The following is a 144,179-nucleotide window of genomic DNA, read 5'->3' on the forward strand; positions in this document are numbered from 1 at the left end:
GTTGACAGCAAACTTGATACAATAGCTGATGTCTGACTATATAGCTCAGGATGTAAGTTCCCAGTTCATGCTGTCTTTGATTTTTGACACTGAGATAAAAACTTCAGAGTCTGACAGGTTATTGTGATACTCTTGTTTTTACAAAAAGGTAAACAAAACCAGCATGTTCACACAAAAAGCTCACTAAAAGAAAGCAAGTAAACTGACAAAACAAAAAACTGCACACCCCATTAAACAAACGAATGACAAAAAAAAGGAAGAAAACATATTCCAGAAAACACAAATCCAGCCATTAAGCCATTACACGTACTAAACATTTGCAGTTGTATTTCCTTTTAAAAAGGTAACTGTTATAGTCTTAGCAAGACATTTACTTTGTTCTGGGGACATGGAAATATTTCTGACTTCAGAATCAATTCACGTGTCTCGGAAAAATCATTGGAAACCTTTTAGGATGCTATTGGAGTCTGTTTTTTTAAGTTATTGTAAGAGAGTTTATCTCAAAAAGGGGTAAAAAGGCTAATCATTTAGACTGAAAATACCAATTGTTCATGTTATTTATTTTTTGTTGCATTTGATGTTTGTTTTCGCATGCAATTTATTATGGCCTGTATGTGCATGTCTTGCATGTGCATGCAAGCATAATTAAAAATATAGAAACCAAACCCAATAATTAAAAAAAATAAAAAATTCCGAGCTTTTATATATATATATATATATATATATATATATATATAAATAGAGATATTTCACTCAGTGGTGTTCTCTGTAAGTCTCAGCGGAAGTGCTGTGCCTGGTCATAAACAGTATTATTTTGAAAAGCTATCACCGGAAGTTGTTGTTCTTTCATTGAGTTTGATTTGACAGCTGCATGAATGAGTGATAAGGTTTCGGCTGCAGAGGCTCCCTGCTTCATATTTCAGCTGAGCTCGAGCAAAATCACGGACACACACAAGATTTACCAAATTATTATTAATTATAATATGCTGAAATGTTCAACTATACGTTTCCAGATTTCACCTCATAACGTTTTACTAGCTTAATATTGTATTTGTTGTGTGTGCTTAGTAGGCCTACATTTGGAAAATTTACAAGATGATCTGAATTCAAAATATTCAACTTTAAACACCATAAATCGTAAAAGAATAGTAAAAGGCTATACAGGTTAATACAGGAAAGCCTCTATACGCTCATTCCTGCGTGATCAAACATATCGAAATTCTCTTTAGGAGTCATACAAGAATATCAGAGTGATTTTTCACCGCGCAGCAGGTTATGAATCACCCTGAGAGTGTTTTCAGAGCAGAGATGAAGTGCACAACAGGTATTCTGTCGCTCCTCCTCGGCTGCTAGGCTTATTTGGGTGTCAATCTTTTGTCTTAGCCTGCAGAACCGGTTGTTCCAGACTTTCATGGTCTCAGATATTGAGATCACCTGAGCTCCGCGTTGTCATGGCAACAAGGTGAGAGACCAAGAGGGGTGTGTGTGTGTGTGGACCGAGGGGTCTGTGTAGTGTTATATTATAGGTGTATAAAGCGTAATGTATATTGCATGATGAACTTTTGTTATAGGCTACAGAGGTGTTGTGACTGTAAACCAGGCTGGCCCTTTGAAGTGTGTGTATGTGTGTGTGTGTGTGTGTGTGTGTGAGACATACAACTAATAGTTTAAGAGTAGCACTAAGGGCACATAATGTATCCCTGGTGGGTGTTTTTGCTGAAGAAATAAGTTAAATCAGTGCACTTGGTTCTTAGAAAGTCAGTTTATATGAAAAATATGTATAATAGGCTATTCATATGAATTATAAAAGTGGTTCCAAACTGGTGGGCCGCGATGTAAAAGTGGTGTGCAGGTCCATTCTAGAGGACCACAAGTGACTCATGAATGTGCCAAGTTAAAAAACAAACAAAAAAAAAAACACCCGACAACTTTGTTTTGTACTACAGTCAATAGTCAACACAGGGCTTTTTTTCCTCTCTGAAGTACCATTTTCTGTTTAACCTTGCATTGTGTTGTGTGTGTGTGTTCTTGTGAAATATAAACATTGAATATGTTTTCATTTCGTATGTGTAGAACTTGAACTAATGTTTAAGGAGAAGTCTGTTCCTGGACTAGTTGGGAACCACTGAATCAAAGTATGTTTGTGTTGCTGTGTTCAGAGTTTTATGAAAATACTATAAATGCTACATGTAAAAACTGTTTTTGACGTTTTTTTCATGATAGAAAATGTGTTATTACATTGTTATATATACATAGTATCATGTGTATTTTTGCTTAAACATTTTTTTTGTTTAACTCAAATTTCTTTAGGATTTCATACTCCCCCTGCTCTGGCGTTAAAGCTGTATTAAAAGACAATTTGACAGGATTAAATTGATGTTAAGAAAGCAAGAAATTCAGGGAGGGTGGGGGAGAGAGGGAATAACAATAAGAAAGAAAACGGAGAAAGATAGAAAGGGCGGTGGGGAATCTTGCGTAGTGAGTGGGCGTGGACTGACAGTAAGAGGAAAGTACATGCCTCATCCTTGAAGTTACGGGAAGTTTGAGATCTGTCATGCTCCCCTGACAGCAGAGGTGAATCTGATCACATTGTATAATTAGGTCAGTTCTGCCGGTGCTGTATCATCTTGACTTCTTACAGGAGCCACAGTAGCAGAGAGGCAAACAGGAAGCGTAAGGAGACTTTGTCCTCTGTCTCTGCTGCTGTGGGAAACAGACAATGATCAATGATTAATCTGACACTGTGACACACTGGAGACGATGGAGCGACACAGTTTGTCTCCTCTCATGTTCACTCCTGCACTCAAACTGATGTTCAGCAACATAAACCTTAAAACAAGGCATTATTGGTTTGAGGAATGCACGAAGAAAATCAAACATTTAACTTGCTCATGAGATTTCACCTCATACACTACCTACACTTTTTACCCGGAGCAAAAGCTCTTTACAGGTCTAATATGTAGGATTTAGTGGCATCTAGTGGTGAATCGCCAGATTGCAACCAATTGAAACTTCCTTCATGTGCCAAGCGTGTAGAAGAACTATGGTGGCTGACACGAAAATGCAAATAACCCTATCTAGAGCCAGCATCCCTTGCGATATTGTGCCTTCTTTATGCCGCCTTTTCATTTTTACACACAAACACTGGTGGCATCATACTGCCCAGTGTGTGATTGTAGAGAGCATGCTGGCATCGCAGAAGCAAAAGAGGCGTGACGGGATTGACATGTAACACAACAGCATCTGCCTCTAGTGTGACATTTAACATACGTGTTAGGGCTATGGCTGTGCAATGTCACACACAACTCTGTTTCTCCACTCTATGATGTACCTTACACACAAAGCGATGAGATGACATAACAGTGTGATATTCCCGCCTTTAACAGGGAGTGTAAAAGGGCCCAGTATTTGGTTTGTCCGCTCTGGGCTACTGTAGAACGATGGTGTGACAAAATGGTGAACGCCGTAGACTAGGACCCGCTCTGTTTATAGATATATATGGCTCCGTCCTCTGTCGGCTCCTTCAGTTGTTAATAAATCAGAATAGTTCACAACCTTTTTGGTTCATGACCTCATTAGGTAATACTGTAGTCTGTATATGAATTGTGAGCAGTTATACCAAAAAGCAATAACAATAATTAAAAATTTGTTTAGCAGAACGATATTTTTCATCTTTGCTGTCCAGTTTTTATCTTGAGACCCCGTGGTAGGTTGGGAACCACTGCCCTACAAGTTTTTCTTTTAATAATTTATAGACATACATATGCAATATATACAGTGCATCGTATTTTACACTACATTACAAAGGCTTTTACATAATATTAATATTGTCTTAATCTTAGAGAACTATACCTGGACAAGCGTGCAGACACATGAACAAATAATTAAAAAGGATGATATGACAGACATCAGAGTGAATTCCTGCACGATGGTGTCATGAGTTACAGCCTGCTGACATCTGAGCAGGTCAGGCCGTAATATCATGAGTCATCACTGAGGAGTCTCCTGATTGTTCCGACGTCCCAAGGACGAGTTTTTTGATATGTGATGTGCTTCATGCTTTTAATCTACATCATGAGATTTGGGATTTGAGCTTCAGAGAGTTTAAACTTTAAATCAGCAAACATTTTCAACTTAATATCTGTTTTAAAAAGAAAATATATGTTTAGGGGTTGTTGATTTGATTTTTGTTTATTTCCTGAAAAAACAAAGAAAGAGGCTCTGATAGAGGTCAGACAGAGTATTTCTTTTTATGTAAGGATATTTTAACATTTTTACCAGATCCTTAAATTCTGTTTAATTGAACCCCACTGTTGCGACTACATCTTATGTCCACAAGATGTCACTTGGCTCAACAGTGTTCTGCCAGCTCATTCACGTTATATTTAGAGTGATGCACTTGTGATTCAGTGGTTACAGCTGGAAAGAAATGTTTTGTCATAATCACCATCAAAGAAGACTTATCAACCATCCTGTCAATAACAGGATGGTTGATAAGTCGTTAAGTAACGTAGAAGAGGAATTTGTCATTCGTGCTTTTGTGAATTCCACAATGAAGAGTGAAACTGCTTACAAGAATTTTTATGTCTGCATCCATTTAAAACAAACAAACAAAAACATTTCAAAGTTAATAACTTCACTTTTCAGGGGAGGAAAGTAACTAACAACATTTACTCAAACGCTGTACCTAAGTGCAATTTTTAGGTTCTCAAGCTTTACAATTTCTAAGTTGCCACTTTAAACCCTTTTTGCATTTCCTTGCAATAAAATTTGTATTAGGAGGGAGGGAAGGGAATTCAAAAGTAGTTCAGGAAATCAAAAATCCCACTGCGACCCTTCAGAGGCCCCACAGGGTTGAGTATAGTACGAGTGTGAGACACAATTTTTTAACTGCATCTTGATTTTCATCCCAGCTTTCCATATAAACACAATAATAAGAACAACTTAGTAAGAAACCTAAAATTTCTGCCCTGCTGGGAGGTCAGAAGCATTAAATTCCAGGGGTGGCACTGAACTGCCAATTGGATTGGCTTATACTAGTAATTTGATATATGATGTATGATATTCAGGGCCAGACCTAGATTTTTGGAAGGCCTGAGCTGATTTGGTTTGCAGGATGCCCTTTTTGTCATGTGTGGCCACTTAACATAGCAATGGACCAACGTGTGTATTGTAAATATTAATTTAAGCTCACATAAATTGCATTTATACTGAGTTTTATGGGCATCAAACTCGAAAAGAACAGTTTACCGTTGAAGCTTTAAACACACCTATTTTGATAAGTGCGTATTTTTGCAGAGCCTACGCAACTTGTATAGTGAGCGTAGTACCACCTGACTCTGCTTAAGATATGTCAACTGTTTCTGGAGGCCCCTGCTGGCCACAGGGGACCTAAACAGCTGCTTAATTTGCTTGAGCGCCGGGTTCTGATGATATTATAAATTATATAATTATACAATGCTCTGATAGGGACAATTTTGCATAACAAGTTTTACTTTTGATATTTAAAATACACAATAGTCTTAATATTGTAGTACTGGTAACAGTATTTTTGCATTGTGGCATTGTTAATGAAGTGAAGAATTTGAATACTCCCTCCTCAACTGTATGTTGACAAAATTACTACTCACTAACTCTGAACCACAACAGGATGCTCTGCAGCCACGTATGTAAATGAGTTGTGGAAAGTAACGACATTTACTCAAGTAGCCCAATGTAAATACTGACAGACTTTACTGTTTACATTCTGCTGTTGTACTTCTACGACTCTACATTCCAGAGGGAAATATACGTACATACACACACACACACACACACACACACATATATATATATAGCCTATCGTTTTTGTACATAACTTTCCTTTTAATGAGGTAAAAAGTTGAATCTAGGACCTAATTTACTGACAGTGATTTTTATAGTGTGGTATAACCACAAAGGTCCTTAATACTTTTTCCACCGCTGTAACTGCAAAAAATTTAAAAACTTGACATGAATTATTTGAGAAATATAAAGTATATAGATGTACTATCAGAAACAAGAAAAATACTGTAAATAGACATTCAGCTGATTAAAGCTGCAGTTATTATAAGTGTTAAATGACTCAGGATCATGAAAATCTGTATGAGAACAAATTGTTCTGTTGATCTAGAGCTGATAAACCCTTTTATTTGACTTGATCTTATGTGTCACACTACAAAGTAAATAAGTTTTCTGTTTTGGTTTACTGGAAACCTAACGGGAAGAGCCACTTCAAATATTGACAGTGTGTGTGATATTACCTGTTTTGCTTGTTGACAAAGTGTTTTTTTTGGCCAAAGCCAGAGATATTGAGGAACGAGTATATTGTCACTTTTTGACATTTTGACATGTTTCTTGATCATTTTGGTACCATTTGGGCATGAAAAGCAGCACCAAGCTCTGTTGTGCAGAAAGTGGTGGAAGAAATACTCAGATATTTTAATGAATTAAAAGTATTAATACAAAAATGTAAAACTATTACTGTATCAAAAGTCCTACTTAAGTAAAAATGTACAGTAGCCTAAAATTAGACTTAAAAATGTAAAAGTAAATGTGTTTTTTTCACAGAAAAATTCAATACTCTAGCTCAATATCACAAATCAAATTTGCCTCAGAGGGCTTTACAACATATGACTCTCCAATTTTAACTAATTGATATGAATTTAGGTGCTGGATTACTTTAATTTAATTATGTCGCTCTATTCTGTACACATGCCATTTATTATATGTCTGTAAGTCCTGAAGAGGGATCCCTCCTCAGCTGCTCTTCCTGAAGTTTCTACCATTTTTCTGTTTAAGGGTTTTTTAGGGATTCTTTTTATTATATTTTCTTTTTCTTTTTTTTTTTGTTGCAAAAACTGGTTAATTCGATCTCTTTGGCCCACAAAGAGATCAAATAATGAACTGCTAAAAAATAAAAGACCACTGAAATATGCCAAGAGCTGGTGGTGTAAAGTAGTAATACTCTGTACAGTACTAAAGTATTTTTTGGGAGCATCTGTGCTTTCACCTTTACTTAACTACATTTTTTAAATAGAATGTGCACTTTTACTCCACTAAATTTACCCTGAGCATCTTAGTTACTTACTACAAAAAGGGGAAAAAGGGAGGAAAGGACAGTAAGACAGATGAAGGAATGGGAGGGAAAGAGTTTGTTTTTTCGTGTAATGTTGGCTCCTTTTTAAAGTGGTGTAAATGCCAAACAGAAATAAACCTCATTCTGAAAAGTCTGACTGTTTTCTTCATTGCTACCAGCATGTACTTGTACTTTTACCTTCAAAACTTGAGTACATTGAACATCGTAAGATTACTTTTGATGCTTAAGTGCAATAAATATCAGATACTTTTGACTTTAACTTCTACCAAAGTTATTTTCTGGTGAGCTGTTTGTACTTTTACTCAAGTATGGCTTGCAGGTACTTCATCCACCAGTACCAAGGGCCTGCCTGTGTCAGTGGGAGTCCTGGATCTTGGTAATCAGAAATCAGAAATACTTTCTTGATCTCCAGGGGGATACTGTGGTTTGTTACAGTCTCTCTGATGCCAGCATAGAAAAGTATAGCAAGTGGAAATATGTACAAACACAAGTAGGCTATGTACAAATATTAATACAGTAATAGTAACCAATTAGCACAACATTTAAATATTAAAAAAGTATAAATCTCTGAGTGTGTAAACAAAAATGTAAAGAAATACAATAATTGACAATTAGCACTAATATGTTGATATTTAAATTAAAATCTGGATAATGTGCTGAGTGTGTAAAGTGTGTAAAAATATAAAAAGTGTTTTCAACATAAAACTGACTTGTGCTACAACACAATGTATAAAACTAGTAATTTCAAAACATAAAAAAAATGTAAACGTGTGCAATGCTACAATGTACATTAGAGATATACATATGTAAGAATACAGTAAGAATATATACAATAATTTGTCACATCTTAAATATAAACTACATCCAAGAGTTGGAGGGATATATATTGTGCATTTGAATACTTGCACAGAGGATTGCTGTCGTCTAAATATTGCACCAAATATTGCAGTTATTGAGTGTGTCTGCAGACAGATGTTTGAATGCTTTTAGAAGTGAACTTGTGAAACTCCTGGATTCAGCAGTAAAGATTAACAGAGTCAAACAGGGATGAGCTCAGTGTGGCTGTGCAGGTCGCTGACAGGAGATGGGCGTTGCCCGTGCAGCCAAATGTCAGTTGCCTTCTCTGACACGCCTCCGAGAGGAAGACTCCCTCTCAAGCAAACTTGGGAACTTAACCATCCGGCAAAGACCCGCCTTAAACGCCCACAAGCTCTGATTTCATTCACTCTGCCTCCTGTCGATCAATTATATCCCAAGCGACGTCAGCAGCAGCGCCACACCGGGGCTGAGGAGTGGGTGACGAAGAGCCATCACCACCAGGAAAAAACACCAGGAGCGTTAAAATGCACGGACTACAGGGGTCCATTTGACTGTCAGATAGACGTTTTGGCATTTTGAGGATTTGGTGCTGGTGAGGTGTTTTGGTGAACACTAGCTGAAGACAATGAAGGTCCTCTGTCAGGCCGAGGTTTCTGGTTTTTAGCCAGTTGGCTGCATTTCCAGGGATGTCTAGCTGAGCTAATCGAGCTAGCTAACAGTTAGCCTGCCCATTTCGCTACGCTGGTCACTGGGTGCCTCGGACTGCAAGAGGATAGCTGCTCCAATTGGAAAGCGATATTTTTTTTAAAAAGTCGGATTGCTACAAGTGCTATCGTTTGTCGAGTTGTTGACACAGCGGGCTAGCCTTTGTGTTTGTTCAGTAGATGGACAGTTTGACGGGCGCTCATTGTCACTGCGCGGGCGTACAGTGTTGGTTTCGGGGCGGCTAGCCTTGTACTCGGCCGGCAGAGGGATTGGACAAATGTGGCAGCCAGTGGTGTCCCTCTGTCTCTGGGACCGAAGTTAGTAAATAGCAATTAAAAACGGTTTTTTTTTTTACGAGTATTATCAGGCTAACTAGCAACGCGGATTGGTGGAAATCCATTAACTTGTTAGCTTGGTTAGCAGCATTTAGCTCACAGGCTAGTTAACGTCACCCAAACTAATTCCAGCTCTTTCTGGGAGCTGCATCAAATAAAATGTTTTTTTTACACCTTCGCTTGCCATCTGAGATGTTTGCGGACATGTTGCATTGCAAATTTTCTGTGATCAGCGGTCAATCCCTGTAGCCTGAGGATTTACACAAGACTTTGCCTAAGCTGTCAAATATTTGACACTTGACAGCAGTTTTACCATCAACAAGGAAAGGCCAGAGTGTGCACCGAGCAGAAAGCCTCCCCAGCTCCATTATCTGGATATAACTTATTGCAAACGGCCTGTTGCTCATTTATTTGATACTTTGTGTGAGGTGTAGCCCGGTGCCCCCTGTCAGACGGGCTTTTCAGCTCATGCGGTGATGACTTTAGACTCCATGATGGCTTGTTGCCTGAGTGAAGAGGCGAAGGAGTCCAAACGGATCAACGCTGAGATCGAGAAACAGCTCCGGCGAGACAAGAGGGATGCAAGACGGGAGCTGAAACTGCTTCTGCTGGGTAAGTCTGCATGATCTTTCTGCTGGACACTTCATCTCTGCCTCTGATACGCACACAAACCTGCCAAGGCTTTTGATTTGATTGCTTTGTAAAGGTTTTGCATGCCTACCAATGCACCCACAATTGCACCAGCCACATAACCCCTGGTCACCACAGGATTTGTTTGTGATGTGATAGGCAAATCAAATTTAGGATATTGTTCAGACGGTGTTTCCAGTGTAACGGGAGCGACTAGAGGAAGAGCTGAGAGCAGACAGTGACCCAGGGAGCTTATTTCAGGATGTCTGCAGGTCCTTAAAAAGTCTCAAATTCAATTTAATAAATATTAGGCCTTAAAGCATATATATATATATATATATATATATTGCACCCACAATTGCACCAGCCACATAACCCCTGGTCACCACAGGATTTGTTTGTGATGTGATAGGCAAATCAAATTTAGGATATTGTTCAGACGGTGTTTCCAGTGTAACGGGAGCGACTAGAGGAAGAGCTGAGAGCAGACAGTGACCCAGGGAGCTTATTTCAGGATGTCTGCAGGTCCTTAAAAAGTCTCAAATTCAATTTAATAAATATTAAATGACTTGAAAAGAAAGTGCTTAAAATATATTAATACTTCTGCCAAACAATGTTTAATATACAATTATGATCTTGAAATTTGCAGAGCAGTTCTTGCCAAGTTGCTAACTGCCTGTTTTTCCCATCTTTTCAAAAGAGAGCAAACCACTTTGCTAAGATCTGAAAGCTTTAAATACTTGTGAGGGCCTCTGAACACACCACAAGAAAAGCGATGTCAATCCAGGCATCAAAGGGTTAAACGTTAATCCACAGAGAAAGGCACACAGTCTGTATTCAAAAACTGTGCCATTAAACAAGCTGTTGGGGCTTTATGGAAGTTGTGATGTCACATGTACTCTATGTAAATAGTAGAAACTGTTGATGTGGTGCCATAACAGTCATTTCTCAGCTTCAGTGGCGGTGCAGAGACACCGAGAGCACAGATGCAGAAGACCAGGTACACACATTCAACCTCAAAACGGCATACACCGTTGTGTTACGGTTTCCAGGTTGAATTACATATTTCCTCAAAACGATGTGCAACTAGTTTCAAGGTTTGTTTTCTCCTGTTTGATCTGGTGCCAGATGTGTGCCCAGTCAGCAACAATGTGTATATAAACCAAATTCTGGTAATTATTTTGTAATTAATTTTTGTTTTCATTTCACACTTTCTGTGGTGCATTAAACATAACTTTTCCCAACCAAATAAAGGTCCTTTGGAGGGGGACTTAAAGAGAAAGGCACTAAAATGGAGTGGTTCAGACAGAGGGTGAATACAGGTATATTCAGGCAGACAATATGAGAAAAATCATGTTTTTTTTTTTTTTTTACATTAAAGCATATAACATGTTCTAATAGAAAGCCCAAATGCAAGTATTAACCTGAAAATGAGCATCACCTGGGACCATTAAAATTGAATTTGTGAGGTGTTATTTGCTACAAACACTATATTAGTTTTATTTATCTGCCTCTTTAATTTCTTTTTTTTATTTAAACACAAGTCAAGCTTCTCTGCATGAAAGTCCACATTTCTGTTACAAATCTTTAAACCCACCATTAAACATAATGCTTTATTTTTTACTTTACTTGCACTTATCTATTGGCAAAATGTAGATTTAAGTCACTCACTCTAATAACATTATTCCTACATGAAACCTCCCTCTGCAGGTAACTACATTGTTTATGGATTACTTGCCTACCTTTATACTTACCTGCAAGGCCTGAATAAGAGAAAGATGATTTGTCCAAAAATCAGTCTTAAATATGGTTTCAAATATTTTAAAAGGTTTTAAAAACATTGAATTTAAGTATCTGAAACCTGTAGACGCCTTGTACTCATATACTATATATACAATTTTCTTTGAATGAAATTTCTACCAGTACATATACCACCTCCTTCCAAACTATCATTTAATGGAGAGGTGGACAGGAAAAAAACTCCTCAGCTAATAATCTAATCACAGCTTGTGTCATAGTCCTCTTGTTTCTCTTTTACCTTCAAGGCTAAAAAAAAAAAGCCGTTTGATTGACTGTCAGATTGATGACAAGCGTTTACACAAGACACGCTGAAGACCACTCACAAGACAACAGAGGCAGAACATTGTCTTCACTTCCTGAAGGCTCTTTACTTACACGAGGCTTGTTAAAGGTATCTGACTTCACGTCGGCCTCGCAGCGTAGTTATGCGATGGTTATTCAGGTTTCATTTTGGGTACTGTGTACCTTTGCTACAAGTTTTAAAACACACTACTGCATTAGCAAATGGGTTGTAACATTTGAAGTTGCTTGTTTAAAGTCATGTATCTACTTGTTTATACTGTGAAGTTTAAAGTTTCACATGTTTGTTAGTAGTCAGGACTTATTCTGAGATCTGAGATAGATTATCAAGCATGAGTTTGGTTGAGTAAAGCTTCTCACAACCAGCTGTCAGCAGTTCCCTTTGTTCCTGTAGTCGTCTTCCACATCCCTTTAGTTTTATCTGCCTGTAAAACGTGGCTTAAATAAAGAAAAAGAGTTGGTTTTAATTAAGTCTGCTTCAAGGGAGACAGTGTTCTCTTGGTGTCTGGTCTAGAAAAAGGCCTTTGCTGAGGTGGCCCACTCTGGGAAATAACTGTTCTGTGGAGAATAGGCCGTGCCATCCACAGACAATTTCTCTTGTTAAACGAACGGTAGCAGAGCCATTGTGCATTTTTGCGTTGTATTATACCGATGGCAAAATCTGCTATTTTGTTTGTTGCACATTACCATTAAGTCCAGGTTTAGTAGTTACTACAAACAGCATCACTAGAACTAGAAAGGATTCAGAATTGTGCTTTAAGTAAACTTTAGTAAAGTCTGTGCTTTGTTGTCACAAGTGACTGAATTCACACTTTCTGGTTTTCACTATGCTCGCTCACATTTGCAAAAACTACTTCCAACGCCGAAAGGAATCCTAGCTTATAAGAGATAACCGTTCTTGACTCTGTTCTCAAATATTTCACATGTATAAGACGTATTATCATTGTCGTGGAGGGAGCTGCACATGCTGATTGCTAAAAAAAAAAAAAAAAAATTGTTATAGCTCTGCAAGCAGATGTTCAAACTTTTACAAGCAAATACAGCAGTGGGTACTATTAAGCTTAGAATATGACCATAATAGCTCATCAGAAAAAGCAATTGAGAAACCCTTGATGCACAGAAACATTATATAATGGATGTCAGTGGAACAACTCGTGGGCCAGGACAACATCTCCATAACTGTCCTTTAACCCTGTTTGAGCTTAGCAGACCCAAAAACAACCAGTTTACAGATTTGTTTCGTGGAGGCAGATGGAGTCAAAATTGTGGATGTTTTTGACAACTTCTCATGGTAGCTTTTCAGCAGACACACAAAGTCCTGCGTCCTATTAATACACACAATGAAACGGAGCTTCCTTGCACACACAAACTTATTGAGTCTTCATCCGATTATTTAGTTCAGATGTTGATTTGAGCAATCTAGCCAGATGTTGAAAAGGCGTAAAATTGAAAATGAAACTGAAAATGAAAAATGAAACATACACAGAAATAAGCCGACGTTCTTGCTCTTCCATTAAAGCGGCTCCATCACTTTCCAAACATGTGGTCACACTGAACGTATGCTGTAGTGTTTATCTGATTACTGATCAGCGCAGCATGATCTGTATGTGAGAGAGCATTGATCTGTAGAATAAGTGTCATGAGTGCGAGCCCATGAGGGAGACTTCCCTAAAAATGCGGGGTCTTGCCTGGCGGCGGTGCCTTACCTCCTGCATCACACAGTGTTGTGTGTCTAATGTGCGTTCTCATTGGCCTGCAGTGGGTCCTCTCGTCACTTTTTGGATAAACCAGCAAAACCGTAACTTAAAAAAGTGTTGATTTACTTGCTCTTTGTCTTAACCCTAAGATTAAACCTACAGGATTTTTATTTGTATTTTTTGTACTTTCGCCTTTTTGGCTAATTTACTTTTTAATTGATCTTCATTTTTTTTAAATGATCATTTTATGAAGATACACTTAGATTTGTGCTCATTGTACTGCTGGACTAGACTTGTCTACAGATTTTCAAATTCTTTCTACCTGACTGCTGATAAATTCTCAAATTGGCCAATCATTATGTTATATTGGAAAATATGTACAATTAAATAATGCTAAAATATATTACCATTTAAGTGGACAAACTTATGTCCAAAAACAAAAATGTACCCAATAGGGTGGGTCTAACTACCATGCCCCTTCACTGTGGAAAACTGATGAAAGTGCACTCAGAGCAAAAGCTTTGACAGTCATGAAGTGCACATGGCAGAAGTCTGCCAAGATGGTTTTCTGCCAGAAGCTCTTTCTATTAGAAATCGACCCCTTTTAACCCATTCGAAACCTTTTTCCTAATCTTACCTAAAAAATCCTTTTCTGAAAGGAAGCCCTTCAGGCGATGTGTGTGCCTAAGCTTAAACTAAAGTGCATTAAATTGCATATAAAGTGTAAATGGGGCCTTTGATTAAGGATTGTTAGATACTACTACAGCATGACAGATTCTGGATTTTTGAGGCCAATACCATAAATGATATTTGAGAAATTAAAAAAAAATGTTAGAGATTTATTGGTTGGACTTTAGATACTTCTAACTATATTTGGCTGGTGAAATAGTCAGAGTGGCTTATGAATGTTGCTAAGCACCAGTTCCTTTGTCAACAAGACCTCAGTCAGTCATTGTCCGCAATAATCCGGATTTATGCAAAATAAAAGATATCAAACTGCAAGAATATGTCGATATTCTAGTAAGAAATAAGACCTCTCAGTGTGACTGAATGCAATGCGACATTAAGCACCGCTTCTCCACTCGTAAAATGGCTGAAACAGTTCATGGTTGGCACCTCGCAAAAGGCATCTGTTGACTCAGTTGGCCAACATATTGCCAAACATTGATTAGAAATATAAAAGTGTTGTTGGCGGAGAAACATATTGTTATTGTCCTTCTTTTCCTGCTCACAGATGAGATGGTGACTCATTGAAAGAGATTGATTTGGAAGACATCCTTCTTCCGTCCTCGCAACCGCAATTTTTATTCGACAAAAATGCTCAAGTACAAATTGCATTTTTGTTTCAGCTTGTGGTGGGAGTCTGCTGTCACAGTATTTGGGCCTGTGTAAAAAGGATCTAAGCACCACAGAGTGAGTTGTAGTGCACTCTGGTTGTCTCGCTTCATTTGGAACCTATTATGGACCTTTTTGATCCTTTTATAGACCTTCACGCATAGTGTAGCTTTTTATTGTGTTTTTGGCTGCATGTCACATCTTGAGTCTTTTCTCTACAGTGGCTTGTGACTTCTTCAAGTCACTGATGGATTTCATATTTTTGTTGCTGATTTGGGACAGAAATAATCAACTTTTACCCTATATACTTTATTTATTTTATTTAACCAGGAATATTCCCTCTGAGATTCAAAATCTCTTTTTCAAGGGAGTCTTGGCCAAGACGGCAGCATGATGAATTTCACATAATCCCCCCCTGCCCCAAAAGACCAAAAAACAACAGCAAAAAAAAGAAATTCAGTTCGGATCTTTGAAATCAAAACGGGGAAAACCATGCCCCTGTCCACCTTTTTATTTAAGATTTCGCAGGGTTTCTTTTGCTGTTGTGTTCTATTTGCTCTGCAACAGAAATGGCCCACCCGTGCCATTTCAATAATCTAATTTTCATCAGATTTTATAAAATAAAACATTGATCTAAAAGATTTATAATTACAGAATCATGAAATATTTGTTATCATTCCATAAGTTATTTAAACTAGGTACATTATGAAATCATTTGCTCTCTCTGGTGCCACCGTGCATTTACGTATGGTGTTGCATGACACATAAAATAGCACAAGGGCATCAGTACGAGCGTACAACGTGATGACGTGGAAAACAGAACCCTTTGCATTCTGCTGCTAGCTATTATGTTTTTTTATTTTAGATCAATATCAATCTATCTATCTATCTAGTATAGTATAGTATAGTATTATTATATGATGTGATGTGATGTGAACACAACACAACACAACACAACACAACACAACGGTTTTGCGCGACAACCATGGAGAAATAGCGGCATAATTCTGGCAAAATATCATGTCTGCACAGCGCGTAAGATAATGTAGCATAAGATCATGACTTAATGACAGGAAAGATAGAGGCTTTACCTTTCTGTTGCAAAAGGAATGAATGCTCTAGTTTTTATGGCTCTTATTTTAGATATATTTAAACAGGACCGTGCAAACAGTGATCCCCAGCAGCTGTTCGTTCACGCGTTAACAATGAAAGCTTTGGTGATTTTGCCTACTAATATTTCATTTTTTCAGCTGGAAATATTCAGCCTCTATATTTCTCTGACTTACCTGTGGTGATTACGTTGTTATGGAGTTTTAAACTTTTTTATTAAATGGCTATAGTTTGGTCCGATGCAGTATGAAATACTTATCTGTGACTTATAAGGTAGATTGCTGGTTTTGTGTGACGCTTAAAGGAAATTATTCCAGCTTTTTTCGGGAACAGGCTGGTTTTCTTCAGTGGTGTGGTTAGCTCATGCATGGTAGACATTTAGGATGAGGAAGAGCCCAGTTCAGAGGAGTGCTCTGCTGCCTGCTCTGCAGCTAATGAAAGTCACAAGTAATTAAATGTGTACAGACGGAGCCCAGCGAGCTGCAGTAACAACGCCAGTTTGTGAGCTGTCTTCAGTAAATAAGGCCTTTTTTCCCCCAAAATGTGGGAATGACAGTGTTTGTTAGTGCAGCCGTGTCGAACTGCTGATGTTGAATTTCAAATTAGTAGCTTCCCTAACTGAAATTGGCAGATGTGTGTACAGAGGATGTGATAATAAGTTAGGTTCCTTTGCAATGGCAGGAGACTGACAGTAATCAGTAATAAGCGCTTTCAATGAAAAAAATGTCTTTTCTTGTTATGACAGTATATTTTCATGTTCTTGTGATATATTTTTCTTAGGGTTATTTCATACCAAGTTATTCTATTATAACAAGAAACTCAATGTCCCAATGTGATTTATTGTTAGAAAGACTGAAGTTCTTTCTTAAAACATTGAAAAATATGTCATAATATTAAAGAACTCCATAAAAATATTGCGAGGAAAAGAAGTTATGTTGTGCATCGTGGCAGGAAGCAAACAATAACTAGTTACAGAGACTTTAACTTTTCCAGTGTGGATCCACTGTTGACTGAAGGTTAAGTCATTCATATGGATGAGAAACCTGTAAAACATGTACTAATTTTAGTACTGCACAAATGCTATGTTTATTTTCCTCTTCTTTGCATATGTGTTTGTACTGTAACACCCTTTACAGACCAGGCATCTTGGGAATTTAACTTGCTTCAAATGTGGTATTGAATAACAGAAAATAACACTATATTGTTAATAAAATATATTGAGTAATGGATTTTACAAGCTTAATAATATATAGTGTCATCTCTTGTGTTTCCGTCCTTTTCCTTAGTCTAAAATTGTGAAGTCAGCGTGTATGTTGAGGACCAGTCTCTGACAAATAAATTGCTGCACCTCGTTGTTTTATAGCCATAACAGCCAAATATCACCTCTTGATAACAGTGTCTAGAGCTTTTAGGAAACGCTGTTGGGTCACCAGGCAAGTGTAGGGTTTTCAGCAAGTTATCAAGTTCAAGTTATCATAGCAAAGGTGAATCGCCCGAAATTAAGACCAGCCATACTAATGTCAGAAAAAGGCAGTGCAACACAAAAATGTTGCTATTATCACTCTTATCATTATTCTTTGTCTTACTTGTATTTGGGATACATTCGAACTACAGTTCCCATGATGCTTTGGGGGATGTGAATAGTAAGTGTAATGGTTGCCATGGTTTCAGTATGTTATGCTATGGGTTTCAACTTGATCCCAAGTTTTTTTTTAGCCTATATTTTTGTACATTTTGTGAAAGAGGCACCATATAAATATCAACAGATATCAGCTCAGTAAAAACTGGTTGGGGGTGTATGACTCTGTGAGCATGCACACTTGGACCGTCACCCTCTTTAAAAAAGAAAATCTCAATGAATGAGAACTAATATTTCATGCATGAGTTAATATAAACACTTTCCACATAGCCTAATTTTTTTAAACCTTTTTTTTCTTTTTTTTTCAAAAATTCACAATAGTAAAGTACAGGAGTACAAATTTTGTGTCTTTTCAAGCAGAAATATCCCCCCTGTATTCCCCTCCCTACTCATAACAGCAAATAAATAAAATGATAAAAATACATACATAACTGTCAAGTAAAATTACAATTTGTTAAACACAATGTAGAAATAGAATTAAAAACAAACAAAAAAAAATAATTCAAAAGATACACAGGAAATATATGTTGCACCTATAAAGTAATACACAAGATTAACAATGTCAACCTGTCCATTTGACCCACTCTAGTCAAATGGGATAGTTTGTATAGTTTTAAAATAGGAAATGAGAAGCTGAGAGCCTAATTTTTAACTTTGTTGCTGATTAACTTTTGTCTTGGCCGTTGGTGGGCGTCTGTCTCCCCAGTCTTTGTGGTGTGTCCCGCACGGTTGTCAGCTTTTCCCAAGGCGATTCAGCATGTTGAATCGACATCGGACACAGCAGAGCCCGTCTGATTGGCAGATCAGCTCAGATCACCAGAAGAGAAACAGATATGGGGAAAGTAAACAAACGGCTAAAGTCAAGAGGGAGTGTGTTTCGAAAGAAACATGTTATACAAGGTTATTTTTCTTTAGCCGTTGAGCCTTTTGGCAGAAACGTTTCCTGGTGGTTTGTGTTATTGTGCACTGGTGCACCTTATTATCTTTCTACATCAGGTTGGGTCATTAATGTCCTAACTGGCTAACCAATGTCATCACACACTTCCAGTTTCCCTTTTTTAATGGCCAATACAGACGACCGCCGTTTGCTGGTATGGAGGGGTAATTCCTCTAATGCAGGTGAAGAGCATACGTGCCGTTGGCTGTCGTCTTTGCAGTCTGTTCTTGTGCAATTTTTCACACACAGACACAGGCGAAGTGAGGTGATGCAACAGTTGGTTTTTGCCGCCATTAGTTCTTTGATGTCGATTTAGTGTGTCTGGGCCTTTAGGCAGTTGCTAAAAAAAATAGTTAAACAAATCCTATCCATAATGTTTCTACATACAGCTCGACCATAAAATAGGAAATATCCTTAAGTTTTAAATAACCGCTCAGTGAAGTTGAATTCAGTATTATTGTAGATGTTGAAGTTACCACAGATACAAGTATATTTTGATGCAAAATAATGGTTACAAATTGTTGCCTGTTTATACATCTAGTAGATACAGAGAAACATTATCATTCATTTGGAGTTGTGTTTCTCTTTAGCTGCCTGATGCTCGTCTATGTTCACCAGCTAGTTGCTGGCGCGTATGTCTGCTGTTTGGTGCTGTGAAGGTAACGTGCACTTGGTTTTTAGAGCTTTTTGTGCTCAAAACAGTTTCCTGCCTCAGCTGACAGTGCTAAGACTGAAATGAAACAGTGAAGTCGCAGCCACAAAACCCCCAAAATGAGCTGAAAGACGCTACAAAGGTTCATAGAGCTGGTCAGGTGACAATTATCTGGGAGTTCATCTCCATAGCCCCTTTCAAACTGTCTGTTCAAGGCCGAAATATCACGCCATTATTCTGCCTTGCTTTTGTGTATAAAAGATATAATTGCTGAATGATGGAGCTGAGTTGTCTCATCTTTCAGCCAGCAGTAACATCAACATCAGGACCACAGACAGAACAGGTGTGACATTTTTACGACATGTTATGTGTGCGACCCTCCGCCGGGAGATTTAAAAAGCAGCTAGCAGCAGCTAGCATCTAACTCGAGGAAGAAGAAATGCTATTGAAATGTCTGCAAACTGGGTAAACAGTGAAGTCTAGCACCTCCTCAACCTCTGAGCAGAGGACGAGATCAGCTGCCGTATAACAGGGGCGGTACCGTTTGTTATTACCATGTTATGTCTTTGTTAAGAAAGTTACAGTTAAGAAAGCGCTGCCTGGTGTGTGTGTTAAATGTCACACTAGAGCCAGATGCCACAGTGTCTTTCTTGAATTCCAGCATGCTATGTAAAGTCAGATGCAGGGGCGGCATGATACCGCCATGGTTTGGTTCTGTGTAAAGATCCAAAGGCAGTGTAAAGAAGGGACGTCGTGGCGTCGTGTCTCTGTAAAAAGGGCTTATGAATGACCCCTGTCACATACCAGCAAAATAACAGAAAACATCCAAGGTCTGAGCTAAAGTAGCTGGATCCTTGATGTAGTTTTATTACTCACCGGTTACATGGATTCTGCCTATTTGGGCATTAAACGCTTTTGGTCGTGAACGCTCCCTATGAAATGTTTAAAAAAAGAGGGCATCTATCAGCTGAGCTGGATTCAAATCCACGACATCAGGAGCGCATTCTGTACACCTGAACGAGCTAAGGCCGCCGGGCAGCACAGGATATTTACCTGAACTCATAATTGAAATGGGAGTCAGGATGCTGTATACACACATATGCACACGCACACACACACACACACTGAGCACACACTTCATCTGTCAATGTGCACACCGCTCAAACAGGTCGGTAGTATCTGGGTTAATGAGTGTTTGTTTTTTGGCAACACCCAAGGATGTCTCATGCGTGGAGCCTACCTACGCCTATTATGGTTTCTCTTAGTAAGTCTTTCAGTAAGCCAAGCAGATAAGCCCCGTGTTAGCCATATTTATTTGGAGCCCTGTTAGCTGCTGCCAAGGTAACGGCCAGCATGGCAGAGTTTTGTAGAAATAACAAAATTGCAGACAGTACAGATTAACAACCCACACACTGAGAGTATAAAATGACCCAACAGACACGTGTGTGTGTGTGTGTACAGTGGCATCGTGAGCCATCATAGGGCTGCCCTGTGGCACCTCAGCTATCCTCATAGGCACAACAGCACTGCTGAAGGCAGAGTTGGCTGATGCCTTCCCGTATCCTTACTCCCACAGCTGTAAGTCTAACAGCACTGACTGACTCTCAGCCAAGGATGATAATGCTAATCATCACCCACGTGAGCTTATTTCCCAGAAATCTCAAATTGCCAGACTCACACAGCCTGACCTGGCACTCTGGTGTGACTGTGCCAACTAACTGCCAGATGGTTTAGCCAAATTCATATTAGTTTGTATTGAAATAGTTTTCTATCCACCACGAGAATCACATGCACTTTCAGTTCTGTTCCACTTGGCAGTAAATTGTGTCTAAACAGATCAAACTCTCGCAACCTGGCTGTACATCACAGCTGTCAGTGGGATACTTAATACGTTTTCATTACGCTGCTTAATAAATTACAGCCAGGACATCCAGCCTATTTATGTCTTGACCCAAAATGACTTCTGTTGCTCTTTTTCCTGTCAACAAGAAGCATTGCCAGCCACTGGTGATCCAACGTTGTATTGATTGCTGAAGGCATTTGGTGATTCAAGTTGTCTTTCAGGGTATTGCTGAAATGGTTATTTGGTTATTTGGTTAACTGATATTTGTGAAGGCTAACAGGTCATTTTCTTTTAGGCTTTACTGCTTTTCATTGTCATACTTAATTTTAATACTTTGGGTTTTTTGACAGTTTTGTCAGACAGAATAAGCATAAAAACCAAGCTACGAAATGTTAAAGTGATACAAAGCCATTTACAATTTCTCAAGCTCACTGTGATGTCCTGAGTTTGCTTGTTTTGCATAACCAGCAGTCAAAAACCTAAACATATTAAATTTACTGTCATAGATAAAAAAAAATAAAAATAAGTAAATCCTCACATTTGAGAAGCTGGAAAGAGAGAATACTTTGTATTTTTGATTGAAACATGACTAAATCAATGAGTAAATTACCTATAAAAGAGGATTAATTACAACACATAGATTATACTACGAGAGCATAAGACAGCATCTTATGTTAATGATGTAGCTCGAGCCCACAGTGGAAGGAATGGTGATTACCTCAAATCAAGATTAATTGAACATGTTACCTTGATTATGATTAATGAATAATTATTTTGTGTTTTTTGCCCTTATAGTTCACTGACAGAGTTTCTACTGTAAATATGCTCAACTTTTGAAGCTGGCCTTTTTTTTTCTAATGAAAGAGTGCATGTGCTATCTTTGTGTGTTTCCTTCAATTATTTTAAAATCACAAACCATTGTTATTTATTGAATATTTCGAACAATTGAAATCAAAGCACAACGCTTGGAATGAAAACGTCTTATGAAAAAGGTCACATTTTAGAACTGATATGAAAAACAAGTTCCCTTAAAAAAAAAGCGTTATCTTGAATCGTTTTCATATTGTGTAGCATTTGTAAATGCTTGTGTAATGGACAGCTGCTATGAGGAGGCACTTGTTGCTGGGCGCTTGTTAGTCTCTCTCTTTTTTTGAGCCATGCACTGCTCATATTTGGTAACGTGATCGTGCTCCACATGGTGAAACATATTGGTGGTTTTAACTGTGGTCCCTGTTTTTTCGCTGTGTTTATACTTGACTTGTTTTTGTTCGATGTCGTCTTCACTGAAGCCAAAACGTGTCCAAACGGCAGACACTGACACTGCACTTTTCTTTGATATAAGCTGCTCAGTGGGCTAAATGTTTGAGGTCTTCAATGTTGCAGACTGGACGGGAAGGAGTCAGGTGACTACACACACGGTAGTATGTTTTTAAGGGGACAGCACATGAACACACACAGTGGGGGAATTTTTAAAAAATGAAATAACTAACATGGGCAAGAATACGTTGGTCGATAGAGTCGATTTCACATCTCCTTTGTGGAAATGTATTGAGTTTGTCCCAGTGTGATATTGGTTTTCTATACACTGGGTAATGCTAAACGAGCGTAGTTTGTCTAGTTTTCAGCCTTTTTCAAAGCATTTGCTGTACTATCCGGTATGATTGAGTTTCAAAATGTGATGGTAAACCGTCTCGGCCTCGCCTGTTCAGTGTAAAACATACACATATTCATAATAAATATTCTGTAATGTTATGCATAGTTTATCTTAAATGTTTGTGTTCCCATAAGAGCAAAGTGCACTCTGTGGCCAGTGTTTTAGGCAGATAAAACCAGTGCAGTCTTAAGTTTTAAGCTGTTTTAGAACATTATGATCATTTTTTTGTCCACCTTATTTATATTAACGGGTGTACCATGCAATGAAAAATGCTGCAGATCAGCATAGAAGGAAATTACCTCCAACCTAAAGGAAAAGACATGGCAGGTTTTTATTTTATTTTTTAGTTTTTGTAGAATTTAAAATGATCTTTAATTATTATGTTATTGTTGCTTAATGAATAAGAAGGACTTGTGTAAGTATACCTGCACTGCAGCAGCCATCCAAGTATGTTTTTTCATATGTGCGCAGTCCTGAGCTTCTGCGCCTGTTAGATGAAAGATTGAGTTTCACAGTGTGGTACGAAGGCAGGACAGGTAGGTGTTCGTAGTTCTGCACTGTTTGTCTGGCGGCTCTGTTGGTTGAGCAAACTGATGTTGACACGCCCAGAGTTTCGGCAGTTATGTGGCAGTCAGGCCTGTGAAAGACTGCCCAGTGCTCCTCATGTCGCCGCCTGTCTGGCTCGGTGTTGCAGACACGTATAGTCCCGTTAAAAACGTCTCATAACGCCTTTTGTCTTGTTTCATGTCTATGGTCTATAGCAGAGGGTTGGGACTTTAAGACAGATGTTTTTGTAAAGTTTAGAAAAAGACTGAATTGTTCAATTAAACTGTGGCTTTTTTTCAGTGTAGTGACTGAGTACTCATGACGCGGTCTTAACAAGATATGAAAATCATATCTAGAAGTTGTAGGTCTTGTTTTATCAGTTGAGTGCCTGTCCGTGTGTGCGTACGAAAATCAAATGGCTCTGGATACCTAAAAAGACAAAAAGCTTCAAAGTCCCTTTGTATGTTTACACAGCAACACATCAGCCGTGGGCAAGTTCCCAACTCAGTCTTGGACTAGGAAGAAGGAAGTGAAGCTGAGGACGGCTCACAATTAGTTGAGGAATTGCAAACTGCTAAATGTCTGTCCAGTGGGAAATACTGCTCCTCCAGTACAACTAGTATTTTGATTAAATGAGAACCAAAATAGGCAAAATGATTAAATTGACATTTAAGTCCTTTAGAAGGAAAAGTATGCCAGGAATTTTCTCAAAACTGGAATAGAGATCCTGAGCTCTCTGCCCCCCTCTCTCTCTCTCTCTGTCTCTGTCTCATTTTTCTTTCAGCATAGATCTACATGTGCTCTTATAGTTCACTGGCTCCATGTAGACACATTTCAAACATTCACATGCAGCACAGGAAAGGCTCTGGTCCCCATCCCTCCCACCCCCGTCATTCAGACCATCTTTGAAGTGAGTAGATGAAGATGTAGCTGTAAATGCCAAAGGGACATGCACGGTTAGTTGGCAGGTGTCTTGTCGGTGCCTACAAGTCCATCTGCTTCATTTTGAGCAAAGAGAAGGATATGTTTTTAATTAAAGGCCAATTCAAGTTTTCTGAAGCTGATTAACGGGCCAAAGATATGTTCCACAGGCAGGTTATTTTACACTTGTAGGAGAAATTTAAATTTATTCAGACTCCTACCAGCATTTGTTCAGATGGTTTTTTTTTTTGCTCCTGTAAATAAACAAACATGGGAAAATTTGCAATAGCTATGACCATGTATATGTATTGCCCCTTTTTATCAGTCATGAACAGTGAAACAGCAGTCCTTTGTCTCATGAGCAATCTGTTCACAAAATCTTGGGTGTGTGAATACGTTTGGAAGTTTGGCGTCTTTTTGCGATAGGCCACTCATATTGCCCAGCCCTCTTTTAGCCAGTTGGCATTAACAACAACACACACCTTCACACACTTACTTGACCTCCTCGCCAAATTACAGCCTCCAAGGGCAAAAACTGTCTGTCAAAGGTTGGCGAAATTTTTGTGGTCAACCAACCAACCAATGCAGCGACCCATGCAGCTGCTGGTCAAACCCATATTTCAGCTGGAGAACTGGACAGAAAATGAGAAGCCTGACAGACAATACAAGATCTGTGCATGAGCTGTGGCATGTGAGGCATGCACAGCTGGGACAAAATTATAGGAGTGCTTTACAGTGTAATGTAACCTAGGAACTCTTGATAATACAATGCTATCTAAAGCAACTCAACAACAAATTACCAATGTATAGTGTTTATATATGTCCTCCTGTTAACAAATTGCAAAAATGTGCATAGATTTTAATCCACGGAGAGCTGAAGCCAGTGCTCGGTTAAACCAATAGATGATCAACAAAACATTACAAATTTGTAAATTTTCTTAAAGTGAAACTTTTCCAAAAATCAGTAATTTCAACTTCTTAAATGTAAATGTTTGGTAGTTTTTGTTATTTCAGTAGTGGTAAACTAAATATCTTTTTGTTTTGGATTGTTGTTTGGCCAAAATAATGCACTTTAAAACCACTCCTCGATCTGTCACTTTTTTCTGACTTTTTATAGACCAAATAATCCATTACTCAAAAGAAAAATGAAATGATTGGCAGATAATTTATAATGAAAATATTTGTCAGTTGTAGCCGTAATTTCAAGGTTGTTTTATTTTAAAGTAATAGATGTTGCTTTTATCATGTCCATCCATTTTTATAAAAGAATGACTTTTTTTAATATACAACAAAATGCTTTTTGTACTTGCACTGCTTTAGTGGAAGTGGTATAAAATACAGTACACTGTTAATCTCCACTGTGTTGTTCCTTCTATCCACCTATTTCTAATTTCCTTTTCTTTTATGTGTCCCCTGTGGTCTTGTCTCTGTAGCTATACATATAACCAGTGGGAGGAGGATTGGTGCGGGTGGACGAGTTCCATCTCGTGACAGGAACAGTGACATGGGAAATGAATATGAAACAATTTTTTATCTTTCTCACACACACACACACACACACACACACACACACACACACTGGCAGCTTCACACTGCAGCGTCTTGCCAATATGGAAATCCAAGTATTATTAGGACAATGCCACTCAGTCTAATTACAGACGGTAAAGTTGGGCATATAGTGTTTTTAGTCTGCAGATGCTGAAGCAGTCAGTGTCTGAAATAAACTTTTTGACTCACTGGCCAATGGGACTGGTATCTGGGACCACAGCCAAATATATATATTTTTATAAATTGCCATTTTGTGTCACAGGACCATTTATTTCAGTATATTCCTCTGAGTTAACTAGGTATTATGCTGAATACAAACTTAAAGAAGAGGCCAATTTGATGCAAAATTATTTTAATATATTGAACTTATCACCACAGCCTCAGCATGTGAATAAGTCCCCTTCGGTAAGAGCTGATGTGGTGTATATGTCTTGGGCTTTTCTTATGAAAAGTAAAAACGGACGTAATGCAGCTGCATTGCACTTTTTTTGACAATGTAGGAGGCCATGAATAAATATTTTTTTGTGGTCCAAACTATAGTGCCTCCATATATGTATTTTACAACAACAACAACAACATCATTATTATTATCATCATTATTATTACTGTCATGTAGTAATGTAGCAGAATATCTGATGTCTGAGTGCCGCAAAACTCTAAGCACTTGAGTTGTGCGTAAAAACACATCTGTTTGTGTGTGTTTTGTGTGTGTGTGTGTGTGTGTGTGTGTGTGTGTGTGTGTGAGAGAGAGTCTGACACTGATAGCAGAGGAGCAACAGAGCAGCACACCCGTAAATGACACCAGAACACAATAAGGACTCTCAGCCTAGTTTTTTATTTCATGACTATTTACCTACAAGGGTGGCGATGGTGGATAGCTCTCTGAGATTTACTGACCAAATGGAAAATCTACCCTCGTTTGGCGCATGGCCGGTGTCAGTTTCAGACCCTGCAATCAATCAGTCAGCCCTTTGCTGAAAGTTTCAGGAGCTAAGTGGTACTAAAGTTCCTTAAGTATATTGATGTTTCCACTACATCTCAAGAACAGCAAAGATTAAGCAAATTATACAGACAATAGAGTAGCAATGGCTGTCTGTTTTAGGTCATTTGTGTTGTGCTCTGTGACTCACTTTTGGGCAAGTGTGATGTTAGATCAGGGAGATTAGCAGATGTGGAAAGGATTTTTGAAAGCACCACAAACACAAAACAAATGTTTTTCCCGCTGTATATTTCTGTTGTAACAGTGTACTTTATTGCGTTGAATTACACATCCTTGATAGTACTAATGTCAGAGACTTTTTAGAAGCTACATGAAAGAGCGCTGAAGCTGTTTGTGGTTTACGTTGTTAGTGGTCTAACACCTTACTTAGATGCTTTGTTTGATTTGGCACCCATTTGCATGTTTCAGTTTCCCTTGGCTCACTGACTCTCTCTGTATTTCTCCCCTTAAAAAACAGGAGTGAAGCCTGCCTAGTAAATGTCGTTTAACTACATTAAGGAAATATCCGTGCCTGATCCTAATATCATTATTAATATTAAGATTGGAAATGGACATGGAGAAGTATTCAGATAGTTTACTTAATTCAAGGTAGCAATTCCACAATGTAATTATACTTCATTAGAAGTAAAACAGCAAACTTCACATGTGTGTGTGTGTGCGTGCGTGCGTTCACGTGTGCGTGTGTCTCTGTCCCTTTTAAATCACTCTTTGTCTTCGTCTCTAAGTTCAGACGTTTTGCTGGTTTGTGAACACACCACAGGCAGAGCTCTTCATGGTTAGTGATGGTTGAGACGTGGATAATTTAACTGTTGATTCAGATCGACGGATGAGAGGAGCAGCTGCAAGAAAAAGCAGAAAGCAAACTTTTAGACCTGCCACAATGAAGCATTCGGTTTCACTTTCATTGCTCCGTCAGTGCCCAGTGTAACCCATAGGTATATGTATCCCAATAGTGGTAATAATGAACAGCCCAGTACAGTCGTTTTAATCATGGTGGGCCGCTACAAACAAATGAAAGTGTGTGAGAGAAATTGGGAAGCCTAAGTACAGAAGAATTAACAGCTAAATGGATTATAAAGCAGAATATTCCCTGTCATACGTCAGAGGGTTTGACAGATTAATCTATGACGGTACATATAAATTAAGGTTTAGTGTGCAAAATCTCAATCTGTGACGTAGCTACTAGCTCGTAACCATAGCTGACATGGACATGCAGTTGAATAAGTACATCATGTTCCCTTAAAATATTTTGGATTAGAAATATGAAGTACAGTACTGAAGTAACTGTATGTTGTTACTGATAATGATGCAGTTAGTGCTTGCTTGCTATCGGATGATGTGCTGTGTAAACAAATGGCTGCAACCCAGGAACTCATCTCAGTTCTCTGCTCCTCCAGGTTATTTTTCCAAAAAAAAAAAAAAAAAAGTTCCTGGAGAAGTTCCTACACGACAAAAGAGCCACTAGACAGTCGCTCAGTCATTCAGTTCCTGTACAGTCCGACAGGCCTTCAGCAAACCTTTCCCAACACTGAGCTTCAAGTGGACATAGCTTCCTGTTTGATGTGCTTGGCGAAGTTTTAAGGAATCATTTACTTAGTGCTCCATTTTCCTTCACTTTGTCACACTTTGCACCTCCTTCCTCTCCCGTTTGTGTCTCTCCTTTGTTCTGCCCCTTTCAGCGTGGACGCCAAACTCTGCTTCAGATTATTACTCTTCATGTAAACCACAGATGAAATGTCTGCCGTGGCCTCCAGCTGGCGCGACCTGATAAAAAGGATCTGTTTCAACTCTTTTTTTCCTGGTCTTTGTTAGTTAATGGTTATTTAGCAGAATGACTAATACCCTGGTCAGTGCATGATGCGGGCAGAGTGACACGGTTCTCCTTCGGTTAACGGTCACGGACGTGTGATTGTTTAGCTTCTCCTCATCCTGTTCCCCGCGGCTTTGCTGTGTTGGAGACTTTGTAATTGCTCAGGGTCTATGGTACATGGGACCATAATGTATCAACTGCGTATATTAACGATTAAAAAAAAAAAACTTGACTTACATGACCACTGGCGATGACATGATGTACAATGTTGTCCAAGGGTTGACTTAACTCAAAATGATGTGTTAACTGTGTTTTACTGTGGAGGAATTATGCTGCGTTCACATGGAAGGTATTCGGCAGACAAACACTTTCTGGACGTCTCGGAAAAAACAGACAGGGAGCCCGACAGGATGGCAGGACGATAAAAAGAAACATGCATGACAGTATGTTGCAATTGTGATGCCGTATTGTTCACAAAGACTGGAATTCAATAAATAAAATGTTTTTTGTTTATTATTTTATGTAATTTTTCGAGTAATTTTCCAGATTGCCTGTTTTTCTTCTTGTGTGAGGGAGCTATATAACATCCAGTTATAAATGCCTCATGGTGGACATTTTTCTTTATTTGGCTTCAGTTGCTATTTTGTTACAAAAAAAAAAAAAAAAATATGAGCTGTCTTGCATTTGAGATACATAAATAAAAATAAAGAATTAAATAAACATATTTAAACAAAAAAGCAGGGATGGGGTTTGGGGGTTGGGTGGGAGTTTCAGGGAAATATATTTCCCACTTCTTTCCTTAAATTTAGTTTCCTGAAGCCTCACAGAAAAGGTCATTCTTTCCATTACAAAGATATAAATATATAAATCATATTATTCCAATTCTCTATGGATGTGGCATCTGGCTGAATTTCTTTTAATAGCAGCCAGTATTCCAAATAAATATTTAGTTTTAATATTTGTAGATCTTAAAAGGAAAAGACCAAAAAGGAGCTCATCCCACTTAAGTAAAAAGTAGTTCAGCTTTTAACGGCAATGCCGTTCACTGTAAACACTGACAGAATTCTCTGCAGGCCTCACCTAATGTTTCCATCCTGCTCTCATCCACTAAAATTATTTCCAGCTTTTCTGTCTGTTGTTTCCTTGATTCAGTGTGAACGCAGCAGTAGTTTCCAAATGTGAGTCCTCGTCATCACGTGACAGACCCAGAAGTTGTAATTCCACATTTGGTGACTATGTGAAATTGGCTTCAAAGTCAGGCGCTGCCACAGAAGGCTTGTATGATATTCACATCAGATTCTCAGGACTGTTTTCCGTTCGGAGAATGATAATCCCTTATCCGTGACGGGTGTTGTTTCATTGTTGACATCTTCTCCGTGCTTGTTGTTATAATTATCGTGCTTACATTATCAGGAGAGCACAAAGTTTCTTGTTTATGCTTTAATCACAGGTGTGTGAACTGACCTGAAAATGAAGCGTAGCACAAAAAACCATAACATTAGTTTCTGAAGAGACACGATGGACTCCTCTCCTCTTCGTCTTTTAACCCCCCCCCAAGTCTCATTAAAGAAAAAATCCTCAGCAGCAACAGTCTTGTTTTAGCCATGGGTGCATAAAGGGGGAACACAAACAGTTCAAGTACCCAATATTCAGAGGAGAATACTATGCTTGTGAGATTCAGATCTTAATGTGTATTATATGCTTTCATAACTTTTAATTCCCATAGGCTGAGAGTAGAGTCCTGGCTGAGGATGTTGTGGGATTAAGAAATGCACGCTGAAGTTGCATGTTTGACTGGGCTCTGTGGAGACGTACTGAAGCCTATCAGCTGGGCCTATCAGCTGGTGTTTTCTGCCATGTATTTATGAGTCCAGTGCTGGAGTTGCCATGGGAACTAGCTTTACCCCTCAGGAGTAGCTCCAGCGAATGTACAGTAGCTTGTCCGTGAGAAATGCTTCTGCTGGGTTTTCCAGTTAGGCAGGAGAACAATGGGATCTGTTGAATTAAGCTGATCATGCCTGCAAGACATGCCCCTCTCCTCTGGTTGTGCGTGTTTGTAAAATTAAAATACGCATGAATACACATCCGCACATTATTAAGCAACAGAGCTGATGATCTTTTTGATGTTAATTCTGTTTCTTTGCTTGATGATTATGAAAGCAGAGAAATTGTACCCTCTGTATTTTTCTTTTCTTACTCCCTCACATCCCGGTAACAGCCCTCCTTTCTTTTGTGATCTTTAGTCAATGAGAAAGTGAACTCTCCAGTGCTGTGTCTTGACAATTGCTATTTATGTCCCTCTCTCAAAGACATACTCTGTCTGAAGGGGAAACTCCAATGTTGCCTGACCTGCTTTCCACAGTGAAAGATCCTGTCTGGTTGGAGGGCAGGCGCTGCTCAGGGCACTCCTTCACTGTACACTCAACTGAGCTCTTCTGTCAGCGACAGTCAAACTTGACTCTCGTCATCCTTGGAAGACATTTCAGCTACTTTGCCTTGGGAATACCAGCTGTACTTTATCACACAGAGCACATTCCTTTATCTAATCAGCCACTACAGTTCTGTCCTAACAATGTGGCTGTAAACACTATCAGTCACTTGTGTTTTTGTTTGTTTGTATTCTAGTGTTTCCTTTTTCTCTTAATTTGGTATTGCCACTGAAACTTTGCTTTCAATATTGATTCACTCTATGGCAGGGCAGCGTGGCTTTAAAATAATATCAGGATGTTTTTAGGCTGTATCACGATGCACAATATATACCCAGTTATTTTAAAATGGCCTCTAAACTACTTTAAACTTCTAAAATACAAAATTATTCAGTGAACTACAGTTACAAATAAGGTAGCTACTGCCATAAAGTAAAGTTACATAAACTACTGTTATAATTAAGTAGACTGAAATACTGTTATAATGTTAAATAAAATGAAGTATTAGATTAAATGAAGTACAGTTATAGTAAAGTTAAAGTATTGTTGTAATTAAATAAATCAAAGTGGAACCCATGGTGCTTTTATTTTGAAGGACCCGGCTCATGTCGGGTTTGGTGTAGACGCCCCCTTGGCTTCACAGAGGACAGCAAAGTGATATCAGATGATGTAAACGAAATGAACGATATAGCATAATATGAAATGTTAGACGACATTGCACAGCCCTAATCTGATCTGTTGGACACAGTGGAGGCTGTAGTCCACCATGTGTCCCCTTCAGTACACACAGTGTCCCATCTGTGTTTGGCTCTGTGGATGGTTATCTTGGACGCGCCACCATTTTAGCCCACTACTTTGGTTTAGACTGAAAAACAGGTGGATTACTATCAGGGTTCCCACGGTCATGGAAAACCTGGGAAAGTCATGGAATTTAACACTCATTTTCCAGGCCTGGAAAAGTCATCGAATTAGTAGTAATCAGTAAGAGGTTTTGAAAAATCATGAAAGTTGTTGTGTATGCAATGAAAGTAATTGTTACAATAATCACCTGGGGATAACCGTCCATGTAATTTAACATAACAGCGCATTTATTTTCTGCAAGTAAGCTGTTGACATAATGTATCTCTAATATGCTTCAATTTATCATTTCAGCATTGGCATTGCAATGCATAATAGTAGTATGAAAAGACATGCTGTGTCAAGTAAGACAAATTAACAAGAGCAACTTATCTGCTGCTTGATACAAATGGAAAACGTGCACATTACATTTGTAAATGGATGGTGAGACTCCTCAGTGTGTGTGCATAAAAAAGTACTGTAACTGTCCAGCAACTACAGCAGACACAGTGATGTGGATGCTTTTCCAAAATTGAATTTTTCCCAGGGTCCTTGAAAAGTCGTGGAAAAGTTTTGAAATTTTGTCAATGGAAATGTGTGCGAACATTTTGTTCAGATACTGATGGCCCCCAGCAGTGTATATTCAGTCCCAATTCCTCAAATACTGACACTTGGTCCTTCAGCCTTTGTTCTCTGATAACAGCGCACTAAGGTTCCCTAAAGGCTGTGTACGAGACGCAGCGAGCGACGTCATCATTCTATACTCCAAGCAACTGACATAGTATAAAGAGCGAGAAAATCCACTCAGGGCGTGGTGGTCATGGGTTAAACAAACACAGGACTTTCATTTGGAGACCGCTGTCCCTTGTGAAACCAAAAGTCAACACTGACTTATTTTAACTACGTAGGGTTATTGTTAGGTGACTTATGTAACGTGATGCATGTGTAATAGGTCAAGTTATCCTCTGTTAATTAAAAACACTTATTTTATCAGTAACTTATTTTAAGCCAAACTATGATCCTCTATCTAAATCTTACCAAGTACTTTTGTTGCCTAAACCTTAAAACAAAGAAAACCTACGTTGGTTTCAGTTTATATTTAAAGTCCGGGATGACAAAAGTTTATTTTGAAAAGACAATATGCATGTAATAGTCTGTTCCTGAGCATCCAAAACTGACGCTGTATGGGGATTTAAAGCGTCACAGTTTGACGTATACGGCCACTGAACAAGCTTTGGTATTTGAAGAGTTAGGAGTGAGAATGTGCCGACCCCAGACCATGAATCCTACTAACTTTTCCTCGAGCCCAACCATGAGGTTAACATGTGACTTTGAGTGACTTACTGAAATTTGAATTTGTCCAATACTTTGGTTTACGACTAAATACTAAAATGAATGACCTTCTCATGAGCTTTAGCTGCACTGTCTGTTTATTATTAATTCTCAAATGTTAGCATGTTAACACACTGAACAAAGACAAAGATCTATTTATAGCCTCACAGAGCCTCCAGCATTGATGAAGGCTGTTAGTGTTATTTCACCTGCCAGCAAGAAGCTTCAGTTCACTTCAGGGATAAAAGATACAGAGATCCGTGCTGTCGATCCTGTGCTCCTGTGCAGGGCATACTGTTTGGGTGATGCTCTTAAAGGCTTAATATACAGCAAAAAAGACTTGCATGTAGTTCTGTTTATGCTGCGTCTACATGTATGGATATGTTGATATTTTAGTTTGCATGTACCGTCTGTGTGGTAATTGAGATTAAATGCAACTTTAAAATGTCAATCAACATAGCAGACATTACTAACTGAAATTAAGATTGCACGATAATATTGGCACCTTTTAGTATTGGCAGATATTGTCTTTAAAATGAAATATCGGAATCGGCCAACATGCTGATTTCTGCCGATAGCACAATTGACATTAACACTGACAAAATGAACATGTACAAAACATCAACCTTAAGCTGAAGTATTACCATATTTTGCACAATGAATGAATACTTCTGCCACTGAAAAGCATTGCATTTCACGCCATCATGATAAGAGTATACACAATATGATGTAAATTTCACTACAGAAAAGGCCTGATGATCACTAAAATTAGTTTGGGGGGAAAAATGTCCGTATATCGGCCAAATAAGTTGTTATATATCAGCATGTGGGATATCAGCAAAAAATCCAATATTGTGCATTCTTGATTTAAATCAAATGTGTTTGGAATTTCTAACTTTTCAAACAACACACTGTCAGCAATATAAGGGACATCACTGTTTTAACGTTTGTTGGGCACTTTAAATGCTTTAACAAATAATTCAAACTGTAATTTTTTGGTTTGTAGAAAAAGTAATCTGTTTATTACTTCACATGATAGGTAATAGTTTTCAGTAGCAGCTCCGGTTGAGATGAGTGAAATGAAGACGAAAGTGAAAGGTAGAAACGACAGAGAATAGGTGTTGCTGAAGCTGCAGTGACTCAGACGTGAATGTTGGGAGAAGTGAGATGGAGAGATGAGTGGTGGAGAGCTCGAGCAGGGATGTAGAGGAAGAAAATAGGTGGTGGAATGGGGGTGGAAGAGAGAAGGATTGCTCTAGAGGGAGAGCTGCATAGTGAAAAAAAGAGGCTGATTTTGGGTGAGACCGCTACCTGCCTTGTCTTTTAAATGTTTCTCTTTGGTTGGTGACCACAGTGTTCAGTCCCTGATGGTTTCATCCTGACTCTGGCGTCCCCTCTGTCCCTGAAATTGTCCTTACAGATACAGAACCTGGAAGCTCTTGTGGGAAGCTAAAGGTCGTGAGAGGGATCTGTGGATTTTCTTTATCTGCATGTGCAAGCAAGTTTCCTTCTCTATGACTTGATCTTTCAGGTTGTTTATGCACTTGTGCACATGCATGGTCACTGTGACACAAAACTGGAGAAGTGAACTCAGTTTACCCGGCTCTTTGTTGAGCTGAGGTGAGCCGTGCAGCCCTCATGCGGTTACTCTGGGCTGCTCCACTAACCCAGACAGTCAGTCGGGCCTCTGTGCTAACCCTGGCCAAAACAATGATTACATTTCATTGTTAGAGTGCACATTTTGGGACACTAAAACCAAGATGACCAAGATTTTTTTTTTTTTTTTAAGATACTGATAAGATTTTACTGTTTTTAATAGAACGAAGACATAATTTAACAATAAGGGGACCAGGAGCTGGCACGATATGGAAGAATGGCAGGTTCAGCTGAGCCTCCTGTACTGGTAAAACACAGAGACTGAGTTGGCACTGAGGTCTGGCCCGCTGCCTGGGGGCATGATGGTGTGGATTCCTTCACTGCCTTGTGTATCAGCAGCAGGATTGAGGTGGACAGACAGGGTGAGCGTGTCGCACGGAGTTTAGTACCACAGAAATATGGCTTTATATGAAAAGGCTACAATTTGACCAATTTAGAATTATGCTTTGCTGAGAACAGTTTACTGACTGTTTGCTTTCAGAAATACATTTGCTGACTGAATTAATGTTGAAGAGCTACTGCTACTGTGATGTCGTCTGTTGTATTTTTAATTGATTTGTTTGATGAGGGTGGATGGATTAGAGCTTGTCTTTGGGTTTTGTGATGTTGCCCTTTTTTTTTTAATGTTTGAATCCACTACTGCTAAACTTCAGTGAGGAGGTCTCACATCACACTCTCTTTAATGTTCCAAATTTATCTGCACACCATAATTATCACTATGTCTTAGTTTTTCATCTGTCTCCAGTTGTCAGCACTAGAGGATTACTCTATAACTGTCTTTTCTGGGTCATGACCAGTGTGGGGAGAAGACTGTCTCACCTTCTCACACTGTCAGCAAGTTCCTCTCTGCATTATGATTAGGGATGCATCCATTTTTCGGCCGCACATCAGTATCAGCCAGCAATGGCTTGGTTCAATACCACTGGCCTATCGGTAAATAAGATGGCATTCGTCGATGGCTGTGGACGATGTTTTTCTGTTGTGTCACATCTATTTTGTGCAGGCTAAAAAGCAGTTCCAAAACTTGACAATAGAAAATGTGTTGGGAAAAAAAAAGAGATATTCCCAGGAAATTTTTCAGGACAAAAGAACGCAGTAAACTCCCCATCGTGTTGTCAGGGGACACACAGTATTGTTCCCCTGATTGTGCTACATCGGGGGAAAAAAAGTGTTAAAATCAGCACGAAGAGAGCCAGATAGCGTTGGCTGTTAGCAGCCAGTAACAGCTGACGGAGGTTGCATTGACATTATGATGCGTTTAAGGTTTATTTAGTAATAATGATAAATTATAACAAACTCATGTTGTGTTCAAATGTAATCTCATAAAATGCAGTTTTTGGAGAAAAAACTTAAATAAATGTAGTTGTTTGAAATAGGAATTTGTTGGTGTTTTCACAGCAATATTAAAGTGCATATCAGAGAGGAAATCATTAAGGACTTAAAAACTGGTTTATAATTAAGATTTATTTGTTTTCCTGTCAGGGGGAATAAATAACAATAAAAACTAAATAAGCAACAGTTACAAAAAAAAAAAAAAATCAGTATCAGCTTTCAGCCAAATTATTATTTGAAACATATGTATTGGCATGCTCAGAATTTCACAATTTTTGCATCCCTATTTATGACCTTTTTCCAGCTTTTGGCTAACCTCCTGTGTCTTTTGTCTTCCTCTCAGGTACTGGAGAGAGCGGCAAGAGCACCTTTATCAAGCAGATGAGAATAATCCATGGGTCAGGCTACACAGATGAGGATAAGAAGGGCTTCACCAAACTGGTCTACCAGAACATCTTCACCTCAATGCAGGCCATGATCCGTGCAACTGAGACACTCAAGATCCCGTACAAGTACGAGCAGAACAAGGTGCGTACTGTTAGGGTGTTATCTATCTAATCTTTTTTCCACATGCAAATATTTTGTGAAACTTGTTTGAAAGGCACATATATCGCTGACCAGCTATTGAAATTACTAACTCATTGTAATGGTTAAAGACCCTGAAAGCTTATTTTCTCAAAAAGTTTCTTACTATGAATAATTGGATCCTACAAGTCAACATTATTTTCTGCAGTGGTTCAGAACGTTTTTAACATTTGAGGTTTATAAATGTCTTTTTTTCTCTTTCTTGCTGGTTTGGTGGGCAGGGCTCATTTTGGATTTTATCCCATTTTAGATATGTTTGATTTAGAACCTGATATGAGAGTTGGAGCCTTGTTTGGTTACTGTCAATGAAAATCTTAAAAAAACACACCCACACAGTGTGGAGTTAAAGAGAAGTTATTAGATATCTGCAGTCTGTTCTTTCATCTCTTCTTGAGGCTACGAGCACAACTCACTGAAACTTCTGACGTAACTGTCAGTTGACCAGTTGCATTGTAGATAATACAGGCTATAGTGTTGCTGCAGTGATTTGATCACTTTTTTAAACTTTTATAACATTATCCCTTTCATTTATTTACTTATGATTTAAGGATCTCACCTTAACTAAGCTAATGTCGACAAAATACTTAAAGGGCATGATCACACGTACAAAATTAACACCGGCGAATATTCTCCTCCCATTCGCCTCCATTTAATGCTAGCAAAGGGACAAATTGCTTCCAGTGACAAAACAAATTCTTAAGGCCTTTGCACGATTTTTTTTTCCGAAATTGTTGCATGTCTAAAAACAAATACAATCTGAAACTTTCATCCGTCATCAAAGTTTTCGGAACGGGTATGACTTTCTGTGTTTTTCGCATCCGTCAAAAGCTTTTAGAGAGTTGTTTGACCAATTAACTGAATAAAATGTGGCAGCAGGACACATCTGCAACAAGACAGAGGAACGGGTCACACACAAGACAGCAAGGGAGATGTGTCTCGTGTTGTGAATTTTCGCAATGAATATAACAGTAAAACGCATCAAACTCAGTGTGCAAGGTCTCTGTGCGCAACATCTCTTTTTTGTTTTGTTTTTTGCAAATGTATCTGAAAAGAAAAAAAACAAACTCAGTGTGCATTTATGGTTGATTTGTACTTGACAAGCAGACAGAAGTTCAGTGTCTACTTAATGGACATATTACTTCGTTCAAGCATCAGAGTCCACTTTCTATCAAAATGTGAATTCTCATTCAATCTCCTCTGAAACATCTGCCCACTGTTGTCAGCAAGGCCCGTAACCAGTGCTTAAATCTCATGCAAACCACATTAAATTAATCATAAATAAATAAACTGTGACTGAACACAGTTAACATACTATATATTTTTACAAATGGGGTTATATATGTATATTGAACAAAAATTTAAATGCAACTCTTTTGTTTTTGCTCCAATTTTCTCCATTTCTCCTTTTCAAAGATAATCCATCCACCAGCCAGGTAAGACATGTATACCTCCAGAAATATAGCACTGTAGAGGTAGTAAAAGTGCCAGTTTAGAAAGACATCATATCCCCCCAGACTTTTTAGTCATAATTTACCAAGAAAGCACCTGATGCCACCCACTTAAACATTTGGAGGCTAACACTTGTGAATTTCTCTCAATTGATTTTGCATAACAGCCTCAGTTACTAAATTGGTATGTCTTTAAAATTGTGCTTTTCTGCTGTGCTTCTTGTTCCCACAGAATAATGCCCAGGTTGTGCGCGAGGTGGACGTGGAGAAGGTTTCGTCATTTGAGCAGCCGTACATCAGTGCAATAAAGATGCTGTGGGCTGACCCTGGCATCCAGGAGGCCTATGATCGCAGGAGAGAGTACCAGCTCTCCGACTCAACCAAATAGTACGTCTGCAATCTATTAATCTGCTGAAATGACTGATAATTTGCTTTATGTGTAGATGTGGAGAAGCACTATCACTTTGTAACTGTGACCTTCAAGATATCTAATGTGATGTAATGAAACAGCTAAATAACCGTTCCCATAGTGTCGACACGAGGGACGAAATGCCAGACACATTTAAAAGATGTTAATAGACCATTTTCAGCAGTTATGTACTTGTGTTAACATGCTCTAGACTGGTGGAAGGGGAAAGAGTTTAGACAGATGGAGAGTCGGGGAAAGGAGGAAATGTTGGCAACTGCCAATGATTTTGAAGCGTATTTCTGCATCAGTCTATTTCAGGCTAATATGGCTCCTTAAAAAGTTGAGGATTTGGAAATAAATTTAAGCTTATATGCATATATTTAAAGATTAATTAGCGTATGAACAACTGCTTGCTCAATCTCAGAACCCATCAGCTTGTTCTAATGTCGATAAAGCTGCGGGGGAACGGCCAGTGTTTTTAGGGCTCCAGTGAAGCCAGCTATTATCCGTGATATGGATAATAGCTGGCTACACTGTCAAAACACACTTCCTCCTTTATGTGCTAGTCATATCGGCTGACCTCTTTAAACAGATATGTTCACATTAATAAAGATAAATAAAAAAAGAACTCATAAAAAGCTAAATTGTCATCAGATGGGTTCCAAGATTGCATTTCAGCTAGTGCGTCCTGCCTCTTTTGCTCCCTACATGGAATGCTTACCTGCATGCACCCACTGCCCACTGTAATGTGATTGGTCAGTCCCACTCAGCATACACACGGAAACCCGAATGCTTCCAATATCAAAACCCTGTCCTGTTACCTTCAGATTCTGCATTCATATGTAGTAGGGGTGGGCGATATATCGAATATACTCACTGTATCGTGACTTGTTTCATGTGAGATATGTGCATTCACTACATTGCAAACATTGAGTATAAATTGTCACAGAATTTTTTTAAGCCACCAACATGAGACTCTTTGGCGTTATGGCTCTCTCACTCTCTCTTATGGCTCTCTGCATCTTACAGAAACACACAAAAAAAGCCTCCCAAACATGATATATCACAAACACTCCTAAGCCCACCCAGACCACTTTCTCCTGAGAGATGGTGTCAGAGCTGGAAAGGCTTGTGTGAAGAAGTCATCACGTTTAACGGCACTGTGGTAAAAAATTTATGAGTTAAACGGAAGTATGAGAGGGTGAGATGTGTGTTTTTGTATCTTTAAGGCTCCAGTAGGCGACTACTTAGTTGCATTTTGCAACCATGGAGCACCAGTGCGACTTGCAAATATTATTAATATGCAAATGAGAGAGATGTTCATTTTATGCTCAGTGTAGTCTTTATGTTTAGACATTGCGGCAACAGTAACTTTCTGCTCACTGCTAACTGTTGACTTGAAGCTTCGCATTCACATCAAAAACATCAACACTTCCGGTCTGAGTACGAGTCGGGTGCTTCAAAATAAAAGCACCATTGGTTCTGCTTTGATTTTTTTAAATTACTGCAGTATGTTATTTGACTTCATTAGAACAGTATTTTATTTAACTTTATTATAACCACTCTTTAGGTAACTTTACTGACAGTACTTTATTTAACTTTATTATAATAACACTTTAAGTTTATTATGACATTAGCCACTTCATTTTCACTGTAGTACATTTCCTAATCTTGTATTTTGAGGAGATTTCACAATATCAAAATATATATTGCGTATTGCGATGTAGCCTAAAAAATATTGCAGTATTATTTTTGAGCCATATCACCCAGCCCTAATATGCAGACATCTGTTCACAGAGATTATGTATATTTGTTTGAAAGTTGTTTTTTAATTGTATGTGTTTTTTAGCAGAAAGCTGTGTTCTGTGTTGAGTTACACATCTGCATGTGGTCTTGCACTGTTGAAACTGGTGGTTTTGCCCTCGTTTTTTTCTTTGTCATATGTTCCCTCCCCTTCCACAGTTACCTTAACGATTTAGAACGAATAGCAGCAGCGGGGTACGTGCCCACACAGCAGGACGTGCTGCGGGTTCGAGTGCCTACCACCGGCATCATTGAGTACCCATTTGACCTGGAGAATATTATCTTCAGGTACTGGTGTCAAGTGCTGCCGATGATGTCACTGGTTGGCTAGCTGCTCGACAGTTTGTCAGCCAGTTGGAAACCGTCGATGCCGCTGTCTCCATCTACCCTGCGCTGCACAGCAGGGCTCAGCACTTTAACACATCCCTGATGGTACACTCTCAAAGACTGGCCTCAAGAACAGCCCCCCCTCCTGTCAAGACTCTTTAGAAAACAGTCATTTTTATTTTCACCCAGGCAGTCAAAGTTGGCCTCTTGAGTGCTAAATCATTTTTTTGGAGTCGAGTTAAAAGTTCCCTCTTCCCCAGACTCTCACAGTATGCATTGTGAGGAGAAGCTGAGCATAAAAATGAGGAATGTTTTGTCTTTGGGAGCTGCCATCAAGGATGAAGCTCAATTTCTAAGAGAGAATTTGGGGGTAGAGGTACAAAACGTCACCTAATCCCCTCATAACTCTTGGGAATGGTTTTCTGTGGTTACATCTGGACTGTTCCACTTGCTTTTGGCGGGGGTGTGCTGTATCTGCTGTTATGCTTCACTTTCTCTTTCCTCCCTCTCTCTGTCTTTGTCCTTCCTGTCTCTAGCTATCTAAGTGATCTGGATCGTATTGCTGAACCGTCCTATCTACCAACCCAACAGGACGTGCTTAGGGTTCGAATCCCAACCACTGGGATCATAGAATACCCTTTCGACTTGCAAAGCATCATTTTCAGGTAGAAAGAAGAACTATACTACTTTGACTAACCCCAGTCTGTACCCTACTAGTGTTATGTTTCATTTTAAAATCCAGAAGGCCATCTTAAGTCTGAATCAGCATGTTTATATGTCACCTTCAGCAATGTTTTATGTCCCCATTTTTGTCTGATTGTATCCCCAACTCATTCTGTTATAGCAGTACGTTCAATGTGCAGTGTAAATGCAAATGCTACTAGAGCTGAAACGACCAGTCAGTCGCAGTTATTTAACTATTTTGTTAACTGGTTCATCATTTTAAGTTGTATTCCTCAAGATTTCAGTCCTGGTTGATTTGGGGATACCAATAGTTACCATGGTAACAGCATATGTACTTACTTCAACAAACACATTTTTTAATGATTGACCCCAGTTAGCGCTAACTTGGTGACAAATGGATGCATTTTTGGGGGGCTGCAATACAATAAAAGACACAACATGATTTGCCAGTTGAAAGCTTTTAATGTAAAAAAAGTGGCAGTTAGAGGTCCCGTTTGGAGTGGTACTGGGGTGCCACACTGAATATCTGCATGTTAGTAAAACAAAACAAGAAACTTAATGACATTATCTCGGAGAAATTGTTACTCACATGTTTCACCATTTTCTGATAATTTCTATGCAGCTATATAGACAGAATAATTTGTCATGAAAATAAATCGTTAGATGTAACCTTAGCCCCTACATGTATCTCTATTGTCACTTGACTGTAGTTCGTAGTTTGGCACAATAAAACCGGCCTGGATAAATGAGTAATTGTAAAATGAAGTTAAGTCTAATTAAATATTGATGCTTTATGACAGTGCCCAAGCCGTACAAGCCTTTCATTTCAGAAACTTCTCAAAGGCAGTATTTTTACATAATAGTCCTTCACAGTTTTTCTGTGTAGTCGAGACACACAGCCTCCAGGACTTGGCATAGAGACAGTCTTAGGACCCGCCACCAATACGTAGAGCAGCTTCCCTTCCTCCTCCTCTTGCAAAGAGAGAGAGAGAAGATGAGGAGATAGAGTTGGACCCAGGGAACAAGAGCGATTACAGAAGAGTGCGAATCGATAGGAAGCCATCATGTCAGCCCCCTCCTACGCTTGGCAAGGCTAGAAATAACTCTGCTTGCAATGAGGTTGTGCTGAAGAGGTTCCCAGCAGCCCTGCTGCAGCTTGCCGATAGGCTCTACTCTGCTTGGCTGCGCTGCTGATGGTGAATCACTACATGCTCTCAATGACATCAATTTTGTGTTAAGAGACCGAAAATACGAATATGAAGTGGGAATGAATGTGAGGTGTCAGGTTTTATTGGAAGAAGAGCACAATTATTGAGCTTTCTTAGTTTAGTGATTTATGAGAACGAGCCGTCATATTCCTGTAATTAAACATGAAGCGTACTTGATGCAGGATGAGAAGTTCCTCGGCCTCAAACTCTTGTATGGTTACAAGCACATGTAGCATTAAACTGCCTCTGCTTGCCATTATCAGGGCCGTAGCTGCAACAAGGAAGCCTTTCATAGACACACATCTCCATTAGGCTTGCTTCCTTCTCTTTTAATTGGCTTTTGAAGTCACAGAAAATGTCATTTCACTTGGCTTATCCAACATAGGAGAGCTTATCGTACTAAGTAGGTCACTCATCCTTGCTAGGGGAAAAAAGGAGGTCGTCTGATGTGAAGGAGTTTTATTTTAGGCTGTTTCTTCTGGAGGACTCCATTTATCAATGCCCTCCTTCCTTCTGGCAGAATCACTGACTGGATTCACCTTTGTGATGTGTGATCAAAGTTTCACTGTTTAGCTTTTGAATAATATTGGCTAAAATCTCTGGAATAGAGACCTCAGATGACTTAACTCATGAGCACAGTCAGTTCAATTCATTCATTACAGTTTGGATTTTTGCTAGAAGCTTCTTATCTAACAACCTTAGCTCTTCAGTCTAATTTAATTAGAATTATTTACTTTTGCTTGGTTGTTTTACCAATTTGACAAAAACTCATCCAAACAAAAATGTGTACATTATAACCATATTAACCAAGAGTCGATCCATGTTTCCCACCCTTGCATTCTTCAATATTTCTGTCTTCATTTCCCAATTCTTTAATAGAGTGCTGCAGGGATGTCGTTTTTCGTAGGCCAGTGCAGAAGTTTGCATCGCCCTGGTTCCCTCGTAAAACATTTTGGATTATGGCAGAAAATAAGCTCTTTGGCAAACAAATGTTTTTGATACTTACAAGTTTTGTTCAGCAAGATAATCTTCACAAATAGACATCACGATTTTTAAATGCAATTGCTGGAAATAAAGAGCTAATGTTAGATAATAAACCAAGTACTCCCTGACTTTTGTTCACCACCACAACAAGGCTGTAAAGCCATCTTTGATGACGCACTGTAGTTTCATTTAGCTGGTTGTTAGCAACCACTATTTTAAAGACTTGTAAAAGCTTCAGATTTCATGATTGGGGTATTTTATGTCGTAGAACAAAACATGAAAGTATCTTAAGCTTTTGTTTACCACAGACCTTATTTCAGGCATCTAACCAAAAAGACATTCAAAAAAGCCTGTAGACTTTGAGATTGGGGAACCGGGAATGCCAAAATGCTAAGTCATTTCCGAGTTTTACGACTCATTCCAGCACCACTTTATTTCCTCATCTCTTCTGTCAACTCTTGTACTCCTCCAACCTTTATCTGTTGCTCCTCTTCACATTTAGCACCTTTTTAGGCACTTCTAAACAAGCAAATATTTTGTACTACTTTCCATCCCCTGTATGGACTCTACTGCATCTGCTTTGCAGAGAAAGGAGAGGAGGATGGCATTGTTTGTTCGCACACATACACTTCCTTGTAGTTATTTTGGTCCACTGTAAAGAAGCTCTGTCCTCTCCGTGATTCACGCTGCAGATTCTCTGTTCACGTTTCTTTTGTTTATATTCTCAGTGCTAAAGGGGTGTTTGGCTTGAACTGCGCTGGACTCATTAGATGTTATGTTAAAGTAGTAACAATAGTCAAACCACGCTGGCCGTGGCAGGTATTGATTGACCACCACGAGATACAAAGCTTAGTGTAAATGAAAAAGAAAAATCTAGGAGACAGTTTACAAGATGAATGCCTCTTTGCGCTGATACATTTTCCACTTGAAAATCCTATTCTTGTCTTTGAAGTGACACAGGTCCTTTGGCTCCTGGCTTCAGGGATTAACAAAAAACATAAAATTATTTCAGATAATATTTAAAATGCATGCTCACCCTAATATGCTACAGTGAAGATCTAAAGACTCTGGGTGATAGAGTTAGAGCTAATTGTCATTTCCTCTTATTCATGTGATTGCTTGTGCTTGCTGTTTGGCGGCCCTCCATCTCATCCCATCGTGCTCCGACCAGGATGGTGGACGTGGGTGGTCAGAGGTCAGAGAGGAGGAAGTGGATCCACTGCTTTGAGAACGTCACCTCCATCATGTTCCTGGTGGCGCTCAGTGAGTACGACCAGGTCCTGGTGGAGTCAGACAACGAGGTAAGACTGCGTCACAGAAATCATTCGGATTTCTTAATAGTTGAGTGCACACACAATCACTCATCACAAGACACTTGCAGGTTTTTCACTTTAAAATCAGCTTTCTAAACAGCCTGTTGAATCTCCTACAGCTGGAACTGGAGATTTAAACTTAAAGTGCAAACATTCAACGTAATTTCCAGCATCAACGGGCAGCTGTTTTCTGTACAAAAGCTCAGTTGAACTGAACACTAAAGCTACCTGCTCAGCAAACAGCCAACAGACAAAGTTAGCGAGCTGATGAACGATCCAGGGGCCGTATTCACACGCTTTCTAGTACAAAGTGTTGCTCCTAGGGATTAAATTCTAATAAAACTATTAGAACGATGACTTTTTCCAAGAATTTCTCTGTACAGTTAAAAAAAGATCCTCATCGAGAACAAAGTTATTCACAAAGCATCTCTGCCTTTAAGCTCCTAAGGTGAAAAACTGAGTAGGGAGGAGGACTTGTAAGCGGCTTAGGAGTTTATTAATCAGAGGGGAAAATGGCAAAAAGACGAGTTAATGATACGCTACAGATTAGACCGTGCAGGGGTTATGTTTTTGGTTTATCTCATTAGAGATGAGATCACAGATATTTTGCACCACGAAAATGTGACAGTGCAGCAGTGATGAATTGGGGTCGTCACAACTTTCCATCAGCAGTGATCACACAAATAATGTCAACAGTTTCACAGTCTCATGTTGTGGCACAGTTCATTTCATTTCCACTGGGTGTCCACAACTTGCAGACTCATAAAAAGGCAACCAATCACATCTGTTAAAAGATTATGTCATACCCATCAGCCGGGTCAACCACAAGGGGGAAATTTCTGTCCCCGCTTTGCTCAGAGTTGCTCTGAAAATGTTCCTAAATCACCCTAAACCTCAGACTCCTTTCTTGAAATGTTTTAGGCTAGGTTAGGAGCTCTCTGATACCAATTCTGCACCAAATTAGCTCTGTTTTTTTCCAACGTTTCCACCAATTTTTTTAACGTGCGGCATTGTGCAAAACTTAAGTAAACAGTACTAGCAAGATAGTGTTTCGCATTGGTTACCTCCAAACCTTTTTTCTGTCATTGCAGCTATTTCATTTTATATTTTTATCAAAAAAGGAACAAACCAACTATTAATGGTCCCACTGCATGTTCTTTTTTTGATGATTCCTCACTTAGTGTCTCTATTGTTGCCTCCTCCGTCCTCTTTTCCACCCTGAACAATATGACACACTCACTGATGTTGTCACGACTCGCACTTCAGGTTCAGAAAATCAGCTGTTTTTTTGTTTTAGCTAGGATACTACTTTTCGGGTTCCAGACCGATGTATTTTTGGCCAAAATTCTCTGAATGCTTCAAAATCAGATGCAGGAACTGAAACGGAACCCGTTCCATATTGGTGGAAAAGGTGCACAGGATTATATTTTAATGTTTGTGAATACAGCCCCAGATGTTTCTCTCAGGAGTTGGTGGTGACCAAAACAGAGTTAAAAGTAGAGTGAATGTTAGACTTACATTGTTCAGGTTGCCAGAAACACAACTTCAAATACATGCTTATGTTGATCTCTGTCTGCTTGATGTGTAATTTAGCAACTGTTTGCTAACACATTCACCTTATCAACTTTCTAAGGTCATAATTTGGCACCTTTTCGCGTTTCTCATATGCGGTCAAAAACCAGTGAGGTCAAGTTTAAAGCAACCGTACCTGTTTTTGTCAGTTAAGCAGCAAGTTGTAAAAATGCAGTTTTCTGATTTATGTATTCTATTTAACTGCCATTTGTCACATTCGTATAGAAAATGCCTCTGAATTGGAGGACATAGATGTGTCAGAGGGGTTTATGTAACTGAGTGTACCCCAGCATGTACACACACAGACACGGTACGCACAGTCATGCCTGTTGATGAGTCTCTCGTAACAAAGAGACAAGAGGTCTTTTGTCTTTACTCCATGTTAATTTACTTTGTCCCTGTCATCAGCTCTGACTGTTCAGATAGAATTATCACTAATAAAGTTAATGTGATCAGCCCCTGTATGCCCTCTGCTCCGCTCCTGACAACAGACCCTTTCTCTGACCTGGTCATATGACAGCTGGGTTTCATAATCCAGACACAGCTGCCAGCTTGACTCACTGTATCTGCTGTACGTCGCTACAGCTTCGTGGTAAATAATGCTGATGTTTGTCCACCCTGGCAACAGTTTGTTAATGCACACACACACACACACACACACACACACGTTGTACTTTATCTTCACCGGGCCTGCTCAGGTGCAGGGCCTTATTGTACACACTAGGGCAGAAATATGTTTTCATTTCTGCAGGTTTCATTTTATTTTCTGGTAATGTGACACATAGTCGCAGGTGGTTAGGCCCCACTGGAACATTTTGATGCTGTTATGAGCTCTGTTTCTTAGCGGTTGAAGGCTAAGACAAGGCCGGGCAGCGGTTAGGCATCACAGACTCAAGAGATTATCCGGTCGTGTTGACAGGCTCGAGGCCGAGACTTTGACCCTTCAGACCAGTCGGAGCCTGACAAGATTGTTTTCAAATGTCTTTGATTTCGTCAGGTCAAGTCTGTTCGGGATCGCCTTATGACTTGATAAGTCTAAACTGAGAGAGTGATGCTGGCAAAGAGCTGAGATAAGAAAGAAGAAGAGGAGACATGTTTGACATGTTTATGAGAACGTCTCCAGCTCCACTTTCTAGATTTGCTAGATACACACAATCTTATGTTTGGAACGTGCCTGGATCAATTAAAAGAGAAAGTCTCGTGCCATTTTTTGGGGGTTGTTTTGACTATCTTAAGTGTTCCTTGACTATTTCTCATCTGTTGCTACAATACACTGTCTTCACTGTAAATGCTGCAGTCCAAGTGATGCCAGCTACAGCCCATTACAGTTAGCAAGCTAATGTTTTGTGTCAAAAAAAGTATAGTGACCGATAATAGTTTTTCAGGGCTGATACCGATTATTAGTAGTTAATGAGGCTGATAACCGATATTTGGAATCAATGCACAGTTATAATAATAATAAAAATCTTTCTGTCTGGGTGAGCACTGGGTGTGTGGACACGTGTGCACAGGTGAGAAGACCACCTTTCCGGCATGCTCAGATGAGAGAATAAGAGACCAACAGACAGCGTGGTTGTAGTTTGTCCCCGTCTATGACTTTGTCTTTTCCGTATTTTGTTTGGCCGGTTGGGTCACCCGTGACCCTAGAAAGTGTAAAATCCGACTCCTGCAGAAGGCCATTGTAACTACCTGACAGATGCGACAGGTACACTGCTTTCAGATGTCAGTGTTGCAGTTCATATTCTTGCTCTGTGTGTGTGTGTGTGTGTGTGTGTGTGTGTGTGTGTGTGTGTGTGTGTGTGAGAGAGAGAGAGAGAGAGAGACAGGGTACACACACTCATGAACTGTGTACTCTCTCTCAATTCTACATTGACAGTTTTGGATTAATGTTATGGTTTAACCTCAGTTGTATTTTTTTTTTAAACAAGGTAAACCTAACATCAGTGAAGTCCTAAAATATATCTTTATATTTATCATCCGTGATCATTTTTTTCTTGGGACACTGGGAAACCATTAAGTGAGAGTCTGGAATAAAATCAGTTTATTTATTGCATTTACTGTGTAGAGTAAGAATCAAGCACAAAACAACTAAAAAGTTTTGTTTTCTGAATACATACCTAACCTTATTTCCATTTCCCCACTCTTTCACTTCCTCTTGTTAGAATCGTATGGAGGAGAGTAAAGCTCTGTTCAGGACCATCATCACATATCCTTGGTTCCAAAACTCCTCCGTCATCCTCTTCCTCAACAAGAAGGACCTGCTGGAGGAGAAGATCATGTATTCTCACCTGGTCGACTACTTCCCAGAGTTTGACGGTAGGTTGTTTTTTTTTTTTTTTGTTTTTTTGTTTTTTAATCTGTCTGACCTTTTACTTTCAGTGACATCTCAACTACAACACGCATTTTATAAAGTCTTTCCATCCGAAAGGTTGTGAAGTGTAATACAATGCTGTTAGCTGAGCCTCAGCAGTGAATCCAATTCCAGGATTCATTTAATGAATTAAACATGCAGGTGAGAAGTTGAGCCATAGATCAAGCTCTGTCAGTAATACTGTCATCGTTTAGTTATTTTCAGTCTACTTTTAGCCAGTAATTAACAGTTTTTAAAGGCTGTTTACTGTTATAAACATCAAACTGGCTCATTAGTATCCTAACAGATTTTCTTTCACCTTTGATCTATAACTTCATCCACACAGAAACCTTTCACTTATATTTTTGATTCTGTAGTGACACCACCTGGTTATAAGGCTGTACTACAATGCAAACTGACAAAAATCACAGAATGGAAACGTTTCATTCAGAAGGGATTTTTTTGTCCTCCTTATCAGTTGTTTTCTATTTAACTGTAAAGGATGCTTATATTTTAACCCACACTGAGGAATGCTGAAATGAAAAACTGATAAAATGGTAAAAGAGAACAATAAAAGTTAAAGGGAAACTTAAGTATTTTTCAACCTGGACCCTAAGTAACTAATGGATCCAACAATTTTAGAATGTCATTTTTGAACAATATTGGTCCAGTATTAAGAGTCTGCTGCAGGCTGCAGTGTAATTCCTGTGGGCAATTGTGGACCGTCAATTTCCGTCCACTAAAAATGCTTGTTTATGCCACAGATCAGCTCAGATTGTCATTAGAAGTGTCTGACAAACTGGTCCACAGGGGGGCCGGTGTGGCTGCAGGTTTTTGTGCCAACCAACCAAGAGCACACAGTTTGACCAATCAACTGTCTGAAGACGGAGATCAGTTGATTAAATGAGTCAAGTCTGGTGTGCTGCTACTTGGTTGGAAACAAAACCGTCACCCACCCCGGCCCCCCTGTGGACCAGTTTGACATGCCTGCCCTAGGTGGTTACATTCCAGCCTGTTTCACCACTGCTTTTTCTACAGTCTCTATCAATACTGGATCATTTTTAAAAAATGATGCCTCCATTAGTCACTTAGACAAAAAAAAAAAAAAAAAAAAAACATGGGAAAATAGGGTCCAGGTTAAAATATTGCAACATTTCCTTTAAAAATATACCACTTTGATGCTGAGTACAACCTAAAAAATAATCTGTTTGTCTCCCAGGTCCCCAGCGGGACGCCCAAGCGGGCCGTGAGTTCATCTTGAAGATGTTTGTGGACTTGAACCCAGACAGTGACAAGATCATCTACTCCCATTTCACATGTGCCACCGACACGGAGAACATCCGCTTCGTCTTTGCCGCCGTCAAAGACACCATCCTGCAGCTCAACCTCAAAGAATACAACCTGGTGTGAAAAGAGAAACGGAAACACAGAGGGAGAGGGAGAGAGACCTGCAGCCCCCCCCCCCCCACACACACACACACACACACAATGCAGAGTCCACTTTTAGAAACACACACATCTGCATGAAACACACTGCTGCTTTAAAGAGTCAAACTTCATACTTTACCAGACCAACACTATCCACATTCTGTCTCCACTCTACACTTAGCCCTTTGGTTGTTGGTTTGCCCATTTAAAAAAAAAAAAAAAAAAGGTTATCTGTTTTGTGGCTCTAATAATTGCTCCTCTTGTACAAACACAAATATAACACTCCCTCCATTTGTCCCCCTCTCTTGGGGTTTTTTAGTCCGCTCCGGGGTTCCTCTTGGCTCTCGGTGCGGCTCACTTTTTTTTCTTTCTTTACACTACATTATCACCAGTGTTTGTGTGTTCGAGGTGGGTAGAGGGCCTTCTCTGGGTAAGCTTTTATGGACAAAGGGCTCTCTCCCCTTCTTCTTATTTAACCCATGCATGCTACACACTACAACAGGACACAAGGCCAAGCTGGACTCCGCTCCTCTGCAAAGGGTAACTAATTATGATGATAGGAATATAGTATCAGGCAGTGCTGGGGTGCAGTGAGGTACTTGGTCCCACTTGAGTCTTGAATTTTGTATTTTATTTTGTTAACCCTGCCCCAAATCAGAGCACAGAAGCTCTGTTGAATGTAAATAAAGTTTTCATGCTGCTCACACACAGTGAGGGCTACATAGAGGTGACTCTCTGCAGACTAAATATTCGCAGCTATGTTAACTTCTTGGTTATATTATTACTGCTGTTCTCCGATTAAAATTAAATTGAAGATGACTACTCAAAGGAATGTTTCGTTTTACACTGCCCCTCATTTTAAAGTGTTAGCATACATTATTAAAACAAAATTAAAAGACAAGACTACCAGTATTTACATACTGTATACCAACTCCCCTGTCATTTTGTGTCACATGGCCAAATTAATTCCACCTACTTTTGTTTCTGTAAATGTAATTACATTGCCAGGATCCTGTTCATCCCTTAAGTGGTTCAGATACTAGCAAAACAACTTTGGAAATTGCCAAAATTAAGTGCTTAATTAATTAAGTGGATCATTCAGATGTTGATGACATAACTACTCACTTTGTGTGGCATTTTTATGTCGACTGTTGTCTGAATCACACGTGTATTAGTACTGTGATTTCTTTGTTCCCCTCGATGGTGAGAATAATCGTCCTGTGCACAGATGATGATACCAGATTAGTACAGTGCAATAGTCAGTCGTAGATGAAATAACGTTTTTGCGCTGCCAGTTCGCTTAATAAGTCACAAGTTGGTCTTGATCATCCATATGGCTTCTCTCCGTAATCCACCTTACTTTGCCATATTATTCGGCCAACGTTTGATAAACTGTAACGGATAGCAAAAGAGTAAATAGTTCTTTTTTGTATGTCTAATTTATCAATCAGATCTGCGTGTTGTTGATACAGTAAATGAGACTTCCTCCGTAGTTTCAGCTCTACGTTTTTCCAACCGAGGAGACAGGAGGAGATTTTATACTGCTGTAAAATATCAAAACTATTTTATGGACAAGTGTTCTATCTTTCTAATGATACTTCATATATTTAGTTGTTGCAGTTCTGTTTTGAAATGCTTGACAATGGAAAAAAAAAACACTGTTTCCATGTCAGGGTTGTGCTTTATGCAAATAGGAAAATGAAAACAGACAAAAAACTTAGTGGTTGAATATTTACTGTTAAAGGATGCTTGCATTTTTTTTTGTAATTTTTAAGGATATGTGTTGGCTATTGGTACCAATCCCATATCGTGTCTCTTGCCTGATAGTTGTTTAAATATTCCATTAAGCTGAGCGTTGATAGATGGCTATTTTTGTCTTCACAATGTAATTCAGGTAAGTTTTCATAACTTTTTCATCACAAGGGCTACTACTAGCAGCTTTGGTAGAAATGAAAGGACTCTATGGATGGCATAGAGCAAAAGGTGCAATTAATTAACGAGTGTTGGGGTGGGGGGGCTATGAATCAAGAGTGTGTTGACATCCCGTTGAGGGTGATGGCCGCAGGTTCAGTGAGGGAGGAATGCAGCAGTCCACAGATGCCTACACGATATTCCCGAGGGAAGTCTGGTGGCTGTTTGGCTCTTTGTTCACCATCTTTTTGCCTTTTAGAGGAGGAGAATGGCTAACGTCAAAAGAAGTGGAGTTTCCCAAGGTGCAATAGCACATTTTCGGTCTCTAATCTAACTATCCTTACATTCTTATCAGTTATGTGATGATCTTCTTAGCTTTGTAATATTTTTCCACCATGTGGTTATGCATTTTCGGCTTATCTTGTCATTGGTAGTGTTTCCATGTTGGCTTTGGCTGTGGTGGTGTCAGAATAAAGGGAATGTTCAGGACATTTTGACCTTTTTGCGCACGTTGAAAGAGTTAAAAGGGTCAGATAAAACATCAAAAAGAAAAAAAATTATATAACAGATCTTGCCAAACTCCTTTTGTGCATCTTAACTTAAGATTTCCAGCTTGAATTAAAAAAAAATACAGAAAAGCAGCATAATCTGCTGCTATTACTTGACCTTGAATATAGTCACATGCACCCAGTTTCGTGTTGATAAAGCCATCATCTCCATTTAGCCTTCGTGCATCCTGAAACTCTTAAAGAAGAAGGGATATATTTATGCTAAGTGCCATCATTTTCTATGAGTTGAAACAATATTGGAGGTGTTGCAAACCTCGGTTTTTGAAAGTTATTTCGGCCAATAAATTGTGTTTCCAGCACGTATTGGTAGTGAGTCAATCTTTGGTGCTTCAGCCAACATTTAAAGGCCTTTTCTTGACCAGTTTTTTCCCGTGTATATTAGGTGATGCTTTTTAAACTCAATCTCTTACAGAAGTTCATGTTGTTGGTGACGCAAGTCAGCGCAGTGTGACATTTTGTTTGTTGTATTGATTTTCTTGTGTGGTTAGCCCCTCACAGCCGCAGGACCAGCACAGAAAAGGTCACATGGTTACACTACCAGTGATAAGAGCCAGGAGCAGGGCTGGGTCATGTGTTAAAAACTCTTTGCGTTGATTTGTACTGTATCTGCTTTATTCTGCATTGTGGAGGTTTGTACGACAATCCAGTACAAAGCAATGTGCCAAACAAAATCAGTCAGCCACAGAAAAGATATGGAAAAATTCACAATTTGTCGTAACCCGACCCAGAGCTCTGTAGTTTTTAGATCAATTTTCCATTATGGTGTCTTTTTCCTAAATGAAGCTTGTGTGTTAAGCCTCAGTATTAATGTATTTATTGAAAGACTTGCCAAGTGAAGGTACTGAAACGGTCATTATAATATTTTGGTGGTTATGATCTTGAGTTAGTGACTGCTGTGTGTTTACATGTCCGCCATTCTCCGCTCTCTTCTCCCGTACTTGATTGGACTGTGTATTCTTTCCCTGGGTCGAAGGCACTGAAACTGCACCACTGCAATGGGCCTGCGTTCATGCAACTTAGATGTTCGTTCAAGCACGCTCGTTGGTACTCTGAAGTGTGCGCGTATGCGTGTGTGTATGTATGTGTACACTTTTGACGGCTATTGCTTATTATGCTTGAGATCCATTCTGATTAGAGGGATGGACATGCAGTGATATTAAAAGCTATCTTTGCATCTTTTGTTTCTTTTGTAAGGTTGACACACCTTAACACGTGTATTTAGGACCACTTAAGATGACAGACTTTTTTAAAACAGTTAAAAATAAACTTTGTGTAGTGGTGTACAAATTGAAAGTAATGTATTTTTGTTTGATTTTTTTTTTTCTTCTTCTTTTTTTTTTTAAGTATACCAAATGTAAATTATGTACAATGAGTGTGCCAATCCCCTTTCTTTGTAAAGCCAGACTCTTAACAAGTGCCAATGTTGTGAAAAATCAGAGGGCCTGTGAATTTCATGGTCCAGTTTTTAAAACAAATAAACACTTACGTATGTGATTAATTAACTAAAAAAAAGGACAATTTTATTCTATATTTAAGATTAATGATGAACTGCTGTTTTTAAGATAAATGTCATTTTAATTGCATGTGTTTGTCAGGTTGGGGAGGGAGTGGGTGGGTGAGATACTGTATTCATGCAACGCCCTCATGAAAAGGGTCCTAATGGTTATTGATTTACAGTATTTTAGCCATATTTCTCTTTTGTATGTTTCATTTCAACCACTGTTGCCTGAACCTCATTCAAACATGAAAATGATTTTCATAGCCTTCTCCTTTAAATGTTTTAAATTGGAATAAAATATGTTCCTATACTCTCTTATTGCATCCTCGTACGTTTCCTTTAGAAGTGGACATTTTTTCTCATGTATTGTGTTTCATGCTTCAAAACCTGGATTGACGTCACTTTTCTTGTGCTGCGTTCAGAAAACCTTTTACGAGTGCTTAAACCTTTGGTACCTGAGTAACTTGGTTTTATTTAAAACGTGGGGGAAAAAGGCAGTGAGCAACTTAGCAAGAGATGTCCTGCCAATTAAGAGAAATTCGATTTAATTTACAAAAAACTAGGGAAAAATGATAGTTAAAATTATGTTTAAAATTATATTACAAATTATAATTAATTCTAAGCACCTTTTCAAAGTCATTTTCTTGTTTGTCTTTCAGCTGTTCTTTTTTTGTTTTCATTTTTTTTTGGTAATTTTCATGTTTGTTCTTGACTTTCTTTAATTCAGGTACTTTTCATTTACTTTTTTCTAATTCTTGCTAATTTGAGGTAATTTATTCTCCAGATGCTTATTGCCTCCTCATGTTTTTGAAAAATTACTAGAAGGTGTGTATACTTATTGAATAACTGCCAGAATTTTACAGGTCATCCCTTAATATTAAAAACACACACACACACACACACACACATGGAAAACAGTAAGAAAATGCTAAAATTGTGCTTTGTAAATATTTTCTGTATGAGATTTTTTTTTACACTGCATACCTAAGTGCATATCTTTGATCTTGAACCTAATATGAATTAGCTGATACCGAATATTTGACTGTTCTTCCTGTAGTTTCTAAAACGCAGCCATTTGTTTGTCTTTAGGCACATGGGACTACTGTTTCTTCAAAAAATTGTAGAACATACCTTGAAATAAGCAATAAAACTGTAGGGATTTCTATTAATTTCAGTGCAGACATGCAAGGGACTTCTATCTATATACTGTATATTCCACATAAATAGAAGTTGCACGGGACTATAATTAATCACACAGCAGGTGAAAACCTCACTTCAGGAACCGGTCTGCATTAGTTCAGTGGGTTTAAATGTACTTTGAGGAGGCATGTCTGTTTACTTCTAATAAACCTCAGATCTTGCCTTTTTGAGATAACAACTGACTGTCAAATACATATAGCAACATGATTTTAAACAGTAAAAAAAAATCCTACTTACAAATATTTGTTTTACTGTTTAAAACCATGTCTTACCAAACAGTTGAATTGGCCTTTTATGGTAAAAGTAGTGATGTTAAGATGATTTTTGTGTGTATGTGTGAAATAAATAAGGATAAATATTTACTGTTGTTAACACCATATGTTTAATATTAGTCCATTATATATTTGGTAAAAGAAATTATATCAGTATGATTTTTTCATCAGTTCTGAGATGTTTTCAAAGTACTGTAATGATAAATATGCATGTAAATAATATTAGTACTGGTAATAATAATTCCAAGGTCACAAATATATAATATATATGCTGGCATACTAACATATTATAAGCATTGTAACAGTAAATGATTTGTAATTTTGATTTTTTATTTATTTCAAACATATAAAAGAAGATAGCGAAATGATTATACAAACAAGCAGACACACAAATAAAGTTACAGACAATAAAAACATAAAGCAAAAGAAATGGCCAAACACATGATGACTTGGTTAACACATTTGAGTGAGAAGTACAAATTTATTTAATCCCACCTCTTCTCCACAAGCCACTGAATTTTAATCAACCGCTTCCTTATTAATTTAAACCTTAACTCTAATTAATTAAACATATATGCATACACCCACATACCCAAAATAAAATAGTTTTACATTATTATTTAAACACAAAATATTATTATTGTTATTTTAAAAATTAAGGTATGTTAAGATTTTGTTTTAAAATGATTTTTGTTATTATGGCCCCAAGGACAAAAAAATAATATTTTCCATTCCTTTTTTTTCTTGTCGAAGATTTTAAATGATTTTAAAGCCCAGCATGTTTTGTCAAAATCATTTTCTGAGAGACATTTAATGCTATCATAAACATTATTGTTAATGCTGGCATAACTTTACCGGCTTGGCCCCCCTGCATGCTGTCAGCCGGTGCACCGATAAAGACACATCATCACTGTGTCTGTGTCGATGACCTGTCCACGTGAGGCGCTCGTTACTCAGACATCAGCCGGCTCGTGATGAGGTAGATCTGCGGCGTGTAGATCTGCGCGGCACCGCGGCGCTCACCGCTCGTCTACCCGCTGTGTTTCTGTGTGGGGCGGTGAGCTCGGCAGCGTCGCGCCTTCCCACCAGCTCCAGGAATGGACTGACTTTCCAGCTTCACCGCTGCTGACAAATCCACTCTGTTTCTCCACGACTCCTCGGATAAACGTTCAGAGTTTAACTCCAGCCTGGGGGTCATTTTAATCTGAAGTTGCCATCTGAGCGACAACACAGATTTTCCTCTGCCGTGCGCGACTTGTTTGTAGCCGTTGGACGACACGAACTTAAACGAACCCGCAGACATTTTGTTATTTCTGAGAATTACACCGTTTTTTTTTCGCCTCTCCTCTTACTTTTCATCAGTGTAGTCGCAGCTGGCTGAAGCAACTGTTAAAGGACCACCACAAGGCGAGGAGGAAACCATCGCGTCCCTCTCTGCTCCTCGCTAGCTAAACCCAAGCACCGCTGTGTGTTTTTAATTTACATGCGTTGAGGTCGCTTCGCTGCCGCTCGTGCGTTAAAGCGGAAGGCTCGCGCTGGAACAACGATGGATCATTTTGACTGACAGCTTTTGAAGAATTAGCTAGCTTAGCACCGATGGTGGTTTCCTGTTCACACACACAGTAAATACGGGGTCGGGACAGGTACAGCTGAATGGTCTTGCATCACCCAGACAAGACAGCGACTCTTTTACCTCGCGAAGTGCATCACTTATATTCGGCTTAAATTTTTTTTTTAGGGGGGGTCGCTAGCTACCGTTAGCTAGTCATCCTGCTAACGCTGGACAGCTCCGGTGTAAGGCAGGGCTAGCTTTGGACAAAGGACCAACGCAAGGAAAAATATAAACACAGAGCACTCAGTTGATCGTGTTTGGGAAGGAAAGCAACAAACAAGGAATTGACATGATGTTTCCACAATCAAGACACTCAGTAAGTGGCTTTTAATTTGATATTTGTCCAGAATTTTTGCTCTACAGGAAACTGATATACCCAGGCAGGTTAGTTAGGTAGGGGAAATTATGCATGCAACTTGTTTTTGGCACTCATTAAATAAGAAGTATTGCATATTTCTTGCATTTTAGTAAAGTTGTTTTACAACTGCAGTGTTTAGCTTGGGTAAATTCTGCAGAAGATGTGTGATTTGGGATTATAGAGATTCGATGTGAAGGAAATCTTTTTTTCCCCCTCTTTGGATTTAAACTATGAAACTTTTTCCAGATGAAGGCAAATCAAACACCAGTAACAAATGCAGTCATATTTCGCAACCATATGATTTTTTACACCCGTTAGTGGTGGCTGTAGCCCAAATGACACACAGAGACAATGATTCATTTTTAAGACTAGTATGTTTTGTCACAATCATTTTGTAAAAGGCATTAAACACTCATAAAGCCATAAACTGTTAAAGCCATAAACCTATGAAAGGTGTATAATATTATATAAAATAAGATTTTATTAATTCCACACTGGGGGAAGTCAGGCATTACAGCAGCTCTAGAGTCAGAAAAAGAAAAATGCAAAAAAAAAAAAAGTGATTTGAGTGCAAGCAAAAAGGACGTAATATTACAAAATACAAACGAGTTAAAAATAAAATCTATACACTATATACTTTTTACTTACACAGATACTGCAAGTCCATGATAGATAGTTGCAAAGGATGACTGAAATATACACACATGGTGTGTGGTATATTTACTGTAAAAATATAGAAATGCAGCCTCTAAATATTATTGCACAGTAAATGGTAAGAAAAAAATATAAACGCAGGTCACCCAGTTGATGGTGTTTGGGAAGGAAAGCAACAAACAAGGAATTTACATAATGCTCCACATTCAAGACACTCAGAAAGTGGCTTTTAATTTGACATTTGCCCAGAATCTTTGCTACACAGTAAACTGATATACCCAGGCAGGTTAGTTATTTTTTCACACACACACACACACACACACACACACACACACATATATATTTAACTTTTTACTAACAGTTTGGAAAACAATGCATTTAGTGGTAAATATAAAATAAAATAGACAAATATAAACACACATGGGGGTTTACCTAATTAGTTTTATATTAAAGCTGTATGATTTTAATAAGTTAATAGTTTCAATACATTTTTTTAATTACATACTTTATACGTTAGATATTGTTTTAAGATACAGTATATATTTAGATTGTATTTTTTGAAAGTAAAGTATGTGAGGGCAATTTCTACAAAAACTTTATCTTATAAATGTGAAATATATAATTATTATATAAATATAATAATAAGCAAACTGTTAATTCAGTCTATCCTAACACTGGATTTTTGAATATCAGTAACAAATCAAGTTCTTTGAGTGAAGTGACCCAAGCAGGATAGTTAGGTGTGGATTTTATGCATGCAACTTGTTTTTTGGTCGTCAGTTAATTAGAGGTATGATAAGAAATAGGGTTTTCTTGGATATTACAATGTTTTCTTGTAACTGCCGTGTTTAGTTTGGGTAAATTCTGCAAAAGATGTGTGATTTTGGATTATAGAGACAGGATGGGAAGGAAATCTTTTGTATTTGGGATCTTAACTGTAAAACTTTTTCAAGATGATGACGTCCTCCAAATCAAACAACTCCAATGAATGCTGTCATATTTCACAACCACAGTATTTTCACACCCTTATGTGAGTGTCTTTCCCCACAATGCCAAAACCACATATTTATTTTTATGGTTTTGGCTGTGGTCCTGTTATAACATGGCTCAGAGGGGACAAAATACAGTGGTGTTGTCACAGTCCTGGTGTGGTTACTGAACCACTCAAAATTCACTGTACACTATTATGTGCAGGTGGGTGTTTTTATGACTGTAAAAAAAAGCGCACATCTCCTCTATTCCCCTAAATCTCAGGTTTCCATGGTAACAGAAACTCAGTCCAGGGCATGTATTCATCAGTGATGAGGGCGCTCAGCCCATTGGTCCAGCGTTTATGTTAACTGACTGGCAGAACTGTGTTTCTTGTCACTGTAGAAATACCAAGTTGTGTGAGTGCTGCTTTCAACCAAGGTCCCAATTTTAAAAACAATGTTTTTTAAAGTGTTGGTTTGGATCTTGCTGTGTGAACCAGACTCTGATACAGATTGACTGGATACAGAGTTGGGTATCGGCTCACTGATAAATCAGTTGGAATAGAGGCACTTAATCTGTCCCAGTATTCTCAAAAAACTCATCATGGACAGTGTGAAGCATTTATAGTTAACAAGTTAAATAACATTTTTTTCCCCAAAGTAAACAGTTTGTTCTCACATGCATCTACCCAATTTGGACATTTGCAACATTTTCTCATCCCCAGTTGTCACATATTGCAGCTTTTCAATGGACCTCTGCGTCAAAATATCGTGTTTAAGGTATCCTCCTGGGATGTCAATGAATGCACATGGTGGGATTATAGTGCACGTGGTTATGTTTAGGCAACAACAGCACATGGAAACCAATGCCAGGACGTCAACAAACTGCTTGGACGGATGGTTGGGTTTAGGCGACAAAGTCATGGATGGTGAGGTTTAGGGGAATAAAGCACATGGATAGGTGTTAAAAAAAAAAAAAAAATCACATGCCGCCCTGCCGTGTTTCGTGTGAATGCGACAGGTTCCATTCAGGCACGTCTGCAAGTGACGCTGCCTGTGTGTGCGTCTGGCAGATGTGGCAGGTGCAGTCCGCCAGCATATAATAACACCGCCACTGGTTATTTCTGGCCGCATTCTCACCTGATGGTCTCCTGCGGCGTTTCATGTGCACACGAATAGTGCCAATTGACCTCGCACTCTTACGCCAAAAGCACTGACAAACGCCGCTATTTTATGAGTTTGGAATGAGAACAGACTGGCATTTGCCGCAGCACTCACCACACCTGGTGAAATACTCGCTCCCGACTCCACCCTCACTGTTTACATGCACCTAGCTTCACACATGCTTGCTGGCTAAACAGTATGAAAGAGGGGCACAGGCGCAATGTTGGTGTCATTGAAAACAAACTTTGTGATGCTTTTGAGAACAAAGATTGATATGACAGAGATAGGTGGTTAGATAGAGAGATATTTGGCCAAATAGCATGCACAAAGCTAGGTGCATGCAGTCAGCAAAGGTGGAGTCGAGAGCGAGCCTTACACCAACTGTGATAAGTGCTGTGACCAATGCACATGTCCGAATTGTTTAGAAGCATGTGTGGTCATGGAAATGCGGAACTGGAGAACAGACAAATTAGAGAGATGTATTTCATTATGTACTAAACTATGCAATTATATTTGGAGAGAGGAAGCTTCGGACTGTCTGTGGTGAGTTTTTCAAGAAAACTGGAATAGATTTAGTGCCTCTGGGCACATTACAATTGATTTGTAAATGAATCGATACCTGACTCTACCCAGCCAATCTGTATCAGAGTTGTGTTCACATGACTATATGGGATCCAGGTTCAAATTAAAAATGAGGGCAAGAAACCTGCCTTAAAACCAGAAAAGGTGGCTTACCTGTATTCTTCTAGTTTTGGCTGCCATTTCACCTCGCCCCAGCAAGGGCAAATCGAACAAAAAGGCGTTTGTGTCAGTCTGGCTCAGGTAAACACAACCACAAGATGACTGTTATGTTGCCAGGGACGGTGCCCTCTGCTTCTCCCTGGTAACTTGTCGCCAACATGAATTCTTTTACCGCTTAAAGTGGAAGAGTTGTTTGCTGAAGCTAGAACCTGAATGTCTTTTGTGACATGAATGGGTTTGCCCTTTGGCAGTCAGTCTGTGTGGCAGCCCGATTGTGGTGCTGCTGCTGATGTGTGTTCTCAGACTAGGGAGCAGGATGTGAGGATTTGGGAACCTCTGGCCCGGCTTGTCAGATGAGTGAAATCCTGTATAAGCTGTGCGTCCCACAGAGTTCAACCAAAGTGTTCTGAAACTGATGATCTAAAAGGATGTGTTTTTTTTCTGCAAAAAAAAAAAAAAAACAACCCACTGCAGCTTTGACTTTATTCTCTGTAAACATATCCCCAATCAAATATATGTCACTATATTAAATAAAATCTTATCATGGCTACTTTTTAGATTTAAAAAAAGGGGAAACCCAGTTGGAATACAAACATTTTCAGGGACTCTATTTTGCACTTTTCATACCTCTGAGCAGCAACTCAACTGTGACCATTTCATATTAGCAGTTATAGAGTATATTTTTTATAAAGTAAAAAGTAGCTATCTCCTTTTTTTGGTGCCCAAAGTCCATTTTTACTTTTACTTTTACAAATTATTTCATTTACCAGCAATTATCAAATAAGAACAAAGACTTAAGTCTGTTGTCATGTGTAATTTTTTGCAAGTAAATTAATCAAAACAAGGACACAGTGTGTCATAGATACAAACATACATTGTTGCATATCAAAAGTGTTAGGACGATCCCCCCCACTCTCCCAGAGATGGATTCATTTGACGCTCACAGACATTCCTTAAGGCCACCCAACTAAACTCCTCTTTCCAGGATAACTGAAATTCTTGCTCCGCCCTCAGCTCATAAAGTTTGACTTTATCCACCGTCGTTTTCATGCGAGTGCCTAATCGGTACAGCACAGGTGCAACTCTCCTCAGAAATGAGAAGGAGGCAAGATGGCTCACTCCTTAGCTACTTTTTTATTTAAAAAGTAGCCGTTATCAGCTCTGGGAAAAACTGTTTTTAATTCTTTGAGTTGCTAGATGTACTTGCACCAACATGGCATTTTAGTCCTTATTGTTGAGCATGACAGTATTCGCAATTGCCTCCCCAAAGCATTGTTGAATATCCGGTGAATAAAGGGCAAATTCACCCAGAAGCTTTGTAGGGCTTTGAAGAAAAAATAGTTTTAGTAAGTGGAAAAGGAAGTGAAGTCATCACCAGGTACACTGTAAAAATGAAAAAGCTGGAACAACTTAAAATAATTTGTAACCTGGCGGGAAAAAACAAATCTGTTGAATATATGTCTTAGTTCCTTACACTTAGAATAAATGGTCGGTAGCTGATGAATTAGTCTATTCATGGCATGTGGATAAATGCCGTCATTATAGATTGTTGGATCGCTCTTTTGATTAAAAGTACATTATTGGAGAGAGTTGTAGGTTGCTCATTTATACAATGCTTTCTTCAGGATGTGACACACCGAGCTGATGGTTGGCTGTTCGCCCATGTTGGCCCGTCAGCGAGTGTCTGTGGCCCTCTTTGTCACGCTGTGTCCTGCACTGTTGGCCCGCGTCAACCCTCATCACCTTTTTTTCCCGCTGATTCGGCACGTTGAATCGGCGGCCGTGCAGCCTGTCGGTAAATTGAATCACTCTGATTGTCTGTTCAGCTCAGCGTGTGAGAAGAAAACTGTTAGTGACAAATGTAAACACAGGGTAAAGTTACGAGGGAGTGAGGTCAAAATAAACTTCTTTCATGAGGTAAGATTGCTTTCCTTCTGCCAGTGAGCTCTTTAGTATTAACATTTCCTGTTGGTTTGTGTTGTTTACTGCTGTATGGTAAATATGCTTTGTTCTTTCAATATTGTGTTGTTAATGTGCTAATTGGCTAACCAGCGTTATGACGGTCTTCTGGTTTCCCAGTTTTGAATGATGAATACGGATGACTGCCGTCTGCTCGTGTAGAGGGGTATTTCCTCTCAAGCAGGTGCAGGACATTCGTGTTGGTCGTCGGTTTGGTGTGATCCTATGCAAGTTTTTGGTCGAGACATGGCGACATAAGGCAACACAGCACTGGACTTTCATTGGAGCTTTGTTCTCTGACGTCGGTTGGGTGTGTTAACAAGTAAGCCACAGACTAGTTGACATGCCCACATGAATGAATAAGAAGTGGCGGAGCTGAAGTCATGTGATTTGTGCTGTTCCAGTGGGTCTTCACCTTGTGCCCTAAAGGAGGAAACCTTTTGTGTTGATAATATTTACCTGCACTTAATTTCAGTGAATTACTGGGACGAGATGTCACTTTAGAGCCCTGTTTTCACCACCTTCTGTCCTGTGGGTGAGGTGGTGAAGCAGTCACCTCCTGATGGGGTGAGAATTCAGTCACCTTCTGCAAGGTGAGAGCAGCTGGGCCACTTCACTCCTGTCTGCCTGCCTGTCTGATAGGAGGTTATTTTTCTAATCCAATTGAGTGCCCTTATGCCGCTTGATTGGACTATTAAGACCCAACACACAGGATTAAAAATGGGGTTTGGGAATTTAGGATGTCTCTTCGCTCGTTCTGCAGCTGCTTCATTCTTAACCTGCTACAACAAGCCATTTCCAACCCTCCACAAATACACCTGTGCACTGACCCCCCACCTTCTACTGCGGCTTTAAACTTAAACATACGGTACACACACACGTCTTCCCTCTTGAAATCCCTCTTCCTCCTCAGCTGCTGCTGTCACCGGGGCCCGCGGATGGGAAGAATGTGTGACACTCATATAGATATGAGTGTCAGAGATAAGGAGCTGGAGGATGAGAGAGTAACGGTACTGCCTCGTAATGACAGTTGATGGATCTCTCAAACTGACTCAGTCAGCAGTGAATCTGCTTTCCTTCTATTTTCCATTGTTCTCCCTGTAGTAACATTAGTGTTAATGTTCATATGATGTGAACAAAAGCATTGCATTCCCACTATGGATATGCACAATCAAGGATTCTCTCATTTATGATTGGTCTTATTTAAAGTGGCAGGGGACTTGCAGAGAAAGCTGGTCGCACTGCATTAAAATAATGTTAAGGCGTTTCCTGTACAAATCATAGAAAATGTTGGCTTCTCCAGGACTCTTGGGGAGATTTATATCCTTATGTAAAGCGTATATGAAAGGACCCTGTGCTCTTCAGCTTATTCATAAAAGCAAGAGAACGACTTTCCCATCTAACACTTTGTCAGACAATTTTTCCCCATGGTAACTGCTTTGTTTCCACATCTTCCAAAGTGTGACTTTTTGTTTTTGTGATATGGGTACATATTGTGTGATAAAACATAAGTCATGTCAAGTGGAGGTGTGTACTATATATATATATATATATAAGCCGTTTGTCACAAACTGTAGTAAAAACCCTAATTGAGACGCGTATTCCGATTGTGCTGCATATATGTCTAAACAATTATATTGAAACCCAAATCATACAGGCAAAACCCACATGTATTTACAGGAAAAAAGATACATTCGGAAGAAGTGCTGATTTAGAATATCCAAACGAAACTGATCAAACCTGTATCAAATACAGAATATTGTCTTATCTGGAATAATAGTCGGATATTAATGTGCATGTAAGCCTAGTCATTGTTATTTTATGCAGAAAACAATAAGCAGTGGTTTTGTATTTTTCAGATTGTTGTCCTATTTAGACACAAATAAGTCCACGTTTTAACAAGGATTGATGTGTCTCTTAAGTCAATGGGTGCATTTTAATCCACAGTCACAAGTTACGGGCACAGTTCATTGGTTTAATAGGAAAAAGCCTCATTTGATAGTGGCACAGTGCCTGACCCAGTTGATAGCATTTGCCATATTGTTTGGGTGTTGATTAATCCTAATGCAGCTTCAACAAAGCTGGCTGTGGCATGAAAGTGGAGCAACAGAAAGGCCTAGTGCCAAAGCCGGAGAGTAGCACAAGTAATATGGAGGCGAAATCCCCTGAGCCCATGCTCCACTGTAGAGATGGCCACAGGTTGTACATGCACACACAGAAACACACACACACAGACACACTCCCTCCTCCTCCTCCTTGTCTCCCTTTATCATGCGTTTCCTCCCAGATCTGATGTAGTGGTGGGAGGGTCAGGGGCAGAGGGTGCACAGGCATTATTAAGCCCACTTGAATTAACAGGACAGCCCCCAGCCTTTCCTCTAAAGCCTCCAGCTGGGGGGAGCTTAATCCCCATGGTCCCCTGTCTCGCCCATTAAACAAACTCCCCCCACCCCTTCTCCGTCGCTCTGCTGCACACACATACACACGTGTTTGTGTGTCCGCGAGCAACAAGCCTGACTGTGTGTTGGTGGGGGGCACTAGACATTGAAGCATGCACACACACAGACACACACGCACTCACACACAGAAGAAAGCATAAGCATCAAATACACGAACATACACTTTAGCTCTCTTCTCTGCTGGTAATTATTGCTCTAGTACATGCATAGAAATGAAAGGATTTTTCCCTTTCACCCATCAACAACAAGGGCACACACACACACACACACAGACATTCTTACCAGCCTCAAGGGTCTTATCTGCTTTTTGTATCTGGGGAACAAATTGAATGTGGGGCTTGACACACGCAGGCCAGCAGATGTCTGGGTCGTTAAGGTTAGGCCAGCTGATTAGCATGACAAACAGAGCCCCGCGGAGCCCACAAACACCCCCACCCTGCAGGAGGCCCTGCCTTTGAATGGCCGAGTTGAGGCCACGGGTCACAGGTGATGTTGATTTTTGTGAAGGGCCACAGTGGATGATTGTCAAAATGCTTTGGGGTTTGCTGAAAAGGAGGGGGGCAGACTGGTGCAGCCCTTCTCTTTTTGAACACACACACTGACTTGGACTTAAGTAGTCAGAGAAGATAGCAGACATTTAAATACACATTCAAACACTGACTTATACCCTCTTTATACAGAGGACCCGTGAAACCTAGAATGCACACTTCTGTCTAAGTAGTTTTTTAATGAATTTTATTAAATAGCGTTTAGAAATGACACAAAATGCTGAGGAGAGAGGAATCCATGCAACAAAAGTCCTCAGGTGGACCCTTGATTTTCAGGAACATTGTGTTTCACAATTGGCATCTTTACCCCTAAAACACAGGGTTCACCTGGTACCTGCACTCTGAACCTTTTTACATCATGTTCGCAAAAAATTGAATAACTGTGTTATTCTGACTAAAACTGAACTTTTAAAATACATGTAAGCATGTTAGTCTCGCTGAAATCGTAGTAGGTCGAATTTCTCAAAGGTGGACTCACGCTTACGTAATACCTTTGGGGATCAATTTACTCTTTCACGTTTACCCCTCAACCAGACCTGAAATGGCATAGGCGCTCTGCGCATGTTCCATAGTCCCGGTGCCGGGCTTTGACCCAGAAATCAATCAACACAATTTGTAGAAGAAAGCTGGGAAAACAAAATGAAGAAGGGAAGAAAACAAAACAAGACGAAGTGATCAACAAAAAGTAGTAGAATATGGCGAAATGTACAGCGCCGAAAAAAGTTATCCATGGTTACACCATTCAACATGCAACCTGACTGCTACGTGCTACGTTATGTGACGAAATAGGTCAACTGGAAGAAGGTCCAGTAACATCTAGCTGAAAGAGGACATATCGCCATCTAGCGTGCTGGAGTTGGAGATACTTCTGTTAATAAATCGATTAATCGATCGATCGCTGCTTGTACACTGGTAGAAGGACAGTCATCTTATCAAATGGCCTAATCGAGGTATAACCGCAGCTTGACTTAATTTTGCATGCAAACGTACTAGCCACTTTTACACAGAGATTGCGTTGTAGGCCCGCAGCAAAGTCCCTCCTTCTTACCACCCCTGCATTTTTACAAAGAACCGAACGATGGCGGTATCAGTTTGTTCCAGTGTGTGATTATACGCTGCATCACAGCATCCCGTGATCAAAAGATGCATGACAGACATGATGTTTAACACAAAAGCATCGCCTGTTGCGTGAAAGATAACCTAATGGTTGCATCAACAGCACTTTCTAATCAATAACAAAGACATAACATGTCATTGACAAGTTATGCCATGACAATGAAGACACAAAGGTCCTAAATCCCATTGTTTTCCCAGTTTGTGGACATTAATGGCCACTGTTTTTCTTCTGTATCAGCTGCTATGCCAACAGCTGCTTTTTAAATCCATGTTTTACACAGAGTTCATTACAGCGCTGTTACTACCTCCGTTCCCGGCTATGAGGCAAGACCACTCTGCCCCCCCCCCCCTTTCTGCGTTTGGACATTTCATACAGAACTGCGTGGCAATATAACGTTGTGATATTCCCGCCTTGAACAGGCAGTGTAAATGTGTCTACTGACTATCCTCACAGGTCCTCATTAGTCACGTTTCATCCTAAGTTTTTACAAACTGGATTCAAGAGAAACCTCAAAAGAAAATGATACTTAGTGTGTGTTTCCGTCCTCAGCTATTGAGTGAATATTAGGAGCTGGTTTCATCAAGATCAGTAAGGTTATAGTCCTCTCATCTGTCCACACAGATCTTTATGTCTGCAGCAGTTTTTCATTTCTTCAGTGGAGCCGAGGCTTGAGTGGAAGTCGCATACTTTTTGTAGGTCGTAATATATTTGCCATGTCTGTTTCCATTGCACTTTGTTGTACTTTGCTTTTACCCATGGGCAGAGTATGAGACAATGAGCACCTGGGTAAAGATATGAAAAAGGCATCTTTTTGTGGTTTTGTGTCTCTTCATGGTCATTTTGTGTATCTTTTACTTTATTTTGGGTCTCTTTTGGTAGTTTTTTGTCTCATTGTGCTCATTTGTGATTTATTGAGGTCATTTTGTTTCTATGGTAGTTTTGTGTCTTTTTTGGTTCTTTTGTTTGTAGTCATTTTATGTCTGTGGGTGTTTTGCCAGTATTAGTATTTTTGTGTCTCTTTGCTGTTCCTTTGCATCTGTTTGTGGTAATTTTGAGTCTCTTCCAGGTCAATGTTACATGTTGATTTGAGTGGCATTTTGCAGGTAAAGGCCAGGGGGGCCTCTAAAACTTTGGGCACCATGGCCTGTGCCTCAGTAGTCAGTTCAGTAATGCATGCATTTATCAATATACTAATGTTTTCTTCTCAACCAATTGTTAAAACATTTTTGCTAAATTTTTAGCTTTATTTGATTTCTGGCATTTCCACTCAGGCAAGCTTTTTACGATTTCTGTCAAGTGACAGTCTACTTCTTGCAACTTGTAATTCATCTTTTATAAAGCAATCATGATGAAGTGAATGTGTCAGCAAGTGGGGATTCTCAGATTTGGATCATATTGACTCTGAGATGCCTTATATGACAGTCTTATGTCCTCATTTTCAAATGCCTTCTCTTTGGAGAGCATTTTTAAAAAGGTTTGTGTCTGTTGCCCTATATAATAAAACAGCTTCAGGTGTGTTGTTCACATTAATGTGAGTACAGCTAAAGCAAAACAAACACACACAGACTTTCTGCACCATCCCTCCGGAGTTCACAGCGTACACCAGAGCAGCCGCTGGCTTGATGGAAATACTGAATCAAGGCGACAGAAAGCATGTCACCACTATGAATGATGCAGTCCCTGCTGGGCCAATCAGTTACACAACTTTCACCTTGTGTTTATTTATTGTGTTGGACATAAATAACTGAAGAAGCATGTGTAAGGGCTCTTTCAAATTTCAAAAAGTAAATTTAATTTGTTGCTTAAAATCTCACACATTAAGCGGCAAGACCATGGGAATACATGACCACTTGCTGTGTGGTTCATTGCTGTCATCAGAAAAAAACATGAAATTATTAAGAACTTGTAATTATAGCATAGAAATCAGAGCTTCACCCTGAATATTGTTGAAAATAAGATTTGCAAGTTGAATCTGTACCTCTTTGTCTGCTTGAGCTGCTTTGTCTTACATAAAGTACCACAGCAAATTCACCAGAAAGAACGTGAATATAAATGAAAACAGATGTCAAATGGGTCGAACCATGTTTTTGATTTTCCTCAAGTCCGTCGGAGCTACTGATGTGGACATCTGTATGTGTATCTGTGCCATTTATGGACGTATATGGGCTGTATGTAAGTGAGTGCAGATTTGTGTGTGTATGCACGTCCATGCATTACTGAAGGATGTTGTGCGTGAAGAGAAAAAGTAGAATAGCAATGAATTTGTGCTCGTGTGTGTGTGTTTACGTGCATGTCCACACACGCAGTTGAGAGCTCATCGGATGGTGTGTGTGTGTGGGAGTGAAGATGGGGGGAGGGGGGTGGGGTGTGTGTGTGTAGTGGAGCGGCTGCATCAGTATTCAGCAGTGGCTCCCTATGAGGAGTGTGTGGGAGGTGGGAAGGAGGAAGGCTGGTGGTGGTGGTGGTGGTGGTGGGTGGGGCAGCCCTTCCTCAGAGCAGAACGGTGCGATGGGCTGGAACAAAGCGGCTCGACGGGGGGCTGCCGGATTGGCCTGCCCTGGCCAGGGCCCCTCGCCCTGCCAAAACGCAAGGCACTGCACCAGCTCAGACAAGAGAATTAGCTGCTCTGTTTGTGTGCCCAAGAACAGTAACGCCAGGACTGGAACAATATGCCACCTCATCTCCAACAGGATCTCATTCAGACACCATGAGGATTCACAGCAAGGCAATGAAAACCTCCATCGTTCAGGGAGGGGGGAGATGGTGAGGACAGACGTCCACTATGAGACAGGACTGGTTCTATCAGATTGTATTTAGAATACATGTTGGCAGGTATTGTCACCACCCTGCTGCGAGGTCGGAGTCTTGCCAGTCCTGAGGGCAGCCAGTCCCATCCTCACTAAACATGCTTGATATTTGCAACAGGATACCCCGTCAGCTGTGCCGCTCAGGCTAATGACATTTTCTTATTGTGAGCAGGTATTCAGACTGAAAGTAAAACTGGTTTTCAAACAACACTATAACTTACACTGCTATAGGCGTGTTGCTACAGGTACCAGTGACAACGCAGAAATGATCCAGAGGTCCAGATTAAGTAATATTTTGATTAGATTGAAGAGATTTCAGACAGTGAACAAAACACACAGTGGTATCTGATATTACAAGACATTGTGTAAGTATACCATGCAAGGTTACCATCAGTAATTGCGTATAGTGATCGAGAGGGAAATGGTAGAAACAAATCAGTTCATGTCATAAAGTGTTCCATCAGAAATATGTACCTGCATGAATTTGGCTAGTGCAGAGGGTTGCTGGATGAAATGGGATTACATTTTTGCAAAGTTTTGTCTTTATAGTTGTTCCAAATGGCCAAACTTGTAGGAGTGAAAAGCCTGCTGTTATAGAGAGGGGCGAGACGTGATAATCATTCAAATCTGGGGATAACTGCACACACTTTGGAGCTTTCTGTTCTTAAAGGCGTTCATAGTGTTGCTCTTGTTTGTACATACAGAAATTGTCAGAAGCAGTTGTGTAAAGAACTAAAAAACAGTATTAGAGAGAAGTTCATATCCTTACTTTCTCACCTCTGTATTGCAGTCTACTTGCTGCATGAAGGGGACTTGCTTGTTGGTTTGTTGGTTTCAGAAATTTACAAATGTCTGACGCATATTTCCAACTGCGGATGTAGGAAAGTGGGTGGGGCTTCAGATGCTGTTTGACCATCTCACAAGCACTTTGGTTGATTCATTCTGAAGCTACAACCTAGCTTAGCTAGTTATCACCTAACTAGCTTTGTTTACATTGGCAGGAATGTTTCACCGTTATTCCACCTCGGTGTTGTGTATAAAAGGGGGATAGAGTTGTCTCACCATTAAGCTGTTAGAGGAGGTAGTAACAGCGCCAGATTGATGTAAAAGGAACAGCCGGCAGGATGGGTCCATGGGCGTGTTGAGTGTGATATTTCGACAATGTAGTATGTATGGGGTATTTAAAAAGCAGGTTCGAGAGTTCCTTACCCTCAGAGCGGAGGACGAGTTCAGCCGCAACATAACAGAGAAGGTTCACGATTGTGATTGACATGTTATGCCTTTGTTATTGTTTAGAAAGCACTGCCTATATTATTTGTCATGCTAGAAGGGGATGCTTGTGTGTTAAACGTCATGCCCGTCATGCCTCTTTTGATTTTGGGATGCTGTGATGCAGTGTAGATTGACACACTGGAGCAGAATGCTGTTGCCATTGTTTGGTTCTGTAAAAGTGCAGGGGCAGTATAAAGGGGGGGATGTTATTGTGGCCCTATAGGGTGATCTCTGTGTAAAAGTGGCTGTTGTTCTAGAAAGCACTGTCTGACACATATGTTACATGTCAAACAAGAAGCCAATGCTGTTGTGTTAAATGTCATGCCTCTTTGCTTCAGGAATGCCAGCATGCTGTCTAAAATCACATTCTAGGGCAGCATCATGACATTGTTGTTTGGTTCTTTAAAAAAGGCAAAGATGGGTCCCTATCACAGGATCTCTGTGCTAAAAGAGTGACTGTGCTTGTCTGTGTTAACATGGCCTAAAATGTGCTGAATTGTCATTATAATTTAACATATTATAAAAATTAGGCAGGGACTTATGCTTAGAAATAAACGTCTTGGATTGGAGTCAAGGGAGAAAATAGCTCTATGTTTAACGTGCGCATGTTAAAACGTTAGTGCTGGTGCTTCAGTTGAGCAGATGAAACAGAAGTTCCCTGGTGTCAGCCACAGGCCGGCACTCCAGCTTTCTGCTTTCATTGGCCACTTATTTGTTGCGAACTTTGGGACTAATCTTCCCTTCCTCCCTCCATGTCTTCTCTCCTATGCTGGCTGTTGTAAGTAATAACCTTGGTTTTTACAAGCAGGCATCAATCATCGGCATAACCGTACTGGGTGTAATCTTAAAGCCCCCCTTCTGCGAGGCTGGCTTTAATCTCAGCCATGGTCTCCAAACCCACAGCCCTGTCGGCCTCACCACTTTCCCCACTCTTGACAAATTGCCCATTTCCCTTGGCTTTGCAATCTCTGCACTATTTTCCTGTGTGTGTGTGTTGTGTTATAGCATGCCTGCCCCCACCTTGTGTGTGCAGTGTTTCTGTTCATGCCTGTGTGTGTGTGTTTGTGTGTGTGTGTGTGTGTGTGTGTTGGGGGGGGGTAAGTGCACTACATTTTTGTGCATTTGTGTTTGCAGGGCAGTGTGCCTTAAGTGTCATGTTTGTGTGTGTTAGTTCTGTGCGCTTGGCTGGCCTTGCACAGGGGGTCAAGACAGTTCTGCAGAGTGGGGAGGGAGGCCGAGCCATGCCAAGCCTATGTTTGCAAGGGCACTTCACTCGAAGTGATAAAAGTAGAATAATCCCTTTTAAAGCGTCTTAACGAGGTCAAATCTGTTGGGCTGCAAGGGGGAGGAGTGTGTGTGTCTGTGTGTTTGTGTGTGTTGTGGGGATAACGCTGCAGAAATGGGGGTAAGCCTTGGCTTGGTTCGTGAGAGATAATAATCAAAATCTAATTCCTGGCCCAAACAGGATTAGGCTCTCCCTGCGCTCTAAAGCCCCTGTCCAGAGCGGCTGAAGACACAATCCTATTCCTCAGCCTCGTCTCATACACACACATAAAACACACACACACACACACACACACTGAGCAGCTAACATAGCAAGGCAGACTTGGCCCAGACAGAGTTGGCGGAGGTGAGCTTGGATGCGGGCCAGTTAGCCCTGACCCTCTCTCAGATCACTGGGCACATACGCTTTAGTCCAAACACTAATCTGGGATATTTAGATGGAATTGTTTGGTTGGAGCTATTCTTAGATGGAGGATGTGATCTTGTTTGGTGCTGGTGTATTAGCAAAGGGCTTAAGCCCTCAACGTCTGGCTCGGTGAATCATGTCATGATGGATTTTTGTTGAGAGGTTTGCCCACATGTTAAACACATACCCCACGTGTTGTATTCACCAATCACAGCGCCAGACATCCCCTTCAGTCGGTTGAATGCTAGTTGTAGATGCAGGCTTCAGTTACTTTATTATTCTGAAAAATTACAATATTCCTAATTTGATGTGGGTCATATTAATAGCATTTTCAGTTTAAATATTCTGAATTAAGCTGTTTTCCGAATTAAGCATTTTTTGATCAAGACATTGGATATGCCAGTAATTTTCAAGTTTTAGGAGCATTATTTGGACATGTATACAACATATTCTGAATTTTTGTCTCAGTTGGGGTTTTTACTGCAGTTTGCGATGCACAGCCTGTTTACTTTTAGTTTGATGCGTTGTTATGGACATGTCATACTAACACGTTCTCATCTGTCATCACACACAAGTCATTGTAAGTTACCAGCAATGTTTCAACCTGATGCCATCCAGCGGCATTTCATGCGTATTCAAAACGCGCCTTTTGGCATCGTACTCTTAAATCAAAAGTACTGAAAAAGAAGCGCCGTTTTACAAGTTCGGAATAAGAACCTTCTGGTTGTACACAGAAGAAGGAATAAAAGAGGGAGGCTGAGCTTGCATGGTCCAACAAGTCCCCCACTGGAAGAAAACTGAAAAATCCTATTTTGATGCAAAGGAGAAAAATGACAAGCGGCTCTATTCTACTTTTCCGTATTTCGATGTGATACACGTTAGGGCAAGTTAATCTGAGTATGCACAGCCACATATAAACAGGAATATTAGTAGAATACTCGGTTTCATTAGCCATCTAAATAGTGTAGTAGGGACGTTGTCTTTTTTTGGAATAAGGGCAAAACATGGACTATTTTGTGCACGTAAACATACTCGCTTATTTTAGAGGAAATGGGAAAATTTTTGAATTGCAGAGCTGTGTTGAATTGCTCCAAATGTATTGCAATAATGCATCACATTTAGTCATCACTTTCTGTGCCTGCTCTCAGCACTTTTCACATTTTTCTAAACCACACACATGCTGCACTCACATCTTTAATTTACCCCTATAATTTCTAATCTCGCCGCCAAACTGAAAAAAGCTAGTGATTACTTTGCTTTCAGCAGACGTACTTTCCCTTTTTCTCAGTCATTGCGTTATCATTTGAATAATAATGTGTCTGTGTCTGAGATGGTCAGAGGAGGTGGATGGCTCAAATGGCATCCATGCGACTGTTGCTATGGAGCAAACAGACAGCTTGGCGATGAGAAACAGGCCAACTGCTCATCAGAGTAGATCCTCTGCATTCATTTAAAAGTGGGAGTGAGATAACATCCAGTCATTAGTGAGTGATTACAATGCCAAGGCTCCATCCTTGCCCCCCCCCCCAACACACACACACAAACACACATACAAACACACTCCAACTGAGATGTAAACAGTTCGGCAGTGCTCCAGGAAATACAATCCCCACACTGCCGCTACCCTCAGGCAGGATTTATACTGAGGAGGATGTTTTCCAGTGTATCCTGCTGTTATTGTCTGTGTGTGTTGTAATTGTGTATGTGCTCAGCTTGTGTATCCAAATGCTCTACTGGATATATGTACTGTATTCATGCGTTGTTGGTGTGTCTAATCACTGTAGTGTGGTCCGTGTGTGTGAAGCCGAGCCCCCCCCTGTAATCTCCATCCTTTCCCGTCGCCTTTGTCGACTGATCTATGGAGCAGAAACAGCCTTAGCCTGATTCTTATTTAAAATAGACATTATGTTTCACAGTAGATTTCACATGGATTGGACCAGATGATGAGGCCAGGAGGGATGTGAGTAGGGGGGCGACGACGAGTGGGCTTTGGGGTTGGTGGGTGGGGGATGGGGGTGGGGCAGCAATTTCCTGAAACGATGAATCCCATTTATTCGCTGAAGACTGTCTCAATTGCCTCACCAGCGCACAAAGCTTTTTAATGCTTTAATTACGTCTCAAAGGAGCAGGGCAGAATCAAATTAGAGATTGTCCTACATTTAGGTGCTGTGTGTGTGTTTCTGTGTGTGTGTGTGTGTGTGTGTGTGTGTGTGTGTGTGTGAGCGCACTATGCAAATTTTGCATGTGAGGAAGAGTGTGTGTGGGCTGTTGTATCCTTGTGTATGATTCATGGCAGTGAATATTTGTTCCTCTGGCAGCCAAGCATCATACACAGAGGCTTATCACACCCCACACACAGATGCACACACACACCTATTCAGTGTTAAGGCTCTCTGTTTTGCTCTAACACACATATCTTTCTCCGTCACATTCACACTGTCTAGGCTATTTCTCTGTAACACAAACAAAAGAGCGCACATACACACACACACACACACACACACACACACATATATTTATGCGTTAGCCTAGCCACTCTCTTGCACAAACACATTTTCACTCGCACAGCATGTAGGCACCTTTTTTGTCACAACAGATGGCATGTGTCACAATATTACGGCAGTATTTCATTAACATTATGGGCACCCATCTGTTGTGGGCTCTCAGGCCCCCATAGAGCACCTTGTTTTGGTCACTGACAGAGAGAGGGATAATAAACATTGTTAGCTGTGTATATTGCTTGCAGCGAGGAGAGGCCTGCATAGTCTGGTTGTATGGTGGCAAAGGAATCAGGGCAGCACTGTGAGAATTGTCCTTCAAACTCCTGCACTTTGCTGGATCCAGGATTTAGCCTGCTTTGTAATGACCTTGATTAGTAGAGTGCACTACATGTTTTACATCATTAGCAAAGCAAGAGAATTCCCTGTTTGACGACATGTTCCTGCAGTTGTGTGTGTTACACATGTCATGGTATTTTCTCATAGGTGTACAGGTTCTGTGTTTAAAGATGTGTTTGTTAATGTTCACTTCCTGTCTTGTTTAGCAGAATCGTGATCTAGTATGTGTGTTAAAATCACCTCCAGCCAAGCTTTCAAATTATGCCAGCCATCAGCCAAATATGGCCGCATTTAATCTGAGGTCATCCTTTTCGATGAAGAGTTCTGATCTATGTAAGAAATCTCTTAACATCATAAGTTGAAGGTGAAGCGTGACAGTTATCTTGTTGCCCCAGGCAACCAGATGTTTGCTGCCGCCAACTACTTTCTTTATTCTGGTTGACCCCTTTGGCAACTATTACACCCACATTAAAACATGCCCTGTAACCATTTCATTATAAGTGTTGAACTATATACACATTACAGCCAAAATGTAAACTAAAATATAAACATATGTTTTGCAGAACAGATTTTTAAAATTTTAATTATGGACGGATCTTTTTATTGGTGACGGCATCAAGGATAATGTTTAACATCGTAAACATGTCCTTCCAGCATGCTCTATAGTCCTTGTCTCGTCTTCGTAAAGCCATATTGCCTGAAACTCAGAATCTCAGAAACATTGAAGCACCCGGCTAGGCAGAACAGGCATCGCCATGTGTCTTTTTGTAAAGCCTGTCTAACCTAAGAGTAAATGAGGGGGTTTGAATATAGGATTGGTCAATTAAAAAATTGGAACCATTCTGTCTCTTGAAACACACAAAAGCTGATGGCCCTGGTAGCCAGCTGTAAAACTTATTGTTGGGCCCCCCTTACCGTTATGGTTTCTAGAAGTCCTTCCCAGGATATAAAGGCCTGTTCCCAACTATAATGATGCCTATTAATATCATAATGTACTATAATAAAGAGTTGTTCAGGAGATCACACTGGCATAATATTACTCATAAAATTCCCAGAAAACAAAGCCATCGCTGCAGTGAGTTTACAAATTCTTTCTTTTAGACATGCTGGCAGCGTGGATGGAAATGTCAGTTGGTCCACCACTTTGTTACAGACTGAATTAAATCAAACAGTCCATTCTCTCCATTTCTTGCTTCCTTTTCTCTTGTTTCTTATTGTCTGTCTTCTCCGTCTCCCCCTCTATTCCCTGTGGAACAGGACGCCCTACCTGGGGCTGTTGACTGAGAGAAACTTTGGTATTTTAAACGTTTGCATACTGTGCTACACAGAGAGGAAATGGGATCTAGGGCAACAACTCTACCCTCAGGCACAGAGGGTAACCTGTAGGCAGACACACACACAGACACACACAGAGTGTTCAGAAACCAGTGCAGGAACGGTTACTGCAGTGTGAGTTAAATGGCTGCCTGTAGCTAAGTGCCTCGTGTTGACACAGGCTCTGTGTGGCACAGACCCATATAGCCGAGCTGTTGTTTGCTGAGTTTGGTCCATGCCATATTGGCCGGAAAGATAATGGAAAAGGTTATTCCGCTTTACAGTCAGAGCCCCTGTCTCCGAGCAGCGGCTTGGTTTGTGAGGATTGGGGGTTTGTGTGTGTGGCAGCAGCATGATAATGTCAGCACTTCTCATGACATTTGAAAGTGTAATGGCTGAGGTCACAGTGCTTGTCACTGTTTTCGGGACTGTACATTTTTTTTTTTTTTTTTTTTTTTTAATGACCTCCAAGATGTCCGTCTTTCTCTTACCACCTTAATGCTTCTTTTACATAATGTAAAATATTTAAGTCAATGTCCAAACAGTGATGCTACCACCTATGTTTACCCTGGGAGGTTTTAGTAAGAATTCATCCCCAAACCTTAACCATGTTAGAGCCAGGCACTGCCCACTGAGCCACAAAGCAAAAAATTGTTCAGCCTTTGAAGCAAGCAGGTTCACTCCTACAACCTGAAGCAATCCTGTTGCTTAGCATATTCTGTGGCCGTGGTTCTGTGAATGCGAAGAGCCTATTTGTAGTTAAAAATGAAGCTGAGCGACATGCCGTGTGGGGGGGTGGAGGTGCAGGGTACAAAGCGACAGGTCATTCCTAACAGCGGTGGGCTAGCTTCTCGTAAGTGCTGCAATCAGATTTCTGATGGTTTTTTTATGCTTCCTCAATCGTGGTGGGAAAAATGTCGATTTTTTTTTCTCTTTCCCCACCTGACCCATTATGCAGCCTGCTGAGAAATAATGAGATTTTGTCCCTATTTGGGTTTGATGCTTGCTGTGCTCTAACACACAACCAGGCCGTCCACCGCTGCCTGGGGAATGTAGTGTGGACAGAATTACAATAAGGGCTAATGGCAACATCCAGGCTAGGTGAAGGAGCGATGATGTAGCTTGCTGTGAGGCCCATACAAAGTCATTTTGACATGACATGGGTGTCATTTGGTGCACAGTTTTATCCACTTTAACAAACTTGATTTTTCAGTGAACATTGATAGTATAGCAGGACACATAATAAAATGAACCATTAACCCCCCAGTAGGCTAGTGCTTGGTTACACAGGACCATATTGGACATCATAGCAATCATTATCAAAATAACCTGCTAACAATTGTTTTCACTATTGATTAATCTCCAAACTGTTTTCTCATAAGTAACAATAGTCAAGAGAATATAGGAAATTGTGAGAAGTGGTTACCACAATTTCCAAAAAAATCAAGGTCGAGTCTTCAAATGTGTTAAAAAACCCAAATTTTGAGTTCACTACAAGATAAAACCGAGAAAAGCAGCAAACCCTTACATTGGAGAGGCTTGAAATGGCAAATGTCTAGAATTTTTGCTTAAAAAATGACTCAAACAATAACAAAATGATTGCAGATTAGCCTATGACTTTGTCCAGAGATTAACCAACTAATTGTTTATCTTTATATCAACCCAATTGATTTTTTTTAGTTTGCTCAGTCACACATTAGAGCTGCAACTAACGATTATTTTCATAGTCGACTAATTTGACACTTATTTTCAGGAATAATCAATGAATGAGCCTCTAAAACAACATAAAATGTTTTAGTCTTGAATCTACACAGGGTTTTAGGCACTTGGCACCTTGTGTGTGGAAACATACTTGTCAAACAGTGTCTTTGTAATGTCATACCCGTTGGTCTGCGTCAGATTGAAAACTGCTTGTTTTCGTGTTCATGTTTTTAATTATTTCTCTCACTCTGCTCTCTTTCTCATCTTTCTCTTTTTGCTCGTTTTTTAAAAAATGTTTTTCTCTTGTGTTTTTCCTCTTTGGCAGGCTTCATCGCAGCAGCTGAAATTCACAACCTCTGACTCCTGTGACAGGATCAAGGATGAGTTCCAGTTCCTTCAAGCACAATATCACAGGTGCAGACAGAAACACTTTCATGCACACAGACACACAAACACACACAAATCTAAAAGCAAAGCAGTTACATACCACAGTCTGATGAGTGCAGCTTTTTCTCATGAAGAGCATATCTCCAGGCTATACATGTATTACTTAGTGTTTTTCTGTTTTGAACACAGTTTTGTAACAGTAGCCACAATGTTAAACTGCAGTCTAAAGTTGCAGTATGGCTGCAATATCTTGGCCAGAAATGGGTTTTTGATGGGAGTGTATGGCCTTTTTCAATACTAATTTTCCTTGAAGTTGTCGCATACACACGGAAAGTAGCCTGCTTTTTATTTAACAGGTCTTTCCTAGGAAATTCCCTGGAAAGAAATATAGAATTTTACACTATTAATAGGTAAAATATAGACACTTCCAACTAAAGTCTGAGTTAGTCGGACTGAAATCGGACTAACTCAAATTTCTCGAAATCGGTCTAACACACCTGGATTGTAGGACTGGAAGTTAAGCTATTCCGTCATGTATAGACCTTAGTGGGACTTTAACTGGACTAGTCATTCTGCACTTGCTCCTAGTCACCGTGCTGGCCTTCCTTGGTGTTAATGGTTAGGGACTGTTTGTCACTTTTAAGAGGGGAAGGGGTGCTGCAAAATGGGCCAGGCATTTGAGGAGGGACTTGTGTTTTTAATTTTGGCTTAGGTGAGGGACATACAACTTAAAACAGTAGTATTTTATATTTAGTTTAAATAAATTAGTATAATAATTAATATATCAATAATAATAAATAATTAATAAATTAGAATTAGCAGAGGTCTCTCCTTCTCCAAAAACAAAGAGTCCGTGCTTTAAACTGATAAAAAAAAAAACGAAATAAATCACTTTTGCGTCAAAAAGACGGCAGAGGGTTTTTCGATGCTGCTTGTTGCAGATGAGCTGCTAATTACAGTGGCCAATACAAAAATGCACATGGCCCTATCCAGAGTTTGGTTTGTCCGTTTTTGGTTACTATACAAATATGGCAGTGCTGCATAGCAGACTCCGTTGACAGTCACCCTATTTAGATATAAGCAGCTCATCTTAAGGTAATGAAAACACAAGGATTATTTTTTTCAGGTAATTGTACACTTAAAAAAACAGACTTATTATATTTCATTTCTGCCAGTATATCTCCTAAATCCCACACGCTAGACCTTTAACTCAGCACAACTAGAAACCTAAAATAACAGTCTGAAAACTGAGTCTCTATTTCCCCCAATTTGTGCCCAAATTTTGTTCGCTTCTCCCAAAAACCTGAAAATTACTTTGAAATCATTAGGAAATAAAAGAAAATAGTCATGAAATAAAGCTTTGCAGAAAAATGTAGCTCGAGCTTGACGGATGCCTCAGTGACTCAATGAAGACGTCTGCCTTTGTTCCACTATTCCTCAACTCTACCTCCACACTGCACACTGAGGCAACATCCTTTATTGACTCATACCTAAATCAATCTCGTTTACCCTCGGCCATTGATCTCCCTTTACTGCTTAAATACCGCTACAGTGCCAGAAGTCTGAGGCACTTCCAAAGTGCCTGATTCGACCTCAGCTGATCTGTTTGATAGCAGTTATAAAGCGGGGGGACGCCACAGGGTCTGCGTCTCAGCGAGAGATCCTCTTTGTGAGTGTGGAGTCTTTGAAGCCCGCCTTCCTTCCTGAGGAGGTTGGTTTGTTCTTCTGTACCTGTTCTCCCAGAACCTTCTAGAGGCTTTCCTCTGCCGGTTACAGAGACAGGCGAAGGCAGATGAAAGCCTGGCAAATTGTGTGCAAAATCCCTGCTCTGGTCTGATCGCTCTTGTTTGCGGAGGATTCTGAAGCAGCAATAACACCCGGCGCGTCTTTTTCCTCGCCTTTGGTTTTTGTAATTCCCACAACGGTGAGCAGCACCGTTTAACCCTCTTCAGAGAGCCAGGGCGCAGTTGAAAGAATACCTTTTTTGTCTGAGCATACAGAACATGCATACAGTGCCTATTGACTCAGGAGGGGGGCTGGGATGGGGTGGGGGGCTCGGGAGCCACAGACGAGGCTTTGTAGCGCTTTGCTGCTGCGCCGTGCTTGTCTGTTGCCGAAGCTTTTAAAAGGCAAATGCACCGCAGGCGTTCCCCGGGGTATAGTAGCAAGCATTGTAGCTGTCGCTGTCTTCCTCTTCCCACCCTCCTCCTCTTCTCCCACCCCTTCTCCCCTCCCCTCGTTCACATGCATAAATAGATCAGGGAATACATAAATCAAAATAAAGATGACAGCAGGAGCGATTTAGAGGCGGAAGAATCGGCAATAAAACTCCATCAAAGTGTCGTTTGAGAGCAGCGGTGCAGGCCCGGGGGCTGCTGCGCACCAATCAGAGGCGGCACAAAGCCAATCCCAGGTAGGCTGGCAGCGGGGAGGCCTGTTGTCATGACAACCTACCACACAGCCTACGCATGTACACCGGGATGGCAGGAAGGGTTTTATGTAGGAGGGAAGGGGAGCGTTTTGGATAAGTGGAGGTTGCTCAAACACCCAGAATGAAACTGCCCATCACCCCCAACAAAGAGGCACACCCCTCCCCCCAAGACTGTTGATCAGGTTGGATATGTTGAGTTCAATGGTGATAATCCTGTAAAGTGGACTGACTGTGTTCCCAAACAGTAGAACTCACCCTCACCTTTTGTGTTGGGCCTCAAAGCTTTGTCTAAGCACCTTCCACCTGCACATCTCAGGGCTCTACAGTGCGAGTAGTTCACTCGCAATTGTGCCTAAAATTGTTATAAACTGGAAAAAATAATTTAGGAGCACAGTGTGTGTGAGTAACAGAAATGCCTTAACAGAAACACCTTTTTTACAGGGCTTTTAATTTAAAATAAGGAATATAGGAAGTGGCAAAACTTAAGCGAAACTAACCTTATCACACAGTCACGGAAAGACGACATTTGCTTGCAAATACTGTAGCAATACAATAGCTGACATCACGGATAAAAATGAAGCCCATTAATTTCGGAGAAGAGAGGAGGAGGAAGAAGAATCCGGCATGGGATATTTGCAAGCAGGGTCCAAAATGAACACCCACCAAGCGCCTAATGGGAGTAGATTTTCTATTTGCCGAGTAAATCTCAGAAGGCCATCTGCCACACTGGCAGCTAAATGTTTGTACCAAAAAAATCATGTAATTAAACTATGCTGAACGTCTCTGTTGCGTTTTAGTGTCATTTAGGGGCGCAAGGCTCTGCTGCTTCTAAGCTGCTCCTACTATCTGTCACACTCACACACACCTTCACCGGTGTGGCAAAAACTGACCATCTTGGGCATTACTAATTCTGTGGCACTTTTTACTGTAAGAGACATCAGCTGTTCTGCTAAGTTATCACCTGCCACACTAAATAGCGTTTCACGCATGCTTTTGAAGGCTATCACATAATAGCACAGAAGCCCCATAAACTGAACCGAGACTGCAAACTCACATAATCAATGGCAACACATTAGCTTCACTTCTTCTGTTTTTACCTTTCACAGTAAAAGCCCCATACATAAACAGTGTATCACTGCTCCCAGATGGAACTTATTCAAATGCTGAAACTTTGTTGATTAGTTGTTTAATATATTTAAAGAATTTTGCTTCAGATTTTGCTCTGGCTTCTTGTTTAAATATGCTTTTAACATAGTGCACTATTATCTCAATGAAATGTATGGAAACACATATATATGTGAAACAAAAAAAGGCAATTTATAATTTTGCCTGGTAAAAAATATGTCTTAAAGTCTATTTCAGAACCAATACAATACATGAGAGGAAGGAACACACACGCACGCAAATGTTTGCAATCAATGGTTTGATGAACTCTGTGTCTGAACATTTTGAACTATCCTCCCAATTTTCTTTGTGTGCTCCTAATTTTTTTCATTAAGCAGCACATGTGATCCAAAGTGTAGACCCCTGCATCGACATCAAACTAGTTAAGTTTTGGCTGCATCTGTTCTCTGTTCCTTCCTGAAATTATTAAAAGCTTATCCATAATTTTTCTTAAACTACGTTTAAAAAAATGACAAATAAATCTACCTTGTACCTTGTACCATATCTATATGTAGATGCAGTTTGTTTTAAGTAGGAGTTAACCTTCAGGCGCTAGCCTTGGTAACTGAGTCACTAAGTGACTGTAGCTTTGCAGTCAAGTCTTTCAGTGCTTTACTGTTTCTTTAGATCTTTTAAGAATATAAGCATTAGGTGCTTCTTAGGAAACAATATCATGCCACCAAAGTGATATCTTGGGTTTCGGCAGCAACAAGAACAGTTTATTAGAAATCAGCAGAGAAAAATCTGGCAGTTAGCATCAGCTGCAAACTCATCACCACATATATACACGACAGAGTATATAAATGTCTATTATCATTGGTTTTACTCCATTATTGCCAACGCATCTCTGGTAAATGCAGTGCAGAAATATCACAGCAGTAACTTCTTAAAAACTATGAAGCCAACACTGCAAGAAATTTGTTGCATTTCTGTTAAGGAGAATAATTACAGTATAATTTGAGATCTTTAAAAAACTTGTGTCTCAATTAAAGATAATTTCTAATAGGGATAATTGCACATGAGGCCACTGCTTGTCCTCATTCAATTTCAGAAGGAATAAAAACAACTCCTGGGACTTTGAAGGTAACAGATCACAGCAAATGAGAAACCAACAAGTTGCTTTTTGCAAAACTTCAGGATGGTAATATTAATTTTAACATTAAGAAAGAGGGTCTGTTTATTGAGTTGACTGAATAATTAGAGTTTTTGGTAGCACCATGAGAGCAGACTGACAGATTACATGATTTCTTTGGGCCCTTTTCTGACTAAATATTCCAAGTGATAGTTTCTAAACTGCGAGGAATAGTGACACTGTCAACATACAGATAGTAGATCTGGTATGTCACATTTAATTTTACAAACATCCTGGAAAAGGTTAATAAACAGTAGAAAACAGTATGGAGGCCAGTGAAAATTTTATTACAGTCGTTAATTCTCTTTAATTTTTGTTACTCATTCAGTCTCTCTTTCAAACTCGCTGCCGACTAATTTGTAACGATGTTCGAGCACTGCTTGGATGGAGACAGACAATTTTGTGGCTAAGATGACAAAGAGCCTTAGAAGTTAGTCATGTTGAAAAAAGGGCAAACATTTCCGTTCAGTCACAACCAATCAGAGATGAAGCCACTAAATACTCGTCACTACTGCAGGGTCATTCATACCGTGAATAAAAGCCGTTTGTTACCTTTCACACTGAAAACAAAAGACCAATGTTGGTTGGTGTTAGCATACCTGCCAACACTCCTGATATAGTCTATTTTTAACCCTTTCTCCTGCCCTACTCCTGATTTGTAATTTCTCCCACTAGTCTCCCGATTTTAGTGTGGTTCATAGTGGTATGACTCAAATGGATGTTTCCCAGTTTCTCTGATATGTCTAGCCTGCAGTAGGATGTGTCGTGGTACCTGGCAACCCAACCCAAACGACCCCGCCTGACATGTCATTCATCACTCGTCACAATGCACGTTCAAGCTCACTGCAGACTGTTTTCCTGCATCATTTTATCCTTCCTGTTTTTTTTGTTGAAGGTGTTCCTGGCAATAATGGCTCCTCAACAAACTCATACACTCACTGACACTCTTATAATGTTTGCACTTGATATTTTTTGTGATGTAAATTTTTGTACATTTTACTGTGAGCTATGAATTTAAGGCTCATCAAAAGTAATTTAGTTTAAAACCTTGTATTTATTGTATTAATTTGTGGATTAGGGTTATATGGGGGCGGGGATGTAGGTTGTGAGTAGGCCATCCCTCTTTTTCACAGCCCCATGTTGGCAGGTATGTGTTAGTGGGATTTTTTGTCTAGTGGGAATGGGACTTTAAAGTGTTCTTGTTGAGTTAGCCCCAGGGATGTAATGATGCATTGCGAGGCAGTTAAAAATCGATACAATACAAAATATGTGAGAATCCGATACTAGAGACAGCTTGACAACATAAATAAGATAAGATAAAGCAAAGGCCCCGTGAAAGGTGACATTTATGCACCCTCCAGTTTCAGAAGTGTGGCTGCATTTGAGCTTCCTTAAGTCAGAAAGTAATACAGGCAAGAAGATAACAGAAAAGACAAAAACCGTCTGCAAATATTACAAGAGGGTGTTGAACTACACAAATAGGACAACTAACATAATGCAACATGTGAGCCGGCATCATACTGAGGAGCTTTGGTCAGCCCCGCCTACGCTAGTTAGTTCTTAACGACAACTACACTACATCTGCATTCATTGCATAGTTTGTGTTTTGACTTTGTACCCTCCCTCAAAAATAAAAAGGGATTCTTTAATTTGATATAGAAAAGAGGATAAAATGCAGTATTTTGTATAATTTTTGTTTGAAAAAATTCATTCATTAATCAGTCATAAATTTTCTGTTTCTTACAACAATTGTGAGAAAATCGTAGTGTGAACCGTATCGAATCATGAGTTGAGTGAATTGTTACATCCTTATTAGCCCCTAATACATGCAGAATTAGGCTCCAATCCCTCTCTGGAAATAGAAAATAGATGTATTAATTATTTGAGTGTGCACAAAAAACAGATAAAATAAATACTGATAGATATAAAAACATAAGTAAAAGCATGAACTAAAATCGAATGATATATTTGATTCTATATGATTCAGTGTTGTAATGTCTATCAATAAACAGGGATGAACACTTAGCCAAATCTAAATTTAACTCGAACAAATACTGCAGCTGCTGTGATAATTATAGAAAAAGCACAATACCGTACTTATGCATGAGCTGACATTATTGGCCCTGTGTAACACTGTGTTCAGTCTGCCAGTTAAGACTAACAGCGATGAAGATTCAGCCAGAGCTCGCTGTAATCGAGCTGTCATTCCCACAGACAGCTGAGAAGAACATCCCAGCATAAATATACACACACCATCAAACAGGTTTTAGACTTATCTTAAATCTGAAACTATCCACCGTGTGCCTGCGCATATCTTTATTTGATCTGAGTCTTATTCTGTCCTCACATCAGATGATGCCTTCTGAGACTGGCATGTCGGAACTGGCTGCTTCAGTCAAAAGGCATCGAGGGGGATTTTTTTTTCCCCCTCTGTCTTTTTCATTTGACGATCAGGGTGACTTGTTGACGCGTCCTCCTTTGTCCTGTCGCCTCGCGTGACATCAGGGCTGACATGATTACAGCTAATGGCTGTCGCAGAGACTGGGTCGCAGGAAACGTTCCCAAGACTATATTTAGACTTTTTACTTCACAGCCTCTTCTCAGATTTTGAAAGTAGACATTTTGGCTAGACAGCACCTCTGGAGTTTAATTTGACCTCCACCTGTCAATCGATAGCCTGTCGAGCTTGGTGAAAACGCCGCCAATGTGACTAGTAAAGTTGAGGATGATGACGGCAGTAATGATGATGATGGAGGCGGCAATGGTGATAAAGATGGTAATGGTAGCCTGAGATGATGACAATGGAGGTGGTGCTGATGATGATGAAAGTGGGAGGCAGTGATGGGGGTTGAAGTGATGATGAAAGTGATGACAGTGTCGTTGGTGATGATGATGAAGGGGGTAGAAGTCACCTGGTGTCAGCACTTTAGAGGGAAGACTGTCGAGCTGACTAACAAGGTCTGACTCTCCCCTCCCTCTCTCCCCCAGTTTGAAGCTCGAGTGTGACAAGTTGGCCAGTGAGAAGTCAGAGATGCAGCGCCATTATATCATGGTGAGTGAAGCCACACGCGTGCATGTGTGCGTGCGTATTTTTGTGTGTGTGTCTGTGTGTGTGTCTGTGTGTGTGGTATGCACAAGAGAATGTCTGTGTATCTCTATGTCATTTTTGCCGTTTGTTTGTGTGTTTGACCAATGTGACATTTGATTCACACGTAAAGATGTTGATGTTTCTGTGCAAGGAATTGTTTACTCTCTTCGTCTTCTTGTGTTATCACTTTCTCTGTTAACCCTTTGAAACCTGGATGGATATAAGTTTTTCTTGCACTGCATTCAGATGGGTTTCACAAGTATTTAAGCCTTTGAAATGTGAGCAAATAGGTTTAATTCTCTTCATGAACACTGGAAAAAGGCCAATGAACATATTGCAAGAAAATGGTAAAAGCTGACAAGAATTCAACCACAAAGTTAATGTTAAAATAAGGAAGTAGAGCAAGACAGAGAGAGAGAAAAGGGAGAGAGAGAGAGAAGTAGTCCAGAAACTACATTTATGGTGATGATTAGAATTATATATTCAAAATATATATAATATATATCACTTGGTTTAGGTCATTTCCTTTTTTGGGGTTTTCTTTTTCCTTTTTTGCTAAGTTTCAGGTATTCTTGTAACTTCTTACTAATTTGATTTTAAGTTGCTCATTGTCGTCTTCCTGTGTTTTTGAAAGAAATCAAGCCGATTCACTTGGGTTTGAAAGGGTTAATTAAAACTCCCACTCATCCACCATCTTCCCTTTCCAGCACAATTGTTCTCGTATGTCTCTTTTCTTGATGTTCATTTTAAAAAAATTCTGTCTTAAAAGGTAATTCTGGTTTATTACAACTTGGATCTTATTTTAATAGCTTTGGACATTTTTTTCTTTTTCTATTTCAAGCACTCACAAAAATTGCACACAGTAATAAAATTGCTGAGATGTTGGAATGTGTCAAAAGTGTTAAACACAAGTCAGACTGAGCAGAATGAAACACAAGTTGTCAGACAAACATACGTGTTCTAAATAAATCCAAACAAGGGCTGAAGAATATATAGTTTCAGCTTCGACAGTGATGTGTGCATGCACAGTAGTTGTCAAGTGAGGCAAATTAACTCAAAAATGTCATGCTTTTAGTTCAGCAGTTTAATACAAAAGTAATCAAACCTTGGCTCATTTTCCTTGGCTGATGTTACTGGCAGTGTTTGGCAGCAAAAGTGACTATACGCCCAGATTCAAGTATAATGACCGTAAAAAGGGCAGTTTTTTATTTTTTCTGCACAGAAGAAATAAAGCATATGTTAAAGCATTATTAGTACAATGCCTCCTGACTGTTCTTAACCCAAAGCTGCCAGACTAGAAAAGCTGTTCGCCTGCTGTGAGCCAGGATAAAGCTTATTGGGTTAGCCTAAAGAAACCAGAAATCACCAAACTACCGTTCAGAGCTGCATGGCTGTTAAAGTAATGTTAACAGTAAGGAAAAAACACAGGAAAAAAAATGGAATGAGGTCCATTGTTTTGTTTTACTGTCTTACATACGAAGATATAAGTGATGTACTTTGGTTGGATGACGATGAAAAATTTGAGTTATGTTTTAGAGGGGGAACTTTTTTTGTGGCAAAGTTTGTTTGTTGGGCCCGGGACAGGAAGCAGAGTATTTTGTTTGGTGACTAAGCAGTAAAATAACGTGTATTTTGTATTTATCACTGCAACAATATTGTAATGGTGTCATGAAAACCCATGAGGGTTGGGCACATGTTTGTGTGCATTACACAGAATAAAGAAAATCAAGCAATTGACCAGTCAGACAGTTAACCCTTTACTCTAGTGTAAGCAACATTTCTTATTAGTATGATCAATGTTCTAATATAACATATTAGAACATTGAGCAGATGTATGAATATGCAGATGCAGTTCCCAACAAAATCACACCAATAACTGGGGAGTGAATAATTATTTTCAGCTATATGGTGAGCAAAATATTGCAATGTCATTAAAAAATAAATATATATATATATATATTGTGCAGTCCTTATCCAAAGGATTAATAAGGGGTCGGAATCTCACAAATCATTTTTTCATAATTCTCACTTCAGAAGTAATTATTAATTAAATAAACAGGAAATGTTTATTGCTTCAGTTTACTGTGTGCCAAGCCATTCACTTAGATTTTCAGTTCACTGAATTGCAACATGAAACAAAACTGGCAGCCCAACAGTCTGACCTTGTCATGGTCTGACCGAACAGACAAAGCAGAGAAAAGTGTGTGGGAGTGTGCTGCCTTTTTATTGAAAAAGTTCACAATGATTTGGAGGTATGTTACAGTCGTCTGCCTGTATGTGAATAATGAAATGAAAGAGAAATTTACCGAAAGCCACCTCCGCTGCCTGGAATGTGTGGCCTCTATTGTAGAAACAGAAGTTTATGAAAGTGTTGTGCATTGGGAGCACGGTGCTGCTACTAACGTCATAACTCAACAAAACCCAATGCTTTCCACTACACTGAACAGGTGCAGGTCAGCATCAGGACAGTGTTATTTCTTTGCCTAATTGGAGACGACTAGAAATTTGGGGAAGTGGTGTGCAATTTATGGCCAATTTGTTTGTTAGTGATGCTCAGTTTCACCAGTGTCAGTTTACCTTCATCTTGCAAAGCTAGTTATTAATGTTGATGATGGGTGGACAAACAAAATATGGGACTTTGACAGCTTTTTCTGTTTCATCAACATACGAGAAACTAGAAAGCAATTAACATGTAAGAGTCCATTTGTATTTAACATGTGAATTGATTCAGCATTGTTGAGGACAAGAATCACAATTCTTTTGTCAGTTGACGATTGTGTGTTACTGCCACCGAGGAGGTAATGTTATCAGTTTAGTGCGTTGGTTTGTCAGCAGAATTACAGAAAAACTATTGGCCCGATTTTCTTGAAACTTTGTGGAGGGGCGTTGCTTGGGCCAAAGATGAGCCCATTCAGTTTTGGAGAGGATCAGTATCAATGAGCGTAAGTTACATTTCACTGTTGTTTAAATTGATAGGGCATTTGGTCTTTACAGAGGTGTGCACTCTCTGAGTGCCCTTTTAATTTAACTGGTTTTTAGTAAGTTTCGTGTTTTCACAATGATGGAATTTCAAACTTTGATAGAGATACCTTAAATATAATATTTCTATTCAATTCCATTTTAGATACCACAAGGAAAAACTGACATTAAATCTTTATAAAAAGATAAATGTAACAAAGCAATGACTTTTGGATTGTGTCCGAAAACAGCAGAATGACTGCAATAAACATAAAACTTTTTTTTTTACAGCAATGAAAACACTATTCTTCTTGTTGTACTGTACACATTCAAAAGCCTCTGAGATTATCAAACTGCAAGTAAAAAGTAAAAAATAATTTTAAAAAGTGCCATGAAAGAGTGCACACAACTGAAGTGAATAAGACAAGTAACAAGATGACAGCACTGTGAGCGAGTTAGAGGAGATGGCGCTTTGGTGTCACTCGACAGTGTGTGTCGAGTGAGAAAGTTGTATCCATACTTTAAAAAAAAATAGTACTGAAACCGTTTCAAATATTTAGAATCTATGTATATTGATAAATAGATAGTTTTGACAAAACCACTCAAGTTGCTGCTCTGAGATCTCAATAGCTCACTTGGTCGGGACAATGGTACCAACACCAGCCAAAGCTGCAAAAACAAGGCCATAGTTGCAACAACGTAGAATTGTCCTTGATTATTCATTCACTTTTTGTTTCTGGAGGAACTGTAAGTGTGCTCTTTATCTCCCCAACCCCCTTCATTTCCTCCCTTTCCCCATCTCCCGCCACACATACACATTCACACACAAACACGCACACACAGATGTGCTCGCCCGCTCTCTGCTCCACCTCAGGGCTAATCTCATTGTTGCTGGCCGTGGCTGTGTTGCTGTCTGATGTTTTGCCTCTAATTGATCCTCTGACTGGCTTTAATCTCATCTAATCTGTGCCGCCGCACTGCTCTCTCTACCATCAGCCAGCCAGCAGGCACACACATATGCATACACTCGCATACACACCACCTCTCTGTGTGTCTCAGGCAGGCATGAGTGCATACAATCTAACACACACACTTAGGCATTGTTGGCCTGATAGCAGCTTTTCACAGACATAAACGCACACATTTTGGACAGAAAAGCACAATCATGTAATAACAAAATGACGACACAATTTTTTTGTGTCTAAATTTAAATCGATGTTCACAATGAAATGTATTTTTCATATGCATTTAGTATGTTTAATCATTGTAAATGATCCAGATGAAGGTAATGGTTGAATTGAGCTTTTAGATGGTTTGCAGAAACCTAGCTTCCTCATGTTTAAATGATTTCTTTGATGGTCGAGTTAATGTCCGGCAGGATGTGTGCTAGCCTGCAGGCTGATATTATCAGTAAGGAAGGGAAAATGAAGGGTTTTCATCATGGTTTGGTATTTGCACTGAACAGTTTGTAGTGCACTGCAAAGTGTATTTAGTTTTTTCTATGGCTGCTAGTCATGGTATGTGTCTTTGCTTTTTTAAAGCTTTGCTTCCATTTCACTCTTTGACCTAATGTGCGTGTGCCAAATCAAACCGCTGAGAGAAACCAGACCATGCCGTATACATGCAAAGACTAATTGAAAGGTTGTTTGAAAGTTCAGCTCTGTCAGTCGATCTTTCCTTCTCTGTGAAGGATTTTTAACCCCTAAAATGTTGTTGCATCACCTCATCATTCATGCATTGTAAGCTTTTTCAGTTGTCCTCATTAACATAAAATGATGGAAACAAGTGAGCTGTGCTAAACAAGCAACTGAGATATCAAACCATCTGAGAACTAATGTGCAGAGGCATTTTGGATTTAAAACCACAGATGTCAAAAATCGTGGGTAAACATGATGCTGTTTGCTGCCTTTTAAAAACGCAATTGCCTGCAGCACGCTTACCAAGACAAAAAAATCTGAAGTTGCCTGCTATGTTGTCATTCAGTGAGGCAGCAGAGGCAACATGAATGAATAACACTTTTCTGCAACATATTTTACGATAAGGTTATGTACCAAGGCCCCAGGAACAGTGCCAGTCTTTGAAGCCAATTTGATGTGGTGGCCAAACCATGGAATTACAACCTCAACTTCAGTCACCTGATACCGCTGGGCTCAAAAAGACTTTTCCCATAGACCTATATTGTAAAAGAGATGTCTGTCAATCAGTGGCTAAATTGTTTTGAGCATCACAACTCCTGCAAAATGACCTGTTTCACTATCTGTATATGATCCATTCAGTCTAAAAACATTTTGAAAGTTTAGGAGACCCGCAGGATTAAATCATTATTTCTTCATTCAAATTAGTTAGTTAAAAGAGAGTATCAGTAGTAAAGTGCAAGTAGCAAAAAGGCAGAACTGAGTATCTGTTTATTTATTACAAGTAAATTTCGCAACGTTATCACTTGTCACATATTTTCCAAATATAATGCTGGTATGTGACATTGTGACATAGCATTATGACCCAGGTTTTATTCCTGTTTTGACCTAATTGTGCATGGATGCTTGATTAAGTTTGAGTCGTCAAATCTTTGATGTGTAACATTATTTGTATTTTCCTTTGAAATACAAAAAGATTTTAGTCAGTTGAAACCATCTTTAGATTCAGCTCAAAATGTTTTGATAAAATGGAACTATGAATGCATTATGGCTTATCCCTCCAGCTTCACATGCACACTCCCTGCGTAGATGCACACACAAACACTGACACACCACGCACACACACACTTTCAATTGCACTTCCACTCCATCAGTGGCAGGCCCGGCCTTGTATCCCCACAACGACCACCCCCCCACCCCACAACTCCGTCTCTAATAGCATATCAGGTTGCCCCACTCCCCCGGCCAGCGGCAGCACCTCCATTTCCCCAGCGCTGTAATTACTTTAGGGAGCTTCCGCGTGGGCTCTAGCAGCTACAGAGAAAAAGAGTGTGTGTGTCTGTGTGTTTGGTGTGTCTCTGAATGTGCGTGCACATACATTCACGTACAAGATAGTGTCAGTGTGAGATCGAACAGAAAACAACAATGGCGAGTGCATGTGAGTGAGAGCAAGAAATGTGTGTGTGTGTGTGTTTGTGCATGTGTGTGTGCACATTTATGTGTGTGAGATCTGTGTGTTGTTTGTTTTGCAGTGACAGAGCCAGTCCCCCCTGCAGACAGAGTGGGTGATTAACAGGGTTGACGCCTAGAGGGTGGCCCTCTCATTAACTCTGAACTTGTGCACACACACACACACAAACGCACACACACGTACACACATGCACGCACACACAACAGAGGCTCTTTCTCTACTGTCTCGCCTTTTCTCTCTCAGTTCCTTTTCCTATTAGTAGCTGTGTCTCTTCTCTTTGTTTGTATGCATGCAGGTGTTTTTGTGAGTGGGAATACGTAGGGAGTTATTAAGATGTCAAAGATGTGTCGTGTTAAGTTGAGGGTCTACATTGTGCTGAAGGATACTTTTATTTATTTTTTCGCCTTGACTTTTATTACCTAGAGTTTTGCCTTCATTATTGGAAATCTTCAAATTTGTGGCACGTTTTCAGAGTTTGTGGGGAGCACTTCATTCAACTGTGATAAGCCATTACTAAATCATGCATTTATTTTTTTGAGAATGCCAGCTAAAAACGAGAATTTTAGTGTTATCCAAATGCACATCAGCTGTACAACACATGATTTGTCTCTCACAGTAAATGTTGCATAATGAAGTGTAGGCATGGGGCTCTTGTGCAGAAGATTGCCTGGGAGCAGTTATTTGATGCTTGTGTTTGTGATAACGTTTTCTTTTTGTCTTTCTGTCTCCTTTTTTTTCCAGTACTATGAGATGTCCTACGGGCTCAATATTGAGATGCACAAACAGGTGAGTCTACATTTAATCCTTTGAAGAAAAAAAAAAACTCTTCTGTTCCCATCACATGACACACAAAACTGTCTTATGTCCACAAACAGTAAACTGCTGGTGCAAAAACTATTGGAACACTGAAGGATGTGCTCAGTGCTGTTGGAACGCGCATGTTTATGGTGCAAGGCCTGAAAAAATAACATTGCAGTCTCCTGGCGTCTACATGTTAAAGGTGTTTATATTACTGTAGTTGATTACAGATGTTGGCCTGTTGTTCTTGCACTCTGCGTGCCAGTGCGTACTGTGAAGCTTTCAATAAAATAAAATTGTAGAAGGTACATTTTTCCAGATTTCACTTCGCTAGTATGCCTGACACTTATTTCTGTCAGCATTTGTTATTCAACATATCAAGTATGCAGGCTTTAAGTTCCAAGTAAGCAAATGACTGGTTCACAAGACAAAGCTGTAAATTATTCCACCAGTTATACCCTTTTTCCACCAAAAATTACCATGAGTATGCACCTAAAAAGAAAAAAAGGCAATAGACTCCCTTCCTATTGTCAGTAGACTAGAGTGTGCAACTTGTACTCAGGTACACAGCTCTGTACTAGACCAGTATGCCCTTATGTTTTGCTTTTTTTCTTGTTTGTTTTTTTTTTTCTGGTGTGTCGCGTGTCATGGACAAGCCGGAAAACAGGTTCCCAAACAGTAGAGAGCAGCTTTTAGGCCAGTAAAAATATTACAGTGGTTACTTTTTTAAAAATATCTCTTACTTATTCAGTCCCTAATAATGTGTGAGTGCCACTTGAATGGAGACGGATGGTATTTTCTGGCGGGGCATCATTGTATTGTCCAAGAGATTAATAATAACACATTAGACTTACAGTATATTGTGCTTTTGAAAGTCCTCAAATATGCTTTACATAATGCAGGATATATGTGTATAAATGAAAAGAAAGGAAACTGTAAATTTGTTAAAAGGAAACATTGGAATGGATTTAGTCGGCTTGGGAATTAAAACATGGCGCCGCTGAGGGGGTTAGCCGGGGAAGGCAAGTCTGAAGGTGGGTTTTGAGTACCTTGCTGAGTGCTAACAGTGTACGGGCATTTCTGATGTGGTTAGGTGGTGAGTTCTATAAAGAGGGGGCTGCAACCAAAAATTAGTGCATCCAGCCGGGTGTTGTTTTTCCATCACTGCCAATAGGAGCTGGAACGGATAAATGCCTATAACTGCTGCAGAGTCATTTGTCCCAGGAGTGAATGCCGATTATAACCTTCCCCTTTAAATGTATGTTTTTTTTAGTTCAGTAGAAAGGTGCTTTAGAGTAGCAACGTTTTCTATAAAAATACAAGCCTCCGGGATCCTTGAACCATTAAGTTTGTTTTGGCTGTCAGAAATATTTCATAACTTGGGGTGACCTCTCTCTCACCTGGTAGAGTGTGCACCCCATAAAGGTGGAGGCCTTTGTAGCAGCACAGGTTCGATTGTGACCTGCAGCCCTTTGCTGCATTCCATTCCCATTTCCTTCCCATATTCCCAGTCTGTCTTCTGCTGTACTATCATTAAAGACATAAAAAATGATGTTAAAAAACAGAAAAAAAATATTTCAAGTTAGTTTCTCATGAAACAGTCTTTTGTCAGTTTGTCTGAATGGCTGTAAACTCTACAGCACCCATGACGTTGTTGCCAGGGAGAAGCCAAAGAAAAGTCTGCGAGTAAAACATGAGTAAAGCTTTTTCAGTAAACTTAGTGCTGACAGTGAGCAGGAAATCACTACTTTCTTTGGCATAACTTCACTCTCCTACGCACCTGTCCACCAGGTGTGCATTAGGCAATATTTCCTTTGACATGATATTGAGAAACCATGAAGAGGCACAAATAAAAGCTGCAGCAGTTTCAGAACAATTTGATGCCGGAGTCAGGAACATTTGTTGAATTCATCTTATACTGAAGTAAGATTTTTTCTTTATCCCTGTCCCTGCTGTAAGTGGTGCAGACAGCATCATTTTGAATTTGGTGATTGGATGAAGTCTCAAGGACTACCAGTCCTTCATAGCAGTCCGTAATTGCAGTTGTTCATAGTGGTGATTCAACCGGGAGAATTTCATGGCCATCAAAACCTTGGAGGTGTTCCAGCTGCCAGTCACTTAACATCATCTATGCAAAAAAACCAAAAAAAAAAAACCTTGAACGTCCAAAATAACTCCTCTCACTTTGTTATTCTGTTGATGCAGACACAGCTGTGCATTCCCAACCCCATTCCCCCACTGTACACCTGCAGCTCACTGATTGGCAGGTGTGAATTACAGAGATAATCTCCCTTCACTTTGGGAGTGTTCAGAGACATTTGAATGATGTCACCTGAGGCTGTGTGTAGAAAAACAGGCGCCAAGGGGGTTAGCTTTTCTGCTTTTGCCAAATCAGTTTCCATTCACCGTATGCCACAGTGATGGTGAGCATGGAAATGTGCATTGGGAACTGAATTTTATCTGCTCCAAGTCTTGGAAAGTTTAGTTTATTTTAGTTTGTAGGTACTGATGTAGCCATTCATCTCAAATTCCAAGTAGGGTTGGATGATATACTGGATGTATCACAGCTTGTTCCTCTCAAGATGTATAAAATTGCTGATTCGCAAACATTGAGTATAAATTATCATGTCAGTTTTTTAAGCCACTGGCTTAAATATTATTAATAAATGAACTGTTAGATTTTTTCCAGCTTATAGTGAACAAAGCATCATGTTTAATGGTGCTGTGGTAACAGTCTAACTCAGTGAGTTGTATTGCCATTAGCGTGAGCAGGTGAAGTCAGTGTTTTTGTATCTGCTGAGCTCCGATTGTGACTATTTAGTCACATTGTGCAACCATGGAGCACCAGTGTGACTTGCAAATCTTTGCAGTTTATGAACTGGAGATCTGTTTGTTTGTTTCCAGCTCACAAAGGTGCTTCAGTAATAGTTTAACTGCCTGTAATAGTACCATCTGTTGACCAAAAGCTTCAAGTCCATAGCAAAAACATCAACACTTCAGGCCTTAGACGAGACGGGTCCTTCAAAAATGAAAGGACCATGGGTTCCACTTTGATTTATTTAATATAACAATACGTGTTATGTTAAGTGTAGGACGAAAGATGGAAATTAGTGTCTTGCTAAATCTGGTGCAACAATGTTTTGTTATCTCGTAAATGATCACTGTCATTGTACTCCGTCTTTTTGATAAGTTAAATAAACAAAACTAAACTTTATTTAACTTTACTTAAACAATTATATTATAATTATAATAATTTAATTATATTTTAAAGCCATATCACAGAGTCATTCATCAGCAGAAAATCCGAGGAGCAGATTCCCCAAATCTTCAAATCCAGTGAAGACAGTACAGCCAGAATTAGTTGGCCATTTTGAAAAAGAAAAGAAAAGGCAGGGGAGGGGTTAGTCGCCGATATCCATACATCAGTTTGTGAGGCTGAAGCTGGGGGAGTAATTTATGCTCAGCCTGTAGGAGGGAGAGAGCGATGGGCCTCCAAAGGGCCAGCCCTTATCGGTGACCTCGTCTGGCGCTGCCCGTCCACACACACAAACACACACACACTGTCTTATGATTGACGGCGCTCACTGACAGCCATATTGGAAGAAGTGAGTGTGCTTTGACAAATGAACACACACACACACACACACACACACACACACACACACACACAGAAGTAGCAGCTTCCATGATTTAAAGACCTTCACATATATGCACCCACACAACTCGGAGGTAGGAAGCACAAGACGGCTGTGATGCATACGGAGCACACACGCACACTCACACACACACACACACACACACACACACACACACACACACACACACACACACAGAGAGCAATATGTGTGCAGTTCATCCCACCCGTTTCCTTTATCTGATGGATGAAATTCATAGTCACAATTGCGGTTGCGTGTATGTCGTGTCAAATGTGTGTGTGTGTGTGTGTATGTGTGTGATGTTGAACAGTTGCTCATGCATTTTTCCGTCACAATTTTCTTTTTTTTTAATGTGTGTTTGTGTGTGTGTGCTGGTTGAGACTGCCTGCGTGAGCATATTTGTGTGTGTGCATGTGTCTCTCTCTATTAGTGCATTATGCTTGTAATTTTGTGTGTGTGTTCATAAGCAGTTGTGTGTTTCTGTTGATGTGTGCATCTGTTATCCTGTTTGTGTGTGTGTGCGTGCATGCGTGCATGCGTGCGTGCGCGCTTTCTTTGTGCACAGTATGAGTGGGTGCAGAGAATCTCTAGTTCCATTAGAGAGTTGAAATTGAAGGGGATGTGTGGAAACGAGTGTCGAGGAGCATTCATGTCTAGGCCTATTGTGCACAGCCAGTCCCCCCCTTCTCCACCCCCGCCACCTCCTCCTCCTCTGCTCCTCCTCCTCCCTTTCCACCTCTGTCTCTATATCCCTCTCTTTCTTTCTCTCTTGCACTCTCACACATTCAATTGCTCCCTCTTGATCACTCTGTCCCACTCAATTCAAAAAATGCCTCTCCACTCTGTCTGTTCATTCTCTCTCTTCACTCTCTTGTCTCTCTCTCTCTCTCTGTTTCCCCCTGTTTTGTCTTGGTGAGTAGAAGTATGGTTGAGTTTTGTATTGAACTGGGAATATGTTGTATGAAGCTGTATTGTTTCTGGGTCTCTCTTTGTCTTTCTATTGTTCTGTTTCTGCACCATGTTTTTCTTTCTGTGTTGAATGCGTGTCCTGTCTGACATCACAACTCTTCATCTATGTTTTCTTTATGTTCCATATAGTGTAGGCTCTTTCATTGTGTGTCTAAATAATGTACAAGTAGTCGTTACATCACGGACAGTACAGTGTAGTTCACTCCCAACATGTTCATCTATAATGAGCAGACTTACAGGTTGAACTGTAGGAGACCTCATGGTGAGTAATACTTAATTTATACCTCTGCCGCTGTGTGCCTCCACCCTCCGTGCAGGCACCTCTCGGGCACAGCAGGCATATAGTACTGTGACAGACTGAGTGTAGCATGTAATTTCACAGGTGCATGCTGGGACAGGAAGTGTCCAGAAATCCAACCTCTCAGCTCTGATGTTTAATCAAACTTGCCTGGTGCATAGTCACATTTTGCAGGAGGTGTGTGACACGTCTCTGCGACTCTTTGCGATGCCTGCAAACCATCTCTTCAATTCTGTGCTATCACTAAGGCCTTACTCTTGTTAGCCATGGTGACAGAAGTACCTAGATCACTGGCTCCCGACCCGGCAGTCCCGACCTCTATTAGGAGTTGCCAAAGCTTCACAAGGGGTCACAAGGCCTCCTTGATTTTAAAGGGTGTAAGAAAATTAATAGTATTAATAATAATGCATCTATTTTTTTATTTTATAATAAGTTTTGTATGTTAAATTTGAATTTGCAAAGTAACTAGTCAGAATAGTTGTCTCATCTAGTTCAGTTAGAAGAACAATATTTGCCTCTGAAATTTAGTGACGTAGAAGTATAAAGTAGCACAATGAGTAAATACTGAGTTAAAGTACAAGTACTACAGATTTATACCTACGAGTACATGTTTGCACTTTTTAATGTTCTAGATTCATTTCTGCTGTTGTCAGATTTAGTATAATGTCCAGTTGTATTCCCAGCAGGAAGCAGTAGCTCAAGACACTCAGAGAGTGAAGCTCCTTCAGGGACAAAAGCAGGACGCCCTGAGGAAGTCTGTGAAATGTTAGGTTTGTTTAGGCTTCCTTCAGTGCTTCCTTGAAACACATTTTAAATCAACATTTTTGTATCTGTATTTGCTTTCCCCTTTGAGTCTACATTTTCAAATTACAAAAGATAAAGCTTATTTAAATTGGCAAAAAGCAGCAAGACATCTCCAACAGCAATGAATTCAGTCTGTTGCACATCCTTGATGTATTTGTTGAGTATCCCGGCACAGTTTTATTATTATGTATGTTTTATTTTCACACACACAATGCTCTTGTCAGTGAATGTGTGCTCCAGGAGCACTTGAGGAAAGCTAGAAAGAAGCAGAGTGAAATGTAAAGGCAGGACAAAAGAGAGGAAGAAGCGTTCAGACAGATAAAAGCTGAGGGAGAGACACAGAGAGGAGGATAATAGAGAGCACAGATAAAAGAAGAAACAGAAGCTGGGTTAGGAAAAAAAGAGAGAGAGAGAGAGAGGGAGGCAGCATAAAGGGCACTGAAAAAGAGGAAGAGCCATAGTTAGCACGGAGCGAGTCCCGCAGAGACATTTTAGAGAGACATTTTAGAGATGTCAGCGAGTGTGTATGTGTAATGATGAGCGGATAGGAGTGAAGCGCTTGATGGGGAGCTGTGCTCTGCATGCCTAATGATTGTTAGGAGGGCCCCTCTCTCCTCATAGCGCCACGAATTAGGCTCTAACACAATTACTGCTGCTTTGCATATCTCAGACGGATTGGATGATTACCAACCAAATGTGATAATAGACCTGCATGTGAGAAAGATAGGGAATTTGCAAGACGAGAATGAGGAAAAAGTGTGTATGTGTTTGCATGGGTTATTGTTACTGCCTCTGTGTGTGTGTGTGTGTGTGTTATGTGTGTGTGTGTGTGTGTGTGTGTGTGTGTGTGTGTGTGTGCACGTGCATGTCCAATAGTTTGAGAAAGAGTATTAAGTACAAGCAACTTAATTAATGAGGTGAATAAAGGGGATTCTGATATCTCTGATATGTGTGTGTGTGTGTGTGTGTGTGTGTGTGTTTGAGAAGGTCATAGCAGATGTTTCCCATACAGATGAGAGCGTGGTGTGAATCATGAGGGTTTAAAGGATACATCTGGTGATATGCTATATTTTTTCTTTGTCAACAAAATCCCACGAAAAGATTAAAACCAACAATGAATCAAATCATTATTAATTTTTATTTTTTTTTACAGGTGTGTGTTTTATACTGTGACGTGTCAAAACGTCCTCTGTGGAAAATAAGGCTGTTATATGCTTCGCTCTAATTTGGATATGTATAGTCTTTATTAGAGTGGATGTAGTTTCCACTCCATTTTCATTTGGCACACAAAAAGTCACATTCTGCAAACACTGACAATCAACGGCTCTATGCGACATTTAAACAAAATATTACATGTACCAACAGCATCTAAACAATACAGAGTAATAAACACATTTCACATTATTTGTGGCTTAAAGCAAATGGGAAAAAAAAGGCACTGCACTGTCTCTGACAAGTGATAATGTGCTAATCTAACGAGAGAGTGAGAGAGCCGTCAATCATGCATGGTGTGTTTACACCCACTAGTCCCGAGACAAGGTCTAATCAGGCACAACACGTGTCGGCGGACTAAGGGTGCGTAGGGGCTTTAAAAACACAAAGTGAGCCGCGCTAACCCTTTTTAAACAAAGAATTGCCAATACTGCTGCAAAGACGTCCTTACATTAAGACAGCTTCGCTTTTTAACATTGAAACAAGCTATGCTGGAATCAGGCCACCGTGTGATTCTACATAGCATGCCGACGTTCAGGAAGCAAAAGAGGCGTGTCATGTAACACAACAGCATCAGTGTCTAGCATCTCAACAGAAATGGCAGATGAACTGAGTGTTGAGGTGCCTTTTGCTAGCTGGGTACTTTCTGCAAACTCAAGCCAAATTGGTGAGTATAGTTAGCTGTTTGATGCTTTTTAAATCACCTGGTGGTGGGGTGCACACGCAACACCTGTGTCCTGCCGGTTCCCTCTTTTTACTCAGACATATAAAAAAACATCAACAGCTACTAGTATCTGGCTTTTGTATTTAATGGGAAAAGTTACAATTGGCATTCACACCTGGGACAAATGACTTTGCGGTAGTCACAGTATTTATTTGCTCAATTTTCAATCGGCTCTGATCGGCAGTGATGAAAATAAAATACCCGAGTGGATGCGCTCACTTTAGCCCCTTTACCAGCAGGATGCAATTATCAGCCACCACAACATATCGTCTGTCTCCGCCCAAGCAGCAAGGGGCATAAGAGGGGCTTCTGTTGCTCTGGCTGAATTGATTCCTCATAACGATGAACATGGGCATTGAAGTTTATTTTTAATCAGTGTCATCCACACCGTCCTACTGCTGTAAATACTCACTAGAGCACTGAATGTGTATTTATCTGAAAATAGTCTCCAGCTAATACACTATTTACTCCAGTTCGCATTACGTGTACTAAAAATCAGTGCCCTGCTTTTTTTTTGTTAAGAGTACTTAGGCTTAAAAAAAATAAAAAAAACAAAAACAAATATATATTTATGACCGGTTTATATAGTTAACATCTTAAGTAGAACAACTCTACTTAGGACTGCATGCCACAGACAGGAAAGAGACGTTTTAGTCTAACCCAATTGATTTTGGTCTTTTTCTTTGTCAACAGAGTAAGACTGGTATTACCATTTAACTAAAAATATCTTCTTCCGCAGGCTGAGATTGTGAAAAGATTGAACGGGATCTGTGCACAAGTCCTCCCCTACCTGTCTCAGGAGGTGAGCACACACACACTCGCACACACATAGACACAAAGACATCACTAACCCTCTGACCCTCTGCACTATTCCTTACATCCTGGAATGAGATCACCCTCATTCCCGCCTCATTACCTCTCCACCTCCGTGACCCCTCGCTCAGCATCCCTCCCTCCTCCACTCTCCTCTCCACGTCTCTCCTCCCATCATTCATCATCAGTCGCTTCCTGTGTTTCTCTCCAACTCACTTTCACTTTACTCCTCCCTCCCCCACTCTCCTCTGCCATATTCAATCTGTCCTCCCACTTTTCCCTCCCCCTCCATTTTTGACCTCCTCCTCCTTCTCTCTCCTCCTTCCCTTTATCCCTCCTCCATCCCACTCCTCTCTTCCTTTATACATGTGTGTGTTTGTGTGTGTCAGCGTAATAAATGGTTGTGTGATTCAGATAAGCCGTGCTCTTATCTGCCCACCAGGGCGTTGACCTCCACCCATTACAGCACACCAGCCAACCATCCATTCACCAGTGTCACACAAGGCTTTTGTGCGTGTGTGTATGTGTGTGTGTGTGCGCGTGTGTGTGTATGACTGGATGAATAGCTGAATGGCCAGAGGGGGGGATGCATCACCAGAGAGGGTTGTCGGGTCTCTGTTGGGACTATTGATATTGATCTAACCTCTCCACCTCTCTCCCCCCGAACTCTCCTCCCCTTGTTTCTGTCTCGCTTTTATTGTCTCTCTCACTTTCCTTCGCTCGTCTTCACCCCCCCACCCCCCACCCCCTTTCCTCACACCCCGACCCACCAATCATCTCCAGCACCAGCAGCAGGTCCTGGCAGCCATAGAGAGGGCCAAGCAGGTCACCCCCCCAGAGATGAACTCCATCATAAGGGTATGATGTTCAGGCCCCGCTTGAGGGTCTTATGACTCTAAAGCATGATTATTGATCATTATTGCAATTTCTATTGTTTTCTTTAGTGACCTTCATTTATTGGCTTTTAGTTTGTGAAATTAGAAAGTAAGTTTACTCTACCGTTTAGCTATAATCATTAATTTTGTGAGATTTAAAGAGATATGTTAGATTTTTTGAAGTGGGGTTGTATGGGATACATATCCATACTCACGCTGTAAAAATGCTCTTGTCAAAACCACCAGACTCTATTGACAAAAACAGTGACAGGGTTCTCACGGTCATGGAAAACCAGGAAAAGTCCTGGAATTAGAAAAATAATTGAAATCTTTGAAAAACGCATTGAATTTTTTCAGTTTTAGGAAATTGTGAGAGTAATCTTCTGTGGATAACCTGCCATGTAATGTAACATAACAACAAATTTATTTTCTTTAGCTGACAACTTAAGGTAGCTCTAATATGCGTTGATATTGTGACATTTTGTCAACCATCACGTATATTTCTTTATTGTCCCTGGCTCCGTCTCTCTTCATGAATCCCAGCTAGCTGAAATCATGTTTTAATAGAGTTTGAATCTGATATGTTTGAGAAACTTTAGGCAAGATTTAAATTGATAATATAGGTCCTTGAAAAGTCATGGAAAATTTCTGAAATTTTGTTCATGAAAATGTGTGGGAACCCTGCAGTAATGTTAACTGAACACGGGAGCTGCTGCTCTACTGCAGCCTGGATTTAAAAGCTTGTTTTAATTTTTGACTTTGTTTAATCTGAACCAACCTTTTTAAACACTGAGGTCACACAACAACACACACAAAATAATCATTCGAGGTGGCTGAAACCCGCAGCTCCTGTGTTGACCAGTGTTGAATCACTGCTTTTCTCAATGAAGTCCGGCTTTAAAGAGAGCGATACAACGGCATAATTTTCCCTCTGGAGCTCACTGTCTGACACTGAGGTAAAGAAGTGAAAATACTCTAAATAAAGCATTCACTTGAACTAATATTGATTTTTTTAAAGTGAGACTTTTTGAGATGGCTAAAATACATTTTGTTGCTGACCCCTCCATAGCTGTACATTGCTTATCTTCCATGACACCAGCCTGCTTCTTTAAACCAGGGGCGTGCTGACTGATATCTATTGCATGTAATAAACGGACTATGGATAGGCACCCTTCAAAAAATCCAAACTATACCCTCCACTACATGGGCAAAATTTTGATAATTAGAATAGTAAGATTACTGGCTAAAATACTGAATCATTATAGATGGAGCATTAGCCAGCTAGCTGTAATCCTTCATCTCTGTGGCTTTAATGTTAGCCAGCTGCACTTTATCAATATAAGCTTTGTAGTAGCTAGCTTAGCTATTCCATCATTTTACCAGAGGTTTAGAATTAACTAGCCGAGCCACTCCATCATTTTACTATGGTAGTGTTAGCTAGCTTAGCCACTCCATCACTGTGATGCATGATTCAAAGAGGCGCCTTGCTATTGTCTTTTGTCTGCTGCTTCTTTTAGATACAGAGGATACTGGTCTGTTTTTAGGACTGGACCTGCCCCTCATAGCCACACAATTTGGTCCATTTTCTGATGCTTATCAATATCTTTCTTTCATACTTTTTACATGAAATATAACCAAAAGGCATAGATCTTCAGGTCTGAATGTGAAGCGAAGCTTCAGAGAGCAAACTGTGGCTGTTGGTTACAGTTTACGAGAAGTCAGTCAGGATTGTCATAAAATCACTGATGTGTCATGATGTCGAGTGTGTGTACAACAGGGAGTGATGAAAATGAACAGGCTTGGCAGTAACAATTTTTCTTTCTACACATTAAAATGAAACGTGTATCCTGTGGTGTTTTTATGTGTTATATTAAAGACAAGGTGTGTCCTCTGTAAGACGTGTTTTTTTAGTGTTCTCCCCTCTCACTTGTTTTCTCGGGTTATATAGATTGAAAATTGCATCTGTCATAAATAAATTATGTGCTGCAGACTTTCCATCTCCTACCAAACATGTATTTTAGCCATGATACGTGCCTTCCATCTTTTCTATTGTGCTGGATCTATTAGCGCTGTGCCTCAGGGGTTATATATTAAACATAATTTGCGATGTATAATAGGTCTGTGCATTGCAGATTTTTGCATTGCCCCCCTGTGTTTTGCAGTGATTTGTGTGCCGGGTCTTTCCTGCTGTGCCTGAGTTGTGTCTGGTTGTCTTCCATGCAGCAGCAGCTCCAGGCTCACCAGCTGTCTCAGCTCCAGGGCCTGGCCCTGCCCATGACCCCCCTGCCGCTGGGCCTGAGCCAGCCAACCCTCCCGGCCGTCACCACCTCCTCTGGTCTCTTCTCCCTCTCCTCCCTGCTGGCCTCTCAGGCCCAGCTGGCCAAGGAGGAGAAAGCGTCACGCGACGGAGTTGACAGCCACCGCGAGGAGGACGGAGACAAGTCCGATTAGATGGTGTCCCCATTCAGCTCTGTTTTTATCCAGAGACCTGAATCCCCAGATCTGAGCTCCCTTGGCCTACAGCCTCTCCCCTGGTCTCCCTCTCTCTATGACCTTAGCTAACATGGGCTTTAATCCCATCACACAGCTCCAGCTACAGACCCCTAACCAACTCTCTTTACTGGGAGGGCTTTGGCACCTGCCCCCTCATGTCAGACTGGTCCTGATTGCTTCGTATTTACCATCCATGGGTTGTTCCTTTACCCTCCTTCCTCTTTATCACCATCAAAGTGTCGCCTGCGTCTCTTTTTTGTATCTGATCAAGCTTCATTTATTTTATCTTTATTTTTTTATCAGGACTGCTTTCTATTTCAGTTCCTTCCTGCCTTCCTGTTGCTCTGTCTCTCAGCTCTTATTCCTGTTTAGTTTCTGTTTCTCTCTCTCCATGGCTCTCTTCCTCCCACTCTCACCCACCTCTCGCCTCTGTTCTGAGCGGGTTCTTGTAATGCAGGACTGATCTGTGAGACTGAACGCACCGTACAGTAGGTGTTAAAACAGGCTAAACGTTAAACACAGGGATTCTTTGGCAAGCTGTAACACTTGTCAGACACAACACAGGATTCCTCCAAACTTCAATTTTCCTAAGAAAGAGGTCTGACAAAGATCAGTTGATATTTTTTTGGCAGTACAGATCGCATGCATTCATTCCAAGCTGGCTTTGAGTTTAAATGGCGGATTGTTATGGATTAGAGAAGTGTTTTAACAGTGTCCTGGCTAAAGAGAGACACATCCCAAACACACACATACACACACGTCCTAACCAAAAACTGCTGCTTATGGAGCAGAATTGATGCGTTGAGAAGACGTCAACAAACGAGAGATTTTGTGTATAATCCTAAATTTATATTGAGAGAGGAAAAAGCACCTTCTTAGAGCAAACTTCATGCTGAGAGCTGCCAGAGTAGATAACAAACCCACATTAGTGAGTAATCCCCCCCGACTTACTATCCTCACTTGACCCTGTGAGGTTCGTTAGATAAATCCGCCCAGCACCTTAACTGAAGGCAACATTTTCCTCAGCAGTTAAATGAACAGAGATGCCGCTTGACTCCTGCACCACCCCACCCCCCACCCACCCACCACCGCCACCACCTTTTGCATCTTTAATGTGAACTTATATCAGAGGCACCGGGGGGAGAGAGTGTGCATGTTGTGTGTTTGACAGCAGAGGGCAGTGTGTGTCCTTCTCCTCACTGGGTCCAGAGCAAAACAAGGACAGGACAATGACAGAGTGCAGGCTATGTCACAAGGGGGGAATGGCTTATTTATCCACTCTGTGTGTACTAACTTAATACACAGAGACTAGACTGAGGACATTAATCTCTGCATGAGGTCAGTTGCGGTCTCTCTCTTGATCCAGTTCTTGAGGAAAAAGTCTGTTTTAAGATAAAATGGACCCGTTTTGATCCCTTTGTAAATTCAGATTTACAGCCTGTACATTTGTATTCACTGTACTTATAAAGGTCTGTCACTTATCAGACTAACACTACATTATTCAGGCCATTTAACACCTACGTAGGACATCGAGTGGGCAATCTCCACGACCTGACAAAATTATATCAGTGCAGATCACACGGATGAAGCCCGAGCGTCCTCCACAGCTGCTCCGATGAGTAGAAACTCCCCCTCAGCCTCACAGGACCTGTTTTCAATTAGCTTGTCCGATTAAACCTCTTTTCCGGTGGAAGCTGGCTGAAACTATGCTGAGAGAAAACTCCTATTGTGATCAAAAGCAGAGTTTCAGAACTTTTTAGGGACCCCAAAAATCTTCACTAACAAAAAAAAAAGGCCACGAGAATCCTTTCAGGTACTTGTGTTATTATGTAATGGAAAATATAGTACTCTTTTCATTATATTTAGGTTTAATTTCTTAAAGTTACAGTTTTGAAAATGTATGTTTTGTTATCTTTCGAAGCACCTATGGCGATAAGCAGTAATTGCAGGTGGATTGCACTTCCCCAGAGATCCTAACAGTGTCGCCTTCTTCCGAATGTTGACTTTGTTTCCTTTTCTTTGGATTTGTACTTCTTTTTGTCTTTTTGAAGATTCATCATCTTTATTCATTGCTTTTCTTTGTTTGTTTAGCCGTAATAACCATTTACTTGCAACGCTAGCATTGACTGAAAAAAAAAAAACTGCACGCTGCTTCACACATGTGAGTTAAAGAGCGAGTCTCTTGCTTTAGCTCCACCTACCCTCGCTGGTGGACCAACCATTGTCGGGTGATGGATCACGCTTCACTAACCGTGCGCCACTTTTGATTTTAACTGGGAATTACGCCATAGACACCCAGTTTGTGATACTACAAATTCAAGGGCTTTCATCAGTAGACCTAATAGGTCCGTTTCATTTGGCGATAGATTTAACAGAAATCCAGAAATGTATTTAAATTCAAATTTTTGAGATTATTACTTTAACACTCGCTTACGTGGCATCCAATGTTTTTGTTTTGCTTTCAGCCCCTTCTGTATTATTGAGCTTTCAGAAAAATCTCCTTGGTCCTAATTACAATGTGGACGTTGACGTTAAAACTTTTTACAGGTCAAAAGCTGTAACTTCAATAGGACAGAAGCAGCAAAACCACTAGACAGCTGCGTTGCAGGCAGACACTTTTGGTACAGTTCCCTTAGAACGGTACATAACCCGTGCGGACGTAAACCGTAGTTCTGTATTGCATTTCCACAGTAGACAGCACTCATGCAGGCTGTGCTATGTCCAGATGAAAATAGCTGCTCCATCCACCTCTCACTGCATTTCCTTTTTACCGATGATACAGAGGAACGTCTGCACCTCGCTGATCATCCACAGAACATGGTTGGGTAACATTTGCAGAACAAAAAATAACAGGCTGGAGTGTTTACAGTCTCTCTCTATGTTGACCAGTCATCGGACTGCAGTGTTTCTACGGCAGCGTTTTAGTATCGGATCAGTGTGCTAAGTACCTTAACAGAGGGGTGACAAAAAATGGAAAGGATCGGAACGGCTCTTTTGGTACCACTCACAACTTTTGAAAAAGTTAACAGCTCTAATATGTACTGAACTGAACTGAACCGGACAGCTCAGTGGAAAGAAGGTTTTAGTGTGAGGGAGATTCTTAAAAGAGGTCTAATCAGGCAACGTGTGTGAACACCTGTGGGGGTGGAATAGCAGCAGCCATTAAACGTCTTCTTTCGATGAGATGAAATTGACCCTGTACCCCTCCTTTAGGGTGTTTTGCGGCACTCATACATTTCAGCAGAGGTAGACTCAGTGCTTATGGGACCCCCTGACCTGGCACTGCCTTGTTTGTGTTAGTTTGAATACAGCCTGTGTATAATGTTGTTTTATACAAACCCCTCACACATAGACTGACACACACACACCCACACACACTTTCTTAGCCTTCTCTCTCTGATTTAATGGCTACACTGTGAGAATGAATTGATGTGAAGTGTGAAATCTTTTGATTTTGAAAAAAAAAAAAAAAAAAACACCACCCAAAATGATCTTTGGCATGATGATGATGATGATGATGATAAAGCACATTTTATTGTTGAATTCATTCAGAAAGCAAAAGTATACAACTTGCACGTTAGAATAAAACCCTCCATGTCTTCTAACAGTCCTGATGGCTTACTGTCGGTGACATTGGCGGGACGACTCCTTCGATGATGCCCATTGTTGTGTATGTATGTGAATACATAAATGAGGTGTGTATAAGCAGTTGTACAGGTTTGATACACACGAAGCTGAAATGCTGTTCTCACTACAGCTAAAGCTAACGCGCTATTCTGCTTGTGAATTAAGCTCGCAGCACACTGTCCTCCCACATACTTTATGTGTCTAGCTACAAACTGTACTCGTCGTAGTGATATGCAGAGCTTGTAGACAAAGCGGCACACACACATACACACACACACACACACACACACACACTCATCAATGCATGTCTGCTGGGGAACCGATGATTGATTTCTTTCTAGTCGAGACATTTTTCAAAAGAATGTTTGGTCCAAACTTTCTGTGATCAATGCACTTGTATTTTTTTTTTTTTAATCCTCTTCTTTGTTTTTAAATATTAATCGATATGAACTAGAACGAGAGTTACAAAGCTGACGTTATAAACATACAAATGAAATTCTATGTATTTGTTAAAGTAGTTGGAGGTGCTCGCCTCTGTATACAGTTATACATAGAAAGCTTTATGTGTATATAGCTGCATCTTTTCTTGTCTGTCCTGGATGATTGTTGTGCTATTGTGTTACAAAACTGATGTGACACCAGGGGGGAAACTGCAGTACGTTGACCTTTTGCCCTTTGATCCCTCCCCTCTTCTCTGACCCCCTTCCCCCCGATCCCTTCGACTCCCACACCTCACCTTCCCAACTTTTTGCCCCCATAGCGTGAAGCATTGTAAGCGTTTTGAGCTTTGTAAAGGTCTTTTTTTAAATACTTATTTTGTGCATAATGTAAAACCTGAAAGTGTGTACTTTGGCAAAAAAAAAAAAATGTTTTGTGTCTGAAATCATAGCTTCATTGAAACAAAAAAAAGGAATATAAAAAAAGTACAACAAACATTTACTATAAATAATATGAAATGTTCTGCAGTAAGGAAGGACTTCTGGTGCCTTACAAATAAAGTCAATCAAATCATAAGAAATGCTCCTGCTCTTCTGTAACTCTTTCAATGTCTCATTGTGGTTTGGTGTCTGGAAATCCTTTAATATGAACACCTGTACACTTCTTTTAAGTTGCTCTGGTTACTACAGGCAGTGTGGTGAACTTAATTTGGGTGACAGTCCAAGCAGAAGGCCCCAATTTAAAGGTGAGTACAAATGCCTCTGAATGTTTTAAGTTGCCTCACGAAACGGGCCAAATAAGATTTTGTTACATATTCAACCTTTCAGGCCGGCGTTGGTTCCAGTTCATCTCATCAACATGTGAAAATCAGCTTGCAGAGATATAAAACTTGGAAGAGGTAAGGTGAAGATTTCTTGTCCTTAATTTCTTGTTGAAGTTATATGATGTTAATGTAGTTTTAAGTAAGAGCATGGCAATTTCATTTTAGCAGAGACAGCAGGGAAAAATCCAGCATTCAAGACAGTCTAACATCCCCAACCTCAATAATCCCACCTGGCCATCGAGAATGTTAGACGTTGATATTTGGTTGAATTTAGGTTGTGATGTCAAGTGGCCAAAATTCATCGACAGGACAAATTTTAATGCCACTGTCAATTTGATGTAGAATACTGATGAAAGATGATGTTGGCATTTTATTGGTTTTAAGTGTTGTTGTTGAGTAACCAGAGTCTAACATCTTTCATGTCTCCTGTGAACATCATTTTGATGATAAATCTTGAATTTAAAGTGTTCAAAATGGTCTTTTGCATCACCATAAAAGTGCGTGATCAGTCTGGCCATTCATTATTTAAACCCACTTCTCCTCGGTAGGATAAGCTTTGACAGAAACCCCAGCTAAGTTGCATGTTGATCTTTGTAGCTAACTGAAAATGACGGCCTGAAAAGTGTGAAAACACCCTCAACTCTTTAAGTATAAAAAGCAAACATTTCAGAAGACCCATTCAGCGGCTACTGTGGAGCTTTCGCCATCACACACAGTCCTCGGCAGATAGTTACCCAGTTACAGTGAAATTGTAGAGGTTGATCAAATTGTAGTGCAATGTTCAGACACCTTTTACAAGGAAAAAGGCAATGAGCAATTTGGCAGAAAAAATGTCTAGCAAACTTTAAGAAATTAGTAGATTTAGAAAATATATTTTTTAAAATTGAAAAGTGTCCAGAAAATTATACTTCTAATTATTATTAATTTGTATTTAAAATTATTTTATAGGGTTATTGGAATTTTTAATCCCTTTTTTCCCAGTTAATTTACTTGTTTTTGTATTGGTTATTTATTTATTTATTTATTTATTTCTCTCCCTCCATTGTTGGTTTTTGTTTGTTTGGGGGTGGGTGATTTTTTTGATAATTTTTGGGTCATGTCCTCTGAAGTTGCTCATTGTTTCTTCTCATGTTTTTCAAATAAGTCAAGCTAGTTTCCCAAGGTTTCAAGGGGATAATGGGGTAAACATAAAAAATAAACCACTAATCTGGACATTAAAATCCCTCTTTAACAGCAATAATTCTTTTGATGAAGGAGGGTTTTTTTGTTGCCACTTTGTAGTAAGACAGGCTAAAAATAGAAAACTAGTTGAGTTATAGATGCTTCAGGACCAGATGATGGCACAGATACAAGGTCAGGTTTTCAGTGATTTCTCCTAAACTTTCAGCATAAACCTGAGTTTGCATGTCGTGCGGCTTTGTGAGGGTGAAATTCACGCACACGGAGCACAGAGGTGTCTTCTAGCTCCATATTTAGTCCACCTTGTTTAGGACCCAACATCGAGCTTTAAAAGACACGACCAGTGTTTTCACATCCATGATTTTACTCCTTTTGTCCGAGACAGAAAGATGAGTGCCTTCTGACTGCTGGAGGGGTTCCTGTAGTTCACATCAGCTCCACCAGGAGGAAGTGTTGATTTACGTTTCCCAGCAGCCACTCTCTGAAACCAGCAGGTAATTGCTCTGAGGTATTCTCACATGTGCTTCAGTGTTTGTGTGTCACATTCGAGAGGGAGCTTCCTGTTCTTTTGGCTGCGCTGATGAAGGTTTATCTATTCAGCACCGCATGTACCCAGAATTGATGTGACATCTCGGAGACAGCGGATCACGGCCTGTTTGGCACCTGCGTGTAATCCTCATTTAGATGCTATGCCTATTAAACCCGAGACATAACTCTGTTTGTTGCATTTACACCTCACTGCAGAGCACATGCACATTTTTTTTTTATCTGCGTGTGAATGACAGCACATCTTTCCTCTTCTATCTCCTTCTCACTTTCTTCCTGTCCCCCTGACTCCCTCCTTCTGTTTGCCTTTCCCTTGTGTGTCCATGCAGGTAGAGGAGCGTGTGTGTGTGTGTGTATGTGTGTGTTCAGGGGTAGAAAAGAGATAGAGGAAGACTTTGTGAAACCTCAGAGTTCCTGTGGTTGCAGCCCTCCTTCCTCTCTTCCTCCCTTCCTCTCTCTTTCGCTCTCCCTACAGACAGCTCTGGATCTGACACTTGAATAAATATGAAAGTGCCCTATTTTTTCTCTTTCTGTCTGAGGATTCACACGCTCCTCACAAGCTGCGACGCAGAGGCAGCAGAGGGGAGGGTTTCTCTCTCATCCACTCTTTTTCTATAGAGCACATTAGAGCCTGAGGAAAAAAGATAAAGTGCCACAATCTCACTCCAGTTGTTTAATTAGTGGCACCTTAAAGGATGACGCTGGTGATATTCTGTATTTTTCTTACTGCCATGAAAAGAACAAAATTTAACAATGAATTTTTCTAACTAATGATTTTCACCTGATATTCGTCTGTGTCATAGACATGAAAAAAACTATAAAAAACACAATGAGTCACGTTGTTGACGCTGCTCATTATAATAAGCACAGACACTGTTGTTTCACCCACACATACACCATCCTGCTGCTGTATATAGCCACTAGAGCACCAAATGTGTATTCATCCACATCTAAAAATAGCACTAAATGTACAATTTACTCCTGGTTGATTAACAGTAAAGTTTTTCTTAAATCCAGCTAATAACTCCACTAACTCATCGTTGTCTGTTTTGTGTGCATTGTAAAAAAAATCTGGGTGTTCATACACAGCCTTCAACCCAATCGCCAGGTAACTTTTGGCATTGTACGTTTCTATAAATTTACGATTTGCAAAAATGTTATTGTCCATAAATGTGGAAATTTGCCTTTAGTTTTACCATGAAATACATAAAAGACATGCAGGTTTCTGCAAACCAAGGATGCGTAACTTTTGTACATTATTATGTAGCAGGAATGTTCTTTTCGTTTCAACACCATGCTACATGTGTGGTTATGTTTATGCACAAAAAACACTTGGTCACGGTCAGGAAAAGATCATGTTTTGCCTTAAAATACACGGCTTTGATGGCACTAACCTGACAGGAAATGTAGCAATGACTCAATAGTAAATCTCTTTTGTTTCGCTATCCCCGGTGTTAAAATTCACTAAAAAAAACACCTACTTTGGAGGGCTAAAAGTCACTGGAAACTCAGTGATGACTTGCTAAAACAAAACCAGTTTTGTTGTTTGTTGGTCTCAAACAGTAGTCTGCAGCTTGGCTTCTCACCTTGGTGTCACACCATCACCTCTGCCTCCTGATGACAAAATCAGCCCATATGTGTGTAATCAAAACTATGTCTGTATAGAAAAGTTGACATAATGTTTATAAAATATAAAAATGTAAGGTTTTCGTGGTTTGTAGAAATGTACAATGCCAACAATGTCTTGTAAAGACTGGTTGCAGCCCTGGCTCTGTAAAAGAGACACAAACAACCGAGACACACAAAAATCCAGTACATCAGCAAGGGCTGATTCATGCTCGTGCACAGGACAGAGCAAAGTCTATGGATGCATGAAGAGAAAGGCAGAATTTGGCATGCGGGACAGTAAATCTGGCACATGCTTAACTTTTCAGGACATTATCAACAATCTTTCTCCTAAATCATCAGACAGATTTCCATTATAGATTTGTGCGAAAATTAAGCGATATTTTCTAAATGACGATAAAACACAATTGTTCACAATGTTCGCGATGTTATGCCACTTCTCCTGTCGCAATAACTTTCCAGGAAGCATGGCGATGGATGTTCAAAACATCAGCAGGTTTATTCCTATTGCAGGCACCGCACTAGACGTCATCATTTTCCGTCCCGCCTACTGACTCCACCTTGAAATTGCTTACAATCCTCATATCCACACAACCTGTGATGAAGGCTCACAGGCGGATGTTAATGATGCGAAACCTTTGAGCCAGTTCGTGCAGACAGCTGGAGTCAGCCTCCACCTTCACGTGACATACAATAATACTTAAAGCAGAACTTTTCCCACCATGCACTTCACACCACAAACCTGAAATCAACACTGTCACATAGTGTCGACGCTGCTGTTGGTGTTCGTGTAGCATTTAAAAAGTCCCACCTCCACCACAGCATCCACCTGTGCACTGAGTGTTACTGTGGCTCCCTGCTGAGCTGAGGCAGGTGCTTCCTCATGGGGGGCCACGAGGTCAGAGTGCAGACACCAAATATCACTGCTGCACATATTCTACTATTATATTGTGCGTTCAGTGTGTGAGCTGGCTGATTGAACTTTATTTTCACATGTATATAACTTTCACAAGCAAATAACTGCTGCCTGAAAATACAGGAATGCATGTGTAGTGTGTGTGTGTGTGTGTGTGCAGTACTGATGGAAATGCGCAGGGGGCCGCACTGGACGCTTTGTGTGTCTGTGTGTGTTTGATGATGATGATGATAAGTCTGAGAGAAGAAGAGAGAGACGGCGAGAGAGGGAGAGAGCGACGGAGAGCGAGAAGCGTCTTGATTAATCATGATTGACTCATTCAGAGCCCACTCGTCTTTTCCACCTCGCTCCCTCGCTCCCGCTCTCCTTTATGGCTTGATTACGGAGACGTACTCTATCTCTCATTACCCCCCCTCCCCCCCTCCTCCATCCTTCACTCCTTTTCTCCATCTTTTTCCTCTCTTTCCATCCGTCGCCGCGCCGGTTTATTCATCCGTCCCCGGGAAAGGAGGCTGTCAATCTCCGTCTGCCGCCTCGCCATCCTCTAACCCGCCTCACGTCCCTGCATCTATCCCCTCCATCCATCCATCTATCTCCCCCATCCATCACTGTCACTCTTTCTCCTCTCTTTCCTCTTTTTCTCTCCCCGTCTCACCCGTTCCTGCCACTTCGAGACTCTTTTATATATAAATTTTCTCTCTTTCTCTCTTCAAAGGCTTCCTCTATTTATCTTGGTCCCCCTCCCCCTTTTTCCCTCCTCTGCTCTCAGAGTGATCTGTCGTTCCCGTGTGTGTGTCTGTCAGGCACACTCAGGAATGGAAAAAAAGCAAACATTTTACTGTCTCCCTGTCTCTCTGTCTGTCTGTCTGTCTCTGTGTCTGTGTCTCTGTCTCTCCCTCACTCTCAGCCTCAGCTGGAGGAGCAGTCAGTGTTGACACAACCTGGTCTAAGACAGATGCTTCCAGAGATGCACCATGGGAACCGTCTCTTGGCCTGCTTTACTAATCTTGTCTTCTCTCTGCAGTTCACCATTGCACGCACACACACACACACACACACACACACACACACACACATGTCATGCTCCATGCACATTTATTTATGTCTTTGCTTTATGCACATGTGTATGTGTGCATGAGTTTATTGTGTGCATTGAGTGCATGTGTGTATAGAGTGTTTGTGTGTGAGCTTGCATCTCAGTATGTGTGTGTGTGTGTGTGTGTGTGTGTGCGTGTGTGCGCACAGCTGGGTTTAAGGGAACAAAAAGAGAGATGAGAACTATTCAAACTTTAATGGAGTCATATGAGATACAAACAAGCCCTCTCTCCCTCCTTCCCTCGCTCCGTCCGTCCTCTCCTCTGCTGACCTTCCTCGTCTCCCTCATCCTCTCCCTCTCTGATATTTTCATCTTTTTTTAAAAAATACGCTCTAACCCCCCCTTCTCCCTCCTCTTCGCTCATTTGTTATTCTCTTCATCATCTCACCCCATTTCTCTCACTCCTCCTCCTCTTTTTTTTTAGTTTTATCTTTCATCTCTCATCCCGTCTTCATATTTGACTCATAACTGCTCTGGCCCTATCTCCATTACTCACCGTCTATCTGTCGCTTGTTTCTGTCTCTGGATCTCTCTTGTTCTGCTGCCTAATGACTCTGCTTTCTTCAGCCAACACCTCATCGCTTTCCTCTTCTGTCTTTTTATCTTGGACATTGGCTCAAAAAATATTTGTAACCAATAACTTCAAACCCTTGAGCATGTGCATGGGAAGGAATACATTTTGAGAGGTACGCTTATTAGTTGAATTCGTATAACGGAGCTGGAGCCGGACATGTTTAGCCATGAGGACTCCCTAATAACTTTACCTGGATGGGCATGGTTTTGCAGAATGCAGCAGTGACACTCCAGAGAGACGTGACATTATCAGGCTTATTTGTTTAACCTGTGCATGAGCAGAAATTTTAAAAAAAGAAATAGTTTCTAGTTTTTCATGCTGGTGCTGGTACAGGACAAACAAAAGTTTATGCTGCCTCACAGCAGTCTCCAGCAAGCATGGGTTGTTGATTTATTTGAAGATTACATGTTCGATTTAGGTGACTGTAGCAAAACTTATAACGTCTCGATTAAAGTCGACTTCATAAAGCTGTGCATAGTGCACCCAATAAATAATTTCAGCATAACACTTGGATTTTTATAAAAGAAAATACTTTTAAGTGCAGAAAATTGAAGGAAATTAAAGCCACACACAGCAGATGTTAAGCTCAGCACAAAGACAGAAAACAAGGTGAAACAGCTAGTCTGGCTCTGTCTAAAGGAAGCAAAATCCATCTTATTGTAAGTGTCATAAAATGGTCATTATCAACCCATTGTCATTCTAAACTGTCAATGCTGTTGGCGTACGAACGTGACACCAAAAGCCGACTTCCGCATCCAAATGCAAACGCTTCCCGTGTGTTTTGTGTGTATGTTTTTTTTCCTACACTTTACCATGTGCCTCTTTTGCCAAACCTAACCATCCGACCTCATCTCAACCATCCTGACAGTCCGAGCTGTTGTGTAAATATAGGGACTGTGCTGCTTCATCCCACCACGTGCATTTGTTGACATTAGCGTAACGGCATCCCGGCGTGTAAACAGCTGATGCATATGATACCTTAAACGTTATTGGTTGAAGGTCCTGACAGAGCGGCACCATGTGTCGAGTTCAGAGTGAGAATGTGACAGATTATCATACATTATGACACTTTATGGCAAATTGATTGTGCATCATACAGAGGGCAAAATTAATGTGCAAATGAGATAATTATCGTACACATGGCAACACTGATCAATGTGTATGGACCAAGTCCATACTGACCCCCTCACAATCAGAGGCAAATCAAACTCGTTTATTTCCCGAAATGTTTGAACTGCTCCTTTAACCCTCGACCGTTCTGTATAGAGAGCATGTAAGGATACTCTGAAGTTATTTTTCTTGGTTTAATAACAGCAAAACAAATTTCCTTTTTACTCTCTGTCCTCTTTTTTTGTCTCTATTTGATTTTCTCCTTGATTTTTTTCTCTCCTCCATAGTGTCTCTCTCTCTCTCTTTCTCTAGTCTCTCTATAGTCTCTCTACTCCCACTGGTAATGTTTTTCAGTGTAGAGCCCTCCCCTGTGTGGTTAGTGGGCTGTTACCCAGCTGCCTCTGATACTTCCTGCCTGTCACTTCCAATCCTGGTGACAGTGCGCCTAAAACACACACACACACACACACACACACACACACACACACACACACACACACACACACACACACACACACACTCGCTTGCCTTGTCTTTTCCTGACACACCAGCATTTACGAACATTATTTAGTCGCCTGTCCAAAAGAAATGCATAAACACGCACGCTAATGTTTTTCACACACATACTTGCAAAACCATTTGTCTATTAAGAGACACATGCAAATACACACAGAGACGTACAGAGACACACATTCAGCTGCAGGTGCACACATGCAGGGACACACACACACACACACACACACCCACAGACAACACTTCCAGTGCATGCTGGCAGTGGTGCATGTGTATATATGCATGGAGACACATATGCCTGCACACAGACACACACACACACACAGACACACACTGACACAGCAGTGGAGTAGACTCCCCATTGCTGAAAGCCAAATTCATTTAGCAAGTGCCCCCCCTCCCTCTCTCTCTCCAGCTCTATTTGCAGCCTGCCACACTCCTCCACTCCCTCCTCCTCCTCCTCCTCCTCCTCTTCGTCTCCTGGCTGCCAGAGGAGAAACCAGGTCTTTTTTCCTCCTCTTCTATCTGCTGTTTTTCTCATCTTTTTTTGTTGTCATTTTCAACGGTCACTCTCTCTTACTGTCTTTTTTCATACATTTTCACTCTTTTTTTTCATCTTGGTTTCTCTGCTGTATGAAACAATTTATACTCACCCTTACAATATACAGAAATAGTTGACTAAACTGAGTGTGAAGGTTCAAATACTACTACTGCTACAAACACTACTTACAAGCAAATTCTGAGGCTTTCAGCTGTGTCTCATAGTCTTCCTCAACAGGTGGAATTTTCTCACTTCACACGGAGTCTGTTAGTATTTTTGTGATGTGATTGCATCCAAGCAAACTCCTTCCACTGAGATCTGGTTGAAAGCTCCTTGAAAAAGCTAGTGAGTAGACCTTTGTCTCTGCAGCTGATTTTTAACCCGAAACTTGAACACTGTGATGCACCCCGTTTACACTTTGTTTCAAAGGCTCAGTGTGTAGATTTTAGGGGAAGGTTTTGGCAGAAATAGTATATATTATGTATTAAATTTCTTCTTTAGTGTAAAATCACCCAAAAATGAAAAATTGTTGTTTGCGTTACCATAAATTGAGCCATTTATATCTACATAGGGAGCATGTGTCTCACACCACCTCGGCAAGAGGTTTGTGTGATCAGGTCACAATGTTTCTACATGGTCATTTACTTTTAAGGCTTTCCACTTGTGATCCGATTGCCCAAGACACATTTTAAAGCTAAGAGTAAACAGGACCTTTGATGTGTTGTTTATTAAATGCGACTTTGCTTGTCTACCTCAGTACATTTTGCTACTACAGATACAGCCATAGATATGATACATTTTATTATGCTAGGATTTAATTATTCATTTATTTGTTTGAATGTTTTGCTCAATCATTTATCATGTGACTTTTGAAGTGAGCATTTCTTAAAAACCCATACTTGCCCTTATTTTAAATCTTTTATTCTTTAAAGTAACCTATTGTTTCTTGTTGGTTTAAAATAATTGTACATGAAACAATTATTATGCAAAAAATATCTCTGGTCCCTTGTTGTTGTGGTGTTTGTTATTACTGTAATGGTATGTTTATTTCCATATATCTGACCAAGCCTAGACAACAATACTTTCCCTTTACAAAGTGTGACAGTTAATTTATTTTCAGCTGCCTAAAATGTCAGCAGCAAACCTCAGACTTTGACGCCAGCTGAGCGTAATCTATGAGCGAGGTCAAAGCTCATCAGCCGCTGTCAATATTTTAAAATAATAGACAAAGAATCCATCATAGAGGAGGTGGCTATCACTTTTCTTTCCACTGACAGTAGCTTCAAAATACCAGAGCACAGTGTAGCCGAGTGTATATTTAGAAAAAGGCCCTCCTGCGATAAATGCATGCCAGAACAAGTTGGTTCCTGCCAACTTCTCACCTGTTCTCTCAGTGTTGTAAGTTTTTCTGTGAAACACACAAAGTGTGCTAACTGAGTACACCAAAATACCCCCCGCCGCCCCCCAAAAACACTCCTGAAAGTCACAAACTGATATTGTTATAATATTACAGACTATCTGGTGATAGTCACAGACTGTAGTGGATATTTGCTGTAAACGTTCATGTAAAGTTACAGATATTTTACTACAAATACAAATGTTATGTGATTAGTATCTCTTTACCCTTCCTCTTTCTGTCATTGTCTTCTCTCATCGTGGCTCTTTGGAACGACCTGCTCGAGGAACTCAGGACGGATAAATTGATTCATTTTTAAATGTGTAGACTGTAGGATTTAGTGGCATCTTTACTGACACACAAGAGAAGCGTCTGTGTGCCGAGTGTGTAGGAAGACTATGGTGACCGGTGAAAAAAGTGAATAGCTCTATCTAGAGCCAGTGTTTAGTTTGTTTGTTTTGGGCTATTGTAGAAACATGGCGAACTCTATGCATGAGGACCCTGTCCATATATAGATATAAACAGCTCATTCGAAGGTAACGAATAAACAATTTTTATTTTCAGGTGATTTTAAAGTAATGGAAACATATAATATACCCATTCTGCCAGTAAATCCCCCTAAATCATACACATTGGACCTTTAAATCACCTGATAAATGTGATAAAATAACTCTTAAACAGCTAAAACAGCAACATGGTCCAATAAATCCAACACAATATATACAAAATGAACATGTTTCCTTTTTCTAAAAAGTCATTTTTTCTCCTAAAATCGTGTATCTATAAAAGTGTAGTTACTGACTTTTCTTTATGTAAAAATATTCATAAAAACTCATTCGATGTGATTACTTGGGATAAGAATGTTTTTGTTCCCCAGATGGCTTTTGTTTGCATTTTCATTTTCTGTTACTCTGATGCTCTCCAAATACACTCCACTCCATTTCCATTATGTTAGATTATTTTAAAGGTCTAAAAAAGTTTGCGCCCCGGGCATATCCCTATGTTGTCTGAAGGAAGATCCGCCTCTGCCAATATCAAGCTAAAGCACTCACATAGAGGAAAATTATATTTTAAAAAAGCCTGTGAAAACTTGCAGCTGGAATACAGATTGTTTAAAAGTGAGCCAGCATTTACACTGACAGCTCTGCAGATATTACTGGAGTCTTGTTGGCATGTATGATATGTCCTGACAGTTCATGGGTTCACGGCCGGGCTCGTCCCGTCTATCACTCCAGCCTTGCACCCGCAGCACTACCTGTCCCATGTGCCCCGGCTTTGTCTGGTCGGCCCTGTAGTTTCTGGAAAGCACTTTCATCCTGATCCTCATCACTAATTCATCCGCTTACGACCTCCATCTATCAGCGCTAGCTCAAGTATGAAAACACCTCGGGCTAACTCACTACAGTAGTGGTCTGGCTTCCTCCTCACGCTATGAAACCTACTCTGTTTCTTTTCTTTTCCTCTGATACACCTGAAAAAAAATCCTTCTCCCCATCTCACTTTTCATTTTCTTTCTAATCATCCGTCTGTCTGTTTCTGTCTCTGTCCTTTGTTTCCTGCCTCTTATATTGTGTGTTTATACTGTTTTTTTTCCCTCTCTTTCTTCCCCTCTCTCTGCTTTTATTTCCTAGTTGCATTTATCTGCACTCGCCCCTAAAAGCAAGCATTACAGTGAGTGCCAATGACAAGATAATGGTCTGCTTGTAGTTACTCTCCTAAACACAGTAATGCTAATGTTAGATCCTCTCAGCTCCTCTGTGTGCTTCACAAATATATTTCTGCCAACTTCTTCTTCAGAATTATAATTCTGTTGGTTTTTCCTTTGTTGTTCATTTTAAAAATTTACATGACTGTTGCAAAGGGATCAAGGTTGCAAACTGCTCATGCAGTGGAAAGCATTTAGTCATGTTTGAATTTTTAGACTTTTTTTTTCACATCAGGATAATTTAGTCTTTCAATGTTTTTTGAAAGAGTAATTTCTTTATGCCAGCTACAGTCGGTGGGAACCATTCAGAGTCTTTGTATGACTTCATAAATACATGGCTGTCAGGCTGTTAGCTTTGCTCAATTGCTGGAATGCTGATTCTTGTGTGATACAAGTGTTTTCAGCTGTCATCTGTGATATGCTACCCAGTGTTAGCTCGCCAAGCCCACATCCCAACAGTTAGAAATCCATCTGAGTCCGTCCACACTGGTTTTTATTCACGCCAGTGGCACAGCTTCAGGGAAGTCAGTCTGTTGGTCGGCCCGTTGATCCAACACATTAGTCTAGAATAAATTATCTCAACAATAACCAGATGGATTGCCGTGAAATTTAGCACAGATATACACAGTGCCCAGAGGAAAAATCCTAATTATTTCAAAGATCTTTTGACTTTTCATCATATATATGACATTTATATTACTGATTTTGAGTAGTGACTCACTTTCAGGATGAGTTGAATAACTGGTCATTCCCTGACATTTCATAGCTATCATCCAGTCGATTATTATTATTTTTACTATTTATTTGCTCAGTGACCTATTAGTTGAAAATTTGGCTGCTCACTGCAGTCTTAACCAGCTTTTTACTTGGAGATTACTAAATGCTGATCTGTTTCATCCTTAGGGGAAATAAGGAGCAAAAAAAAAAAATCAGCAGGAGTTATTTTGCTGTGCTCATAGGCTTCTCAGAGGTTTCCCAACACTGAGTACAGATGAAATTTACAGAGCTGAGACTTGTTCAAGTTTTCTTTGGGATGGTATTGCTATCGGACAATAAAGATTACAGCAGTGAAAAAAGAAAAAGAGCATTTTTAAGATTTAAAATTGGGCTGAGACAAGAGAAAGGCTATTTCCCAGGAGCTCAATTTAAGAAATATGAGAAAATAGCCAGTTATGTCCATGAAAAATTCGCTGAAAAAGAAGACCTCCTTTGTTGGATTTTCCTTTCGTTTGGGGAGGTGCACCCCACACAACCATAGGACGATGTGCGATTTGATGTACAATTAGTCAACTAGTTGATTAAATGTGCTACCCTCGCTATAAGCACAAGAAATAATTGGGTAAAATTACTATTATTTTATGCAATTATGTTAACCCAATGAAAATGCCTTTGTGATAATCAATTTAAGACTTTTTTAAGTCACTTGAATTGAAATTTAAGACAAAACTAAAGAGAGAGATTTAAAAAAAAAAAAACATGAACCAACATCAGTTTTTAGGGTCAGGGACAAGGGAAAATTTTGCCCAAATGAACAGAAATGGGAAATGCCTGGCATTTGTTCACAAGTTTTAATGGCAATTTTGTGTTTTTCACTCTGCATGTGGGATTTCTCTGTCTTGATTTGTAGCATGTCAAGTTTAAAAAAACCTTTTTCACGAAATACACACAGCCTTTCAGTCATGCTGCAATATCTTCATTAAATGGGCAATTTTGATCAAATCAAATTTTATTTTCCTAAACATAATTGTTATTTGTTAACTTTTATTCAGTGGGTTGTTGTTATGCTTTGTAATATAATGGGCAATGTTCAAAATGCTCGGTGCAAAGTCCCACATATATCAGGGGCATTTAAAATAATTATAGTTATTAAAAATCATGATTAACAATTTCAAATGGCACTTGGTATACACATAATGGGTTTGGTAAACTGTTGAGTAAGGTTTTGTTCAAAGGCTGGATTTGTTGCAATTTAAGAGCAAGATGCTGGAGGGGTCCAAACACAACACAGTGGCACAAAACCACTTCTTTTATTTTTGTTTCACATCCTCTGAGTTGGCCTTTCAGGACCACAGTTTCAGCTTGAGACTGAAACACGAGACTGTGTATGCATGTACTGGTAGCATGTCCCTAGCAATGTCTAGTTACCTGTGAAATCTAACGTCAAGGATTGTATGTAGGTGGCTATTAAAATAAATCGTTTCTCCACGGTGTCAGATGAATGACTCGGTTGTCGGTAGTAAATATAGGAGATTCCAGACAGATGGCATAAAGATGGAAGGCTACATTTTTATTTATTTTTTTGAAAATGCTTAAATTGGGCTCTTGGTCTGTGTAAATACCTCCTTCGTCTTTGCTTTTCTGCTTGTCTTTCCTCCTTTTTCTCCATTGGCACGTCTCTTGTCCTCTCGTCGTTCCCTCTCCTGTCGTCCTCACCTTGTGTCCTTCACTTTTTACTCTTTCCTCCTTTAGACTTCACCTTTTCCACCTTCTCTTCCTTCCTTTCTTCCTTCCTTTCCGTCTCTCTTTGCTGCTTTCCCTCCTTCCTCCCCCTTCCTGCAGACGGCCATATGCAGCGCTGTAAATGGCAGGGTGCTGTGTGGTTGTGATGTGGTCCGACTGTGGTCTGTTTGCACTGCCACTGCGGTTCATTTTGCTCACCCGCCTGCTGCTTCGCCCTGTCTGGACCCGTCTGGCTGGCCGGCCAGTCGGTCGGTTGACTGACTGAGGCGTAATTGAGGCGGTAGAGCAAATGCACGCACATATACACACTGCCACCACAAGCCCGTCATAAACTATCCTTGTGTGTCGCTGGAGACACAGGCCAGCCATCAGTGTCCCGTCACTGCTCTGCTTCCAGCTTAATGCTTCCTGTAGTATAAATACTCTGACAATACCACCAAATGCCGTTTATCACATGATAATTGCAACCTGCAGAAAGCTGGTCAGTGATAATAAATTTGAGAATGATTCACGTGATGACTCATGGTACTTTTAGTCCGGCTGATGGGAACTATGATATATTTGAAAGAGGCAGAAGGTGCGGCCTGTGTCTGCATGTGGGTAAGAGTGTGTGTTTAGCTGCATGTAGCTGTTAGACAAGTAGATCTTGCATTTTGTGAACGAAAAGCAAAAAGGAGATGAATGGAAAAGGTGGCTGCAAAACAGGAAAAAAAATAGTTTAAGGGTTTTTTTTATGTGGGTAAGTCAAGGGGAAAAGTGCAGAAATAAGGTCATGTTTTGTGCCTAAACGTGTGTTTGTGCATGTGCGTTTCACCGTATGCGGGGAGGCAACAGAGAGAGAAAGCGAGTCAGACAGAGAGCAGACAGAGCGGCAGAGAGGAAGAGGAAGCAGGAGGAGGGGTGCTGCCAGAGGGTGAATGTTGGAACATAGAGCATGCTGTGTTGATTTGATTAAATTCAGTTCTGTTCTATTTGCAGTAGGCCTAGTTACTCAGCTATATTTGTACAGTGCTGTCTGCTGAGTTTTAACAACACCGACACAGATCTGTGGGAGAACGGGCGGACTGGGATTAGGCTCTAAAAAAGCACATTTAAAAAGAGGATGCAGCAAGTTTTTGGGGGTAGATTAGCCCTGCTAGACAGTTTTATGGTTCATCTATTTGAAACTGATAATCCACATGTCCCTGGTTTGCTCCTGTGCTCAGTGCTCACACTTTCACATACAGTACATAGTAAAAATAGATTATAGCACCAGAATATGGAAAATAACAATTATCCCATTAGTTTGAGATACAATGGACTGCATCCATAGAAAGTGTGAGTGATGGGTAAACATCGACAGGCAGAGGGTTAATGTGTTGTCACCTGAAACTGAAAGAAGTGGATTTTACTGTCTTTCATGACTGCATTACATTGATGTTTTATGGCTTCTTATTGAGTGTATTAGTGTAAAATTGGATATGAGTAGCATTTATATGTCATTCCCTTTTTCTGCCTGCCTCATAGCCAAGTATTTAGGACCCCACTGGTAATAAGTCATGTGACTTTATTGCGATAAAGAATCAAAATAATTTTAAACGGCCAAGGGCTTGACTAACACAATCCTATTTTTGGAAAACATTTGATTCTGTTTTTACCGCGTCAGTTTCATTTGCGACAGAGAGAGTAATTTCTTATTTTAGTGGTGACATCATAGTGTTTAACAGCCAATCACAGTGCTCGATGTGCAAAAAAGATACAGACTTGTTTGATTTATCTGGGTTTTTTTAAGAAAAGATTTTTAAAAAAGAGCAGAAATCTGTGTACTATGTTATTATAAAATCAATCAGTCAGAAGTGAAGACATAACTTGTTTCCATTGTGGGTATACCAACAAAGATATTATATAAATACAGAAAAATAAATCAACATCAATATGAAAGACAAACTAACAACAAAAAGCATATGAAGGTGCCAAAGGTTTGCATAGATATCTACCTGCATCAAGTTACCTGCCTCAGCACTATGTTTATATTTGAGTTCAGCTGAGTTTATTTAACTTTATCTGTGAACCGTTGACTTTTGACTAAGACTGTTCTTAGCAGCTTCTGTTTTCAGTTAACAAATCTGTAAGTGACTGTGAGTCTTAGTACCCTTTATTTTCTACAGTTTACAGTCATATTTGAAAAACCTGCTGTTGTACTGTATCCACCTACTGACTACATCACATCTCTCTCTCTCTGAGCTTTGTGCATTTTGCATTGAATTGCAGGACTGACAATTTCTCAAAACTGTCTGAAATTTTCCTATGCAGACTTTAATTGGCCAGGTGTGTAGATGAGAAAGTACCTTGAATGCTTTTCAGAAAGACCATCTGTGTCCACCCCGTCTTTGTAACACCAGAAAGATGCAGCCATGAGGAGGCAATAATGGCTTTTCTCTCTGCCCTTGAGTGTGTCCGTTATGCTTTATAGACGTGGTTGAATGACTCATTAAACAAACTTTTCGCTCACATACTGAAACCTTATTTAATAAGCTGCACAGTCACTCACAGACTTGGTAACCAGGGGAAAAATAAGACATATTGAAACTTGTTAGCTGTTAAAGGGACAGTTCTCCTGGAAATAAAATAAAATTTGAAAAAAATTATATAAATAAAATAAAATAAAGAGTTTTCCTCTTACCTGTAGTGGTATTTATCAATCCAGATTGTTTGGGTGTGAATGGCCGAGTGTTGTAGATATCAGCTGTAGAGATTTCTGCCTTTTAATAAAACACAATGGAACAACAAGGCACTCGACTTTTGGTGCTCAAAGTGCCAAAAAAATACATCTGACAAACTCAACAGCAATGTCTCTTTCCAGAAATTATGACCCTGTTACTCAAGAATTATCCACAGCAGCCAGTTCTCATTCCCAGCTCGTTAAATACTGCCACTTGCTTGGTGATTTGCACCTTTCGTGGCGGTATGATTTACACTGGGCGACGACACTTTATACCTTTTGCAGTGTTATAATGCGTTGCCAGACAGCGTCTGTTTCAAATACCACCAGTAACAATGTAATATAAGGAGTTGGAAAGTCCTTTAAGGGCGGGGAGGAGGGGAGGTGCATGGATCCAACAAACCCCGGACCTTCACCCGGGAGCTCGCTGTGCTTTTTGAGGACTTTGAGCACAGGTAGAGTTCAACTATATTTGAGTGAAGGCAGACATCTCTACACTGATATCTCTTACACTCTGCAGTTTACACCAAAATGAACTAGACTGATAAATAGCACTCAAGGTAAGAGGTAAAATATATATTTTTAGTTTTGGGGTGAACTGTCCCTTTAATAATGAGCTTTCATAAACCAGTTAGCAGCCAGTCATTGTCTGTGAGTTCCACCATATCCTCCATGAGTACAACAAGCAGTCATTTAGCAGATGCAGGCAGACAGAGCAGCAGTGCAGTAGAGCTGTAGCCTGTGGTCTGAATGCACAGTGTTGCCAGTGAAATCATTGAAGCTTTAATAGGACCAAATGCTTCCTGGTAGAGAGTTCAATAAGCAAATATTTCCTGAAAACAAATCCAATTCCAAGCGCAACAAATAAGAGATCTGAAAAATATTGCTTCCTAACATAATTCAGTTGAGCTGAAACCAAATTAAATCAGTTCAGTGTTGGATTCAAAGTTCCTCTGAATGTGTTTATGAATGTGATGGATAGATGGATGGATGGAGCGCGGTGAGTCAGTGTGTCGATGGTGAGTGTAGCGTTCTGAGTCAATGTCTGGTGACAGCTTGGGAACAGTCAGCCAGCCAGCTCCAGTCCCAGGGGACACTCAGACTAGGTCACACACACACACACACACACACACACACACAGCCCAGACTGGCTTGATGCTCGCTCAATGTCACTTTGACATTTACTCTCTCAGGGAACGCTGCTGTCACTGAGGACGATGTGTCATAAAATGGAGGCAAATTCTTACAAGGTTACTCTGTAGTGCACACATACACAATAATATATTAAAATACAAGTACTAATTCTGTATATGCTGTGATGTTACATCTATGGACTGAATCCAGTGATTTCCAGTCCAAAGTTTATGTCTCTCTTAAGATCTGTTAATAGTTTCCATCTCAAAGTGATGGATGTGGAACATATTACACGACTGTTTTTAGTTGGATGTCCCATGTCCGCTGCCAGAAACTCATCTGACCGGACACACAGCAATGCTTTCTGTCAGGTCACACACACACACACACACACACACGCACACACGCACACACACGCTCACACATAACATTTTAACATGTCCCCCTTTCTCTTGTTTTTTAACCTTATTTCCCTTACAGGCACACTTTACATATACCTTTCCAACACAATTTCTATAATGCAGGCACACACATATGCATGCACACGTACACACACACACACACACACACACTGAACTCACACACATTCCCTGGCTGACCATGCTGTCCCAGCTTCCTGCCAGATGGTGTCATTTGGCCCGACAAGGTTGCTCTGCTCCACTTGCCTGCAAAAAAATTTCTATCCTAACAAGTTATTTAAAAGGTCACTTCACCCAAATTGTTAACCAAAAATTATTTAGACCTAGAATCTCTGGAAAAATGTTTAATTTGAAAAATTAAATGGACACATTTCTTTCCACAAACAAATTCTCGGTTACTCTGGATAAATCCACAAACCTCACTATAAACAATCAACAGGCAGTTTTCTTACAACTCGACTACACAGACTGTTTAAAAATAATGGAGGCAGCCACCATGACGTCAGCCATTGGTTTGTGGACTCCCGTTTTAAAGCCTTGTGTTTGGCATTTTGGCCATTGGTGTCTTGTGAACATAAGTGAACATATTAAGACGAGAGAGTGGAGTTGTAGAGGAATGAAGGGTGTATCCATATGAAGCCATTTTTACACAAGCTGCATTTACACTGCCTGTTCAAGGCGGGAATATCACGCTGTTATGCCACTTTGCCGCTCTGTATTAAATGTTTGATCACAAAAAGGGGAGACAGAGTGGTCTCGCCTCTATCGGAGGTAGTAACAGCTCCGAAATGAGATTTTGGTGAAACACAAAGCTGGAAAAACGTGACCATGAGTGGCACAAGTATGATGTTTGGATGATGTGTTTATGTGTGCGACGAAAAAGCAGCTGTTATCATCGTGGCATAGGGCATTTTAACCCTGTGAAACCTGAGCAAATTGGTTAGATTTCCTTCAAAAACAAAAAAATTTGCACAAAAAAAGTTAAAAAGTTAAAAATGTTTTTTAAATAAAAGGAAAAAGTTACAAGAACATTACTTCAAAATGAGCAGCAAAAAAAGTAAAAAACAAACAAGAACATTAACTAGAAAAAGTACTGAATAAATGTATTTGTTTTATATATTTTATTATGTTTTTTTCTTCTGTAACACAACTTTAAATATAAAAAAATATTCTAATTATGAATACAGTTTTCTGGAACTTTTTTCTATTTGTTTGTATTATTTTCTTATAATCCTCTCTTTCTTTTTAAAACAAACGAACATTTCTTGCCAAGTTGGTCAGGTTACGAAAAGCATCTGAACGCAGCACACGAAAACTGATGTCAACCCGGGTGTAAAAGGGTTAACACTGGGGTCTATAGAAATTGACTCGCTTTTGGAGCCAGCCTCAAGTAACCATGAGAGGAACTACGTTTTTTGGCACTTCTGCCTTCTGCTTTACCTTTGGCTCCTGCATGCTCCCTTCACCTCCAACTACCTCATTCTCCTCTACGTTTGTGTTCTTTTCAGTTATTATCTGTTAGCTCCTGATGATGACCCTCCCTTTTTTTACCCTGTCATGGATACTGTTGCAATGGAAAGTGGGAATATTGGAGGGGAGGGGAGGTGCGTGTGAGGCAGGGGAGAAGGGAGGAGAGGCAAAGGGGGGGCTGGCAGGAAACTAGGTTAATGTTTGGGGAGGTAAGTTGTGTGAGTTTGATGGCTGGTTTGTGCAGCGTGGATCTGTCTCAGGTGGTTAGTGTTACTAATGTCACCTTGTTGGCAGATTAAACTGTGCGTGAAGGGATGCAGGAGTGTGCGGTATTTGTGTGTGTGTGTGTGTGTGTGTGTGTGTGTGCGTGTGTTTGGTCTCGGTTCAGGATAGGGTTAATATTGTGGGTTGAGGTGGAAATCCCAGGTGGAACGCTTTTAGTTTCTGAACTTAATTGGCATCTCATGGCCCAGGCAATGTGCCAAGTGTGTGTGTGTTCATGTGTGTAATGATGTGCGTACCTGTTTTGATATGTGTGCTCATTTGACTGCAGTGACAAAAATATGAGTTTATGTCCGTATGTGCATGTGTGTGTGTACATATTTGTGCTTCCATTTGAATATATGAGGTGCATGAATTTGCTTATGCACATATGTGACAGAGTTTTTGCATATATATGCAGATCATGATTATGTGTGTTTCTGTTTGTGTAGACATGCATGGCAGGTATATCATGGCACCAAGTAGAGACAATATGCATTTGTCTTTGACTCTGTTCATTTCAAAGTGAAGCCGTAGTTGGAGAGCGTAAACGTTTATGCATATGAAGGGAGGCTGGTTAAAATATAGAAGAGCATCAGAACAGGTTTAAGGCTGAAACATGCTTCTCCAGTGCACAGAGACTGATCAGCAGCCCAGTCGCCAGAAGGAAAATGTTAGGCATTGTAGGTTTCTGCAAACCATATATATGTTACATTTGAGCAAATCATATGTGTCATAACAACGTTTCTGAAGTGGCGTAGTATATGAGCTGTTATCTGCCAGTGGAGGGGATGGTTGATAGCATGTAACCAAGCGAGACCCCTGCCAAGCTCCAAACCATCAAACAATGAAACTGGTTATGTTTTAGTGAGTCATGGATATGTTTCTAGTGGCTATTAGCCACCAAATGTCATTTTCATGGTCTTTCCATTGGTGATATATATAAAATGTGGGTCTTTAAGCCAAAACATGATCTTTTCCTAACCATAACCAAGTGTTTTTTGTTTGACCTCATGTTCACCACAGAGCCTACATTTTTCTATGGTTGGGACCCGTGTTGGTGTGTTTTAGGAGGGAAGTTCGTAGGTAAACATGTCACAGAAGTTGCAGGCCTTACTGATTGGCTGTGGTACAATCTGGAAACAATTTGCTGCAAAAAGTTAAACTTTCCCCAACATTTAGTTTGGCTGCACTTCGGTGCAGCTTGAAGTGCCCGCTGCAGCTTTCCATAGACATTACATGGTGGCGCTCTGCAGGCTGCATCTTGATATTGCTTGTTGTGTTTTCTGTTTAATAATTTACCAATGTAACGTACTGCAGTTTTGCAGGAATCGACATACTCAGTATTTTCTTTGGCGATTGGGCAGTGATATGAGACTTTTGAATTGCTGTTTTCTTTTATACATGTACATACAAGACATCTGATGTTTACACTTTTCACTTGTTTAAAACAAACTCGCCATTTGACAGGATTTGCAAATTAATGTGTTCAATGTGCAGGGTTGCATAAGGTGTCAGCTACTATCCAAAAACTCTTCAAATATGGGTGTTGTGGGTAGCTTTAGATCATCCCTATTTGCTTCACGTGGAGACGTTTACGTGTATTTTTCAAGGCATAATTCCAGTTTAAGAGTCAAACTCAATTTTAAATATGATGCACTCACTGAGGCCGAGCGACCACTTAAAATTCAGGATGATTTTTTCACGGAGGTGAAGATTTTACATTCTCCTTTTAAGTGTGAATGAGATGTGGTGAGACACCTTGGTAGAAAATGTCCTTCTCATCTCAGCATTCAAACCCAGCAAGGAGTTTGTGGTCAGAGAGATCGCTGTATGCAAGTCAGCTGAATGGTTATGCGATGCTCTTCTTGCACAGACAATGTGAAAACGCAGAGCGGGAGATGCACTTGATCACCAGACTTTTTATTCAGCACCGAACAAGAGAGCAAATATTCCAATCCCTATTTTCCAAGACAAAACATTATCATAAAAACGCCTCTTTATATATTCATTACAGAAACAAAACATCCTACTGAACCTCGAACCTCCGATATGTATTTCTGGAAAACACTGTAAACAAAATTCAAAGCAAGTAAAACAAGAGTAAAATGGTAACTCATGTAACCTCTGTCATGATCTGTGCACTGACAACCAAAATAAAGAAGTCAAGAAGACACATAAATAAAATAAAAGCGTTCTTGTTGTAAACAGCTCACACAAAGCTGCAGTAGCTGACTAGAAAATCAAGTAGAAAATGGCTCTATAATGAGAACTGGAGCTCATATTCAGCTCCGTGTGAGGCTCTGGGTTTGGCGCGCCACTCGCTGCCAGTTTCCATTACCCAGTGCAGAGTCCGAACCCGCTCCACTTGGGCTCGAGTGCTCTGTTTGCTCAAATGGTCTTGGCACGCTAATGTGTAGTACACCTCACTCAACAAACACTGTGTCAGGGGAGCAGCCGTGGAGTAATGTGTGTAATGGGGAGTTAGAATCACTTTGCTCATACGCAAGGAAAGCATGTATACTTTTCTCCCTGCTTCTCTCGCGTTTTCTCACTGACTCTCTGTCTGTTACATGCATTTAAATACAAAAACATCAAAAAAATGTTTTTGTAGCCAACTCTGAAATGCCATGAGGAATTGAACAAAATCGCTGAGCTTCTACATTATGCAAGAAAAGCATCTCGGTCTTCCTTTTTCTCCACTCTATTTCTGTCCCTTCCTCTGTACTATCTTTGTTTGTTTGCAGATTTTGTTTGCAGATTCCCATCAGCCTCAGCTGTATTTTGTGTTCAGTGCATAGACTGTAACAGTGCATCTCTGCTTCCTACCAAAATTTAGCCAAAAGCCTAGTACTGCTGACATCATTTGGAGCTATATGCTCCAATTACACTGCCTGTCTAGGACAGGAATATCACGCAGTTATGCCACCTCGCCAATGTGTATATAACGTCTGATAGCAAACTGGGGGGGACAGAGTTGTCTTACCTCTGAGTCGGGACAGGAGGTAGTAACATATCAACATCTGTGTAAAACATAAAGCCGGAAAAACCTGACCATGGGCGTCATGGGTGAGATGTTTTAATGACGTGTTTGTGTGAGCGACCCACTGCGGGAAATTTAAAAGGCAGCTGTAGCAATTAGCTGCTAACACAAAAAAGAAGAACAGCGTTCGTAAATGTCCCCAAATACTGAAAATAATGAGATTCGGGAGCGCCTTACTCTCCGAGCAGGAAACGTTATGGTTTATAAAGCACTGCCGACGCATATATTATATGTCACACTAGTGGCAGACGCTGTTGTGTTACATGTCATGCCTGGCATGCCTCTGTTGATTGTGGGATGCCGCGATACTGTGTATAATCACACACTGGAGTAAAATGATGCCGCCGTTGTTTGGTTCTGTTTAAAAATGCCCTGATCTCCAGGTCACACCCGTACACCTGTCCAACGCATTTCGATGTCACACCACTTTTTCTAGCATTAAAACATTTATTAAAACCAAACTTCTCAGAAAAAGGAGCCCTTTGAATCAGGGCTAGATATCTTTCACATTTGATCGGGTAACACAGCACCCGATGGTTTCTTTTTTGGTACTAATTTCTGAACAAATTCAATACACATAGAGTTAATCTTCTGTCTCTGTCTCTGTGTGTGTGTGTGTGTGTGTATGCTCATCTAGCAGTGATACTAGGCTATTACTAGACTAATGTGTAAGAGAAAACAGACCAAATGCCGAAATAATTGCACCAGATCGGTGCTGCAGTGATAGTTTTGGCTCACTCGTGAGCACGTGAAGCAGCCAACGGAGAGGCTGACGAAGTCTAAGTCACAGACTATAGAAATACTGTATAATCTGTAACATTTAATTCTCCACTTACTCCAGTGGTATACTCCAGCTGTCCAAATAAAAATGGCTTTGGACATTATGACATTTTTTCATGAAATATAAAATATGTCATTCCTGCTGTCACTGTACTGGATGAAATACAACGGGCTTTAGCTCAAAGATTAACTGCCCCAATAAACTACTTTGTTCCTATCTTTTGTGGGATTAGATCTTGTTTGAAGTTAAATAAGTCAATGTATTTGTAGATGTTGGAAATAACAAAAAAAAAAACATTATTCTTGTGTAAATTTTGTAAATATATTCACTCAACAGTTAGTTTTATCTGGCAACTTTGCGAGGCAAAGAAATCCCTGAGAGGCTGACGGAAACATCTCCAAAAAGAAATAAAAAAATAAGAATATCCAAATAACAAAAATATGTTACATTTCACCGTCTGTATTCTCCATATCTCCTCAAAATCTTTCTTTGATTCCATGTCTTTTAACAGACACACACATGCACACAGAACTCCCAAGTGTAGCATGTTGGTTTGTGCGTGCGTGTGTGTGTGTGTGTGTGTGTGTGTATGTATGTGTGTATGTATGTGTGCAATGCATGCCTGCTCTGTAAGGCCAGTTGAACAACAAGATATATCCCCCAGGAATCTCCAAACATGGCATCATGAATTTTTCAACACTGACATCCGCCATCTGCACCTTGGACAGCACACACACGCACACACACACCCACACACACACACACACACACCCACACACACACACACACACACATTCACAGACACACAGAGACACACACACACACACTCACACACACGCACACACACAAACCAATCCAGCATTCCTCACACGCGTACATGCATCTGCTCTCTTTCAGTCTGTCTCACCTCTCTCTCTTCCTCTGTGTGTTTTTGAACGCTCTGCATCTGGTCCCAAGAACCCCTGCCAGTACTTTTTATACTTACATAATGCATTCTACTGTCAAAATGTTTAAAAAGAGAGAGACAGGTAGAGAACAGAGCAGGAAAAAGGAGAAAACTAAGTGAGGGTCAGAGGTGGAGAAAGATATTGATGTTCCTGTTTGATTAGTAATATCGATAAAGCCATTTTTTCCCAGTTCAATGAGGCATATTGAGCTGAACCTGAGTCTTAGAAATCGAGGAAAAGCATTTGGTATGCAGGATGTATAGAGCAACATGCAGAGATGAAAAACAAAACGCAGCGACACTGTGCTGTGCTGCTGCTGCTGCTGGATAAATGACCAGCTGTCATGAATGCATGGATTTATTTGCCTGGTGTTTGTGGAAATGATCAAGAAAAGAAAAAAACGCAGAGACGCAAACGAGGCAGCACATGAGGTCTCACACACTAAATGTGGTGGTTTTACTGAAAGTATTAGCACAGTAGGGTTCTGCTTTGTGCTGCTGACTTTGAAAACACTATTAATAAATGAAATGTTAATGCATCTTTGTGTAGTTAGGGGCTTGTATGTGCGGCGTGATGACAAAGTAAGAATTAAATATATGCATTCAGAAGAGACAGAAGCAGAGAGGGAGCTGATGATGGTGATCGAAGAGGAGGAGGTATTTAATTCACTGCAGTCTGACTCAGTCCCTATTAGTCACACAATTGGCTCTTGCCAAGCAGGCTGATCACTGCACAGTGTACGACAGCCTGGAGGTACACACACACACACACGTAAATTATGCACATGAGAAAACACACACTCACACACATACTGTACACTTACAAATGTAAATGCTCTTAGAATAGCTCATGCTTTTAGACACACACCCACACACTAACCCACTCACAAAGGCATGGACACACTCACCAGACCCTCGTCATATGGCACATGTATGACTCACACAAACTCTCACTAATTTACTTCACACACAAATACTTACTCATAATATGCACGTCAACATACACCATACAGTCACCCTCATTTATGGGGAAACATTCTGCACACAGGCAAGCTCACACACAAATACTATACATTTATATCTTATACAAGCTTACACACTGCAACTCATCAGATACAGTAGAGACAGCCATCTGCATTTTGATTTGACCTTCACATCTAAATATGCCGTGCTAGATTCCCCCCTGCTTCTTTTTTGGACGCTCGGGGATGGCATGTTGATTTATGCTTGTTGTATGCATTGTGTCTTTTAAAATGCACTTCTGTTTTCACAGGAAATTTCAAGTTTCTGCTCATTACTGTCTTTTTCAAAGCAAACTCACACGTAAGAAGAGCACTTTGTTTTTAGGTTTATTTCTTTGGGTTTAGAGAACAAAAACAACATGATTAGGTTTTGAAAAAGAACATCATGGTTTGGCTTAAAATTCACGCTGGTAGTTGACAGCTAAATAGAGTTTGATAAAGTCTGATTGATTGAGCTGGCTCCCAGGTTGAATTTCAGAGTTTGTTGGACCCATCCCCCACCACCTAGTGCTGCAGTTCAAGTTGCAAAATAATGGAGGGAAATGGATGTTTCAATGCATCAAATGTTCGATGTGTAAAAATCTGTTTAGCCACTGTGGAAATATCAGTGTTTAAAATCAAGAAAGCCGCCTCGCTCACAAATTTTCCAGGTTTAGGTTTCACGGAGAATAACATCAGTCGGCTCTCAGCTGTAGGTGGGCGGTTGAGGTGCAAGTTCAACATGCTGACCCAGAGAAACACACACTGAACCTCTGATCTAGGGAAAACGTAGAGAACATAAAACCCTTTGAAGGGTGTCTTAAATGAGTCATATCAAGAGGATATTAAGCTGGGGAACATAGAAACACTATTTTATGGAAATAGTCTCCCAATTTCAGGTGGTAGAGCAGGCAAAATTAGTTGCAGCTGTTAAATTTTAAAAGTAATATTTGATATGTTGTTGCAAAACGTTTGCATTCAGTAGCTGCTGGAGGTCTCTGACCTACACAAATCAACAGACAGGTTTTTTCTTGCAGGATCCTCTATCAGGTCTGAGATTATCTATTTAAACCAATATTTGCAGATGAATGCAGCATCTGTAGGCAATGTGATGCTATTTTGGAAGTGATTTTGTTTCTTTTTGTAGTCTCAGTAGTATCTATCAATCATGTCTGAGTTGGATTTGGTTGCCTGTGGGTAAATAGTTCACCTGGAGAGCAAAACAGGTGGAAAGCATTAACCGAAATGCCAACACAGAACCCAATGGCTACTGTCTGAGGACAATTTTTTTGTCATTTATTGGCATTCATATGCAGATATTTGTTTAGGGAGATTACCTTAAATGTTCACTGGACCTGTCTGAAGTTGTTAATCAAACTGTAAACAATGAATGGTGCATGGAAGTGGAATTCTTGGCCATAGATCCGCTGGCTACACCAGATCTTCTGAAATATCTACCCTCATCCAAAGAGGCTTCATTGTTTTCATACAAAAGCGGATGGGTTTTAAGATTGGGTCTGAGCTGAAACTAGCTTCATTTTCCACCTGTTTCAGGACACTTTTCCTTTTGTGTGGTCTTTAAAAAGTGCAACCAACCCACAATTCTCAAGAAGTACATCCTTTTGTACGATTTGGCCTTCTGCAGTTATAGATCAAGGCAAATGTTTGTTGTCAGTGCAAGAAATGATGTGCCCTTTGTGTACAGTCTTTTCATAAAATACAAACTGTTTTTGTTGCCTAATGCTATTTTATTTGCCATGACAACAATGCTATTATTATATATACCACACTGGAGCTGCAATGCAGATATTAGAGAGAAAATTGGCACAATTGTTACGTTTGATCATTTTGTTTTTGTTTTTTTTTTACAGTGTTTATCCATAAAGAACGTGTTGGTAGCTTTAGTTTCCTGTTTAGGAGAGCCGTCCTAAAACTGGTGTGCAATGTAAAGGTTAAGACATTCAAGTCCTACACTGTTCACATTATGGATGTGAACGAACTAAAAGTCAGTAATTTAACCTTTATTCAGTCATGTAACATGAATACGTCACTGTCCGCACACATATGCACAAGACTGACACAGTTCTTTCCTGCAGCCCGGAGCAGGAAATACGTTGGATGAAGCTAATTACAGTACAGAGTGTTACTGCACATGTCCCACACATACAGACCCGCGAGACGTGCAGCCAGGAAGTCACACTGATCCTGCAAAAACATACACACACACACACACACACCCAGACACGTCAGAGCACGCACAGGCAGGCAGACACACACATATCCATACACAGAATAGCCAAATGTTTGCACTACAAGGTCAGAAAGTCACATGTGTTTGCAGGCGCTGAGGGACCTGTAACACACCACAGGTACATACACATGGCAGTTTTATTCGCCCTGTGTGTGTTTGTCTGTAGGCTTGTGTGTGTGTGTGTGTGTGTGTGTGTGTGTGTATGGTTGTTTTCTTCAGTTGGTGCGTGTGTGTTTTCCAGTGTGTGAATGGGCGTCTATTTATCCAGGATCAAACCAGAACAGAGTTTATCCAGAGTCCCACATCACAGAGATAGAGTTTCTCTCTCTGCCATTTCCTATTACTGCGAGGATTAGTCAGCGCAGATCTGCAGATCATTTCACTGACCGACCGCTGAGTGACAACTGTCTGTGTGTGTGTGTGTGTGTGTGTGTGTCTGTGTGTGTGTGTGTGTGTGTGTGTGTGTGTGTGTGTGTGTGTGTGTGGAGGGGGTGTCAGGAGGTCAGTTGGTGACGGATTTTCTGACCTCATCTTTCATTTCATGCCAGTATATTCTTCTGATCCTTTCAAACAAAGACGAATACAACAATAAAATAAATTTTTGCATGAATCTTAACTCCCTTGATCTTTCTTTTTGACCCTAACAGGTTGATCAATGATGATCGGCAAAGTGGTTCCACTCATGGATGGATTTTGAGACAATTGGCCCCTGGGCACAGGAATGCCTGATGTCTCACCACCTCTCCTAGTCGCAAGACACACAGACTTTGTGGTGGTTTTGTCCCTTTTTGAGCGTGTGTGTGTCTTTTTGTGGATGTTATGTGTTGCTTGTCTTTCCGTCTCTTTGTAGTTATTTCTTATCTTTGTATGGTTGTTTTGTTTTGTGTAAGTGTCAAAGTCCTTTTGGGTCTACTTTGGAATCTTTTGGGTCTTTTTTTAATCATTTTGTCTCTCTTTGAAGTAATTTTTTGTGTCTTTTTTGGTAATTTTGTGTGTCATTGTGGTTGTTTTGTGTCTCCTGAAATTGTTTTGTGTCTCTTTGAGCTAATTTGTCCTTTTTTTCTGTTGTTGTTTTGTATCTCTTTGTAGTCATTTTGTATGTTTGTATCGATGTTTTGTTTCCCGTTGTAATTATTTTGTATCGCTTTTCAGTCATGTTGTGACTTTTTTGGTTGTTTTGTGTCTCTTTGTAGGTATTTTGTATCTTCTTGTGTTTATTTTGTCTCTCTTTTGTATTACATGTGTGTGCCATGGCAGTTCCTTGCATTTCTTTGTTGTCTTTTTAAGTCTCATAATGATCATTTTGAGTGTCTTCCTGGTCAGTACATTTTTCTTTGAGTGACAGTCAGTAAGTGAAGGTCAGGGGGGTCCTGACACTTTGGGCCCATTCAGTAATTCATCCATGGTTCCAGTGATGAAGATGTTTAAATGTTGAAAGGTATAAGCCAATAATTGGACCTGGATTTGATTCGTGTTAATTGCTTGTAATAAGAATGCAATGCAGTCCAACTTGTTAAATTAAACATTTCATATAAAGCAACAAAAGAACTTCAGTGTCATGCATGATGCTGATATTACATGCATCTCAATTCTCATAATCTGAGACAACAATGATAAATATCAGGTGTTGGGGTCAGACTTTTCCAGTCAAAGAAAAAGTGATTCTTTCCAGACATCAGGGGAACTTTTGCGATATTTTTCAATACATTCAGCATCAATAGAGCATGCAGACTCTCCTCTTCTCGGATCAAAAACACTCCAACTCACTATCCCCTCTGTCAAGGGACACTCAACATGACTAAATGAAGAAGACTTATTGTGGATGAGGCAGGTTGAGGAGATACACAGAAAATGCCAAGTACAAATTCATGCGCTGAACATCGCAGTCAGCAATGATCTCACTGTGCCCCAGCATGGATGTTTCCTTTAATAAATACATACAGTCAGGTCTTCTTTCTCTATCATGCATATTGCATCCTTTAGCCAACACATTCATAAATATGACAGTACCCTCTTTTAGAGAAAAATACATGCACCCTGTCCATAAAGCTTTACATCAGCCTTTCACACAAGTTAAGACGAGGCAGTGAGTAAAATGGGAGTCAGCAGGTTTTTACTTTTACTGTGCAGCAGCAGAAGCAGAAGCAGTGTTATAAAATGTGCTCTGTGGAGGGGTTATCATGGTGACACCAAATATCACATATCACCTTGAAATAAGATGCATGCTACAAGCAAGGGACTCAGACAGGAAGTGTGTGTGCATATATATGTGTGTCACATATAGAAAAAACTATACATGGGCAGCAACGAGGTAGAAAATCAGAGCAATCTATGGCTTGTTTGTGTGTGTGACTGACTCTGAGTATGTGTGCACTATTACTGAGAGGTAAGAAAGAAAAAAGAAAGACAGAAAGATAGGAGTATAATAATAATAATAATAATAAATAATCATAATTTATATAGCGCCTCTAAAAACAGACTTAACAACATGCTTTGACAAACAAAGCAAAAGCAGAAGTGGGATACATAAGGCAATACAACAAGTGAAATCCAAACAGTCCTACTGAGCATAAGCGAGACAAAACTGGGGTAGAGCCTGAATAAAATTGTTAAAGAGGACAAATAATGCAACATGCAGGATGCAAAATGTCAGTATAAAATAATACAAAAAAAGACCAAAAACAACAAATGCAAAAGAAGTAATGAAACCACGAATAAAAGGAAATAAAATAAATAAATAAAAAATAAATAAATAAAGAAAAATAGATTAAATAAATCAAAAAATAATTTAATAAAAATAAAAAATAAAAAGAAAGAAAGAAAGAAAGAAAGAAAGAAAAAGAGAGAAAGAAAAAGATCTAAATAACATAACAGGAATAAACAGACTGCAGTATTTCAAAGCAGCAACATATACTGCATGACTTCTTATATCCCTGCAGGTTATGATTTATGTTGCTCTGTATGCCTCATTAGAAGGCCACCCATTAACGTATTTTGATTTTAGTGTTTGAAGTGGAATAAAGAGAAATTGGCACGAAAAAAAAATCTTTAATTTCGAGCTGGACATGTCTCAGAAGTGAGGTTTGTTTACCCTGTGTGTGTGTGTGTGTGTGTGTGTGCGCGCGCGCGTGTACTGTAGCCTCTGTGTGCGCGCGCAGTAGAAATAGCAGGATTGAAATTAACGTCGGAATTTACTGAGCATTTATGTAGCGTGACTGACAACGTGCATGCGCCCGAGTGTACGTGTGTGTGTGTGTGTGCGCGTGTGTGTGTGTGTGTGTGCAGAATAATTGGGACTTCAATGCCCACAATCCCCACAGACTCCTCAGCTCCCCTCCGCCGCCCACACCCATTCAGCGGCAGAGTCTGTACCGGATTGGTCCGATTACCCGATGACATCAGAACCCAACGTGGGGTACCTTTACAACAATTGGTTAGAGCACGGCATGCCTTAGGCCAATCAGAAGGCTGAGACAGCCCTCAAACAAGGAAGAGATTTTAAGGTGGAACCGGAGAGTTGTTGGCGTCCTTTCCCACAGTCTAAATTGAGACGTGAACGCATTAAAGTCGAGTTTCCTCGGTTTTTATAGCGTCTTGTTGATGTAAGAATAAATTAGGCAGCCGTAGTTACTTAACTGAGAGGTGACCTGGTTTGAATGTAAGTTACATTGTGTCCTGCGACCTTCATTATGTGGTTTCGGGGCTCAAATATATGTCAAACTTGGGCTGCTCTGTTGTGCTGATGCTTTTCTGTCGTTATTTTTTGTTATTCCATCATTGTAGGCCTCATTCCTCAGTTTTTTGCTCAAATATATAAATCCCTGACTGCTGCCACAAATGACTGCTGCTACTTTGCTAGAAATGTTTGCTACTGCTATAAGCTGATGTTGTGAAAACACATCACTGGTCAGCTAATGTCATCTGTTGCTGCTGTTTAGGGCTCTGAGGGCTGAATTCATACTGTCTTTATTGTATCTGTAGCAGCTGATTCTGCTCCTCTGTGTTTTAGATGCTGACTGTCTCTCTGAAGGTGCTGACTGTCCTCTGTGGATCCCTTCAGACTGAATCCCTGAAGCCTCCTCATGTAGCACAGAGGCCGAGGTCAGTAACATGCACTCTTGTATGTGTGCAGTTATGATGTGTAGGGCATTTGTGCATTACTCTTTAGCATTTTAATGCAGTTATTTTAGTTAGGGTATCTGTGCAGCATCTACATTCAGGGCAAAAAGGGGGGGGGGGGGGGGGGGGTACTGTGTGTTATTTGTACTTTGACTCTATACATGTGTGGCCATGTCACCTGGTGTAGGTGGTGTAGTATCCAGGAAAGATACTGTGTTCATCGTAGTCTGACTGTATATGTATGTGGCTGTTTTGCCTGTGTCCAATAGGGCTCGACAGATTATTAGTAGTTAATGAGACCGATAACTGATATTTGGAACCGATATGCAATTTCCATAAACAGCATTTGGACTTTAACACATTCCAACTTAAAGCTTTATGCTAATACAGATAATTGGCAAATTGCAAAATATTGGCTCCAAAAATCAGCCAGGCTGATAATCTGTTGACCCCAATGTCCAAGACAAATTTCTCCTAAGGGAGAATTTTCTGCATCTAAGGGGAAATGAAGTTTAAAGGTCCAGTTTGTAGGTTTTAGGGGGATACATATTGGCATAAATATAAGACAGTAATCAAATTTGTTTTGGACAGGAAGAGACCTCTGCCGATAACTCAGTTTCCAGTAAAAAACCTCCCGCACAATGATCACTAAGGGAATTTTAATCAGGAGAAGTTTCAGGTGGTTGCAATCTGCAATCCTCACCCCATGGCACTAAATCGTCCTAAATCCTACACACAAATAAATATTTAAGTTATTGTTGAGCTGTTTTTCTTTTGATTGTTTAGAAAAAATTGCAGCAAAAATGTTTTTGATAAATGAAACAAGCCGAAGGCAAACTTTCCAAATTTTTCATATACTGTATCCAACACAAAATCCAAATGTTGCTTTGAGAAATGTAAATGTAAACACAATTGATGAATTAGGTGTCATGTATTCTCGTGGGAACATGCTATTGATCATGGGCCGATTATGAGATAATGGACCCCGATGCATGGACATGCATAAAAGGCAAGGCAGCTTTATTTGTATAGCACATTTCATACAGGGCAGTTGAAAGCGCTTTACAGAGCAATAGAATATAAAAACATAGTAAAAGATACAGATTTAGAATAAAAGAGAAAAAAGATAAGATATACAAGGTAAAATCAATTACTAAATGATTAAAAAACACTATTAAAATAGCAAAAATGCAGACAAGAGGTGCAAAGATGAAAAGATCATTTAAAATGATTTAAAATCAAGTTTAGAAAATCACTTTGTAGTCATTAGCGGATGGAGAAGGCAGTGTAAAAAAGGAACCTTTTTACTTTGACTTAAAAGTGGTCAGAGTTGAGGCTTGCTGAACCTCATCTGGGAGGTTATTCCAGATTTGTGCTGAATGATAACAAAATGCTGCTTCTCCATGTTTAGTTCTGACTCTTGGGATGGTCAATAGACCGGCCCCAGATGTTCTGAGGGTCCTTGAATCCTTGAAGGTTCATATGTCACAAGCATGTCAGAGATATATTTTGGTGCTGAGCCACAGAGTGATTTATAGACGAGCACCGAGATTTTTAAATTAATTCTCTGAGTGACAGGTAGCCAGTGTAAGGAAAGTAGAGCCCCAAGGTTTCTTGTTTGGATCTTGGTTACAGGAGAGAGAGATTCAAGGTGAGAGCTGACACTCTGCCTTTCTTTCCGTGGCCCAAAGACAATATTTGTCTTTTCTCTATTGAGTTGGATTAAATTTTGATGCATCCAATTATTGATTTGCTCAATACAGTGACACAGACGTTCTACAGGTTCATAATCTCCTGGTGAAAGTGATATGTATATTTGCATGTCATCTGCATAATTGTGGTAGGCTACT

General features: G+C 40.1%; 2 protein-coding genes across 5 annotated transcripts; both read left to right on the plus strand.

Annotated features, from left to right (window-relative positions):
- The first annotated feature begins 8,399 nt into the window (after positions 1–8,399).
- LOC121938034 (guanine nucleotide-binding protein G(q) subunit alpha-like) lies at positions 8,400–54,385 on the plus strand. Of its 3 annotated transcripts, none has more exons than XM_042481324.1 (7): positions 8,400–9,588; positions 36,325–36,509; positions 38,247–38,401; positions 41,090–41,218; positions 44,601–44,730; positions 48,477–48,630; positions 49,884–54,385. In XM_042481324.1, exons 1-7 carry the CDS (start codon positions 9,453–9,455, stop codon positions 50,072–50,074), a joined length of 1,080 nt encoding a protein of 359 aa, XP_042337258.1. In that variant the 5' UTR covers positions 8,400–9,452; the 3' UTR covers positions 50,075–54,385. The 3 variants fall into 3 exon arrangements, with proteins under 3 accessions (XP_042337258.1, XP_042337265.1, XP_042337271.1); XM_042481331.1 differs by lacking the exon at positions 41,090–41,218 and adding an exon at positions 40,386–40,514 and having other exon boundaries at positions 8,402–9,588; XM_042481337.1 differs by lacking the exon at positions 8,400–9,588 and adding an exon at positions 30,350–30,362.
- Positions 54,386–56,574: 2,189 nt separating this feature from the next.
- tle5 (TLE family member 5, transcriptional modulator) lies at positions 56,575–110,294 on the plus strand. Of its 2 annotated transcripts, none has more exons than XM_042481352.1 (7): positions 56,575–57,470; positions 79,072–79,160; positions 86,849–86,912; positions 93,753–93,797; positions 102,212–102,274; positions 103,069–103,143; positions 105,387–110,294. In XM_042481352.1, the coding sequence occupies exons 1-7, from the start codon at positions 57,444–57,446 to the stop codon at positions 105,609–105,611; spliced, it is 588 nt and encodes a 195-aa protein (XP_042337286.1). In that variant the 5' UTR covers positions 56,575–57,443; the 3' UTR covers positions 105,612–110,294. The 2 variants fall into 2 exon arrangements, with proteins under 2 accessions (XP_042337286.1, XP_042337280.1); XM_042481346.1 differs by having other exon boundaries at positions 56,578–57,470; positions 105,384–110,294.
- The last annotated feature ends 33,885 nt before the right edge of the window (positions 110,295–144,179 follow it).

The sequence above is a fragment of the Plectropomus leopardus genome, chromosome 3, assembly GCF_008729295.1.
Source record: "Plectropomus leopardus isolate mb chromosome 3, YSFRI_Pleo_2.0, whole genome shotgun sequence".
Lineage (NCBI taxonomy): Eukaryota > Metazoa > Chordata > Actinopteri > Perciformes > Serranidae > Plectropomus > Plectropomus leopardus.

What these genes read in the sequence shown, in the direction of transcription:
- LOC121938034 (XM_042481324.1), top strand. Translation starts at nt 9,453, where the DNA reads ATGACTTTAGACTCCATGATGGCTTGTTGCCTGAGTGAAGAGGCGAAG. An exon ending in ACAAGTACGAGCAGAACAAG is followed by an intron (nt 36,510 to 38,246) that starts GTGCGTACTGTT and finishes TTGTTCCCACAG; the next exon opens with AATAATGCCCAGGTTGTGCG. An exon ending in CTCTCCGACTCAACCAAATA is followed by an intron (nt 38,402 to 41,089) that starts GTACGTCTGCAA and finishes TCCTGTCTCTAG; the next exon opens with CTATCTAAGTGATCTGGATC.
- tle5 (XM_042481346.1), top strand. Translation starts at nt 57,444, where the DNA reads ATGATGTTTCCACAATCAAGACACTCA. An exon ending in TTCCACAATCAAGACACTCA is followed by an intron (nt 57,471 to 79,071) that starts GTAAGTGGCTTT and finishes CCTCTTTGGCAG; the next exon opens with GCTTCATCGCAGCAGCTGAA. An exon ending in ATATTGAGATGCACAAACAG is followed by an intron (nt 93,798 to 102,211) that starts GTGAGTCTACAT and finishes CTTCTTCCGCAG; the next exon opens with GCTGAGATTGTGAAAAGATT.